The 144,179-nt window shown below is 42.0% G+C and overlaps 4 protein-coding genes across 10 annotated transcripts; 1 reads left to right on the forward strand and 3 right to left on the reverse strand.

The window, feature by feature from the left end:
• The first annotated feature begins 12,711 nt into the window (after positions 1-12,711).
• Positions 12,712-36,798, forward strand: LOC109893463 (peptidyl-prolyl cis-trans isomerase FKBP5). Its single transcript, XM_020486696.2, has 11 exons — positions 12,712-12,943; positions 24,560-24,692; positions 25,691-25,835; positions 26,101-26,243; positions 26,525-26,639; positions 27,799-27,955; positions 31,808-31,898; positions 32,150-32,233; positions 32,702-32,887; positions 33,231-33,470; positions 34,202-36,798. The coding sequence occupies exons 2-11, from the start codon at positions 24,588-24,590 to the stop codon at positions 34,313-34,315; spliced, it is 1,380 nt and encodes a 459-aa protein (XP_020342285.1). The 5' UTR covers positions 12,712-12,943; positions 24,560-24,587; the 3' UTR covers positions 34,316-36,798.
• Positions 36,799-40,552: 3,754 nt separating this feature from the next.
• On the reverse strand, positions 40,553-64,095 carry LOC109870957 (sodium- and chloride-dependent GABA transporter 2-like). Of its 5 annotated transcripts, XM_031824949.1 has the most exons (16): positions 63,895-64,095; positions 59,480-59,592; positions 55,715-55,923; positions 52,886-53,020; positions 51,556-51,696; positions 51,106-51,196; positions 50,833-50,965; positions 50,586-50,720; positions 50,127-50,230; positions 49,848-49,972; positions 49,536-49,648; positions 49,223-49,360; positions 48,789-48,891; positions 44,441-44,541; positions 42,136-42,306; positions 40,553-41,479 (listed from the first exon to the last, which is right to left on the reverse strand). In XM_031824949.1, exons 3-16 carry the CDS (start codon positions 55,917-55,919, stop codon positions 41,300-41,302), a joined length of 1,875 nt encoding a protein of 624 aa, XP_031680809.1. In that variant the 5' UTR covers positions 55,920-55,923; positions 59,480-59,592; positions 63,895-64,095; the 3' UTR covers positions 40,553-41,299. The 5 variants fall into 5 exon arrangements, with proteins under 5 accessions (XP_031680809.1, XP_031680831.1, XP_031680818.1 ...); XM_031824971.1 differs by lacking the exon at positions 59,480-59,592 and having other exon boundaries at positions 52,886-52,955; XM_031824958.1 differs by lacking the exons at positions 59,480-59,592; positions 63,895-64,095 and adding an exon at positions 63,662-63,745.
• Positions 64,096-69,114: 5,019 nt separating this feature from the next.
• Positions 69,115-96,239, reverse strand: LOC109893453 (sodium- and chloride-dependent GABA transporter 2). Of its 2 annotated transcripts, XM_031824980.1 has the most exons (15): positions 96,068-96,239; positions 87,550-87,758; positions 80,316-80,450; positions 79,037-79,177; positions 78,587-78,677; positions 78,329-78,461; positions 78,082-78,216; positions 77,579-77,682; positions 76,116-76,240; positions 75,810-75,922; positions 75,500-75,637; positions 75,063-75,165; positions 73,203-73,303; positions 70,558-70,728; positions 69,115-69,917 (listed from the first exon to the last, which is right to left on the reverse strand). In XM_031824980.1, exons 1-15 carry the CDS (start codon positions 96,136-96,138, stop codon positions 69,771-69,773), a joined length of 1,917 nt encoding a protein of 638 aa, XP_031680840.1. In that variant the 5' UTR covers positions 96,139-96,239; the 3' UTR covers positions 69,115-69,770. The 2 variants fall into 2 exon arrangements, with proteins under 2 accessions (XP_031680840.1, XP_031680843.1); XM_031824983.1 differs by lacking the exon at positions 80,316-80,450.
• Positions 96,240-124,944: 28,705 nt separating this feature from the next.
• Positions 124,945-140,071, reverse strand: LOC109893473 (sodium- and chloride-dependent GABA transporter 2-like). Of its 2 annotated transcripts, XM_031824985.1 has the most exons (14): positions 139,842-140,071; positions 137,047-137,181; positions 135,765-135,905; positions 135,337-135,427; positions 135,079-135,211; positions 134,832-134,966; positions 134,342-134,445; positions 132,481-132,605; positions 132,176-132,288; positions 131,868-132,005; positions 131,429-131,531; positions 128,766-128,866; positions 126,553-126,723; positions 124,945-125,888 (listed from the first exon to the last, which is right to left on the reverse strand). In XM_031824985.1, the coding sequence occupies exons 1-14, from the start codon at positions 140,044-140,046 to the stop codon at positions 125,709-125,711; spliced, it is 1,875 nt and encodes a 624-aa protein (XP_031680845.1). In that variant the 5' UTR covers positions 140,047-140,071; the 3' UTR covers positions 124,945-125,708. The 2 variants fall into 2 exon arrangements, with proteins under 2 accessions (XP_031680845.1, XP_031680847.1); XM_031824987.1 differs by lacking the exon at positions 137,047-137,181 and having other exon boundaries at positions 139,842-140,030.
• Between the last annotated feature and the right edge of the window lie 4,108 nt (positions 140,072-144,179).

The following is a 144,179-nucleotide window of genomic DNA, read 5'->3' on the forward strand; positions in this document are numbered from 1 at the left end:
GTGCCCGACCTCACTAATGCTCTTGTGGTGAATGGAAGCAAGTCACTTCAGCAATGTTTCAACATCTAGTGGAAAGCCTTCCCAGAAGAGTGGAGGCTGTTATAGCAGCAAAGTGGGGATCAACTCCACATTAATGCGCATTTTTTTGTAAGGAGATGTTCGATGAGCAGGTGTCCACATACATTTGGTAATGTAGTGTACATTGAATGGACAACTAAAGTTAAATGAGCTCATTGTAATAACTGTTGTATAAATACATGTAGATTCACAATTTCACATACTCATAAATACATTTCTGCTGTGTTGGGAAAAACTTTTTTCAACCAACCCCCCCCCCCCCCCCCCCCCCCCCAAAACTATCTGAGCATCACAGTTCTTTTTTGGAATGAATTCTGGTGAGCAATGTGCAATGTCAACATTTGTGTATAGGCGTAGTTTCATTCCAACTGGGTAACCAAACCAGCAGTAGGCATTGCATAGCTAAAACAGAACCCGGACAGGACCAATAAAGAACTTACTTCATTGGACTGACTATCCATTGGCTTGACTGCTTTTAGCCTGGGGATATAAAGCAAACGAAGTACAGAAGTAGGCTTTCCTGATTGTCTATGCATCTTACCTAGACCAGTCAACACATGATCACAGCTTGTTGTGAAATAGACACAAATGACTTATTCAAAATGTAAGTCCTTATGAATTTTTCTAGTAGAGCAACAGAATATGACCATGCTGATTAACTTACTTTCCAACATATTAATTGACATTGACTGTGATGGATGGGGTAATAAGAATAGTGCCAGAGGATTATGATTCATAGTCATAGCTAATGCACGATACCATACTTGTCATTTCCAGAAACCTCAATGCACTAATTACAGAATAACATGTAGCTTAGTGATACAATGTAAACCAAATTATATTGAGTAGCACTCTGTCCTAGCTGCTTTTAGTAATCACAAAGTGATGACAACTTCAAATGGGTTAAGCAATGAGTCATGACTGAGGATGTAATAATGCCACACATGAAGTATCAAATAAGCAAGTTAATCTGAACCTAACGCAATAGGTTATTGCATTATATATTCTTGTAAGAGAACTCCTTCCCCACAGAGTACACAGTGTTGGTTACATCCCTGTGGGTTTGGTCAGCCTAGTCATTTCCACCTGTGCTATGTCACTGTTATAATTAACAAGAACATAATGTTCCATCCAATAACTCGTGGCTCTCTGCCAGACCAGGCTTTTAGTCTGACAGACATCTTTGATCACCATCCCTGCTACTTCTCAGTCTAGAATTAAAACAAACCCCGTCCACTGAATTGTGTATTAAGGAAACATAACCCTATTAACATTAGTAACAGAGTAACTAACTACATTTAAATTACAATATAATGTAATTAACTGGACAATGGTTACAAAGTGAAACAAAACATAGCTCTTGTCAATTGCTGTGTGTTAAGTATGTTCTGCAATTCCCAGGACATTGATTGAATCTGATATGGGAAGCGATGTGAATGCAGGCTAGACTTTGAGCAGCAGAGTAGCAGATCATTGACCTTAGGCTATGACAGAGGGGGAGGCCTTATAGCATGATCTCATGCAAGAATTTCCCTCTCAAGTGACATCAAACCAATCCCAGAGGAAGTTGTGCAAATGTTTCTTGAAAGCATGGAGGCATGTTATTTTAACTATAGCCATATCAATGTATAGTATAGTGAGGTGCCATTTTCTTTTTCAATAACTGCTGATGTCAATTGGCAACATTGGTAACATTCCTGTTCACAGACTGCCCAGAGGCAAACAAAGAACTGTGTCTGTGGTTTGTAGCAACTGGAATACACATCCTCAACTTCCTATGTCGCTGAGAAACCAAGCTGATTTTGGCACACTAAATATTGCTAGACGGGCAGAACTGACGGACCCATATTGTTATAGTCCACCATGGCCTATAGATCATCATTACTCCCAAAGACTCACAAATTATGAAATGTAGGTGAAATATACATTTAAATAACACCTGAAATGAGTAGTCTAATGTTAAATTAGGGGAAACATGACATGATATATATATACTGCAACTTACTCACATGAATTACAAACAGTATAAACTAGCTACAAATATATTATGTCAGGTACAGTTGAGTAACAGGTCATCTGTAGTTCTTAAAATAGCCTACAGATGTCACTTCTAAAAATGCCTTGGTGGTTTCTCTGGTAATGGGCTACTTTATTTTGTGGGTTCTCCTAAAATATGGTGTGATAGGATATATCTTTTAGACATTAATGTATAAAACATTGGCCTTAACATGTTGTTATAATGCTTGAGCAACACAGTGATTGATTCTCTTTTTTATTTTATTTTTTACATTAGGCTGATACTTTTTTAATCCCTCGAGTCCTGCTTACCATTATTTAGGCAAATTAAAACAAAGACCTATCAGGATCAGAAATAAATAGATTTAACAGGGCACACATAATTGGTAAACATTCAAAAGGGCTGTGATTCGCCTATACAACATATATACAGTATACCCCTTAACTCATTCCACTTTTTGTCGATTTTTTTCTCTCAATCATCTACACACAATACCCCATAATGACAAAGTGAAAACATGTTTTTAGAACATGTAGCAAATTAATTTAAAATGAAATACATAAATATCTTATTTACATAAGTATTCACACCCCTGAGTCAATCATTTGTAGAAGCACCTTTGGCAGTGATTACAGCAGTGAGTCTTTCTGGGTAAATCTCTAAGAGCTTTCCACACCTGGATTGTGCAACATTTGCACATTATTCTTTTAAAATTCTTCACGCTCTGTCAAATTGGTTGTTGATCATTGCTTGACAACCATTTTCAAGTCTTGTCATAGATTTTCAAGTAGATTTAATAAGTCAAAACTGTAACTCTGCCACTCAGGAACATTCACTGTCTTCAGGCAAACCCATAACATGATGCAGCCACCCATATTCTTGAAAATATGGAAAGTGGTACTCAGTAATGTGTTGTATTTTATTTACCCCAAACATACCACTTTGTATTCAGTACAAAAAGTAAATTGCTTTGCCACATTTTTTGCAGTTTTACTTTAGTTCCTGTTTTGGAAAATTTGTTTTCTGTAGAAGCTTCCTTATTTTCACTCTGTCAATTAGGTTAGTATTGTGGAGTAACTGTAATGTTGTTGATCCATCCTCAGTTATCTACTATCACAGCCATTAAACTCTGTAACTATTTTAAAGTCAACGTTGGCCTTATGGTGAAATCAAATCAAATCAAATTTATTTATATAGCCCTTGGTACATCAGCTGATATCTCAAAGTGCTGTACAGAAACCCAGCCTAAAACCCCAAACAGCAAGCAATGCAGGTGTAGAAGCACGGTGGCTAGGAAAAACTCCCTAGAAAGGCCAAAACCTAGGAAGAAACCTAGAGAGGAACCAGGCTATGTGGGGTGGCCAGTCCTCTTCTGGCTGTGCCGGGTGGAGATTATAACAGAACATGGCCAAGATGTTCAAATGTTCATAAATGACCAGCATGGTCGTATAATAATAAGGCAGAACAGTTGAAACTGGAGCAGCAGCACGGTCAGATGGACTGGGGACAGCAAGGAGTCATCATGTCAGGTAGTCCTGGGGCATGGTCCTAGGGCTCAGGTCCTCCGAGAGAGAGAAAGAAAGAGAGAATTAGAGAGAGCATATGTGGGGTGGCCAGTCCTCTTCTGGCTGTGCCGGGTGGAGATTTTAACAGAACATGGCCAAGATGTTCAAATGTTCATAAATGACCAGCATGGTCGAATAATAATAAGGCAGAACAGATGAAACTGGAGCAGCAGCACGGCCAGGTGGACTGGGGACAGCAAGGAGTCATCATGTCAGGTAGTCCTGGGGCATGGTCCTAGGGCTCAGGTCCTCCGAGAGAGAGAAAGAAAGAGAGAAGGAGAGAATTAGAGAACGCACACTTAGATTCACACAGGACACCGAATAGGACAGGAGAAGTACTCCAGATATAACAAACTGACCCTAGCCCCCCGACACATAAACTACTGCAGCATAAATACTGGAGGCTGAGACAGGAGGGGTCAGGAGACACTGTGGCCCCATCCGAGGACACCCCCGGACAGGGCCAAACAGGAAGGATATAACCCCACCCACTTTGCCAAAGCACAGCCCCCACACCACTAGAGGGATATCTTCAACCACCAACTTACCATCCTGAGACAAGGCTGAGTATAGCTCACAAAGATCTCTGCCATGGCACAACCCAAGGGGGGGCGCCAACCCAGACAGGATGACCACATCAGTGAATCAACCCACTCAAATCCCTGAGCGGTTTCCTTCCTCTTCAGCAACTGAGTGTCTTTCTATTGACTGGGTGTATTGATAATCCATCCAAAGTGTAATTAATAACTTCACCATGCTCAAAGGAATATTCAATTTTTTATTTTGTACCCATATACCAATAGGTGCCCTTTTTTTGCGAGGCACTGGAAACCCTCCTTGGTCTTTGTGGTTGAATCTGTGTTTGAAATTCACTGCTCGACTGAGGGACCTTACAAATAATTGTATGTGTGTGATAGAGAGAGGAGGTAGTCATTAAACCATCATGTGGTCATGTATGGCTCAGTTGGTAGAGCATGGTGCTTGCAATGCCAGGAATGTAAGTTTGATTTCCGGGACCACCAATATGCATGCATGATTGGAAATTGCTTTGGATAAAAGCGTCTGCTAAATAACATATATGTTAAATCCTATTATTGCACACAAGAGTGAGTCCATGCAACTTATTATGTGAGTTGTTAAGCAAATGTTTACTTAGGCTTGCCATAACAAAGTGGTTGAATATTTATTGATGCAAGACATTTCATCTTTTCCTTTTTTATTAATCTGTAAACATCTTTGACATTAAAACATCTCAATTTAATCAATTTTAAATTCAGGCTGTAACACAACTAAATGTGGAAAAAGTAAAGGGGTGTGAATATGTTCTGAAGGCACTGTGTATATAGTACCAGTCAAAAGTTTGGACACACCTACTCATTGAAGGGTTTTTCTTTATATGTACTATTGTCTACATTGTAGAATAATAGTGAAGACATCAAAACTATGAAATAACACATATGGAATCGTGTAGTAACCAAAAAAGTGTTAAACAAATCAAAATATATTTTATATTTGAGATTCTTCAAAGTTGCCACCCTTTGCCTTGATTACATCTTTGCATACTCTTGGCATTCTCTCAACCAGTTTCATGAGGTAGTCACCTAGAATGCATATCAATTAAGAGGTGTGCCTTGTTAATCTTTAATTTGTGGAATTTCTTTCCTTCTTAATGCGTTTGAGCCAATCAGTTGTGTTGTGACAAATTAGGGGTGGTATACAGAAGATAGCCCTATTTGGTAAAAGACCAAGTCCATATTATGGCAAGAACAACTCAAATGAGCAAAGAAAAACCCTTGAATGAGTAGATGTGTCCAAATGTTTGACTGGATGTGTATCTATATGTATATATAGACAGATATTTAAAACTATACTTAGATTAAACATGAGAAAAATACTACATAGAAATTAAAACCTCTACGGGACCGGTGTCCCTAAACCGGGATAGTTGTTGCTCAATGTGTGTCACGTTTCTTCAAAATCGAACCCAGAAGCAGACCAGGACAAGGAGAGTAGGAAGAAGGTGAGTATTTATTTACAAGTGAATGTGAGTGGGTAGATACATCCAGGTGGCGTAGCGGGCAGCGGTGGTGAGTTGATGGGAGTAAATAGGTGGATCCAATGGGGAAGCGGAATCCTCCGATGACCAGGCGGGAATGGGGTAAATGATCCGGGTGAGTAACTGAAGACAGACCAAACGGAGGTAAGTTGAAGGCAAGCAAGACGTACAAAACAACAAAACAAATTCTATCCAACTTGAGGCTGATACTATGGCACAACATACTGTTCATGGCTAACGATCCGGCAGGGAATGGATGTCAGGTCAGAGCTTTTGAAGGGGAGAGGTGATGATCAGGACAGGTGTGCAGATTACTGATGGGATACAGGTGCGGGTGAACATCGATCTCCCAACAAGCTAATCTGCCCGGCAACCAGACAGGGTGCGTTCCAGGACACCGGAAACACACTCCAGGACAGAAACACAGGCAAACACAGACTCAGGAAGCGGGGTTCGTGACAATGTGCGGGAATGTGACTAGAACTTTCTGGGACATAGACATGTTTTATACGGCAGAAAGCTTAAATTCATGTTAATCTAACTGCAGTGTCCAATTTACAGTGGCTATTACAGCATAAAAATACCATGCTATTGTTTGAGGATAGTGCACAACACCAAAACACTTTTATCACAGCAACTGGTTTGATACATTCACCTCTGAAGGTAAATAATGTACTTACATTCAGTAATCTTGCTCTGATTTGTCCTCCTGAGGGTCCCAGATAAAATGTACCATAGTTTTGTCTGATAAAATCCATTTTTACATTCAAATGTAGGAACTGGGTTCTACAGTTTGACCCCACTGCTGTCTCTGGCGCCACACAAAATATTGTGTAGTGATGTAATTCTTCACTGGATCAGACTGAAACTTTGCACACACACTGCTGTGGACAACATCTAAATTACACCTAAAGTCTTATCTCAATGTATGGCCTTTCTCTTGCATTTCAAAGATGATGGAACAAAAAAAATGCATGTTTCTTTGCTTGTATTATCTTTTACCAGATCTAAAGTGTCATATTCTCCTACGTTAGTTTCACATTTCTACAAACTTCAAAGTGTTTCCTTTCAAATGGTATCAACAATATGCATATCCTTGCCTCAGGTCCTGAGCTACAGGCAGTTAGATTTAAGAATGTCATTTTAGGCGAAAATTGAAAAAGGGGTCTGATGCTGAAGAGGTCATTTGGGCAACATTTGATAAATGTTTTAAAGCTACTCAAGATAAGCCCATCACATAAGTTTAGGCTATGGCCTAGGCCTAATACATGTAAACCTAGGCCTAAATGTATAGTAAATATAAAGGCTAAATATACAGTATGTTAATAACAGGGGTAGTTCTCTCTCTGTGGGTCTAACCTGAAGAAGTCCTGGAAAATGGTTAATGACCTGGAGAATAAACTCTCCTCCTCACAGCTGCCCACATCCCTTAATGTTGATGATGTGGTTGTTACTGACAAGAAGCACATGGCTGAGCTCTTTAATCACCACTTCAATAAGTCAGGATTCCTATTTTACTCAGCTATGCCTCCTGGCCCATGGTTTAGACCCTTTCTTCTTTAAGGTTGCTGCCCCTATCATTGCCAAGCCTATCTCTGACCTTTTAAACCTGTCTCTCCTTTCTGGGGCGGTTCCCATTGCTTGGAAGGCAGCCACGGTTTGTCCTTTATTTAAAGGGGGAGATTAAGTTGATCCTAACTGTTATAGGCCTATTTCTATTTTGCCTTGTTTATCAAAAGTGATGGAAAAACGTGTCAATAATCAACTGACTGGCTTTCTTGACGTCTTATATTATTCTCTCTGGTATGCAATCTGGTTTCCGCTCAGGGTATGAATGTGTCACTGCAACCTTAAAGGTCCTCAATGACGTCACCATTGCACTTCATTCTAAGCAATGTTGTGCTGCTTTTTTTATTGACTTGGTCAAAGCTTTTGATACGGTAGACCATTCTATTCTTGTGGGCCGGCTAAGAAGTATTGGTGTCGTCTATGTCCTGGTTTGCTAACTACCTCTCTCAAAGAGTGCAGTGTATAAAGTCAGAATATCTGCTGTCTCAGCCACTGCCTGTCACCAAGGGAGTACCCCAAGGCTTGATCCTAGGCCCCATGCTCTTCTCAATTTACATCAACAAAATAGCTCAAGCAGTAGGAAGTTCTCTCATTAATTTATATGCAGATGATACAGTCTTATACTCAGCTGGCCCCTCCCCGGATTTTGTGTTAAACGCTCTACAACAAAGCTTTCTTAGTGTCCAACAAGCTTTCTCTACCCTTAACCTTGTTCTGAACACCTCCAAAACAAAGGTCATGTGGTTTGGTAAGAAGAATGCCACTCTCCCCACAGGTGTGATAACTACCTCTGAGGGTTTAGAGCTTAAGGTAGTCACCTCATACAAGTACTTGGGAGTATGGCTAGACGGTGCACTGTCCTTCTCTCAGGACATATCTCTCAGCACATATAAAATCTAGACTTGGTTTCCTTTATCGTAATCACTCCTCTTTCACCCCAGATGCCAAACTAACCCTGATTCAGATGACCATCCTACCCATGCTAGATTACGGAGACATAATTTATAGATCGGCAGGTAAGGGTGCTCTCGAGCGGCTAGATGTTCTTTACCATTCGGCCATCAGATTTGCCACCAAATCTATATAGGACACATCACTGCACTCTATACTCCTCTGTAAACTGGTCATCTCTGTATTCCCGTCGCAAGACAAACTGGTTGATGTTAATTTATAAAACCCTCTTAGGCCTCACTCCCCCCTATCTGAGATATCTACTGCAGCCCTCATTCTCCACATACAACACCCTTTCTGTCAGTCACATTCTGTTGAAGGTCCCCAAAGTACACACATCCCTGGGTCGCTCATCTTTTTTCCTTTAACGAGTCAGATGATAAAGATATACTGCTCTCCCGGGAACAGGCCCAGATCCCAGTCATTTGTGTGAAGAAAAGACAGAGGAAAAGAGGACGCAGATCAGGCTGCCCTTTGAGAATCCTTAGGCGAGCGAGTAAGCTCCCACTGCCATCAATTCTACTTGCTAACATGCAATCATTGGAAAATAAAATTGATGACCTATTATTATGATTATCCTAACGGGACATTAAGAACTGTAATATGTTACATTTCACCGAGTCGTGGCAGAACGCCAACATGGATAATATAGAGCTGGAGTGATTTTCAATGCACCGGCAGAACAGGGAAGCTACGTCTTGTAAGACGAGGGGTGGGGGTGTGTCTTTTTGTCAATAACAGCTGGTGCGCGATGTCTAATATTAAAGAAGTCTTGAGGTATTTCTCGCCTGAGGTAGAGTACCTTATGATAATCTGTAGACCACACTATCTACCAAGAGACTTCTCATCTATATTATTCGTAGCCATCCATTTACCACCACAAACCGATGCTGGCACTAAGACCACACTCAACCAACTCTATAATGCCATAACCAAACAAGAAAATGCTCACTCAGAAGCAGTGCTCCTAGTGGCCAGGGACTTTAATGCAGGCAAACTTAAATCTGTTTTACCACATTTTTACCAGCATGTCACATGTGCAACCAGAGGTGAAAAAAACTCTAGACCACCTTTACTCCATACACAGAGATGCATGCAAAGCTCTCCCCTGCCCTCCATTTGGCAAATCTGACCACAATGCTATCCTCCTGATTCCTGCTTACAAGGAAAAACTAAAGCAGGATGTACCAGTGACTTGCTCAATACGGAAGTGGTCAGATGATGCGGATACTACGCTACAGGACTGTTTTGCTAGCACAGACTGGAATATGTTCCGGGATTCATCCAATGGCATTGAGGAGTATACCACCTCAGTCACTGGCTTCATCAATAAGTGCATTGACGACATCGTCCCCACAGTGACTGTACGTACATATCCCAACCAGAAGCCAACAAGGTAACATCCGCATCGAGCTAAAGGCTAGAGCTGCCGCTTTCAAAAAGCGGGACACTAATCCAGACACCTATAAGAAATCCTGCTCTGCCCTCAGATGGACCATCAAACAAGCAAAACGTCAATACAGGAGTAAGATTGAATCCTACTACAGTGGCTCTGATGCTCATCGGATGTGGCAGGGCTTGAAAACTATTATGGACACAAAGGGAAACCCAGACACGAGCTGCTCAGATCCACAACACGGTCTACGCACTCCACACTGCCCTTTCCCACCTGGACAAAAGGAACACCTATGTGAGAATGCTGTTCATTGACAACAGTTTAGTGATCAACACCATAGTGCCCACGAAGCTCATCACTAAGCTAAGGACCCTGGGACTAAACTTCTCCCTCTACAACTGGATCCTGGACTTCCTTAACGGGCCGCCCCCGGGTGGTAAGGGTAGGCAACAACACTCCTACCAAGATGATCCTCAACACTGAGGCCCTTCACGGGTGTGTACTTAGTCCCTTCCTGTACTCCCTCTTCACCCATGACTGCATGGCCGAACACGACTCCAACACCATCATTAAATTTGCTGACGACACAACAGTGGTAGACCTGATCACCGACAACGATGAGACAGCCTATAGGGAGGAGGTCAGAGAACTGGCAGTGTTGTGCCAGGACAACAACCTCTCCCTCAATGTGAGTAAGACAAACGAGCTGATCGTGGACTACAGGAAAAGGCGGGCCGAACAGGCCCCCATTAACATCAATAGGGCTGTAGTGGAGCCCGCAGGTGGTTTTATTTGGCCCCACATATTTTCTGAGCAAAAAAAATAACAACATATTTTTTATTTGTACTTTTTATTGTTGAACATAAAATACTGTAAAAACACATGGAGATCAACTCCAAATGATTTTTATTTGAGATATCTGTTCCCAAGTATTTCCACGCATTAATAGAGAGAAACGTGATCGTATACAAGTGTAAGTAAGGTTTGAAATGATTATGTTTTAGTAAAATACGTATTATATCTGGTTGGGATTCTTACAGTCTGTTTGCAGTTAAATGATTTGTAATTGTGTTCCGGCCCCCTGAAAAAATTTGCCCGCTGCTGAATCTAGTTGATGATCCCTGGCCTATAACTGCATCGCCAAAAGTATGTGGACACACTTTCAAATGAGTGGATTTGGCTATTTCAGCTACACCCATTGCTGACAAGTGTATAAAATTGAGCACACAGCCATGCAATCTCAAAAATTGGCTGTAGAATGGCCCATGCTGAGTGACTTTCCACGTGGCATCATCATAGGATGCCACCTTTCGAACAAGTCAGTTAATCAAATTTCTGCCCTGCTAGAGCTGCCCCGGTCAACTGTAAGTGCTGTTATTGGGAAGTGGAAATGTCTAGGAGCAACAACGGCTCAGTCGCGAAGTGGTAGGCCACACAAGAAATCATCTGTCTTCAGTTGCAACACTCCAGACTGCCTTTGGAAGCAATGTCAGCACAAGAACTGTTCGTTGGGAGCTTCATGAAAGAGGTTTCCATGGCCGAGCAACCGCACACATGCCTAAGATCACCATAGACAATGCCAAGCGTCGGCTGGAGGGGTGTAAAGCTTGCCGCCATTAGACTCTTGATCAGTGGTAATGCGTTCGCTGGAGTGATGAATCACGCTTCACCATCTGGCAGTTTGATAGAATGCCCCCATGCCCAAAGCAAGGTCCATACAGAAATAGTTTGACGAGATTGGTGTGGAAGAACCTGACTGGCCTGCACAGAGCCCTGGCATCAACCCAATCAAACAGCTTTGGAATTAATTGGAATGTGAGCCAGGCCTAATCACCCAACATCAGTGCCCGACCTCACTAATGCTCTTGTGGCTGAATGGAAGCAAGTCCCCGCAGCAATGTTTCAGTATCTAGTGGAAAGCCTTCCCAGAAGAGTGGAAGCTTTTATAACTCCATTTTAATGCCCATGATTTTGGAATGAGATGTTTGACAAGCAGGTCTCCACATACTTTTGGTCATGTAGTGCATTATGCATTTGGCCAGTGGTTCTCAAAACTCTCCTCAGGTACCCCCAGACATTTCACAACATTGTTGTAGCCCTGAACTATCTCATCTGATGTACCTAAAGGGCTTGATGAGTAGTTGAATAAGGTGTGCTAGCTTTGAATATGTCAAAACTTGGAACGCTATGGGATCACCGAGAAGAGGTTTGAGAACTACTGCATTAGGCTTCACCACACTTGGTAAAACTGTCTATCTAGGTTAATGGAAAAAATATATAACTATATGATTAGAGCACTAAGGTAAACTAAAAACGTTAAATATTGTTCATATGATTTATATGTTGGTATATTTTATTTGTATTAGTTCAAAAAGATGGTTCTGCACAGAGGCCACTTCTATTCAGTCTAAATCAGTGACTGGATTCTGCTTTGTTCAACAACAACTGTAGGCAAGAAACCTCACAAATCACTCTTCAATCTGTTGAATCTTATATAAAATGTCTCATGTGCTTGATTAACCTAATTAATTGTTGCTGGCAATCGACACTCCTAATAGCCTGTTAGTTGTTATGGTGATCGAGATGTGTAAATGATCATGTAAATATTATTCTAAAGGAAAATTCTAACTCACTGAGTTTTAATTTAGCCTACATAACAAATTGAATAACATTTCTTTCCACATCCCATTAATAACCTCGGCAGCCAGTATGTCGCGCGCTTGAAAAATTATTCCAATCCAGATGGCGCACCTATCCTATCCGTCCTCCAATAAAGCATGGAACCATTCTGAAATCTGTGAAATGTTCCGTTCGTAATCGAGGACAGTCCATGACTACACTGCTGCTGTACAGACTGTTCCGGGTAGCAGTGCTGAGCTGCGCGAGCTGCGGCGGCGCTCGGCACAGAACTGGTTAAAGGGTCAGGGTGTCTACTAGAACACTGTGTCCTCACCAGAGCGCAGCTACAGTACAGCCGGAACATTGTGTTACTTTGTGGCCACTTTCCAAGACCTGCCCTTAATTTGTACACTAAATGCCCCCCCCCCTCTCTCAACCCCCAGTTCCCTCCACCTTCTTCACAGTGTCATTTCAATTCTCTTCTCCATGTGGCTCAAACTCGCGTGTTGGTCGTCACTAGTGCCGGGGGGTTTCGACTGTAAAAAACAGAACATTAAGTACCCTGGTTGGTTATGAGAGGGCGGGTTTGAAATCACCGTGCTTACGTGCGTTGCAGAACCAGTGTAGTGATACACCGGCTGAAGTTATAGCACACGAGCAACAGAAGAAGATAAAATAAACATTATAAATAGGTAAGTTACAGCTTTAGCCTATTTCTTATTATTTTATAGAAAAAGTGTAATTGGTTTGATTTATTGGGTATATTTTAAACAGCATGACCGAGTAGGAATCGAGTTACATTGTATCCAATTGTACCCGGTTAAACATTCAGGTGCCTCAGAATAAATAGATAATAAAATACATACAAGTTTTAATTTTATATACTTATGATTATATTTGTCTTATTTAGAATCCGTGTTCAGCTCTATTAAGTTGTGTTCTAGGCTTATTTTCCAGATGTGGATATCATGCTCACTTCTATTCCTCTACTTATCGCTTGTCATTGTTTTTAATGAGAGTGGATTGAATTTACATCCAATGAAGGTTTTAATCAAATGCTATTATAAAGGATAACTCTTTATAATTGTCGGTTCTTTCTCTCTTACACATATGCACACACAGTCAGAAACACAAAGAGGTGCACACGCACGCACGCACACACACACGCGCACACACACACACACACACACACACACACACACACACACACACACACACACACACACACACACACACACACACACACACACACACACACACACACACACACACACACACACACACACACACACTGTGAACAATGTATCTAATGTCTTACTCTCAATTCATATTTTCAATTTCATTAAAGGTAAATCAAATTGACCTAAAATGAAAATGTAGCCCCATGTCCTCTTATTACAGGCAATTAAGAAATTGCAATTAACGTTTATGTTACATTTACTCAACATGTATCTCCAGAACCATTGGCGATGCAGTGAATGAATCATAGCATATAGGTGTGACTCTCCTTTGGGAAAAAAACAAACATGATTTGATACATTTCTTGTTTCAGTCTAGCTATTAACTGGAAGACTGAGCAGAAGAGATATGAACTAGAACATTGTTAGAAATACATGTATCTGCCATTTTCTTTGCGCCATAATACATGTATATACAATTACAGGTTGCATGTTGGCAGGCACCCAAGGCATTTATTGCAGCACATGTTCAAGGCTTGTTATGTGTGGGGGTTTACGTGGACATACAGTACCCTCAGTATTATCAGACCAAGGTTTCCTCCCAAGGTCTGCTTGGCCACATAATGGTTTACTGCATTTCAGCCTTCCTATCTATCTGTTGTGGGGGCAGGTAGGTTGGTTCTGTGGTAGAGTACATGGCATTGGGTACATGTCTTCAGTATTTTATGGTGGTAAAAGCTGGCAGTCAGATGGAGGACTTGGCCCATATTCATAAAATCTCAGAGTGTGAGTACTGATCTAGGATTAGGTCCCACCAACCTGTCCATTTAATTGTATTCATTATTAAGGGTAAACTAATCCTTTATCAGCACTTCTACTCTTAGACGCTCTATGATTATGGGGCCAAGAGTGGTATGGTACGGATAGATGTGACGACGTGACCCTGTGGAAATAAATCAGAGAGAGAGAGCGTTGGAGAGAGAGAGTCTGAGAGAGAAAAAGAGAGCATTTCCAAGAAATGGCATCCAGCGATCGCCCTGAATGAAACGAGTCCAGACAGTATTGACTTAGCAGCACAGATACCTCTTACCTCGGGTCATATAATGCCCATGTCATTACATATCAGACCCCATTCCTTGCTTCTAGTTGAAAGGGTACTCTGCTGCTTCCTGGCTTTCTTTCCAACCAAGGTGCTTAATAAAAGATCAAATTGGAAATGTGTAAATTTCAGCAAGTCTTGGAGGACAATGGAAGTTGACTTGTAAAATAAGTGTGTATAATTAAAACCAACACTGTTCTTATTGTGTCGTATTAAATCAGAGAAATTCAACTAAAACCGCTAGGAAAAGCTTTCTAAAGGGCCAAGTACTTCCGTAGAACAACCCGACGAGGGCTATATTTCCAATTCATTTTGTTTTAATAGTAAATGTTTTTTTTTCTTGTCAACTTCCTTTGTCCTACAATATTTCATGAATATTTTTCACATAACTCCTTCTTTGAACCATGGCAGACAGTGTCCCTCTCCCCAGGACCGACAATGTCTACTTAGCCTATGTCAGACAATATCCACTAAGACAGAAAATGTCCTGTTCTTGTAGACAATGTCCTGTTCTTTCAGACAGTATCCCACTCTGTTACCACGTCAGTCTTTGTCACCCAGGACAGCCAGACAGTGTGTCCAGTTTATCTGGCGCTGCTCTTTATATGTGGATTAGCGTGAAGCATTGACTTGTGATAAAGTGCTTTGAGGCACAATGTGTATCTGTGAAGTGACTGTGCTGCTGGAGCTCTCAGGACTGAATGTTCTCGGCTTTGTTGTGTTCCGTCCCTGTATTTCTCCACAGGGTCTCTGAGTTCCACGCTCCCTCTGACTAAGAGACGCGCTGCTGGCTCTACCACAGCTGTAACTTATATGGATAATTCTATACCCAGATGGTTTGCATTTCCTCATCATAAAGATGAAGTTAAAGACACATGCACAAGCATTCTGAATGACTGGTGATTGGATTTAATACTGTGGTACATAATTACTAACAGTTACATTATACATTCAGTTATTAGAGTACCATAGCCTGTGTTCAAATGTTTTTTTACAGAGTACTTCTAATATTTAGAATTCTGACTTTCCCCCCTCCAAAGTCAGATTGGACATTTCAGCAATAATTTAAATAAATTATATACTTATTTCTGCGTCAGTCCTAGCATTTCCACAATAAAAAAATGATGTAATGTGCGTTAGTCTCTATTTGTGTTGAGGGGAGCCTACTTGGGTATTGCCATCCGAAGCAGATGCTGTGTTCTGACTGAGTAGGTTTCAGATTGGTGAACACCATCAGATTGTGCCAGGAACTCAGAACAGAAGGAACATCGTGTTCCCCCCCACACACTCTACACACATGCACACACACACACACATACACTCTGCGCAGACACACACACACAGTCTTACAAACACACTGCGCAGACACACACACATAGACGGACACATACACACCCCAGATGGACACACACATACACACGCACACACACTACTGCGCAGATGAACACAGACAGAGATGGACAGAGGCAGACACAGACACAGAGGTGGACAGAGACAGAGTCAGACAGACCGACACACTGGGATACATTCATTCCCCCACACAGAGCCACTCATATTTTAGGTTTAATTCATAATTATTTTACTAGATCATTAAATCAACTCATTATTCTTACATGTTATTGGTGTATGTGTGTGTGTGTGTGTGTGTGTTAATACATTTGGCCCTGTCAATGTGAAAGCTATAACGTTACAGCTCCTAGAACATGATGTTCCGTTCCAACTTTTCTTAGAAGTGATGTCCATTCCATATTAAGAAATGCCCAAGTCCCAGAAAAGAATGATCATTTTAAGCTTTATTACTATGGTTATTGATGTTTCTGTTAACAATGGCAAGTGATTACACGCTACTTATATCATTTTGACGTATGTGAGAACAATTCTTACATACAGTCCATTCGGAAAGTGTTCCAACCCCTTGACTTTTTCCACATTTTCTTACATTATATCCTTATTCTAAAATGGATTCAATTGTTTCGCCCCCTAATCAATCTACACAGAATAGCCTATAATGATGTTTGCAAATTTATTATAAATAAAAAATGGAAATATCACATTTACATAATTATTCAGACCCTTTACTCAGTACTTTGCTGAAGCACCTTTGGCAGCGACTACATCCTCTTTTCTTCTTGGGTATGGCACTACAAGCTTGGCACACCTTTATTTGGGGAGTTTCTCCCATTCTTCTCTGCAGATCCTTTCAAGCTCTGTCAGGTTGGATTGGGGAGCGCCGCTGCACAGCTATTTTCAGGTCTCTCCAGAGATGTTTGATCGGGTTCAAGTCCGGGCTCTGGCTGGGCTACTCAAGGAGATTCAGAGACTTGTCAGGAAGCAACTCCTGCGTTGTCTTGGCTGTGTGCTTAGGGTTGTTGTCCTGTTGGAAGGTGAACCTTCGCCCCAGTCTGAGGTCCTGAGCACTGTGGAGCAGGATCTCTCTGTACTTTTCTCTGTTCATCTTTCTCAATCCTGACTAGTCTCTCAGTCCATGCCGCTGAAAAACATCTCTATAACAGGATGATGCTGCCACCACCATGCTTCACTGTAGGGATGGTGCCAGGTTTCCTCCAGACGTCCACACACTGGCATTCAGGCTAAAGACTTCAATCTTGGTTTCATCAGACCAGAGAATCTTGCTTCTCATGGTCTGAGAGTCCTTTAGGTGCCTTTTTGGCAACCAAGAGGGCTGTCATGTGCCTTTTACTGAGGAGTGGCTTCCATCTGGCCACTCTACCATAAAGGCCTGATTGGTGGAGTGCTGCAGAGATGGTTGTCCTTCTGGAAGGTTCTCCCATCTCCACAGAGGAACTCTGGAGCTCTGTCAGAATGACCATCGACTTCTTGGTTACTTCCATGACGAAGGCCCTGCTCCCCAGATTTCTCAGTTTGGCCTGGCGGCCAGTTCTAGGAAGAGTCTTGGTGGTTCCAAACTTCTTCCATTTAAGAATGATGGAGGCCACTATGTTCTTGGGGACCTTCAATGCTGTAGAGATGTTTTGCTACCCTTCCCCAGATCTGTGCCTCGACACAATCCTGTCTTGTAGCTCTACGGACAATTCCTTCGACCTCATGGCTTGGTTTTTGCTCTGACATGCCCTGTCAACTGTGAGACCTTATATAGACAGGTGTGTGCCTTTCCAAATCATGGCCAACAAATTGAATTTACCACAGGTGGACTCCAATCAAGTTGTATAAACATCTCAAGGATGATCAATTTCTCAATTTCGAATCTCATAGGAAAGGGTCTAAATTGTTATGTAAATAAGCCATTTCTGTTTTTTATTTTTAATACTTTTGCAAACATTCCTAAAAACCTGTTTTTACTTTGTCATTGTGGGGTATTGTGTGTAGATTGATGAGGATTTTTATTTGATTGAATCCATTTTAGAATAAGGCTGTAACGTAACAAAATGTGGGAAAAGGGAAGGGGTCTGAATACTTTCTGAATGTACTGTAGACCTAAATGAAGCATCAAATCTGTTTGTGTGATGTGTGTGTGTATGTGTGTGTGTGTGTGTGTGTGTGTGCGTGCTTGCGTGTGTGCGTGTGCGTGCGTGTGTGTGTGTGTGTGAGCGAGAGAGGGTGAATATGTGTGTGTATGAGAGAGTGAGAGAGTATGTGTGTGTGTATGAGAGAGATAGAGTGAGAGAGTATGTGTGGGTGTATGAGAGATGGAGTGAGAGAGTATATGGGGTTGTATGAGAGAGATGGAGTGAGAGAGTATGTGTGTGTGTATGAGAGAGATAGAGTGTTTGTGTTTGCGCGCCCACAGGCACTTCTGTACATTATGAACAATAGCACCAGTACCCAGTTAGGTACTCTCCATCGGAAAGAGGAAGAGATGAAGTTGAACGAAACATGAAATGTAAGAGCGAGGGGTAAAGAAAGACGCAGAGATGTGTCAGGGGAGGCGATGAAGGGGTAGAGTGGTGGAAGAGATGTATGGAGGGAAGACTGAGCACAATGATTAATAGTAAGCCAATTAATTTAGTTTATCATGTTTGACATGGATTGTCTAGACCAGCAGTGAAGCAGCTCACTTGGTATCTAGGGGGCAAACAGATCAACTGTGTCAGCTGCTACATCTACAAATATTATGTGTCAAACTGCTATGCTTTATTTGGCCAGGTCGCAGTTGCAAAAGAGAACTTGTTCTCAACTAGCTTACCTGGTTAAATAAAGGTGAAATAATAATGAGAAAAACCCCCCCACTATGACTGACAGGGGGCGCTGTTTTGAAGCCACCGTGCTTCCATCTTGGCACTCACCCACCATTGTAAAAATTATTTTGGAAGCTATAGAAAAGCATTTATTATCATCTACACTTGCCACATTTATTCTATTACATACACCTTCATGCATTCTTTTAATTAGATTATATAAATTAAGCATGAATATATATATCAAATCAAATCAAAGATTTTTGTCATGTGCGCCGAATACAACACCTTACACCTTACAGTGAAATACTTACTTACAGGCTCTAACCAATAGTTCAAAAAAGGTATTAGGTGAACAATAGGTAGGTAAAGAAATAAAACAACAGTAAAAAGGCAGGCTATATACAGTAGCGAGGCTATAAAAGTAGCGAGGCTACCTACAGACACCGGTTAGTCAGGCTGATTGAGGTAGTATGTACATGTAGATATGGTTAAAGTGACTATGCATATATAATAAACAGGGAGTAGCAGTAGCGTAAAAGAGGGGTTGGCGGGTGTTGGGTGGGACACAATGCAGATAGCCCAGTTAGCCAATGTGCGGAGCACACCTATATATATATAAAAAACATTTGTCCTTAAAGAGGAAGTTACAGTGCCTTCAGAAAGTATACATACACCTTCCAAATTTGTTCATTTACAGCCTTATTTCAAAATAGATTAAATAGATTTTTATTCTCACCAATCGATACACAACTCAAGACATTTCAGCTTTTCATTTTTTATTAATTTCAAAAATTTTCTACAAACAAAATTCCACTTTGACATTATGGGGTGTTGTGTCACACAAAATCTCAATTAAATACATTTTTAATTCAGGCTGTAACACAACACAATGTGGAAAAAGTAAAGGAAGGCATTATACCATATCCATTTTTTTTTACTTAGCAATTAATTGATTCTTGAAAAATATAGCTTTTTTTTCCATGAGCTGTCAAACCCCATGGGAAACCAAAATATAAATATTTTTCTTCAATGTAAGCAAAGTAAATGTAAACAAACACTATATAGCCTCAAAATATGGTTAAAACTATTATTTTAATTTCATGGATAGTCAGACCTTGCATCCATAGCTCTGTCTATGAATTTGAGAGTGGTTACATTTCTCCAGCTCCGTCCCTCAGCTTTTCACCAAAACAGGGGTGGGGAGAGTGTTTTATTATTGTTTTTACTGCTGATTGCCACTTTAAAGTATAATTTTTTGAAAGTACTAATGTTACTGTCGCCACTACACTTAAATACATGTAATTTTGTCACTAAAACATTGAATTTAAATACTGTAGAATTCCATTCATTCCTGTGGAGGACTACTTCTTCTGGAGAGTGCCAGAATGGCCGACCAGTGGCTTCAAAGACTCTCTGTTGCCAATACATTGCATCGGCAATCCAGGGTTTATATACATAATTGGTTAGGGCCAAGGGGAAAGTGTAGGGAGAGAATTGGTATCAGCTGTGTGTGTGACTTCACTGTGGATGTCTGTGGAGGGCCACTCATAGTCAGCCAATTATGTGCTGTTATTTCCTATATGACAAAGGGGTTGTTCCACCTCAAAAAGCACAAGAAAGAGGACTTTGACACCCACCAACTCAGATTGTTCTGAAATCGTTTATGTAGTTATTAACAGATACAATGGCATCCCTGAAACATTATTTTGTTGAAATATAATTTGAACTGAGAAATTAAGCTAATTGATTGCACCCAAATTGGACAGATAATATTCAGATAAAATTCAATAAATATAGTGTGAAAGTACCAGGTTTTGACCACTAGGTGCTACTATTCTGGCTCTACAGCCACACTCTATTCATTTTGCTGGTCTCTTGTGTTTACACACAATTTCACAATTTCCTTTGCAGCTTTGGGTAGAAAACCAATAGATTTAGCTCATTATGAAAATGAATTGTGTGCTTCATCTTCACAATTCAAGCCAGTCCTCCATGAAAGCAATTCAGTGTGTCCTTATAGTAGCTTCAACCCAACTCTCCTTGAATAGTCCAACAAGTGGTCGCTCTCTGAGAGGGCTATCCCTATGCAATTCTTATTTGAACACTTTACCTACAAGCATAACACCTTTGATGTAGAAATGGGCTAGGGACTAAAATGTTGTGACAACCCTAATCAAATAATTAATTGCATGACTGTCATGTTTTCAATAAAATTATCAGGAAATGTATATGTATTGTGAAAGTGACATTTACCATTTAACTCAATGCAACCCAATACCATTACAATTGCAAAACAGTATACATTGTGTATTTGGGACTTTTACCATTGAAGCCCATTAGAGACCATAACAATGAAACTAGTATAACTGCTGTAGCCTAATGGTTTGCTAGTTCACCAGGAATGGTCTAACAGTAATTAATATAGACCTTTTATGAAGGGAATAAACCACTGACAAAGGTCCCGTTTCCTGGATAAATATTAAGTGTAAAAGAAGGACAGACTGATTTGCTTTCATGGAGGACTGGCTTGATTTGTGAGGATGACACACAAAATGTGTTTTCATCATGAGCCAAACAAAAGTAACCAGCGAGTCAGTGGCAGGTTTTTGACAATTTTTGGGGATTCCTTATGTCTTAAGGCGTCAGCATGCTTCAGTACGGCTGGCGCCTAGCCAAACTCTTCTAGCCGAACTGAACGAGTGTGCTTGCATACTCCCTTAAAAGACCTTCGCTTGAAAAATGAGAAAAACGGCAATAGTACTGTTTGTCCATTTTGAGAGGGCATAGCCAGTATACACTTCCTCAAAACAGTCAGAATGAATAACTCAAGAAATCTCTCATTCATTTGGATGTTTTTGCCAGGGAGATCTTAGTCGTGCAATTTTACATCTATCTAAGATGTTTGGTGCAGTGTTTCTCAATTAAACAATTTGAGAACAAAGACATTATTGAAGAATACCTACTGTTCATCAATCACCAACAACGAGGCGTGACTTTTGCTCCGAACTTTGGCTTGCCTCCTGAAAAAAATGTGCCCGAACTGCCCAAAAACCCCCCACCAAAGTCCAAAACTAACAAAAACGTCGCAAAATGTCATCATAATATATGCACAAACTCTTCCAAACTGTTTCGGCTGGGATGAATGTGGACACCTTTACTTATTGGTAGGAAGAGGTTTGGTCCAAATCGGATGATAGGTACTATATTTATTGAATATTATCTGAATCCTATAAATTAAAATGGGACATTTGGGTGCAATCAATTAGCATAATTTCTCAGATATACAATGTAATTTCAACAAAATAGTGTTTTAGGAATGCCAAGCGTACCTGTTTCTAACCACAGAAACAATTTCAGAACAGTCTGAGACGGTGGGCGTCATGGCATGCTGTAATGACATTGAAAGACTCAAAGTCCACTTGGGATGTTTGATTTGTTAGCTTACAATGGGCTATTTGTATTCATTGAGCAAGAGAAGTCAACAGCAAAAAAGTTTAATGAATGAATTAACTAAGCATCAAGGTTATGTTGATGGTTTAAATCTGTTTCACGTTTGTTTAACAGTACGGTGCAAGTTGTTCAATTAGCTGTTAGATATTTTAGATAAGTGTTGGGCTAGCATCATGTTTTTAAATGTTTTGTTCTGTTTTCTGAGGTATGGTGAAACGATGACATTACAAACTGTGCAGAATTAAGTGTTACAGTGATTCTACTGTGCATGTTTCATCGTGTTCCTCAGTCCGCTTCAATTGAAGACATTTTTAAGAAAATGTTTCTGCCTTGATTTTAAATAGCCGACACCATCTGATATTAGATCCTTTCATAGTTTTCACATTTTGACAATTTTATTCAACATAAGATTGTCTATCCCCTATAAAATGTCATAATATGTCAGAACAGATGATTCAATATTCAATGACTCGATAATTGTATTAAATAAACAATGTATTGATCATTTATTTAAAACGGGTCAATAGGGCATAATACCCAACGTCACAGAAAACACTGAAAGCTTAATAGCGTCAACGTTATATCTTAAAAGTTAGTACATAGTTCACAGCCAGGCTAAAGATAAAAACAGATAAAGACGTTCCAAAATCAACATTGACACAGTAAAGGTTAAAATGGCAAATATGATAGCAAGACAGCATATGGAGGACCTGAGATTTCTATAACACACTTGTAATACCTCAGCGTTCTTTAGATAGCAGACACATAGCGTCATGGCTGATTGTGACTACGACAATTTTCTCATGTCCTAAGGCATGGTACCAGGCCCTAAGCTAATTGCCCGGACGGGATAAAGTACATTTTTATCTTATCTTAACTTGTGAAAAGATGCAACAGGTGGTGGTAACAGAATATTCATTAAGATTGCTACTGGCTTTTCAACTAATTCTTAGTTGGTTGTCATGCAAATTGTCACCCATTCATTAAATATTTGTTGTAATTTGTAACTTAGACATTGCTTTCAGAGGAGGTACATAACTTGAACAGATCCAGGTGACTTTATTTACAAACTACTGCCATTTGTGCACATACACGTCTTCTTCTGGAACGGGGAGGATGGGGGTTGAGAGAATGCCAAGAAGAATGCCAAGAGTGTGCAAAGCTGTCATCAAGGCAAAGGGTGGCTACTTTGAAGAATCGTAAATATAAGATATATTTTAATTTGTTTAACACTTTTTTGGTTATTACGTGATTCCATATGTGTTATTTACTATGTAGAACATAGTAACAATAAAGAAAAACCCTTGAATGAGTAGGTGTGTCCTGGAAGAAAGAACTCAACTTTTGACTGGTACTGTATACTTTCATAAAAAAAATTTAACTGGTACCTTGGACCTTCAGAAGAGTCTTGTGAGACCTGTGGGCGTCCTAGAGAAAAAAGCCATTGTGTTTGTGACACATCGTGTGTGGCATTTTCAGTCACTAAATGTGAGAATTTTGTATTACAGTTAGTTAGGTCAGACCTACATCCACTGCACACATGACACTACTATTATGGTATGAATTCAAATGTGTTTAAATGATGTACTGTGGTTGGCGAGATAAAGGCTGCTAAAGAAAGACATCAGGATAATATTATAATGTGCTCATCACCAGAAAGCTATTCAACAGTACCCAACAACGATGGTGCAGCATGTCTCACAAAGAGTGGCGGCATTGTTGCACCATCAGGTCTCATATTTCACGGCCCAGTTTTTTTCAGATTGAAGAAGAAATACTTTTTTTTATTTGACCATGGGAAAAAAGCTACTGCTTAAATAGGTTACCACATTGCAGTTTTGGTTGAAATGAAACCTTCGACATTGTCAAAAGTGAATGTGGGCTTAGTATACTGCTATGAACCAGCATGTTTACTGGAGTCTTGACATTAGTATGATGGTAGCAAATTCCCAGAGTTAGCATAATGTACTGTGGGCTGGGAGAAGGTTGGCCGTTGAGGCATATGAGGATATTATTTCTGTAGCTCATCATCAGAAAGCTTGTTTGGCTCTTCAACCGTCTCCCAATAATGTACTGTGCTGCAAGTCTCAAAATAAGTAACGGCACAGAGTTTACTCCGTTAGTCAGCACCTCTACATACACTGCGTCAGCTCATGCATGTTATCAGAATGAAGAAGAAACAGAGTTGAGAGGTTAGAAACGTAATTCCCTGACTCACAGAATGTCAGAGATATAGCATAGCTAACACATTTACCTACTTAAAGCATATGCGTATAATTGATTACAGTTTAATTGACATTCAGGTGGTTCTGGAAGGCCTTTTTTAAGGGGTATTTGTGTGTTGGTGGTGTTTTGTGAGTCTGTTATTATGTTGGTGCGCATCCCAGTTATAAACAATGTGTGTGTGACTCTTTTGTGCAGGTTTAGAGTGGCATGCCCAGATGCAGATATGACCACAGATAAGGACCAGTCCATGGATGACCAGTCTCCTGCTGTGGTCTTTGCTGCCAAGGGCATCGACGTCACTCCTAGCAGAGACGAGGGAGTTCTCAAGGTAGGCTTCAACCTCATTCCCAACCTCCTCTGTAAGGGACAAACTCTGTCTTGACATACAGCAACCTGGTCTCAGAGCATTTTGTATTATTCTGTATGTAAACCGAGACCCTCCCTTTAGTACATGTTACATTTCGTATGGTATGTATTAATTCGTGGATGTGTATTATCCATTTCTTATGATATGTTACGAATTTGCGAAACATACTATATGTTATGAATTTGCAAAACATACAATATGTTATGAATTTTCAAATATATGTTGCGAATTCCAATTTGTTGTAGGTGGTTAGGTGGCTAACGCTAACGTTATCTAGCTGGCTAAGATGGTTAGGTTAGGGGTTAGGGTTAAGGGTTAGGATTAAGGTTCGGGTTAAGAGTTAGGTTAAAAGATTAAGGTTAGGGGAAGGGTTAGTTATCATGCTAAGTAGTTGCAAAATAGCTTAAAAGTAGCAAGTATTTGAAAAGTTAGATAAATAATTAGATAAAATGCTAAAGTTGTCCGTGATGAGATTCCAACACGCAACCTTTGGGTTACACCTTCTCATCCACCCCAACCAACCACCTCCTTTCGTTTTTGCCTGTAACCATACCAAACGTAACATATCCTACTAATTTGAGTGTTTCAGATGTACTTTTACTATGTTACATCTAGTCTATGAGACCAAGCTGCATATAGGAGTGTAGCTCAACTTATTACAAGCACACACACAAAGTCTTCCCTGTCACAGTAACCAGAGAGACTTCAGAGAAAGGCATCCTTCATAATTCTGCCACCAGAATCAAGAGTGTTCCTTTGTATTGAGCACATCCTCAGTGTTACCTCTAAAACAGAGCACTGCAAGAAATGCCTAACTGTTAGGATGAAAAATAATAATAGGGGTACATGAAAAAGAAGTATGTGACACGAAGAAACCATCATCACTGTCTAGCTAGAGAAACAAGTACTAGCATGCTGAGTTGAAATGATCTCAGGACTGACATTTGCTCTTTATACAGGTGGTGAAAAACCAGGGAGAGGATGGGGACAGACCCATGATTGGGGACAAGGTAGCAGTACACTACACTGGCAAACTAATCAATGGGAAGAAGTTTGACTCCAGTATGGAACGCAAAAAACCCTTCACCTTCAGTCTGGGAAAGGGTATGTCCGAGTCTGAGATGGCCTCTTACTGAGGTACTCATTTCTAAACATCTCCGATACCTTTTCAGCTGAAGAAGAACTGTCATCAGGACATAAAGATGTACATATTGTACATATAGCTTCTATATTATACTTACATTTTTGACATCTGTATGTATGGAAGAAAGAACTCATCTAACTCATCCGCCGTATGTATCGCCCATATGTCACTGCATATGTAGCCTACATCTGTTTGTCATGTCTCTAATTTTGTATCACTCCACAGGTCAGGTGATTAAGGGCTTGGATATCGGTGTGTCCTCTATGCAGAGAGGAGAGGTGTGCATGCTCCTCTGTAAACCAGCATATGCCTATGGGTCAGCTGGATGCCCGCCCAAAATACCTCCCAACGCCATGTTACAGTTTGAGGTAGGTAAAGCTTAGTGGTTACCAAGGGGATGATGGTATATAGGCCTTCCTCTGCACGTAACAGGTTTCCCCTTTATATTCTGACTGCACATTGTTCTAGATTCTCTCTCGGCATTGTGAACAGAACACATAACACTGTCTCTGTCATCATTTTCATCACGATGGAATCTTTCGGTTACCGTTGTTTAAAAGTGTGCCACTGCTGCTGGTGTTGCTATGGCAACACATGGCTGTGACGTGACATTTTATTCTGTCCTTACGCGTTTCTTCACTTCCTGTAGGTGGAGCTGCTGAGCTTCCAAGGCGAGGTGCTGACGGACGACGGCGGCATCACAAGGAGGATAAAGGTCAAAGGGGAGGGCTATAATAACCCCAACGACGGATCAACAGTCCACGGTAAGGTGGACATGCTCTCTCTCTATCACATTCACTGTGATCTAATTGACTGTGATCTTGGTGATCAATATGTTAATTGATTTTGGTACAAAGGCTTTGTCTCACATTAACCAGGTTTCCATCCAATCTTTTTATTTGAGTAAAGTGCATGTTGGATATATATATATTTTTTACGACAGGCCTGATTGAAACAGCAAAAGACATTCCAAATGTCAACAAAGCAAATTACCCTAGACACAGTGAGCTCTTTTTGTGTCGGTAAAATACATTATCTGAGAAATGGTGGTATTATTATAACAATCATATCACAAAGTAAACTTGGAGTCAAGCAATGATATGCTATGTGGTCCTCTCACTACAACTCGGGAGAGCATACAGTTTAATTTATCAGGCTACAGATGAAATAAGTTGTGATGAACGTCACAGGGTGGTGAAAGTGCACGGTGATAAGCTTGACGCTCCTTTCCAATAGAGGCTCCTATACAATAAATATCGAGGGTCTTATTCTGGTGACATGATGATCGAGGCTTGGCTGCTGTTTGACAAATAAAAATAATCTCGCTATTTTGTCCATAATAACGTCACCATGTTAGATAGCCTACCCACACTGTATATCTGCAGGCTTTTTGGGTAGAGCACACGTGCCAAGACCAGAGTGGGCATATTCGCTACATAACCGCAATTTATTTGGTGACAAATCCAGAGTTGACAATGTGATGGAAAGCCATTTAACTTGTATTTTTTATTCAGTACATGGGAATTTAATCACCAAAGTTATTTTTATGTGCACTACGTCATCACCGACAACCGTTTATCCGCAACAAGTCAATTAGAAGGAAATGCATATCTGATGGGAAAATGTGCATATTGTATTTATTCAGATTTTGGGGATAGTCACATGAAAATCTGTCGCCAATTGAATGGAAACCTAGCTAGTGACTGTGAACAGATTTATTGTGATCAAAATGTTTACAGATTTTTGTACAGTCTCAAACAAGACAAAAAAAACCATTTTGAACACTCAAACTAAACATGTTGAACAATCTAAACTATATTATGCTATCTGAACAGTCCATTCCCATTAAGTAAAATATAATAATATTAATATTTACCATTCAAAAAATTATCTTATTTTCCAATTTCCTCCTGTATCCCACAGTACACCTGGAGGGTCGCTGTGAAGAGCGTCTGTTTGACACCAGGGATGTGCACTTCGTGGTGGGTGAGTCAGAGGACATGGGCGTTCCTCTGGGTGTAGACAGGGCCATGGAGAAGATGCAGAAAGGAGAATGCTGCATGCTCTACTTAAAACCCAAGTAAGAGCTTCTACTCTACTCTACTCTACTCTACACTACTCTACTCTACTCCCTATCGCTAGTGGTGACTCTACTCTACTCTACTCTACTCTACTCTACTCTACTCTACTCTACTCTACTCTACTCTACTCTACTCTACTCTACTCTACTCTACTCTCTATCGCTAGTGGTGACTCTACTCTACTCTACTCCCTATCGCTAGTGATTGCTCTAATCTACTCCTTATCGCTAGTGATGGGAAGGATTTCTGAAGGCTTTGGTACTTTTTAAATTGTTCCAAAAAGCGGTTAATTTCTCGTAGCTTCAATATTTGTTCACAATGCACATTAGTGACATCTGCTGGTCAACAATAAATAACCGTGTGATTATCAGATAGACTTTTCATTCTCCACTGGTTTTATCAAAACTCTGTGGCTCAGTAGTACATTTTTGGCAACAGTAGCCTAAATTTGGAATTCCTGCTTCCCTTTTTTGCCTTCAAGTTTAATATATATATACACTGCTAAAAATAAATAAAGGGAACACTTAAACAACACAATGTAACTCCAAGTCAATCACACTTCTGTCAAATCAAACTGTCCCCTTAGGAAGCAACACTGATTGACAATAAATTTCACATGCTGTTGTGCAAATGGAATAGACAACAGGTGGAAATTATAGGCAATTAGCAAGACACCCCCAATAAAGGAGTTGTTCTGCAGGTGGTGACCACAGACCACAGTTCCTATGCTTCCTGGCTGATGTTTTGGTAACTTTTGAATGCTGGCGGTGCTTTCACTCTAGTGGTAGCATGAGACGGAGTCTACAACCCACACAAGTGGCTCAGGTAGTGCAGCTCATCCAGGATGGAACATCAATGTGAGCTGTGGCAAGAAGGTTTGCTGTGTCTGTCAGTGTAGTGTCCAGAGCATGGAGGCGCTACCAGGAGAAAGGCCAGTACATCAGGAGACGTGGAGGAGGCCGTAGGAGGGCAACAACCCAGCAGCAGGACCGCTACCTCCGCCTTTGTGCAAGGAGGAGAAGGCAGGAGGAGCACTGCCAGAGCCCTGCAAAATTACCTCCAGCAGGCCACAAATGTGCATGTGTCTGCTCAAACGGTCACAAACAGACTCCATGAGGGTGGTATGAGGGCCCGACGTCCACAGGTGGGGGTTGTGCTTTCAGCCCAACACCGTGCAGGACATTTTTCATTTGCCAGAGAACACCAAGATTGGCAAATTCGCCACTGGCGCCCTGTGCTCTTCACAGATGAAAGCAGGTTCACACTGAGCACATGTGAGAGACGTGACAGTCTGGAGACGCCGTGGAGAACGTTCTGCTGCCTGCAACATCCTCCAGCATGACCAGTTTGGTGGTGGGTCAGTCATGGTGTGGGGTGGCATTTCTTTGGGGGGCCGCACAGCCCTCCATGTGCTCGCCAGAGGTAGCCTGACTGCCATTAGGTACCGAGATGAGATCCTCAGACCCCTTGTGAGACCATATGCTGGTGCGGTTGGCCCTGGGTTCCTCCTTATGCAAGACAATGCTAGACCTCAAGTGGCTGGAGTGTGTCAGCAGTTCCTGCAAGAGGAAGGCATTGATGCTATGGACTGGCCCGCCCGTTCCCCAGACCTGAATCCAATTGAGCACATCTGGGACATCATGTCTCGCTCGATCCACCAACGCCACGTTGCACCACAGACTGTCCAGGATTTGGCGGATGCTTTAGTCCAGGTCTTGGAGGAGATCCCCCAGGAGACCATCCGCCACCTCATCAGGAGCATGCCCAGGTGTTGTAGGGAGGTCATACAGGCACGTGGAAGCCACACACACTACTGAGCCTCATTTTGACTTGTTTTAAGGACATTACATCAAAGTTGGATCAGCCTGTAGTGTGGTTTTCCAATTTAATTTTGAGTGTGACTCCAAATCCAGACCTCCATGGGTTGATCATTTTTGTGTGATTTTGTTGTCAGCACATTAAACTATGTCAAGAAAAAAGTATTTAATAAGAATATTTAATTCATTCAGATCTAGGATGTTAATTTTTTTGAGCAGTGTATATTTAAAAAAACTGAATTTATGGCTTTAATTAGGATGCTTAAGACAGAAGCTTATACTATACTAAATATAATTACAATTAAAACTAAATACAATTATTTGAACAACAGTGCAGAAAGTGTGGTTTCAATTTTGCCTTCATCAGGATTCGACCTCACCCCCACATCCCTGAATGTTCCCTACTCTATCCGCCAACACCTCGATCACACCAACAGTGTTGTGGGGCAAAATGGTAGGCAGTATCATCTGGATATGTGAGCAACAAAAGTTCAACATTCACCTTCTGATACCATTTCTGTCAAGCCGTTAACGAATAGAGTTTGACACATACGTTCAATAAATCCAACATATGCACCACACAGAACGTACTGCAAGGCAAACACAGTGTTCCGTTGGAAATGAATGTACTTCCGGTGTACCAAAATGCAATGACGCTGTCGGCGTGATCGAGGCGTAAGCTACCGGTCAGGTGAAACTTTTTATACAAAATCCCAAATTTCTAAGTACTGTGTCCAGTAGAGGTCGGTGTTTGAAGGCAGCTTGGAATCGAAGAAAGCATTCGGAATCATTGTGAAATCAAGTGGGATCTCGCCAATCACATGAGCAGACAAAGCTTCGGATGTCATTGATACACGCATTGACACACTGCTTCAAATTTTTGCTGCTTTCGCCTCACTCACACCAATAGTGTTTTTTGCATTTTGGTACACAAGAAGTACATTCATTTCCAACGGAACACTGCATTTGCCTTGCAGCATTAGAGAGGCAGAGGCAGTTGCAGTACGTTCTGTGTGGTATATGTTGGATTTATTGAACAAATGAGTCAAACTGTATATGTTAACGGCTTCACAGAAATGGTAGCAGAAAGTGAATGTTGAACTTTTGTTGCATACATATCCAGATGATGCTGAGTACCATTTTGCGAAATGACACTGTCGGTGTGATCGAGGCGTCAGCGATTTCAACGCATACCTCAAAACTCCGGTATCAAACTTACATCATTACCTATTGCTGAAGTGTCCCTGTTGCAACACAAGGTAGATACGCTCATACCCAAATAATGTTGTTGACTCATCCTATACTCGTATTTTTCGGCAAGATAAAAAATATATTTAAAAAAAGACATCCAAAACCCCACCTCAAACTTATATATCACACAGAAAAACGTCTGCTAGTTCCTCATAGAGGTTGATGTCATCATCCTGAGGAGGAAGAGCTAGCCAATCAGTGGTCTACTCACATTAATTATTTTGAATGACCAGTATATGCCCACACCATTGCAACATAGAAAACATTTTTTGTAAGGAAAACGATTTCACTCATATTGTAATTAGTTATGGGTAATATTGAATGGAAATCTGGAAAAGTTACTTTAAAGGGTCAATCTGCAGTTTCTACATACATTTCTGGACTTATAAATGATTGATATTGATATATACCCATTGGTTCTTGAAGAATACAACTTATAAATAATGCATGAGCTTAGTTCAACTGTTGTACCCCAAGAGAACTCCAATGTTTGTAAACAAACATTGCCTCAAAACATGGTTAAAACTATAATTTGGATATCATGGATGGTAAGACCTTGCATCCATATCTATGAATTTGAGTGGTTACATTTCTCCAGCCCCATCACTCAGCTTTTTACCAAAACAGGGTCAGGGAGGATGCTTTGTTATTGTTTCATCTGCTGATTGCTGCTTTAAACAAGCATCACTATACAAAAATCTTGACTTTATGTTTGCCTTTCATGGAACGGGTGTATGTCAGGACTAGTCAGCCATACAATACTCTCTGTCTTGTTTTTTGTAGGTATGGTTTTGGGAAAGAGGGTAGAGCACAGTATAAGATTGGACCAAACTCAGACCTGGTGTATGAAGTGACTCTAAACAACTTTCAGAAGGTGAGTTCTACTTGCTGGATTAGATACGGTAACAACAATGTGTTCAAGTATCCTGTTAGTGTCCCTGGAAGATACCAACAGATTGATTTGATTTGAGCTGGTGGAGTTTAGACAATGAGGGTCTCAGTTAGATATTGCATGATGGCAGAGTGACCCTGGAGAAAATAATGGGAAGAAACAGTCGTCATCTCAATGAAAGTCATCCTCAAATCTCCTCCTCTGAAACATAACAATATGTTTCCTTTTCCAAGGCCAAAGAATCCTGGGAGTTGGATCAGAAGGAGAAACTGAAATTGTCTGCTACAGCCAAACAGAAAGGGACACAATATTTCAAGGTATACAGTAGTGGGCCATCTCTGTCTTTCAGAAAATAGACAAAAATCTCATGGCATTTGGATGCATCTGTGTGTGAATATTTCATTAACTTGAACCAAACCCTGTGAACTTGCAGAACTTGAACCCTGCAAACAAGTTCACAAGGACATTTTTCAATTATTTAACGATTTATTTAGTCAAATAGCGACATTATAACATGGAAGAGTGATTTAATTAGAAAATGTTCTTCAACAACGTGCATTATGAAGAGGTGAATACATTGCTCAGATTACTAAAGTCTAGTTAAATAATCGACACCTCATACCGTTGTTGAAGAAAAGCTTCAAAATCACAACTGTGAGATTATAATTAGGTTCACAGTTTTTTTGTACTTTGTACATTGCTTTTGAACTATGAAAATGTTGTCTAAAATCTTGTTTGTATGAGAGACCTGCTAAACGTAGCCCATGTGTTGTCCCTGGATGTAGGCGGGGCGTTACCTTCAGGCAGTGGTCCAGTACCAGCGCGTTGTGTTGTGGCTGGAGATGGAGTTTGGTGTGGGCAAGGAGGAGCAGCAGAAGCTCCAGGACTTCCTACTGGCTGCCCAGCTTAACCTGGCTATGTGCTACCTGAAGCTGAGAGAGTACGCACTGGTTGTGGAGAACTGCAACAAGGTACACTCTCACTGCATACCTGGCATGAGAAACCCCACAAACATATACACGTGTACCATACTGAAGCCACACAGAGCATGCAGATAACACCTGTTCATGGAATAGCATACAGTTGTGTTTGTCTATGACTTTTTGCTCTGGGTCACTGGGGTTGTATACATGTATTAATCTGTTTGGCAAGCATTAACATAACAATCACACCTTTTCAACCATTCTGTAACTTTTTCTAAACAGCTTTATAAACTAACTCAAACTTATAAACGCCCTTTATAAATCCCTGTAGGTACACCTTAATGTTACAAATATAGTTACAAATATAGTATCTATGTGTATTATGTCCCAGGTGATAGAGCTGGATGAGAAGAATGAGAAGGCTCTGTACCGACGTGGGAAGGCTCGTCTCTTCCGTAACGAGTTCAGCCTGGCCATGTCTGACTTTAAACTGGTGCTGCAGGTCAACCCCTCCAACCGGGCGGCACGCGATCAAGTATCCATTTGTCAACGCAATATCCGGGAACACCACGAAAAGGACAAGAAGATCTATGCCAACATGTTCCAGAAGTTCGCTGAGCGTGACGTCAAGGTCTGTATCAACGTCTTTCACAGTCTGGATGGGTTCCATCCCAAATGGCAACCTATTCCCAATATAGTGTACTACTTTTAAACAGAGCCCTATAGGCCCTGGTCAAAAGTTGTGCACTATATAGGGAATAGGGTGCCATTTGGGATGCAAGCCTGGATGTGTAATCAGTTGTACAATCTGACCTGGTTCACTGTTCTGTTTGAGTAAGTGGATACATGTGATATCACACGTTTATCTATTTGAATCATCTCTGCTGTGCTGCTGACCTATTGTAGTCCATCGTTCATGGTTTAGAGATTCATGCTTACTGGTACTAGGCTGACACCTAGTGGTAGTATTGAGTAGCAAATTTATTTGAATTTTTGTTATCAAATTCTCTCATTATAATATATGCCATTTAGCAGACACTTTTATCCAAGGGACTCATGCATCATTTTTTATTTTTATGTATGAGTGGTCCTGGGAATCAAACCCACTATCCTGGCGTGGCAAGAACCATGCTCTAGCAAATGAGCTACAAAGGACCACTCATTGACGCTTCCTTTTTACTCCATAATCTATTATCAAGTTGTGTCTTCATTAACAAAAACATTTATATTATACTAATTCATATTCCAAAACCAAATGTAGGACAAGTTATTTATTTTAGCACAATGGAAGAAATCTACACATGACTTCCACAAACATTCTTTACTCAAGTCTCTCTCCTTTGTATCTGTGTGCTCGAACAGGCAGGGAAGGGAAAGAGGAGGAGGGGGGAGGACAGTGGAGTGATGAACGAGAACTATCAAGTGGCCATTAAGAGACGACGCAGGAGTCAGGACCATGGCCAGGACTGTCCCTGATGCACCAGAGGAGGTCTGGAGGAGGGCAAAGCCAGGGGGGCAGGTCTCCCCTCGCTACCCACACAGGGGTCTGAGGCAGGGACTGGACGGGGCTGGACCACACCCGTCCACTCTGATCTCATCATCCCCTACCTACCCCTCCACTATGTGTGCTGTACCCAGCATGACAGACAGAGGGCGTGAGTGGGGAAGGCTCCAAGCCAAACAGCAATCCTTCCTTCAGTCTATAACATGGAATCCTGTCCAGGTCTTGTCCTCAACCTCATGCGTTGTGCAATTCCTCCAAATGCACACCTGAATTTAACTCAGATCCACAGACTGCATTATGTTGATAATCAAATCAAAATGAATCACATAAGATAATACAATATAATATAATTTTGCTTGGCATTGCATTTTCCCATTTTGCACATACAGATGAACAACAGGTGTCATTGTATTTTGATTGTTTTGATCTATTGGTTGGGATGTCTGGGGTTGCCTTACACCTTGTGCTTAAACTCACAATTGGAATCCTAAATATATTTAACTTCACCATGTGGAACAGTGGTGCGACTCTGAACCACTGTAACAGACAAAACAGCTGGCATCATCGTCACCTAGTTGTCATGACACCCGCAGTCCCAAAAGACTAGTTATGTTTAGACAATGAGTCATGCAGTATATTTGCACAGACATTTTGGCTGAAGAACCTCCCACTCTTTACTCTTGAACATAGAGAATTAACAAGTACAGACTCATGGACCATTGCATGCTGCAGATGCTACATACTGTTATGTGTTTGCTACTCTCTTTGACTGTCCGGGAAGTCCAAAATCAAAGAAAGTCCATTAATGAAGCTTTAAGTCTCAGCTTTCCAAGCTGCTGTCCAGTCCTCTCTGACTTCAACATTTCATTCTCTCCTGGACAAATGCTTTTTTCCATCTACGCTGTTAGAATTTGGGTTATGTGACTGATGATAATTAGGGCATATAGATTCTAGTTGTGTAGTTCTCTTCCTCCCCAGTTCTGGAATGGGTGACTGTACTGTCTTACCTTTTAGTACACTTATTTCCCTCTACTAAAAGAGTGTTAAATGATGGACAATGATTCACTTCAATCTTCAGCAAAGATTGTAAAACCACCGATGTTGTCTTTTTAGGAAAAGTAACACTCAATGATTTGGATAAAATCTGGGCTTTATATTTTTTGGACATTTGCTTTTGCATTCGTTGGACATCAGGCCCTTGGGTGTCTTACTGATATTATCATTGTGAAACAAAAAAAGGCAGGCTTAAACTCACTATAAAAAGAAACCATTGAATCCTTGTGCGTACGCTTTTTAAATGTTTTATTAAACATGTCTGTCTATACCCAACACTGTTTTTGAAGGCTCACAAGTGGTGCAGTGGTCTAAGGCACTGCATTTCAGTGACAGAGGCATCACTACACACCCTGGTTCGATCCTGGGCGGTATCACAACCGGCCATGATCGGGAGTCCCATAGGGCGGCCCACAATTGGCCCGGGGTCGTCCGGTTTAGGGGAGGGTTTTGCCGCGGTAGGCTGTCATTGTAAAATAAGAATTTGTTCTTAACTGACTTGCCTAGTTAAAAAAATGTGTTTTTTTTTGTAATTGGAGGGTAGTTACCTATACCTACATTAATGCCACAGGGTAAGGAGTTAAGTGTAGTGTTGCCAGGATTAGATATCAGAGCATAAAAACCTTATCAAGAGTTTCTATGCTAATGATATCGATAATATTTGTTCACCAATGCTTTGGATACAAATGGCTTTCCTTCATTTTGTAGTGTTTTCTAGGCGAGCCAACTATGAATGTTATTGGACTACACTGAGCGTAACGGAGTCTTAAGAGTGTAATAATACTATATATCACGCACTGTACAGAAGAAGCCTGCTGTAAGTGTTATTAACATGACACAGATGCTATTGAAACTGTGTATCATCCAATGATTAAGTATTCACTCTATCTCTGGTAAATTTGCAAATTCAAGCATTAGAGATTACACTTACAGTTTGCATTGACCTGCCCCTTACCCCAACTGTACTGTTAGTGATAAGTGTTCTTTGTCTACCACGGGACATTAGTGAAACAAGTGACCGGATCTCCATGGTGTTCAGTCAGAGGATCAAGATGATGTCCTTCTGTGTGTAAATATTTGAAGATAACATAACTTAAAAAGGAACAAAGAAAACCCCAGTCAAAAAGCCCCCATATCAATTGCCTGCCAAGAGAACTTGAAATTGTATTTTTTTTAAACTCAGTTTTAAACCAAATGTTGTATCTGTTAGGTAATATCATGAGTCCAGTGTTGCTCTTTAGCAATATGTTTTTGTGGAACAAAAACCTATATTACTTGAGGTGTCAAACAAGGGGGACTTACTGTAGGTAGGACACAAAGTGTATCTATGGAAATAAAAGTGAAGTCAGAAGACACCATTTCAGTTGATGAGATAGTGTGTTGCTGTTGTAGGTGTATTATATATTCATTTCATGTCATATTTTACCTGTTGTAACTCGTGTATAATTTTTTTACTGCAGAACACATAAGTTCTCAGGTGGAGGTAATGTAAAACATCTTCAACCAGAAATAAGGCTTGTTATTAAACTCAGGCACTAAGCTCTCAGCTCTCTTCCCTTCTGGCCTGAAATGCCAAATACAGAAAGGGTCCAAGTGTCATATTTTATCATTTGACATATGAATGCAGAAGGCAATAAGACAAAATACAACTTGTCACTCATCACAGGCACACTGAGAGATCTCATCGTACTACATGCTGTAGGCATGTTGTACAACCTGATAACTGGCACACTTTTAATAGGCATTCTGTCTTACCTTACATACAATGGTAAACTTGTCAAGCTTCCTCATATTTGAACTCAAATCAAATTTTATTAGTCACATGCGCCTAATACAACAGGTGTAGACCTTACAGTGAAATGCTTACTTACGAGCCCCTAACCGACAGTGCAGTTTCAAAAATTATGGATAAGAATAAGAGATAAAAGTAACAAGTAATTAAAGAGGAGCAGTAAAAAATAACAATATATACATGGAGGTGCTGGTACAGAGTCAATGTGCGGGGGCACCGGTAAGTTGAGGTAGTATGTACATGTAGGTAGAGTTAATGTGATGTGAATGTGAATAGTCTGGGTAGCCATTTGACTAGATGTTCAGGAGTCTATTTGGCTTGGGGGTAGAAGCTGTTTAGAAGCCTCTTGGACCTAGGCTTGGCGCTCCAGTACTGCTTGCCGTGTGGTACCAGAGAGAACAGTCTATGACAAGGGTGGCTGGAGTCTTTGACAATTTTCAGGGAGCAAGGAGTTTGCAAGGAGCACACAATGTCAGTGTTGTTCTGTTCTTCATTATTTACTGTAATGCAATACCATAACAGGGCAACAAGGGACCCTTTCAAATGCTTGTTTATGTTAAGATGACTTTGGCATTATGTCTTGTCAATCTCTCCCTGGATTGACTACTCTTTCAAATTTCAAATCAGTATTAAAAAAGGTAGGAAACAATGGGCCAGTTTCCCAGACACAGATTAAGCCTAACCCAGGACTAAAAGGCATTCTCAATGGAGATTCTGAGAGATATGTTGTGAGAATTCATAAATTACCATTCAACTTCTTCACCTGAAACCCTGAACGACCTAGGGCTCTTTTCAATCTGCATCACAGAAATGAATCTTTACAGTGTGATTGAGATTTAAAGGCTTTAAACGCTTTAGTGGAGATATACACTGTAAACGCCGTACAGTCGTGGCCAAAAGTTTTGAGAATGACACAAATATACATTTCTAAGTTTTCTGCTTCAGTGTCTTTAGATATTTTTGTCAGATGGAATGCTGAAGTATAATTACAAGCATTTCATAAGTGTCAAAGGCTTTTATTGACAATTACATGAAGTTGATGCAAAGAGTCAATATATGCAGTGTTGACCCCTTCTTTTTCAAGACCTCTGCGATCTGTCCTGGCATGCTGTCAATGAACCTCTGGGCCACATCCTGACTGATGGCAGCCCATTCTTGCATAATCAATGCTTGGAGTTTGTCAGAATTTGTGGGTTTTGTTTGTCCACCCTCATCTTGAGGATTGACCACAAGTTCACAATGGGATTAAGGTCTGGGGAGTTTCCAGGGCAGGGACCCAAAATATCTACGTTTTGTTCCCAGAGCCACTTAGTTATCACTTTTGCCTTATGGCAAGGTGCTCCATCATGCTGGAAAAGGCATTGCTCATCACCAAACTGTTCCTGGATGGTTGGGAGAAGTTGCTCTCGGAGGATGTGTTGGTACCATTCTTTATTCATGGCTGTGTTCTTAGGCAAAATTGTAAGTGAGCCCACTCCCTTGGCTGAGAAGCAACCCCACACATGAATGGTCTCAGGATGTTTTACTGTTGGCATGGCACAGGACTGATGGTAGCGCTCACCTTGTCTTCTCCGGACAAGCTTTTTTCCGTATGCCCCAAACAATCAGAAAGGGGATTCATCAGAGAAAATGACTTTACCCCAGTCCTCAGCAGTCCAAAACCCTGTACCATTTGCAGAATATCAGTCTGTCCCTGATGCCTTTCCTGGAGAGAAGTGGCTTCTTTGCTGCCCTTCTTGACACCAGGCCATCCTCCAAATGTCTTCACCTCACTGTGCGTACATATGCACTCACACCTGCCTGCTGCCATTCCTGAGCAAGCTCTGTACTGGTGGTGCCCCGATCCCACAGCTGAGTCAACTTGTCCTGGCGCTTGCTGGACTTTCTTGGGTGCCCTGAAGCCTTCTTCACAACAATTGAACCTCTCTTCTTGAAGTTCTTGATGATCCGCTAAATGGTTGATTTAGGTGCAATCTTACTGTCAGCAATATCCTTGCCTGTGAAGCCCTTTTTGTGTAAAGAAATGATGACGGCACGTGTCTCCTTGCAGGTAACCATGGTTGACAGAGGAAGATCAATGATTCCAAGTACCACCCTCCTTTTGAAGCTTCCAGTCTGTTATTCGAACTCAATCAGCATCTCCAGCCTTGTCCTCGTCAACACTCACACCTGTGTTAACAAGATAATCACTGACATGATGTCAGCTGCTCCTTTTGTGGCAAAGCTGAAATGCAGTAGAAAGTTTTTTGGGGATTCAGTTCATTTGCATGGCAAAGAGGGACTTTGCAATTAATTGCAATTAATCTGATCACTCTTCATAACATTCTGGAGTATATGCAAATTGCCATCATACAAACTGAGGCAGCGGAATTTGTGAAAATTTATATTTTTGTCATTCTCAAAACATTTGACTGTATATGTCGGTCCAATCGGAAATTACCTTTACATTTCTATCGCAAAATCTGTAACACTTCAGCTTTACAGATTGAATAGAGCCCCTAGTCTTTAAACTCAGTGGAGTTTAGAACCAGAGTCTAACATCTCTGTTAGAACTACTATTACAAGTTGCTGAAGCACACCAGATGATTGCCTGACATGTGGAATGACACAACCAATTACCTGACCACATTATGAAATACTAGTGGAATACATCATGTGCAGCTGGGGAATTGTGTAAAATGATCACGAGAACAACAAAAATATATCAAAATCTTGAAACACTATTATCACCCTAACCCGCTACATTGAGGGTCATAATGGTATCTATGAATGATAAAACACAAACTGTCATTAGGGATAGTAGAGCTGGTGCTGCTCCTTTGGTCAGCAATCATCAGAGCCATTTGTACACTGTAATACAGACCATAATAAGTCATTAAAGGATGAATATAGATATTGTACAAACAACTGTCTAAAGCTACTAGTATTCATTTTTCATATCAGGGTAAATTCACCACAAATGCAGGTGGGGTGTGCTCTGTGTCGGTTTAGCCTGAACTGGCAGTTAAGGATAACTGCTGTTAACTACTGGTCTTATCTGTAACTCATAGAAGGGCATTGTTCCTGTATTCGTCTTCAGTTCGGCTATCGAACACTCTGTACCATGTGGGGAAAACATATTTACAGTCCGTGAATGACAATGTCTCTGTTCAATTACCTCAGAGTAGGAGCGCTTATCTAGGTTCAGTTTAGCCTTGCTATGATCCTAGATCATCACTTTTACTCTAGGACGCTTTATTAATATGGACCCCAGGTCTCAGATGAATGTTAGGTCTGAATATCGGAAGAGATTTCTGCAGCGAATTACACTTTTCATTTAAAGTACTCCAAAGAATAAGGGTGGAAAAATAAGATATAAATCATTGCACAAGGTTTGATTAGTTTATTGACATTGGCATCAAATCCTATCACAGTATTTTACAGTGTTTCTACTATATATGCATCTACACAATCCCTTATAATTTACCATCGATATATTTTCACAAATGTCATACTTCAAAGTCTTAAGAAATTACATAGTAGTAGAAAAAAACGATGTCGGATTATTAAACCCACCCAAATCAAAGATAAAATGTATCTTTAAAAAAATGTGTTTGTTCACTTGTATATACAGACCCCAGGACCAATAGCATGACCGTCATGTTTTGTTTCCACTATGATGTGTGACAGGTGTTTGATCCATTCATCCATTACTCTGCCATGACCACAGTCCTGGTTAAAGGACAACTTCAAAGGTCCATATTTTGTGCCGGACCTTACTCAATATCTCACTTCAGATGCTTTCTCTGCATTCTGTCACGAGACAGCAAGATTGACCTGTAGGGTTTTCTGGACCAAACAGAATGACCGCATCTCTCTTTTCACTTTCCAGAACCAGTGCTTCTACGTCTCATCAGCTCTACATACAGGAAACAGTGTGTGTTTTGGAAACACTTGCCCACATCTCCCTCCCAAGAAAAAGGCACGGGGGTGGATTATGTTCTGTACTATACTTTTCTAAGCCATTCAGACCAAGCGAAGGGTCACATTTGTCTCTGTTACACAACAGGAAGTATTTGTATTGTTTATGTCAGGACCTTGAGTGACTGGCTGGACCTGCTTATCTCTAGTCCTATAAGGATGGTAGCTGAGAGAGGGGGCCAGTGTCTCTTTCTAGGAGGTTGTGGCCCCAGGTTGGTATCTCTGTGTCCCCCAGGGGTCTGTCCTGCTCTGACTGCTTGGTCAGGAGGGAATTCTTCTGGGCCTTGGTCATGGGGAGATCCTCTGATGGCGTGGTGAGGATGGACAGTCTCTGAGGAATCGATAAAGAGGACAGAGGAGCATTTCAAAGAGAGACCACCAAAGGAATGAGACATAAAATAACTGGTGATGTTTGCAGAACGTTGATTGTTTTTCCTCTTTTCTTAGTTGGTAGAAGAAACAACATCATCAGTGTGTATTGGGGAGTAAATGGGTGTTTGGGTAATGGATCTGATCATTGTAGAAATAGAGACATAACTAGCAATAACAACACAAATGGTACCTGCCAACTTTTAAAAGATCTGAAGTTTGGAATTGATAGTGAGAAATGACCATTGCTCCATCTTTGGAGAATGTACTCAAAGACTTAGCCTCTATCGCCAACCTACGTAACTAGCTATAGCTAGGCTACCTATGATATATTGCTTGATTTTTGTTGCTTTTGGACCACTTTGAGATGCTTTTCTGTTTTGAAACTCTAGTGCTTGACTTGGGCTGAGACAGTAGCCAGTACTCATGTTTGGTGCCGGTACTGTTTACATTTAGGTGCAGGAGCTCCACAATACTTTTGAAATAATATTCTATAAGAGGAACAGGAGCTCAAACTGTTAAACATTTTAGGTGCCGGTACTCAGCTCCGGAGAGCTCCTGCCCAAGTCAAGCAATGTGAAACTCTACAGAAACATAATAAATGATGTCCCTATTTACCTGTCTCAGTGTACCAGGAGTGACGCTCACAATGTAAACCATCCATAGAGGAACCATGAGGGTGGAGGAGAGAGTGAACCACCAGCCAACGGCGGAACCCCACCAAGGATACTGAAAGGTGTTGTTGAACTTCAGTGGAGTAAACTTTATCAAGGAGAAGACAAATGTAGCCTAGAACAAAAGATATGGATGGATGTTGTATAATAAACATTAAAGAACACAATGTATTTCTGATAGCATTGTACTAATTATAACATATTAGCGTAACAGTGAGGGTTGGGTGAAGACAGAGATGAACAAGATAAGGTTTAGAACAAGGTTATAGTTTCTCCAGTACGTTTAGGTCAGGCTTCTGGTGAAGCATTTATAATGGTCTAATAAAAAGCATGAGCTGGTGCACACCCAATATGTTCCCCCTGTTGATGATGCTTATCATGCATTATAGTTGAAACAAAAGATTACATGTAACAAACATATTAGGAAATTGGAAACAATTAAATACACATTACTAGTAATAAGTTTGGACACACCTAGTCATTCAAGGTTTTTTCTTAATTTTTTTACTATTGTCTATATTGTAGAATAATAGTGAAAACATCAAAACTGTGAAATAACATATATACGGAATCATGTAGTAACCAAAAAAGTGTTAAACATATCAAAATATATTTTATATTTGAGGTTCTTTAAATTATTCACCCTTTGCCTTGATGACAGCTTTGCAAGCTCTTGGCATTCTCTCAACCAGCTTTATGAGCTAGTCACCGGGAATGCATTTGAACTAACATGTGTGCCTTGTTAAAAGTTAACATGTGGAATTAATGCATTTGAACCAATCAGTTGTGTTGTGACAAGGTAGGTGGGTATACAGAAGATATCCCTATTTAGTAAAAGACCAAGTCCATAAGATTGCAAGAACAGCTCAAATAAGCAAAGAGAAATGACAGTCCATAATTACTTCAAGACATGAAGGTAAGACAATGCGAAACATTTCAAGAACTTTGAAAGTTTCTTTGAATGCAGTTGCAACATCAAGCGCTATGATGAAACTGGCTCTCATGAGGACCGCCACAGGAAAGGAAGACCTAGAGTTACCTCTGCTGCAGAGGACAAGTTCATTAGATTTAACTGTACCTCAGATTGCAGCTCAAATAAATGCTTCACAGAGTTCAATTAACAGACACAGCTCAACATCAACTGTTCAGAGGAGACTGCTTGAATCAGGCCTTCATGGTCAAATTGTTTTAAAAAACCTACTAAAGGACACCAATATGAAGAAGAGACTTGATTGGGCAAAGAAACATGAGCAATAGACATTAGACCAGTGGAAATCTGTTCTTTGGTCTGATGAGTTCAAATTTGAGATTATTGGTTCCTACCGCTATGTCTTTGTGAGATGCAGAATAGGTGAATTGATGATCTCCACATGTGTGGTTCCCACCGTGAAGCATGGAGGAGGTGAGATGGTGTGTGTGTGTGGGGGGGGGGGGGCTTGGAAAAGCATTCCTCATGAAGCTGGTTGAGAGAATGCCTAGAGTGTGCAAAGCTGTCATCAAGGCAAAGGGTGGCTACTTTGAAGAATCTAAGATCAAAAATATATTTTGATTGGCACATATTTAACACTTTTTTGGTTACTACATGATTCCATATGTGTTATTTCATAGTTGTGATATCTTCACTATTATTCTACAATGTAGAAAATAGTAAAAAGAAAGAAAAACCCCTGAATGAGTAGATGTGTTCCAACTTTTGAGTGCTACTGTATATGTGAAATTAAACAGTAATGTATGTTAATGTTAAACTTATGCTTGTGCTAATGATAACAATCGCCTAATATATTCAATATGCGGTAAACTGTTGTCTTCAAACAGTTTCACTCAATACATTCTAATCAACCTAGTAATTATGACACACCCTCACTATTGTCATTAGTTGCACTAATTGTACTGTTTTGTCTACATAACCTGGTTCAGGCATTCATGACATTACTCTGAAGAAGGAACAATGATGTCGAAACGTTGGTGGTTTACCCAATAAATTACAGTGAGTTTATACATAGAGTGTGCGACTCTCTTTGTTTTTATAGAAGCATTTATAATGAACATAAAGTTAGGATGATCTACTTTACATAGGTTAAACATATACATCAAATTGAAGCCTCTCTCTCTGTATTGCCAACTAAACTTTTGGTTTTCTGTAAATCACTTTTATTACTGTGACATCAACGTCATGTTTACCATAAGTATAATTGGAAAAATAACATTAATTTGCTGTTGACAGTGTGGTGTAAATAAATAAAACTTACTGTGCAGATGACTGGAGTGAAATACTTCAAACAGTACTTAATGATGGGTAATGGTCGATAACCGATCATGTCCTCTATATTATCATACAGACGGTCTGCACCTGTGGAGTAAACATATCAGCAGGGACTCAAAATCACAGCAGTCAATAAAAGTGTTTGGTCAGTTTGTCTGTCAAATACACAGTTGGTCTGTCAAATACACAGTTGGTCAGTCAAATACCCAGGTAAACATTCTCAAACCACCAAGTGACAGACAGGTTCAAACAATTTGCAGATTAGGAAACCTGGACAACAGCTCTAACCAGGGTTTCCCAAACCCGGTCCTGTGCCCCTCACAGCTGATTCAAATCACCAACTCATCATCAAGCTTTTATTATTTGATTCAATCGATTTAATATAAAAAGAGGACGGTGTCACGTATAATCCCTCTCCGGTGCTCTAGGTCACCAAGCTGCTCATCATTACGCACACCCGTCACCATCGTTACGCGCACCAGCGCCTCATCAGACTCACCTGGACTTCATCACCTTCCTGATTACCTTCCCTATATCTGTCACTTCTTTTGGTTTCTTCCCCAGGCATTAGTGTTTCTGTTCCAGTGTTCCCGCGCATCATTCAGGTCGTCAGGTTCCCACACCTCTTCCGGCTCGTCATGTTCCCGCGCCTCTTCCGGCTCGTCAGGTTCCCGCGCCTATTCCGGCTCGTCAGGTTCCCGCACCTCTTCCGGCTCGTCAGGTTCCCGCGCCTCTTCCGGCTCGTCAGGTTCCCGCGCCTCTTCCGGCTCGTCAGGTTCCCGCGCCTCTTCTGGCTCGTCAGGTTCCCGCCCTCTTCCGGCTCATCAGAGATCCGCGCCTCTTCCGGCTCGTAGGGTTCCCGCTCCTCTTCTGGCTCGACAGGTTCCCGCGCCTCAGCAGAGACGACCGGTCCGCTCTTGGTCACCGAGATCGTCCTTTTGGTCAGTGTCCTGCAGCTGAAGCCGTGCGTCATGGAGAGGGTACTGTCACATATACTCTGCGCTCTAGGTCACCAGGCTACTCATTATTACACACACTTGTCACCTGGACTTCATCACCTTCCTGACTCCTGAACAGCTAATCGAAGGGCTACCCAGACCCCTCTTTTACGCTGCTGTGACTCTCTGTTTATAATCTATGCATAGCTACTTTAACTCTACCTACATGTACATATTACCTCAATTACCTCGACTAACCGGTGCCTCCGCTCTGACTCAGAACCGGTTGCCCCTGTATATAGCATTGCTTGATATTTTATTGCTGCTGTTTAATTATTGGTTACTTCTATTTTCAATTTTTCTTATCAATTTTTTAATTAACACTTATTTGAATTTGTTTTCTTAACTTCTTAAATCATTGTTGGTTAAGGGCTTGTACGTAAGCATTTCACTGTGTCACACTCTGATCTTTCACCTGTCCTTGTGATTGTCTCCACCCGCTCCAGGTGTTGCTTGTTTTCCCCAGTGTGTTTATCTCTGTGTTTCCTGTCTCTCTGTGACAGTTCGTCTTGTATGACCAAGTCAACCCGCGTGTGTTTTCCATGGGTTTTCTATTCTATTTTTGCTAGTCCTCCCAGATTTGACCCTTGCCTGTTTCTGGACTGTACCCGCCTGCCTTACCATTCTGCCTGCCTTGACCTCGAGCCTGCCTGCCACTTTGTACCTCCTGGACTTTGAACTGGTTTTGACCTTTTGCCTGTCCACGACCATTCTCTTGGGTGTATGTTCCGCTGGAGGTTAGAGACAGGTTAATTTGGTGGGCTCACACATCCCCCTCCTCTGGTCACCCGGGGATCGGGAGGACGGTGCGATGTCTTAGTGGGAAGTACTGGTGGCCCACTTTAGCCAAGGACGTGAGGGTTTATGTGTCCTCCTGCTCAGTGTGTGCTCAGTGCAAGGCTCCTAGGCACCTGCCCAGAGGGAAGTTACAACCCCTTCCCGTTCCACAGCAGCCTTGGTCACACCTGTCGGTTGACTTCTTGACCGATCTGCCACCGTCACAGGGCAACACCACGACCCTGGTCATTGTGGATCGGTTTTCTAAGTCCTGTCGTCTCCTCCCTTTGCCCGGTCTCCCTACGGCCCTACAGACGGCGGAGGCCCTATTTACTCACGTCTTCCGGCACTACGGGGTGCCTGAGGATATTGTTTCTGATCGGGGTCCCCAGTTCACGTCCAGGGTGTGGAAGGCGTTCATGGAACGTTTGGGGGTCTCGGTCAGCCTGACCTCTGGGTTTCACCCCGAGAGTAATGGGCAGGTGGAAAGAGTGAACCAGGATGAGAGCCAGACCTGCGGTGAACGATTGGGTGAAACGCTCAAGGGAAACCTGGGAGGCCGCCCACGGGTACCTTAAACGGGCCGAAGGGCGGCAGAAGGCCAGTGCCGACCGCCACCGCAGCGAGGCCCCGGGTCTGGCTCTCGACCGAAACCTGCCCCTCCACCTGCCCTGCCGGAAGCCGGGTCTGCGGTTTGTGGGGCCATTCAAAGTCCTGAGGAGAATAAACGAGGTGTGTTATAGGTTACAGCTCCCCCCGTATTACCGTATTAACCCCTCGTTTCATGTGTCTCTCCTCAGGCCGGTGGTGGCTGGTCCACTTCAAGAAGATGAGGTGCGGGAGGTCCCTCCGCCCCCCCTGGACATTGGGGAGGCGCCGGCGTATGCAGTTCGGTCCATACTGGACTCGAGGCGTCGGGTGGGTGGGGGGGTCTTCAGTACCTCGTGGACTGGGAGGGGTACGGTCCGGAGGAGAGATGCTGGGTGCCGGTGGAGGATGTACTGGATCCACCTATGCTAAGGGAGTTTCACCGCCTCCATCCGGATCGCCCTGCGCCTCGTCCTCCGGGTCGTCCTCGAGGCCGGCATGTCAGGGGGGGGGGGGGGTAATGTCACGACTTCTACCGAAGGTAACTCCTCTCCCTGTTCAGGAGGCGCTCGGCGCTCGGCGTCGCTGGTCTACTAACCGATACCGATCCCTTTTTCTTTTTCTGGTTGTTTTGTCTGTGTTCCTTTTCACACCTGGTTTTCAATTGCTTTGATTTCTGTTGGTATATAGGGCACCTGTTACCTGCCGTAATTCGTGCAGGATTAGACTTGTGTGTATTGCGCTCGATTGTATTTGATGTTTGTTGTTTTTTCGCTATTACGCACGTGTATGTAAAGTGTCGCTCCGTGCGTGTGCACGAGTTTCTGAGTATTCAAGAGCGTAGTTTTGGGATTTTGTCTGTGCTGTTTTGTGCTGGTGGACTATATTATTAAACACGCTTCTCAGACATCCCTGCTCTCCTGCGCCTGACTCCTACACCTCTCACCAAGACGCATGTTATCACACAAGGACTTGGGACTATAAGGTTGTATCTGCAAAATGTATAGTTTTGAGATAATGAGTATTTTTAAGTACCAGATCTCAGAACCGTTTTGTGATGTCCTCCTGTTTTCAAGTATATCCCCTTACTTATGTCTATTTGTTATTGACAACCCAGCATTGTGTGATTGGATTGCATATAGAACCTTAAAGCACCAAGTTAAAAGGTGTTTGCATAGATAGAACTTTCCGATTTTTCATTTCTTTCATTGTAAATGTACTTTTTCAAAAACCTGACTCATCTAACACGTAAAGGACCACCTAAAGAGCAACTCATTTTTGAACAACATGTCATAACCTGATAATCTCAAGGTAACGAGGTGTCGTTTCATGTCAATGTCCAAAGTAGCAATGTCTGCTAGAGGAACAACTTGGAAAACATCATAAACACCTTGAACAGAAACATCCTGAGGGAAGCTGACCTGCAATTAGGGTTTCTGTGATTGATTATCTGGGATTGATGGATTGGGGCCATGCAGGATCTTTTATTCCTTGTTATCAGGGATCGTTGGGATGATCCTACTCCATTGAAGTTTACATTTAAAATGGTTAAGGTAAGGGTAGGGGTTAAGGTTAGGGTTCAAGGTAGGGATGTCCCAAGGATCATATTTTACTATTATGACCTACAATGACAGTGGTAAGTAGTAGTAACACCTAATAATAACTTACATGAAAATGCCTCAATAAACGTTTGTAATATAATACAAGGTTTAGATAGCTGGCTAGACTAACTTACCTAGCCAACTATAACATGGTAGCTGACATGGGCTAATTGGGTGACTGTCAGTGACTGACATAACAAGAGGAAGACTGCGGATGCACTACCACATTTCAAAATGTCACATAGTAGAATACACAATCTAAACTAACAGTAAGTTGAGACCCTGACTGACATTGAACAAAAGTGGTTGAGGGCCATAAATGGGAACTTATATTTAGAAACGGCACTGGAAGTAGGCCGGGCTATCTCACCATAAACCCAGCTGATACACACTGACTGTAGTATAGCGAAGAGAAGCAGAGTCATCCCACTGCAGGCATAGTAATCAAACAGCTGGAAGATATACAGGCCTCCCTGCAAATAGAGGAGGGGTAGAAAGAAAGTATAAGGTACAGTCTTACTGAGCACAACAATAAGATTATAATCTACCTCCAGAGTCTACAAAACACTCAGACAATGATCGTAGGTGTCCAGCAGCCCAATCGCTTATGGATGAAGTGGAATCTACCAACAATTCAGCGGAATGAGGAGGTATGTTGAAACACAGGGATATGTTGAAACAGATCATTTGGGAGGTGCATTATCCATCATGTATCTGGTTACTGTCATGATTGATCTAATAACGATGGCCTTGAAAATGTATCATTTATATCACATATAATGATGAATTCAAATGACCTCTCACCTCTGTGACCATGACCAGGCCGATGAAGAAGCTACCCACACTGATGATGATGAGGAGGATTTTACGCCGATGGCCAACCAGGAAGAAGGAGGGATACATGTCTGAGATAGCTGTCATCAAAGCCTCCAGACCTACAAACTGAGGGAGAGATGATGGGGAAGTTCAGTGGAAACTCTCTTCTTTGAAATACTAGCTACTTATTCACAGTTTCACATCCAAAAGTTTAGTAATGATTGCAGAATCTATTGTAGGTTATGTAATTATCCTTCACTAAGGAAATATTTTGTAGGCCTTCAGGACCACACTAACACACCTCACTGTCTAAACCCAGTAGGATTATCATGATGAAGAAGAAGATGGCCCAAAGCTGTGGTAATGGCATCATGGCCACGGCACGAGGGTAGGCGATGAATGCCAGGCCAGGACCTGTATGCAGCAATACAGGTAAACTCATTACTGAACTCTCAGGGGCAGAGGGAATAGTTAGATCGGTGAAATGCTAAGACACCTGTCTTGTAACAAAGCAGAACTTACAAGGGTATGTTAATTTGTTTGTTTGCGCATTTTTTAAGGTTTATTTTATTCATTAATTCATTAATTCATATCTTACTGCTGCAACACTTACCTGATTCGGCCACTGTTGAGATGTCTGTCCCTTGTTCATAAGCCATGAAGCCCAGAACAGAGAAGATCGCAAAACCGGCCACAAAGCTGGTTCCACTGTTCAAAAGGCACAGGTACACACAGTCCCTAAAAAGAGATTCACTTCCCTGTTAGTCACAACACGAAGGCATCCAAATGACATACAATGTGGAGATAAACAAACTTTCCAGAAAACGTTCTGCCTGCACATTTTATCTAGCAAGGCACATTTACTGTTTATGTACTTAATTCTTCCACTCACTTGTAACAGTTGTTGTCATACTTGTTGTAGCTGCCAAGAGCAGTCAGACAGCCGATGCAGATAGCATAGGAATAGAAGATTTGTGTTCCAGCATCCATCCACACCTGTGAGACACACCAGAGAGACACAATAGTCTTCATAGTTTCACAATTCTGATATACTAGTCTCATCCCAGGGTATTAGAGATTAATTAAAATGGTACTTATTTTTACCTTGTAGCTGTAATAAGTCAACAGAAAATATATTTGCTTTGAAATTCAGAGTTATTTTTTTTTATGAGGTATTGATGTTGTAACAAATCTGATGCTCTTAAAACCACAAACTGTTGCACCAAGGGAGTTACGTTTCTTGGGTCAGTGGTAATGGTTTCTGCCCTCGGTCATGTTGACTAGGGCTCAAACACCGACAGAGACGTTACCATCTATCCCCAGCAATCATTACTGATCGTTTCTGTTACACCTGTGGGTCAGTGAGGCGGGCTGGGTCTGGGTAGAGGTAGAACTTGATACCATCTATTGCCCCCGGCAGTGTGAGTCCACGGACCAGCAACACCACCAGCATCAGATAGGGGAAGGTGGCAGTGAAGTAGACCACCTGAGGGGAGGGGGACCAGACCAGCATTACATTCCCTCAGTCTATAGCTCATCTTAACAACTCCACAGTATTCATGGTGTCATCAGGTTGAATGGCAGAGATCCCACATTACCTTCCCAGTAGACTTCACTCCTTTCCAGACACAGAAGTAACAGAGAATCCATGACAGTAGAAGACACAGAGCCAGCTCCCAGCGAACACTGCCTAGCTTGTTTGGACTGTCTGTGAGATTCAAAACTCTTCTCCTGAAAATAATATTTTGAGTTACAATCTCACCACTTGCTTTTCACCATTCACTTAGCGCCTCCTAAGGCACATAGCCATGATTTTCATCTGTAAGGACTTAATAAGGAGTTGATAAATTGGAATGATTTTGTGTACTCACTCCCAGAACTCTCTCACTGGCGATGTTGCGTTCCCTGCTACTGTCCAATTTAGATGTTCCACTACTCTTCTGTCAAACTCCATGCAGGTTGCTGGTTAGGAGGAAATTACACAATAACAAGCATGTCTCAGAACTCTCTGAATCTTTCCTGGATAAGGAGATATTTACAAAAATAAAACATTAATCAACCCACTTGTCAAAATCGGAATATCTCAGTTTGAAGTAGTGTCCATAAATGTAAGATACTATCTATCATTTAGGCATGACAAAGGTATGTCAACATGTCTACACACTGAAGTTAACCTGGTCCCAGTTCTGTTTGTGTTCTATGCAACGCCAACTCCATTGCTGTCCTTGTCAATCCAAACAGGTTTGCTATGACAATGAATGACAGGCAGTTGGCATGACAGCACAAGCAGACTGGCACTCAGGCTACACTGATATACATACCTGTGTTCCAGCTGTTTCTACAACTGGCCCAGGGGAGCTCAGAGCTGAATGAGGAGAAGAGGTAGAAGAAGGCCCAGGCTAGAATGATGATGTAATAGATGCTGGAATATAGAACTACCACCTGACTACCATAACCCAGTCCTGAGGAGGAAGATGAGGAGGAGGAGGAGGAGGAGGAGAAGGAGAAGATTTTACAGACAAACATGGAGGTGTAAATGTAAAAACAAAAAGGCTTCTTCTAAGAAATAGATGCGACATATGTTATATTCCATCACATTCTTAACCTAAAACCACAAAAAACATTTAATTGTGTTTCTTTTTGATGTGGATTAGACTCCTTTCAAAGTCACCAGCTCCTATTAATAAGTTATGGTGGCATTCCAACAAGACAGACATTTGTGAATGTTTGAACACAAGACAAGTGTCCTGAATGCACGTGTCATGTCACATTAAGGACTGCCACTTACTCTATCATGTAATAGCTCATGAATCACATTGTGATACATGTGTAATACTGTTGATTAATCCAAGCTTCATCCAATAACTTGAATTAAATGTTTTGTTACTGTAATCCCTTTTTCATTTTATAAAAAAAAAAATCAGGCCAGAAACAGACCAATCATTTTCCAAGCAATCTAAAATGTATCCTGATATTGTTTCAAACTGGTAAAGCAATGTGATTAAAATCATGGTGAATTGACTTTTACAAATACAATAGTGCAATATCATTTACAGAAGGAAAAGCCTGCATGTACTGTGCATATACTGTACCTATTATGGCTAATTGTCTGGCCCTATATGTCCCCCTCAACCAGCACATTCTTGACAAAGGCTCCAGACAGAAACCTTGAGTCTATGTGCTGAATACCAATTGAAATCATATTGACATTGCTTTGGATTGCAGTGCTACTTTCTCAAGTTTGGATATTGCAGCTAGGAGGAGTTTTCCCGAGCACAAATACAATAAACAGACAAAGTTTGGTCTGCAGTGACACTAAATGTTATATTTTCTTTTGGCACAGTTTACAGTACTATCATATCTTTACTTTTCTGAAGGCTATAGCCTTTCTTCCTTCCAGCTATCAGGCTTTCATGTATATTTCACCAAGATGGCATCCATTTTAGGAAGTAAATGCTATCAATGGTCAGACAAACACTGACAATTGAATCCCTAATATGGATGCAATACGTACAACAAGGCCCCGTGGCCGCATTCATAAAGCATACCAGTTGGATGGCTGATCTAGGATCAGATTAACCTTTTAGATCATGATGACAAAGCTTATATGACAGAGGGGAACTGATTCTAGATTAGCAGTCTGATATATACCTTCAAACAAGGGGCAGATCTTCCTCCAGCAGGTGATGCTTCCCTGCGTGGTGTACTGGCCCAAGGAGGTCTCCAGGAGAAAGAGTGGAATGCCACAGGTGAACAGAAAGAGCACATAAGGGATGAAGAACACCCCTTACGAACAACACAAGTTAAACCACAATTAAACATATGGCCCAAGACCATAACTTAATGTTTCACCTCACGTGATTATGGTTTCACAAGACTAACATTTTTCACAGAAGCCATCTCTACCATCTCTACCACCTCAACCCCCCCAGACACTTCAGTGCTTTTATACCGTCCAGAGAAGAGAACGCAAGTATTTATATATATATTTTAGAGGCAGGAGCAGCTTCCTAAGATGTAATTGTCTGTATCATTTCTAATCCCCCATATATTTTTTTTGTATTTATATAAATGGTTTTGGGGTGGCAGGGTAGCCTAGTGGTCGGTGTTGGAATAGTAATCGAAAGGTTGCAAGTTTGAATCCCCGAGCTGACAAGGTACAAATCTGTCATCTGTCTTAACTGACCTGCCTAGTTAAATAAAATAAAAATATATACATACATATAAATACCCATTCATATACATATCTTTTTAGAATATATTTTCCTTTATTATTCCCAGCAAACCCTACCAACCCTCCCCTAATTGGACAAAACCAATCAATAATAACACTTAGGCTTCTACATGCTATATACATTTTACAGACACATTCTAATTTACAATATATCTCATTTATATTTTGTTTTGTTTTTAGTCCTGGCCTTCCTCTATTTCTTTTTGATTTGACCCCTTTCTTTTTTTGTCTCATCGCTACAACTCCCGTACCGGCTCAGGAGAGACAAAGGTTGAAAGTCATGAGTCCTCCGATACAAAACCCAACCAAGCCGCACTGCTTCTTAACACAGTGCGCATCCAACCCGGAAGCCAGCCGCACCAATGTGTCGGAGGAAACACTGTGCACCTGGCAACCTTGGTTAGCGTGCACTGCACCCAACTCACCACAGGAGTCGCTGGTGCGCGATGAGACAAGGACATCCCTACCGGCCATACCCTCTCTAACCCAGACGACGCTAGGCCAATTGTGCGTCACCCCACAGACCTCCCAGTCGTGGCAGGTTACGACCCGGGAGGCCCACCTTCCTCTATTTCTGATGTTTATATTTGCCATACATTTGTAACTGTGCTCTTTCACAAAAGTTCTGAACCTATATACATTTTACAGACCCCATATGTTTTACATTAGTTATCTTGTTGTTATTATTCCCAACCTTCAGCTCCATTCAACCCCTCCCATCTATCTCTTAACACCGGTCCATATTGGATTTCTATTTGCCATATATTTTTTCAACTGTCCTGTGATGCTTCACAAAGTACTGAACCTTTCTATTCTCATAGTTTCTACAGATCGTAAATTAAAGATAACATTTTTTGCAAAAATTATTGATTGATTGACTATGACTTTTCAAATCACCAGGTATTGTTATCTGCAGCGTTAGATCTAGGTAAATGTTGCAATTCTTCTGCCATTCTTGGACCTGTGACTAAAAAAGAGCTACATATGGACAGTACCAAAATAAATTATCTAATGACTGCCTCCTCGCAGCAAAATCTGCAGAGCTGGGAAGATTGCATCCCCCATAAATATATATGTATATATATATATATATATATATATATATATATATATATATATATATATATATATATATAACATTCTATTCGTTGCAAGAATTTTGAATAATAATTTAAACTGAGAAATTAGAAGTTTTGAATCCGGTGTCATTTGCGTGTCATTTCATAAACCATGTGCCATGGAATCGGTATATATATAAGGCACAGTTGTCAATTTTGTGCTCCTTAAATGAAACTGGTATATATTTATCACAATTGTATTTAACCAATTTTGGTCTTTAATGCAGGGCCGACAGACAAGTTCCTTACTTGTTCCCCTTCCACTTGCCACTTCCATTTTTTAGGCAATGCTGCAATCACATGGCTGTAATTTTGGGTAGAGCAGACATTTGCATACAGTATGTCTGTGTTAGCTGCATGTGTGACATAACTCCACCCGCCATATTAATGATATAATTTACAAAGATGATACTTTTTTTTACGTTATGGAAAATAATGTTTTTTATCAACTAGTATATTTGAGTTTAACCACAAGAACTTAAGTATTTGTTTGTGTGGCTAATGGACTTAGCTACCACCCGAAGTGTTGTGCGTCCATTTGTCATGTAAGTGTTAGGGATATTCTCGTGGGGTATCTGGGACACGTTCAGTAGCCTAACATCATTGAACATGGCAGATAGAAAGGCCATGAATAGAGTCAACCTGATTCCTAATTCTACATGTCAGAGAGACATGTTTTCTCCATAGCATATTTCTATCAGAGCGTAACAAAATGTTGTACAGTAGTGATGTGCATATCAGTATAGAGATTCTGGAAGCACCTAGAAGGTTTTGGTGCCTTTTGTGCACCAAGGCATGCACTGTTGTTTTTATGATTGTGCCAGCCAGATAACATCTAGCCCTAGTGTGTAAATATCCCTATAATATTATAGCAACCACTGACATGTTTATATCAGGCCATGATTACACATCTCTTAATGATTATTCCATTACCGTCTTGTAATTGTGTGATTTCAATATTAGCCTAAGATATGAAAAGAACAACTCTGTACTGTCTCCACCACAATGAAGTTAAATGAGGTGACTAGCTCTTTTGCATTGATAATGTAAAAGACAAAGGCTCACCTTGCCATATATTTAATGTGAGCTTAATTGTATGACCATGTAAAGATGCTATGTGAGACTCACCTCCTCCATTTTTGTAGCACAGATATGGGAACCTCCATACATTCCCCAAGCCTATGATCTGTCCGGCCACAGCCAGGAGGAACTCCAGCTTGCTTGACCACTGTCCCCTGGTCTGGGTGCTTGGCACAGGGACAGGATGGACCAGACCCATCTCCTGCTGGGAAAGCATATTGAACCTCAAATTGGGATCATTATGCTTTTCCATAACACTGAGGAAGACAAAGACAAAGTTGGTTTTATGCGGTGAACACGCGTTAATCTAACAGTCTGTGTGTTATGAAGACAGTATAAGGACACACAGCTAACAGCTACATACTGTATGACCTGCTACATGAGAACAGCTATATTTGACCAGCTACATATGACCAGCTAGATGTGAATGCTACACATGACCAGTTACATATGAACAGCTACACATGAACAGCTACGGTACATATGACCAGCTACATATGACTAACTACATATCAACAGCTACATATGACTAGCTACATATGAACAGCTACATGACTAGCTACATATGACTAGCTACATATGACCAGCTACATATGACCAGCTACATATGACGAGCTACATATGAACAGCTACATATGACGAGCTACATATGAACAGCTACATATGACTAGCTACATATGACTAGCTACATATGAACAGCTACGGTACATATGACTAGCTACATATGAACAGCTACATATGAACATCTACATATGAACATCTACGGTACATATGACCTGTCAAGAAAAGTTCCAGTACATCAAAATGTGAGCCCCTTTCTTCCATGCTTTGGATAGATCTGCATTGCTTGCTGTTTGGGGTTTTATGCAGGGTTTCTCTATAGCACTTTGTGACATCTGCTGATGTAATAACATTTCATTGATTGATTGATTGATTGGATAGCCTAGTGGTTAAGAGTGTTGGGCCAGTAACCGAATGTCTCTGGGTTGAATCCCCCAACAGACCAGGTGAAAAATGTGTCAATGTGCCCTTGAGCAAGGCACTTATCCCTAATTGCTCCTGTAAGTTGCAATGGATAAGAGCGTTTGCTAAAATATGAATGTACATATGAACAGCTTCATATGACCTGTTAAGAAAAAAGGGGGAAAAAGGGAAGGTCCAGTGCAGCAAAACATGTGTCAGCGTATGTGCTACTGGTGTGGAAGTCAGGTGCAGGAGAGTAGAGAGTTGTGATCAGGCGCACACTTTATTCGGCAGAAGCAAACAACAGACGGACGCAACAGTGTCCAATAAACCTCCAGCCAAAGGCAAAAGTGCAAAGCGCGACAAAGTCACAAACAAGCAAAAATGTTTAACAATAAACATACTCCGGGTTGAAACATAGTACCCGGGGAAAAACCAGCTAGGCGTGTCAATACAAAACATGTAACAAAACAATCCCACACAAAGACATGGGGGGGAAAAAGAGGGATATACATATGCATATGTATATACATACATATGTTGATTAGGGAATGTAAACCAGGTGTGCGGGGAACAAGACAAAACAAATGGAACAATGAAAAATGGAGCGGCGATGGCTAGAAGGCCGGTGACGTCGACCACCGAACGCCGCCCAAACAAGGAGGGGAGCTGAGCCCCTATTATTTAAATTTGATCTTTCTTTTGTCCAGCTCCTGTTATTACTTTGGATGTGCATAACCCCCCCCCCCCTTCCAAAGGTAATTAGCGGGGCACTGTTAAAATGTACTGTTCTGAAGGCAAAATAAGCAACGTTGACATATAACAGTGGAATTAACTACTGTATTGTACTCCATGTATTATTTTTTACAGTTTCTATAATTTAGCAGATACTCTTGTCCAAAGCAACTTACAGTAGTAAGTGAATACATTTTTGGACTGGTTAGTTGACCCCTTAACCCTGGCATTGCAAGCACCATGCTCTACCAACTGAGCTACACGTGACAGTATGAAGACACATCGATTTTTATTATTTAATGATCCTGAGAAAAGTCACGGTTCCCATACACTGATCCATACTAGGGTCTATTCTAGAAGTAGCCTGAGTATCGGGAGAAGCCTGATTATCTGGGAATAGCCAATACCAGCAGACGTTTTGGCATTGGCCACACAAAGAGGTGAGATTCCAATTGAATCTGGTATTGTGAGGAGCCAGGGCAGCATCTCACTGCTTGGCAATGTGTATGAATGTTCAAATTCCACACTGTTGTACCAGCCTTGTTGCATTAGAGTAGGAGGGGATCAGCACAGCTTGGTGGGACTAGTTTAATCCTGTCATCAATGTTGCCTTTGTGCCCTTGCCTAGTATCCCTGTGGGAGTAGGACACATACAATGGAAAATATGTGCTGCAGCTGCTGCAACCATTATGGTGATTTCTGAAAATGAACACCCTGTACTTATACAGTTATAAGAAGCACAAGTGCAAGGTCTGTTGCTAGGGCAATGTGTTCTAAATAGTTAACTTTACCTTCACTATTTAAAGTATGAGGAACTTCCTGGGCATGCATCAGAGGAGGACACTACTGTGACACTACTAGACACCCAGTAGTCAACCTGCCAGAGCCAGGGCACAGTTTGTGATACTAAGAGTAGGTACTGACAGTATATCTTCGATAGTATAATATTGCTTGGTTCAATACAGTACACCCTTTTTTAAATGGATGACAGAGTCGATAGAGAAGAAATGTAACGATTTATGGGAACAATAAGATAAATATGGAGTGTTACTACAGCTAAATATCAAAGTTAATTAGTCAGTTTTTTGGGCTTTACTCAGCTTTGTCTAAGGGTAGGCTGTGCTTTGGCAAAGTAGGTGGGGTTGTATCCTACCTGGTTAGCCTTCACCGGGGGTTTGATGGAATAGCCTGGCAGCAGGTATCCTAGTGGTAAGGGTGTTGGGCCAGTAACAAAAAGGTTGCTAGATCAAATCCCTGAGCTGACAAGGTTAAAAATCTGTTGTTCTGCAGTTAACCCGCTGTCATTGTAAATAAGAATTTTGTTCTTAACTGACTTGCCTAGTTAAATCAAATTTAAATTTAAATTTAAAAAATGTGCCGGTGTCACACCCTGACCATAGTTTGCTTTGTATGTTTCTATGTTTTGGTTGGTCAGGGTGTGATCTGAGTGGGCATTCTATGTTGGATGTCTTGTTTGTCTATTTCTATGTCTGGCCTGATATGGTTCTCAATCAGAGGCAGGTGTTAGTCATTGTCTCTGATTGGGAACCATATTTAGGTAGCCTGGGTTTCACTGTGTGTTTGTGGGTGATTGTTCCTGTCTCTGTGTTTGCACCAGATAGGACTGTTTAGGTTTTTGCACATTTATTGTTTTGTTAGTTTATTCATGTATTGAGTCTTTATTAAAGAAACATGAATAACCACCACGTTGCATTTTGGTCCACCTCTCCTTCACCTAAGGAAAACCGTTACAGCCGGGGCGGCTAGGGTCAGTCTGTCCTATCTGGTGAAATTTTCCTGTCTTATCTAGTATCCTGTGTGAACTCAAGTACGCCCCCTCTAATTCTCCCATCTCTTTCTCTTTCTCTCCCTGTCTCTCTCTTTTTCTCTCTTTCTCTCTGAGGATCTGAGCCCTAGGAGCATGACTTAGGACTACCTGGCCTTTAGGTTTTAGGTTTTAATTATTCACACCAAAAAAAGAAGTGAAAGACAAAACAGTACACATAAAACATGATAAAAACAGTGTGCAGGTGCGGTTGGAAGCCCAATACCCTATAATGACAAAGCGAAAACAGGTTTTTAAACAGTTTTGCTAAATTATTAAAACAGAAATACCTTATTTACATAAGAACTCTGACCCTTTGCTATGAGACTCGAAATTGAGCTCCGGTGCATCCTGTTTCCATTGATCATCCTTGAGATGTTTCTACAACTTGATTGGAGTCCACCTGTGGTAAATTCAATTGATTGGACATGATTTGGACATGAAGTGCCTTATATAGAAAGGCACACACCTATATACAGTGGGGCAAAAAAGTATTTAGTCAGCCACCAATTGTGCAAGTTCTCCCACTTAAAAAGATGAGAGAGGCCTGTAATTTTCATCATAGGTACACTTCAACTATGACAGACAAAATGAGAAGAAATAAATCCAGAAAATCACATTGTAGGATTTTTGATGAATTTATTTGCAAATTATGGTGGAAAATAAGTATTTGGTCAATAACAAAAGTTTATCTCAATACTTTGTTATATACCCTTTGTTGGCAATGACAGAGGTCAAACGTTTTCACACACTGTTGCTGGTATTTTGGCCCATTCCTCCATGCAGATCTCCTCTAGAGCAGTGAGGGTTTTGGGCTGTTGCTGGGCAACACGGACTTTCAACTCCCTCCAAAGATTTTCTATGGGGTTGAGATCTGGAGACTGGCTAGGCCACTCCAGGACCTTGAAATGCTTCTTATGAAGCCACTCCTTCGCTGCCCGGGCGTTGTGTTTGGGATAATTGTCATGCCGAAAGACCCAGCCACGTTTCATCTTCAATGCCCTTGCTGATGGAAGGAGGTTTTCACTCAAAATCTCACGATACATGGCCCCATTCATTCTTTCCTTTACACGGATCAGTCATCCTGGTCCCTTTGCAGAAAAACAGCCCCAAAGCATGATGTTTCCACCCCCATGCTTCACAGTAGGTATGGTGTTCTTTGGATGCAACTCAGCATTCTTTGTCCTCCAAACACGACGAGTTGAGTTTTTACTAAAAAGTTCAAATTTGGTTTCATCTGACCATATGACATTCTCCCAATCTTCTTCTGGGTCATCCAAATGCTCTCTAGCAAACTTCAGACGGGCCTGGACATGTACTGGCTTAAGCAGGGGGACACGTCTGGCACTGCAGGATTTGAGTCCCTGGCGGCGTAGTGTGTTACTGATGGTAAGCTTTGTTACTTTGGTCCCAGCTCTCATTCCGTGTGGTTCTGGAATTTTTGCTCACCGTTCTTGTGATCATTTTGACCCCATGGGGTGAGATCTTGCGTGGAGCCCCAGATCGAGGGAGATTATCAGTGGTCTTCAAAGCATATTAATCCAACTCAATCATCAAGTTTCCAGACGACACTACAGTGGTAAGCTTGATTACCAACAATGACGAGACGGCCTACAGGGAGGAGGTGAGGGCCCTCGGAGTGTGGTGTCAGGAAAATATCCTCACACTCAACGTCCACAAAACAAAGGAGATGATTGTGGACTTCAGGAAACAGCAGAGGGCGCACCCCACTATCCACATCGATGGGACAGTAGTGGAGAAGGTGGAAAGTTCTAAGTTCCTACACATCACGGCATCCACCAACACATCCACCCACACAGACAGCATGGTGAAGAAGCCGCAACAGCGCCTCTTCAACATCAGGAGGCTGAAGAAATTTGGCTTGTCACTGAAAACGCTCACAAACTTTTACAGATGCACAATCGAAAGCATCCTGTCGGGCTGTATCACCACCTGGTACGGCAACTGCTCCGCCCACAACCGTAAGGCTCTCCAGAGGGTAGTGAGGTCTGCACAACGCATCACCCTGGGGAAAACTACCTGCCCACCAGGACACCTACACCACCCAATGTCACAGGAAGGCTAAAAAGATCATCAAGGACAACAACCACCCTAGCCACTGCCTGTTCACCTTGCTATAATCCAGAAGGCGAGGTCAGTACAGGGACATCAAAGCTGGGACTGAGAGACTGAAAAACAGCTTCTATCTCAAGGCCATCAGACTGTTAAACAGCCATCACTAACATTGAGTGGCTGCTGCCAACATACTGTCTCAAATCTCTAGCCACTTTAACAATAAAAAATTGGATGGAATAAATGTATCACTAGTCAATTTTAACAATGCACTTTATATAATGTTTACATACCCTACATTACTCATCTTCTATGTATATACTGTACTCTATACCATCTACTGTATCTTGTCTATGCAGTTCGGCCATCGCTCACCCATATATTTATATGTAGTGTAAATATTCTTATTCATTCCTTTACACTTGTGTGTGTAAGGTAGTTGTTGTGAAATTGTTAGATTACTTAGATATTACTGCATGGTTGGAACTAGAAGCACAAGCATTTCGCTACACTCGCATTAACATCCACTCACCATGTGTATGTGACCAATAAAATGTGATTTGATTTGAAGATTTACCTCTTTGGCTTGAATGCCAAGTGTCACATCTAGAGGGAACCTGGCACCATACCTACGGTGAAGCATGGTGGGGGCAGAATCATGCAGTGGGGGTGTTTACAGAGGCAGGGACGGGGAGACTAGTCAGGATTGAGAAAAAAATGAACGGAGCAAAGTATAGAGGGATCCTTTATGAAAAACTGTTACAGAGCGCTCAGGACCACAAACTGGGGTGAAAGTTCACCTTCGGACAGTGACCCAAAACACACAACCAAAACAACGCAGGAGTGGCTTCGGGACATGTCTCTGAATGTCCTTGAGCGGCCCAGCCAGAGCCCGGACTTGAAACTATCGAACATCTGTGCAGCAGAGAAGATGGTAGCCAAACAGGTGTGCCAAGCCTGCAGCATCATACCCAGGAATACTCAAGGCTGTAATGGCTGCCAAAGTTGCTCAGGAAAGTACTGAGCAAAGGGCCTGAATTCTTTTATAAGTGTGATATTTCAGTTGTTTTTATTTTTAATAAATTAACAAACATGTCTAAAAACCTGTTTTTGCTTTCTCATTATGGGGTATTGTGTGTAGATCGATGAGGGGAAAAAACTATTTAATTGCTTTTAGAATGAGGCTGTAAACTAACAAAATGTGGAAAAAGTCATGGGGTCTGAATACTTTCCTAAGGCACTGTATATGAAAACCCCACCACTAATATAAGTACAAAAAAAGTTTGTTCAATCAGTTAAACAAAGCATATTAATTATAATTGTACATGATATACTCAGTATACATGTAAAAAACATGTTTGAATATATGTCTGTGTGTGTGAGTGTGCAGGTTTGTGTGTGTGAGTGTGAGAGTTAGGCTACATGGAGGGGATTATTGGGTAGTTTGGGACATCAGGCTAACCCCCAGTCTTCGCTTGACCTGATGACTCCTTGCTGTCCTCGTCCCCAGTCCACCTGGTTGTGCTGTTGATCCAGTTTCTGCTGTTATGTCTGTGGCTATTGAACCCTGACCTGTTAACCGGATGTGATACTGTGTCCTGGACCTGCTGTTTTCGACCCTCTCTCTCCTTCTCCCCTCCGCTCTCTCTCTCTACCCAACTGCTGTCTCGAACTCTGAATGCTTGGCTATGAAAAACCAACTGACATTTAGTTAATAGGTGATGACCTGTTGCATCCTCTACAACAACTGTGATTATTATTTGACCCTGCTGGTCATCTATGAATGGTTGAACATCTTGAAGAACCCTCTGGCATTAATGGCCATGTACTCTTGTAATCTCCACCCGGCACAGCCAGAAAATGACTAGCCTCCCCTCAGAGCCTGGTTCCTCTCTAGGTTTCTTCCTAGGTTTATGCCTTTCTAGGGAGTTTTTCCTAGCCACCGTGCTTCTACATCTGCATTGCTTGCTGTTTGGGGTTTTAGGCAGGGTTTTTGTACATCTGCTTATGTAAAAAGGGCTTTAAAAAGAAATTATATTTTCTAGGTTCATTGTTCATGTCTGAGTCGTCTCTGTTTAATATTTTAGCATACTGTAGTGTTTATTTTTTTCTCTTAAGGTTTGTAGCTTGAAATGTGAAAATAATATCTAGCTCAACATCCAGTAATTCTGCTTTCAAATCGAAAGAATGCGAAAAGAGGACTTCTACATTTATTAGACATGCCTGTATAGTTACACAAAACAGGAAGACACTGCTGCTCTCATTAGCACTGCTGAGCCTCCAGTCTGTAACCTTTAGCCTACATTCAGCGCCTGCAACAAGTGCTACTGACTGCAGATAGAGAGAGAGAGAGCAGCGAGAGAGAAAGAGAAAGAGAAAGAGAGAGAGAGCTACCATACCACTGACTGAAGCCTCATGTCTGTCTCTGTCTCTCTGTACATCTAGGGAGATGTCTAGGTGTTATCACAGCCCCCGCCTGCCAAGTCTGCTAGATTTCAAATACAAACAGTGATAAACAGTCTAAATAAAAGGTTTCCTGATAGACACGGAAGAGACTAGAACACGCGAGAGAGAGAGAGAGAGAGAGAGAGAGAGAGAGAGAGAGAGAGAGAGAGAGAGAGAGAGAGAGTACCTTAAGGATGAAGTTGTAGTTCTGAAGTCTGTTGTAGTAGTCTACTTCTCCATTAAGGAATACTTGTTCTGATCCCTTTCATTGGAAGCAAACCTAGACCCTGTGTTTCTCCCTGTCAAATGCCCTTCCCAGAACTAACCATGAGTGAACCCATGTGGATAGTTTGGTGTGTGTGTGTGTGTGTGTTCATGTGCCTGTGTGTGTGAGGCGGAGCTATTGAGTCGAGGTAACACTGGCTCCTTCATTGCAAGGAAGAGGAGGGGATTTGCTCTGTGAAAGCGGCAGTAGCAGGCGGGCTTCTTTTGAATGCTGCAGGGGCCTGGATGTGTGGAATGTGAACAAATGAACTCGGCATTACAACTTTACAATGGACAGAGGAGAGGAGGGACAGAACTTGAACACTTAAATGAATAGGAAAAGGGGGCATAATACATCTAATGTACAGTTCTTACAAAACTATTGAAATGTAATGGAGAGTGATAATGTTACATCTAGTTTGACAGATATATATTTTGTATTACCTCATACCAAAGTCCACTGATTTCATCAGTCTAAAATATGCTGTACATTATGTAGTATTTCAACATATCAGCATGATCATCAATTGCTAGTTGTATGGACTGTGCCTAATGACTGTGGATGGAATCTAAAACTTCAGCCAATGAAATATGATATTAACAAGAGCATTCTGTCAAGGCCTCTTAAGGGCCATAGTGGGAACACTATATTTTACAGCACATAAATGACCAGCCATTTACTAAGAAATAACATTTCCTCTGAACGCCTCTCAACTTCATTCATCACAATGTTTTTCTTCTATTTATATTATTTGAATGTTGTGTAATAATTGCCTTCTTTTTAAAACATATTTTTGTGTGTTTCACCTTTATTTAACCAGGTAGTTGAGAACAAGTTCTCATTTACAACTGCGACCTAGCCAAGATAAAGCAAAGCAGTGCGACAAAAACAACAACGCAGAGTTACACATGGGATAAACAAACGTACAGTCAATAACACAATAGATAAATCTGTATATAGTGTGTGCAAATGAAGTAAGGAGGTAAGGCAATAAATAGGCCATAATGGCGAAGTAATTACAATTTAGCCATTTTCACTGGAGTGATAGATGTGCAGATGAGGATGTGCAAGTAGAAATACTGGTGTGCAAAAGAGTAGAAAACCAAAAAATATATAGGGATGAGGTAGGTAGTTGGTTGGATGGGCTATTTACGGATGGGCTGTGTACAGCTGCAGCAATCGGTAAGCTGCTCTGACAGCTGATGCTTAATGAGGGAGATATAAGTCTCCAACTTCAGTGATTTTTGCAATTTGTTCCAGTCATTGGCATCAGAGAACTGGAAGGAAAGGCGGCCAGGGGGTGTTGGCTTTGGGGATGACCAGTGAAATATACCTGCTGGAGAGCGTGCTATGGGTGGGTGTTGCTATGGTTACCAGTTAGCTGAGATAAGGCGGAGCTTTACCTAGCAAAGACTTATAGATGACCTGGAGCCAGTGGGTTTGGCGACGAATTTGTAGCGAGGACCATCCAACGAGAGCATACAGGTCGCAGTGGTGGGTAGTATATGGGGCTTTGGTGACAAAAACGGATGGTACTGTGATAGACTGCATCCAGTTTGCTGAGTAGTGTTGGAGGCTATTTTGTAAATTACATTGCCGAAGTCAAGGATCGGTAGGACAGTCAGCGAAATAGGATGCCGATTCTAGATTTAATATTGGATTGGAGATACTTAATATGAGTCTAGAAGGAGTTTACAGTCTAGCCAGACATCTAGATATTTATAGTTGTCCACATATTCTAAGTCAGAGCTGTCCAGAGTAGTGATGCTAGTCAGGAGGGCGTGTGCAGGCAGCAATCGGTTGAAGAGCATGCATTTCGTTTTACTAGCATTTAAGAGCAGTTGGAGGCCGTGGAAGAAGTGTTGTATGGCATTGAAGTTCGTTTGGAGGTTTGTGAACCAGGCGAGGCAGTCATTAGAGAAACCAAGGCTGTTGAGTCTGCCGATAAGACTACGATGATTGGACCTACTCTATGGCACAGCGCTCTGAAAAAACAAAACTGAGAAAGGTGTTTATAAATGTTAATAAATTATCTCCATTTCATGATTTTGGCCAAAGGTTTGAGATCACAAAACTGTGTCAACACACAAAAAGTTATCTATAATTATGATATAAAGGTGATGTTAGTTACTTAGAAACAGACCCATTTAGGCTCCTTCACTGTTATCCCCCTACAACCCCTATCCCCTAATAGACAAACAATCACCTTATTGTTATACTTGTTTTCTTGTACTAACAGGTGTCTTTTTCTACTCGCACTGACTTTGTAATGACTGGTTTTGACAAATACTGTCATATCTAGCAACCTTTAGTTGAATGAGCTGACTGTAAGTGGCTCTGGAGAAGAGCGTCTGCTAAATTATCAAAATGTACAAATTTAAGATATTGTTAAATTCAATTATATTGAATTTGGCCATCAATGGCCCTTCAATAATTTGGTGCGTGACACCTCTGGTACCATAATAATCATCTTATTATTATTATTATTACAAAAGTACAATCAATGTATGCATATTCAATCAATATGACTTTACCACAACCATATCCATGTCACAGTTGTAGTGCGTTAGTACCACCATCTGTTCATGCAATGTTACTACAGGTGGTTCTGAGTTCCTTGGTGAGTGAGTGGTGATTGTTTTTGTCCCAGTGAAAGTAAGTCATTTACCTACAAGTAGTTGTACTGTAGATGGCAATAGCGCACTAGTTTCAAGCACGTGTCATGCAGCCAGTCCCATTTGAATGATGTCAGAATGTAAGACTGTAGTGGTCTACGGGTATGGGTGGACTGTGACCAGAAATTGTTATTTTACTGCTTGCTCTTCAATTACTTGTTACTTTTATTTCTTATTCTTATTTGTATTTGTATTATAATTTTTTTACTGCATTGTTGGTTAGGGGCTCGTAAGTAAGCATTTCACCTGTTGTATTCTGTTGTATATAAAATTTGATTTGATTTGATTTCTTTGCCACATTCTTTGCAATTTTACTTTAGTGCCTTATTGCAAACCGGATGCATGTTTTGGAATATTTTTACAGACTTCATTCTTTGCACTGTGTAATTTGGTTAATATTGTGGAGTAACTACAATGTTGTTGTCACATCATCTCCTGCTCCTCCCCTCTGGCGTACGACGTTGCCGGAATACTACCCACCGGTCCTGAGAGTCATCATTACGAACACCTGGCACTCGTCATTGCGCGCACCTGTTAAGCCTTATGATTCACACCTGGTATTCATTACCTTTGTAAGGCGTCTAAGTATAGCAGGTAAGGCGGAGTCAGGCACAGGACACAGAGATGAGTACTTCACGTAACTTTACTCACAACAACAAATATTCCAAGAAGGAAAATAATCTAGCTCACAACTACAGACCAATGAACAAACACACACACAAAACAATGGGAGAACCAGAGGGTTAAATAAGGAACATATAAATTTGGGAATGGAAACCAGGTGTATACAATGAAGACAAAACAAATGGAAAATGAAAAGTTGATCGGTGGCGGCTAGAAAACCGGTGACGTCGACCGCCGAATGCCGCCGAACAAGGAGAGGGACCAACTTTGGCGGGAGTCGTGACAACCTTCATCATTTCCTACCCTTTATATGTCAGTCTTTTATGGTCACTCACCAGTTCGTATCATTCGTATGTCCCGGCGTGTAGCCTTATGGAATTGTTTCGTTCCTTGTTTTGATGTTTTATTAAACGTTTCACCTGCACCTGCTTCCCGACTCACAGCTCCATTATTATAGAGTACCAACTCAAACTATGCAAGCAGCAGGAAAATCAGATATCTCTCAGATGGTCGACGAGCAAGGGTACCTTCTACGTCAATGGGAATCCTCCCGAGTCGTAGGGCCAGTGGTTTATGGAAATAAAAGTGAAGTCAGAAGACACCATTTCAGTTGATGAGATAGTGTGTCGCTGATGTAGGCTTAGATGTATTATATATTCACTACAAGTCATATTTTACCTGTTGTAACTCGTGTGTTATTTTTTACTGCAGAACCCATAAGTTCTCAGGTGGAGGTAATGTAAAACATCTTCAACCAGAAATAAGGCTTGTTATACCCAGGGACTAAGCTCTCAGCTCTCTTCCCTTCTGGCCCGAAATGTCAAATACAGAAAGGGTCCAAGTGTCATATTTTATCATTTGACATATGAATGCAGAAGGCAATAAGACAAAATACAACTTGTCACCCATCACAGTCACAATGAGAGATCTCATCGTACTACATGCTGTAGGCATGTTGTACAACCTGATAACTGGCACACTTTTAATAGGCATTCTGTCTTACCTTACATACAATGATAAACTTGTCTAGTATTACAGCTATTACAACTTGCTGAAGCACTCCAGATGATTGCCTGACATGTGGAGTGACACAACCAATTACTGGACCACAATGGCAAATACTAGTGGAATATGTCATGTGCAGCTGGGGAATTGTGTAAAATGATAACGAGAACAACAATAAAATATCAAAACCTTGAAACTCTATTATCACCCTAACCTGCTACACTAAGGGTTGTAATGGTATCTATGAATGAAGAAACACAAACTGTCATCAGGGATAGTAGAGCTGGAGCTGCCACCTTTGGTCAGCAATCAGAGACATGTGTACACTGTAATACAGACCATAATAAGTCATTAAAGGATGAACATAGATATTGTACAAACAACTGTCTAAAGCTACGAGTATTCATTTTTCAAATCAGGCTAAATTTGCCTTAGACACAATTGCAGGTGGGGTGTGCTCTGTGTCGGTTTAGCCTGAACTGGCAGTTAATGATAACTGCTGTTAACTACTGGTCTTATCAGTAACTCATAGAAGGGCATTGTTCCTGTATTCGTCTTCAGTTCGGCTATCGAACACACTCTGTACCCTGTGGGGAAAACGTATTTACAGTCAGTGGAATGACGATGTCTCTGTTCAATTACCTCAGAGTAGGAGCGCTTATCTAGGTTCAGTTTAGCCTTTTCTATGATCCTAGATCATCACTTTTACTCTAGGACGCTTTATTAATATGGACCCCAGGTCTCAGATGAATGTTAGGTCTGAATATCGGAAGAGATTTCTGCAGCGAATTACACTTTTCATTTAAAGTACTCCAAAGAATAAGGGTGGAAACATGACTTATAAATCATGGCACAAGGTTTGTTGACTTTATTGATATTGGCATCAAATCTTATCACAGTATTTTACAGTGTTTCTACTATATATGCATTGTCGTGTCTTTACTATCATTGAATTAAGACTTTTAGTTTTTATCAAAGATTCTCTGCAATTCGTTTTACGCGATCAAACTGACCGGCATCGCGGCAGCATCTACACAATCCCTTCTCGTTAACCATCGATATATTTTCACAAATGTCATACTTCACAAAGTCTTAAGTAATTACATAGTAGTAGAAAAAACTACTGTATATCGGAATATTAAACCCACCCAAATATAAGATTAAATGTATCTTAAAAAAAAAAATGGTTTGTTCACTTGTTTATACAGACTCAGTTAACCAACTGGGACCAATAGTACGAATGTCATGTTTTTGTTTCCACCATGTTGTGTGAAAGGTGTTTGATTCATCCATTACTCTGCCAAGACCCAAGTGCGCCATGACCTTACGCAATATCTCACTTCAGATGCTTTCTCTGCGTCCTGACATGAGACAGCAAGATTGACCTGTAATTCTATTAATTCTAGATAGGGTTTTCTGGGCCAAACAGAATGACCACACCTCTTTTTTCACACCAAGACATCCCAGAACCAGTGCTTCTACATCTCATCAGCGCTACATACAGGAAAGGTTGTGGCCCCAGGCTGGTATCTCCGTGTCCCCCAGGGGTCTGTCCTGCTCTGACTGCTTGGCCAGGAGGGAATTCTTCTGGGCCTTGGTCATGGGGAGATCCTCTGATGGCGTGGTGAGGAAGGACAGTCTCTGAGGAATCAATAAAGAGGACAGAGGAGCATTTCAAAGAGAGACATAAAATAACTGGCGATGTTTGCAGAACGTTGACTGTTTTTCCTCTTTTCTTAGTTGGTAGAAGAAACAACATCATCAGTGTGTATTGGGGAGTAAATGGGTGTTTGGGTAATGGATCTGATCATTGTAGAAATAGAGACATAACTAGCGATAACAACACAAATGGTACCTGCCAACTTTTAAAAGATCTGAAGTTTGGAATTGATAGTGAGAAATGACCATTGCTCCATCTTTGGAGAATGTACTCAAAGACTTAGCCTCTATCGTCAACCTACGTAATTACCTATAGCTATGCTACCTATGATATATTGCTTGTTTTTTTGTTGCTTTTGGACCACTATGAGATGCTTTTCTGTTTTGAAACTCCAGTGCTTGACTTTGGCTGAGACAGTTGCCGGTACTCATGTTTGGTGCCGGTACTGTTTACATTTAGGTGCAGGAGCTCCACAATACTTTTGAAATAATATTGTAAAAAAGGAACAGGAGCTCAAAGTGTTAAACCTTTTAGGTGCCTGTACTCAGCTCCGGAGAGCTCCTGCCCAAGTCAAGCAATGTGAAACTCTACAGAAACATAATAAATGATGTCCCTATTTACCTGTCTCAGTGTACCAGGAGTGACGCTCACGATGTAAACCATCCATAGAGGAACCATGAGGGTGGAGGAGAGAGTGAACCACCAGCCAACGGCGGAACCCCACCAAGGATACTGAAAGGTGTTGTTGAACTTCAGTGGAGTAAACTTTATCAAGGAGAAGAGAAATGTAGCCTAGAACAAAAGATATGGATGGAGGTTGCAAAATAAACATTAAAGAACTCAATATATTTTCTCATAGCATTGTACTAATTATAACATATTAGGGTAACAGTGAGGGTTGAGTGAAGACAGAGATGAACAAGATAAGGTTAAGAACAAGGTTATAGTTTCTCCAGTACATTTTGGTCAGGCTCCTGGTGAAGCATTTATAATGGTCTAATAAAAAGCATGAGCTGGTGCACACCCACTATGTTCCCCCTGTTGATGATGGTTATCAGGCGTTATAGTTTTAACAAAAGATTACATGTAACAAACATTTTATGAAATTGGAAACAATTAAATACACATTACTAGTAATACGTTTGGACACACCTAGTCATTCAAGGTTTTTAATTTATTTTTTACTATTGGCAGCATTTTCACTTTTGGATAAATAGTGTGCCCAATTTCAACTTCCTGCTACTCATGCCAGGAATATAAGATATGCATATTATTAGTAGATTTGGATAGAAACCACTCTGAAGTTTCAAAAACTGTTTGAATCATGTCTGTGAGTATAACAGAACTTATGTAGAATGCAAAACCCCAAGGACTAACCGTTCAGATTTTTTATTTATTTGGTCTCTGTCTGTTCATTGGCAAATTATATTAGGAACCTGTTTTCAGTTCCTACCGCTTCCACTGGATGTCACCAGTCTTTGGAATTTGGTTGAGGTTATTCATTTGTGCAATGAAGAAGTAGGCCATCTAGGAACTGGGGAACACTGTTGAGAATGTGCGAGACGTGAAAAGTAGCGTTGGTTTGTTGTCTTCCTGTATTGAACACAGATAGACCCGTCTACAATTTGATCGATTATTAATGTTTAAAAATACCTAAAGTTGTATTACAAAAGTAGTTTGAAATATTTTGGCAAAGTTTATAGGCAACTTTTGAAATATTGGAAGCTGTTTTTTTCTGGATCAAACGCGTCAAATAAATGGACATTTGGATATATATGGACGGAATTAATCGAACAAAAGGACCAATTGTGATGTTTATGGGACATATTGGAGTGCCAACAAAGGAAGCTCGTCAAAGGTAAGGCATGTTTTATATTTTATTTCTACGTTTTGTGTAGCGCCTGCAGGGTTGAAATATGCTACTCTCTTTGTTTACTGTTGTGCTATCATCAGATAATGCTTTCGCTTTCGCCGAAAAGCCTTTTAAATCTGACATGTTGGCTGGATTCACAACGAGTGTAGCTTTAATTGAGTATCTTACATGTGTCATTTAATGAAAGTTAGATCTTTATATCATTTAAAAAAAAATTGCTGCACTGCATTTTCGCAACCGTCCCCTATACCATAAGAAGTTAACAGATACATCTCAACATCAATTGTTCAGAGGAGACTGCGTGAATCAGGCCTTCACGGTCAAATTGCTGCAAAGGAACCACTACTAAAGGACATCAATAAGAAGAAGAGTCTTTATTGGGCCAAGAAACATGAGCAATTGACATTAGACCAGTGGAAATCTATCTTTTGGTCTGATGAGTTCAAATTTGAGATTTTTGGTACCAACTTCCATGTCTTTGTGAAATGCAGAGTAGGGGAATGGATGATCTCAGCATGTGTGGTTCCCACCGTGAAGCATGGATGAGGAGGGGTGATGGGTGGGGGGGGGGGGGGGGGGGGGGGGTGGAGGGGGGCTTGGAAAAGCATTCCTCATGAAGCTGGTTGAGAGAAAGCCTAGAGTTTGCAAAGCTGTCATCAAGGCAAATGGTGGCTACTTTGAAGAATCTAATGTCAAAAATATATTTGATTAGTTAACACTTTTTTGGTTACTACATGATTCCATATGTGTTATTTCATAGTTGTGATATCTTCACTATTATTCTACAATGTAGAAAATAGTAAAAAGAAAGAAAAACCCCTGAATGATGAGATGTGTTCCAACTTTTGAGTGCTACTGAATATGTGAAATTAAATTAAACAGTAATGTATGTTGATGTTAATCCTATGCTAGTGCTAATGGTGACACAAGCCTAATATATGAAATATGTAGTAAACTATTGTCTCCTAATAGTTTCACTCAATACATTCTAATCAACCTAGTAATTATGACACACCCTCACTATTGTCATTAGTTGCACTAATTGCACTGTTTTGTCTACATAACCTGGTTCAGGCATTCATGACATTACCCTGAAGAAGGAACAATGATGTCGAAACGTTGGTGGTTTACCCAATAAATTACAGTGAGATTATACATAGAGTGTGCGACTCTCTTTGTTTTTATAGAAGCATTTATAATGAACATAAAGTGGGATTTTCTACTTTACATAGGTTACACATAGGAATCCATTTATATTTCTCTGTATTGTCATCTTAACTTTTGGCTTTCTGTAAATCACTTGTATTACTGTGACATCAACGTCATGTTTACTATAACTATAATTGGGAAAATAACAAATTAAATGAGCTGTTGACAGTGGGGTGTAACTTACAGTGCAGATGACTGGAGTGACATACTTCAAACAGTACTTAATGATGGGTAATGGTCGATAACCGATCATGTCTTCTATATTATCATACAGACGGTCTCCACCTGTGGAGTAAACATATCAACAGGGACTCAAACAGCAGTCAATAAAAATGTTTGGTCAGTTGGTCTGTCAAATACACAGTTGGTCTGTCAAATACCCAGGTAAACATTCTCAAACCACCAAGTAACAGACAGGTTCAAACAATTTGCAGATTAGGAAACCTGGACAACAGCTCTAACCAGGGTTCCCCAAACCCGGTCCTGTGCCCCTCACAGCTGATTCAAATAACTAACTCATCATCAAGCTTTTATTATTTGATTCAGTTGTGTAGTGCTATGGCAAAGAACTAAATATGCACCCAGGGGTGTGCCTCAGGACCGAGTTTAGGAAACACTGGTCTAAGGTATCTGTATTTCTTTGTTTAGAAAATAAGAGCTTACGTTATGGCCATTCTTCTGAAAAACTGGCGAAAAAGAAATCTAATTAATATATAAAGAGGACCAGTGTCAAGTGTACTCTCTCTCCCGCTCTCTAGGTCACCAAGGCCGCTCATCATTATGCACATTACGCGCACCAGCACCTCATCAGACTCACATCCATTTCATCACCTTCCTGATAAACCATCCCTATATCTGTCACCCCCTTTGGTTCCTTCCCCAGGTGTTATTGTTTCTGTTCCGGTGTTCATGTCTGTACGCTACCTATATTTTTTGTTATGTTCGATGTTAATCGAGTTATTAAATACACTCCCTGAACTTGCTTCCCGACTCCCAGCGTACATGTTACAACCAGAACCTGTGGTGTGAATCCTCAAGGACTTGGGACAATAAGGTTCTACGTGCAAAATTAATAGTTTTGAGATAATGAAAATGTTTCAAGTCACAGATCTCAGAACTGTTTTGTGATGTCCTCCTGTTTTCATGTATATCGCCTTATGTACAATTATATTGACAACATAGCATTGTGATTGGATTGCATATAGAACCTTATAGCACCAAGTTAAAAGGTGTTTGTGTAGATAGAACTTCCTTTTTTTCATTTTTTTTCATTGTAAATGTACTTTTTCAAAAATAATACTCATCTCACAAGTAAAGGACCACCTAAAGAGCAACGCTATGTGAATAACTCATTTTGTCAGAACCTGATAATCCCAAGGTAACGAAATGTAGTTTCACATCAATGTCCAAAGTGGCAATGTCTGCTAGAGGAACAACTTGGAAAACATCATAAACACCTTGAACAGAAACATCCCGAGGGAAGCTGACCTGCAATTAGGGTTTCTGTGATTGATTATCTGTGATTGATGGAATGGGGCCATGCAGGCAATTTTACAGCTACTTGTTATCAGGGATCCTTGGGATGTTCCGACTCAATTGAAGTTGACATTTAAAATGGTTAAGGTAAGGGTTAGGGTTTAAGGTAGGGACGTCACAAGGATCCCTGATAGCACTGACCATATTTTACTCTTATCTTTTCATAACACCTACAATGATAGTGGTAACACTTAATAATAACTTACATGAAAATGCCTTCATGAACGTTTGTAATATAATACAAGGTTAGATAGCTGGCTAGACTAATTTACCTAACCAACTATAACATGGTAGCTGACATGGGCTAATTGGGTGACTGTCAGTGACCGACATAACAAGAGGAAAACTGCAGATGCACTACCACATTTCAAAATGTCACATAGTAGAATACACAATCTAAACTAACAGTAAGTTGAGACCCCGACTGACATTGAACAAAAGTGGTTGAGGGCCATAAATGGGAACTTCTACTTAGCCCGGCCTACTCCCAGTGCCGTTTCTATCTCACCATAAACCCAGCTGATACACACTGACTGTAGTAGAGCGAAGAGAAGCAGAGTCATCCCACTGCAGGCATAGTAATCAAACAGCTGGAAGATATACAGGCCTCCCTGCAAATAGAGGAGGGGTAGAAAGAAAGTATAAGGTACAGTCTTACTGAGCACAACAATAAGACTATAATCTACCTCCAGAGTCTGCAAAACACTCAGACAATGATCGTAGGTGTGTCCAGCAGCCCAATCGCTTACGGAATAAATCAACCGACAATTCTGCGGAACGAGGAGGTTTGTTAAAATACAGGGATATGTTGAAACAGATCACTTGGGAGGTGCATTATTGATCATATCTCGTTACTGTCATGATTGATCTAATAATGATGGCATTTAAATTCTATATTTTATATCCTATATCCTTATAGAATGATGACTTCAAATGACCTCTCACCTCTGTGACCATGACCAGGCCGATGAAGAAGCTACCCACACTGATGATGAGGAGGAGGACTTTACGACGATGGCCAACCAGGAAGAAAGAGGGATACATGTCTGAGATGGCTGTCATCAAAGCCTCCAGACCTACAAACTGAAGGAGAGATGATGGGGTTCAGTGGAAACTCTCTTCTTTGAAATACTAGCTACTCATTCACAGTTTCACATCCATTAGTTTAGTGATGATTATAGCATCAATTGTAGGTTATGTAAATATCCTTCGCAAAGAAAATATTTCGAAGGCCTTCAGAACCACTCTAACACACCTCACTGTCTAAACCCAGTAGGATTATCATGATGAAGAAGAAGATGGCCCAAAGCTGGGGTAATGGCATCATGGCCACGGCACGAGGGTAGGCGATGAATGCCAGGCCAGGACCTGTATGCAGCAATACAGGTCAACTCATTACTGAACTCTCAGGGGCAGAGGGAATAGTTAGATCCCTGAAATGCTAAGACAACTGTCTTGTAAACAAAGCAGAATTTACAAGGGTATGTTCATTTGTTTGTTTGTTCATTAAGTTGTTTATTCATGAATTCATGAATTCATATCTCACTGCTGCAACACTTACCTGATTCGGCCACTGTTGAGATGTCTGTCCCTTGTTCATAAGCCATGAAGCCCAGAACAGAGAAGATCGCAAAACCGGCCACAAAGCTGGTTCCACTGTTCAAAAGGCACAGGTACACACAGTCCCTAAAAAGAGATTCACTTCCCTGTTAGTCACAACACAAAGGCATCCAAATGACCTACAATATGGATCATCAAACTTTCCAGGTACTGAATTATGTGCACAAGGGATGTTTTTGCAGGCACGAGAAAACGTTCTGCCAGCACATTTTATCTAGTGTCGTGATGTTGTATTGATTAATGTGATGACTGCTGTTCATCGAATAGTTAACTGTTTATAATTACGTGATTAAATGAATCAGGTAGTTATTAACACAGCAACCTGGGCACCAGGGGAAAGTTTGGTTTTATTGAGGTTCCATTTCCCAAATTAACTCAAAGAATGTCAGTATATTGATTTGACAAAAGTCGCTAATTCATTAATTTCCTCTAGTCTCGTCCTGAATATCGCATAATCTGTGAATATGCACAAACCCGAGTCCCACTAAATAAGTCTGTACCACACCAATTGAGTTGATTATTTCTTTACTAACAAGCTAAATGATAATATAAGATACACAAGCACACAGTCTAGGCTATTGATTAGAACTTAGTACACGGAAACAGGTCCCTAGCGGGTCAACACAGTATGGCACGTGTTACACTAAATGGGGATTTAAAAAGAGAGAATGCTATGCTAAATTTAGCCCTAACCTTGCCCCGAACTGCCGCTCTTATGGTTATATGTTTAGAATATAATGATGTAATTATGTGTCGATGGTCTCTGGTGGGGTAGCTCCTCGTGTACCGAGTTCCTCCTTCTCCTCTGATGTTACCGGGTGTAAGTCTCTGATTGTCCACACGATGTAAGTGTCCTTTGTCTTAGTGGTCTGTTTCCTCACCCTTGTTCTGAAAAGGGGTCTTCTGAGGACGACTAATTAGCGTATAGGTGGTTCCAGTGTGGAAATGAAAGCAGTGTAGACACACGATTCCTTGGAGAGAATAACCAGTTGGTCCTGCTTGAATTCACCCTCTTAGACACAGCTAAGTCTTATGGCAAGACACAGCTCAGTCTTATGGCAAGTTCTCTGGGCGTCGCTAGTTACGAGGCAAGGTCTGGATTTTACTCAGATCCAATTTAAACAACTAACTTCCCATTTCACCTTTACAAAAACATTATATTTCATCTGGACATTTTCTACATAATGTACAGTATGTAAACATCAGGTACATATTATGAAAACTTCAAATTACAATGTTTCCTTTATAACATAACAAAAACGACACTCGTTTTCATATCCCATCTATCGTCATTACCCCCATTTTGACTGACGAAATATATTGTCCCAAAGTCCATTTATTGTATGTTACTGTTCTAAGGTAGGTTCTCCATAGGCCCATCATACATTCCATTCCTCCACTCACTTGTAACAGTTGTTGTCATATTTGTTGTAGCTGCCAAGAGCAGTCAGACAGCCGAGGCAGATAGCATAGGAAAAGAAGATTTGTGTTCCAGCATCCATCCACACCTGTGAGACACACCAGAGAGAGACACAATAGTCTTCATAGTTTCACAATTCCGATATACTAGTCACATCCCAGGGTATTAGAGGTGAATTCAAATGGTACCTATTTTGACTTTGTAGATATAAGTCAACAGGAAATGCATTTGCTTTGAAAATCCGAGTATTTTTTTATTAGGGATTGATATTGTAATAAATCTGATGCTCTTAAAACCACAAACTGTTGCACCAAGGGAGTTACGTTTCTTGTGCCAGTGGTAATGTTTGCTGCCCTCGATCATTTTGACCAGGGTTCAAACACCGACAGAGACGTTACCATTTATCCCCCACAAATCATTACAGTATGATGTCCTGATAGTTTTTGTTACACCTGGACACAAATTATACAGTGAAGTGTGTTCCTACCTGTGGGTCAGTGAGGCGGGCTGGATCTGGGTAAAGGTAGAACTTGATACCATCTATTGCCCCCGGCAGTGTGAGTCCACGGACCAGCAACACCACCAGCATCAGGTAGGGGAAGGTGGCAGTGAAGTAGACCACCTGAGGGGAGGGGGACCAGACCAGCATTACATTCCCTCAGTCTATAGCTCATCTTAACAACTCTACAGTATTCATGGTGTCATCAGGTTGAATGGCAGAGATCCCACCTTACCTTCCCAGTAGACTTCACTCCTTTCCAGACACAGAAGTAACAGACAATCCATGACAGTAGAAGACACAGAGCCAGCTCCCAGCGAACACTGCCTAGCTTGTTTGGACTGTCTGTGAGACTCAAAACTCTCCTTCTGAAATCATATTTTCAGTTACAATCCCACCACTTGCTTTTCACCATTCTCTCAACGCCTTCAAAAAGGAACATAGCCATGATTTCCATCTGTAAGGACTTATTGGAATGATGTTGTGTACTCACTCCCAGAACTCTCTCACTGGCGATGTTGCGTTCCCTGCTACTGTCCAATTTAGATGTCCCACTACTCTTCTGTCAAACTCCATGCAGGTTGCTGGTTAGGAGGAAATTACACAATAACAAGCATGTCTCAGAACTCTCTGAATCTTTCCTGGATAAGGAGATATTTACAAAAATAAAACATTAATCAACCCACTTGTCAAAATCGGAATATCTCAGTTTGAAGTAGTGTCCATAAATGTAAGATACTATCTATCATTTAGGCATGACAAAGGTATGTCAACATGTCTACACACTGAAGTTAACCTGGTCCAAGATCTGTTTGTGTTCTATGCAACGCCAACTCCATTGCTGTCCTTGTCAATCCAAACAGGTTTGCTATGACAATGAATGACAGGCAGTTGGCATGACAGCACAAGCAGACTGGCACTCAGGCTACACTGATATACATACCTGTGTTCCAGCTGTTTCTACAACTGGCCCAGGGGAGCTCAGAGCTGAATGAGGAGAAGAGGTAGAAGAAGGCCCAGGCTAGAATGATGATGTAATAGATACTGGAATATAGAACTACCACCTGACTACCATAACCCAGTCCTGAGGAGGAAGATGAGGAGGAGGAGATTTTATAGACAAACATGGAGATTTAAATGTAAAAAAAAGGCTTCTTCTAAGAAATAGATGCGACATATGTTATATCCAATCACATTCTCAACCTAAAACCATAAAAAACATTGAATTGTGTTTCTTTTTGATGTGGATTAGACTCCTTTCAAAGTCACCAGCTCCGATTAATAAGTTATGGTGCCATTCCAACAAGACAGACATTTGTGAATGTTTGAACACAAGACAAGTGTCCTGAATGCACGTGTCATGTCACATTAAGGACTGTCACTTACTCTATCATGTAATAGCTCATGAATTAGTGTGAGCCTGTGGTATACTGTTGATGTTTAATCCAAGCTTCATCCAATAACTTGAGTGAAATGTCTTGTTACTTTAACCCATTTTTCAAGTTGAATCAGGTTAGAAACAGACCAGTCACAACCCCCCCACCCCCCAAGGAATCTAAAATGTATCCTTATATTGTTTCAAACTGTTAAAGCAATGTGATTAAAATCATGGTGAATTGACTTTTACAAATACAACAGTGCAATATCATTTACAGAAGGAAAAGCCTGCATGTACTGTGCATATACTGTACCTATTATGGCTAATTGTCTGGCCCTATATGTCCCCCTCAACCAGCACATTCTTGACAAAGGCTCCAGACAGAAACCTTGAGTTTACGTGCTGAATATCAATTTAAATCATATTGACATTGCTTTGGATTGCAATACTACTTTCTCAGTTTTCCTGAGTACAAATACAACAAACAGACAAAGTTTGTCCTGCAGTGCCTCTGAATGTTATCTATTTTTTACTGAAGGCTTTAGCCATTCTTCCTTCTAGCTATCAGGCTTTCATGTCTATTTCCCCAAGATGGCATCCACCGTAGGAAGTAAATGCTATCAATGGTCAGACAAACACTGACAATTGAATCCCTAATATGGATGCAATACGTACAACAAGGCCCCGTGGCCGCATTCATAAAGCATACCAGTAGGATGGCTGATCTAGAATCAGATTAGCCTTTTAGATCATAATGACTAAGCTTATACGGACAGATGCTACCTGATTCTAGATCGGCAGTCTTATTCAATGACCCTTTATAAATATGAGACCTGATATTTACCTTCAAACAAGGGACAGATCTTCCTCCAGCAGGTGATGCTGCCCTGCGTGGTGTACTGGCCCAAGGAGGTCTCCAGGAGAAAGAGTGGAATGCCACAGGTGAACAGAAAGAGCACATAAGGGATGAAGAACACCCCTTACGAACAACACAAGTTAAACCACTGCCGAAATTGTTGCAACCCATATTACTAGCCTGTTCAACCTCTTTCGTATCGTCTGAGATTCCCAAAGATTGGAAAGCTGACGCGGTCACCCCCCTCTTCAAAGGGGGTGACACTCTAGATCCAAACAGCTACAGACCTATATCTGTCCTACCCTGTCTTTCTAACGTCTTCGAAAGCCAAGTTAACCAACAGATTACCGACCATTTCGAATCCCACCGTACCTTCTCCACTACGCAATCTGGTTTCAGAGCTGGTCATGGGTGCACCTCAGCCACGCTCAAGGTGGTAAACGACATCATAACCACCACCGCTAAGAGACATTACTGTGCAGCCGTATTCATCGACCTGGCCAAGGCTTTCGACTCGGTCAATCACCACATTCTTATTGGCAGATTCGACAGCCTTAGTTTTTTAAATGATTGCCTCGCCTGGTTAACCAACTACTTCTCTGATAGATTTCAGTGTGTCATATAGGAAAGGCCTATTGTCCAGACCTCGGGCAGTCTCTATGTGGGTGTCACAGGGTTAAATTCTCGGGCCGACTCTCTTCTCTGTATACATCAATGATGTTGCCCTTGCGGCAGGTGATTCTCTGATCCACCTCTACTCAGACGACACCATTCTGTATACTTCTGGCCCCTCTTTGGACACTGTGTTAACTAACCTCCAGACGAGCTTCAATGCCCTAAAACTCTCCTTCCGTGGCCTCCAACTGCTCTTAAATGCAAGTAAAACTAAATGCATGCTATTCAATCGATCACTGCCCGCACCTGCCCGCCCACCCAGCATCACTACTCTGGACTGCTCTGACTTAGAATACGTGGACAAATACAAATACCTAGGTGTCTGGATAGACTGTAAACTCTCCTTCCAGACTCACATTAAGCATCTCCAATCCAAAATTAAATCTAGAATCGGCTTCCTATATCGCAAAAAAGCATTCTTCACTCATGCTGCCAAACATACTCTCGTACAACTGAACATCCTACCGATCCTCGACTTCAGCGATACACTGTATATTGACTTTTTTTCCTATTGTGTTATTGACTGTACGCTTGTTCATTCCATGTGTAATTCTGTGTTGTTGTTTGTGTCGCACCACTTTACTTTCTCTTGGCCAGGTCGCAGTTATAAATTAGAACTTGTTCTCAACTGGCCTACCTGGATAAATAAAGGTGAAAAACAATACATGTGTATATATATACAGTGGGGCTAAAAAGTATTTAGTCAGCCACCAATTGTGCAAATTCTCCCACTTAAAAAGATGAGAGAGGCCTGTAATTTTCATCATAGGTACACTTCAACTATGACAGACAAAATGAGAAATAAAATCCAGAAAATCACATTGTATGATTTTTTATGAATTTATTTGCAAATTATGGTGGAAAATAAGTATTTGGTCAATAACAAAAGTTTATCTCAATACTTTGTTATATACCCTTTGTTGGCAATGACAGAGGTCAAACGTTTTCTGTAAGTCTTCACAAGGTTTTCACACACTGTTGCTGGTATTTTGGCCCATTCCTCCATGCAGATCTCCCCTAGAGCAGTGATGTTTTGGGGCTGTCACTGGGCGATACGGACTTTCAACTCCCTCCAAAGATTTTCTATGGGGTTGAGATCTGGAGACTGGCTAGGCCACTCCAGGAAGTTGAAATGCTTCTTACGAAGCCACTCCTTCGTTGCCCGGGCGGTGTGTTTGGGATAATTGTCATGCTGAAAGACCCAGCCACGTTTCATCATCAATGCCCTTACAGATGGAAGGAGGTTTTCACTCAAAATCTCACGATACATGGCCCCATTCATTCTTTCCTTTACACGGATCAGTCGTCCTGGTTCCTTTGCAGAAAAACAGCCCCAAAGCATGATGTTTCCACCCCCATGCTTCACAGTAGGTATGGTGTTCTTTGGATGCAACTCAGCATTCTTTGTCCTCCAAACACGACGAGTTGAGTTTTTACCAAAAAGTTCAATTTTGGTTTCATCTGACCATATGACATTCTCCCAATCTTCTTCTGGATCATCCAAATGCTCTCTAGCAAACTTCAGACGGGCCTGGACATGTACTGGCTTAAGCAGGGGGACACGTCTGGCACAGCAGGATTTGAGTCCCTGGCGGCGTAGTGTGTTACTGATGGTAGGCGTTGTTACTTTGGTCCCAGCTCTCTGCAGGTCATTCACTAGGTCTGGGATTTTTGCTCACCGTTCTTGTGATCATTTTGACCCCACGGGGTGAGATCTTGCGTGAAGCCCCAGATCGAGGGAGATTATCAGTGGTCTTGTATGTCTTCCATTTCCTAATAATTGCTCCCACAGTTGATTTCTTCAAACCAAGCTGCTTACCTATTGCAGATTCAGTCTTCCCAGCCTGGTGCAGGTCTAAAATTTTGTTTCTGGTGTCCTTTGACAGCTCTTTGGTCTTGGCCATAGTGGAGTTTGGAGTGTGACTGTTTGAGGTTGTGGACAGGTGTCTTTTATATTTATAACACATTCAAACAGGTGCCATTAATACAGGTAACGAGTGGAGGACAGTGGAGCCCCTTAAAGAAGAAGTTACATGTAACGGCGTTCTTCGTTTGTAGAAAGAGAGTCGGACCGAAATGCAGCGTGGTGGTTAATCATGATCTTTAATGAAATAAATGACGATACATGAGTTAACTTACAAAAACAACAAACGGAACGTGAAACCTAATACAGCCTATCTGGTGAACACTACACAGAGACAGGAACAATCACCCACGAAATACAAAGCGAAACCCAGGCTATCTAAATACGGTTCCCAATCTGAGACAACGAGAATCACCTGACTCAGATTGAGAACCGCCTCAGGCAGCCAAACCTAACTAGACACACCCCTAATCATTAGCAATCCCAAATCCTATAAAACCCCAATACGAAACACAACACATAAACCCATGTCACACCCTGGCCTGACCAAAATATATAACAAAAACACAAAACACTATGACCAAGGCGTGACAGAATCCCCCCCCTAAGGTGCGGACTCCCGGACGCACCTCAAAACCATAGGGAGGGTCCGGGTGGGCGTCTGTCCATGGTGGAGGCTCTGGCTCGGGACGTGGACCCCACTCCATAAATGTCATAGTTCCTCCCCTTCGCGTCCTGGGATAATCCACCCTCGCCGCCGACCATGGCCTAATAGTCCTCACCCAGAACCCCACTGAACTGAGGAGCAGCTTGTGACTGAGGGGCAGCTCGGGACTGAGGGGCAGCTCGGGACTGAGGGGCAGCTCGGGACTGAGGGGCAGCCCAGTACTGAGAGGAAGCCCAGTACTGAGAGGAAGCCCAGTACTGAGATGAAGCTCAGGTAGGTAGTAGGCTCCGGTAGATCCTGGCTGGCTGGCGGATCTGGAAGATTCAGGTTGACTAGCAGATCTGGAAGATTCTGGTTGACTAGCAGATCTGGAAGATTCTGGTTGACTAGCAGATCTGGAAGAGACTGGCTGACTGGCAGATCTGGAAGAGTCTGGCTGACTGGCAGATCTGGAAGAGTCTGGCTGACTGGCAGATCTGGAAGAGTCTGGCTGACTGGCGGATCTGGAAGAGTCTGGCAAACTGGCGGATCTGGAAGAGTCTGGCTGACTGGCGGATCTGGAAGAGTCTGGCTGACTGGCAGATCCTGGCCGACTGGCACTACTGGCAGATCCTGGCCGACTGGCACTTCTGGCGGATCCTGGCTGACTGGCACTTCTGGCGGATCCTGGCAGACTGGTGGATCCTGGCTGACTGGTGGATCTAACTGATCCTGACAGACTGGCGACGCTGGGCAGACTGGCGGCGCTGGGCAGACTGGCGACGCTGGGCAGACTGGCGACGCTGGGCAGACTGGGGGCACTGGTGGCGCTGGGCAGTCTGGCGGCGCTGGGCAGACTGGCGGCACTGGCGGCGCTGGGCAGACTGGCGGCACTGGCTGCTCCATATAGGCTGACAGCTCTGGCGGCTTCTTACAGACTGACAGCTTTGGCGGCTCCGTGCTGACTGGCAGCTCCTTGCAGACTGGCAGCTCCTTACAGACTGACAGCTCCTTGCAGACTGACAGCTCCTTGCAGACTGACAGCTCCGTGCAGACTGACAGCTCGGGCTGCTTCATGCAGACTGACAGCTCTGGCTGCTCCATGCAAACTGACAGCTCTGGCTGCTCCATGCAGACTGGCAGCTCTGGCTGCTCCATGCAGGCTGGCAGCTCTGGCTGCTCCATGCAGACTGACTCCTCTGGCTGCTCCATGCAGACTGACAACTGGCTGCTCCATGCAGACTGACAACTGGCTGCTCCATGTAGACTGGCTGCTTCATGCAGACTGGCAGCTCGGGCTGCTTCATGTAGACTGACAGCTCTGGCTGCTCCATGCAGACTGGCAGCTCTGGCTGCTCCATTCAGACTGACAGCTCTGGCTGCTCCATGCAGACTGACAGCTCTGGCTGCTCCATGCAGACTGACATCTCTGGCTGCTCCATGCAGACTGACAGCTCTGGCTGCTCCATGCAGACTGACAGCTCTGGCTGCTCCATGCAGGCTGGCAGCTCTGGCTTCTCCATGCAGGCTGGCAGCTCCAGCTGCTCCATGCAGACTGACAGCTCTGTCTGCTCCATGCAGGCTGACAGCTCTGGTGGCTTCTTACAGACTGACAGCTCTGGCTGCTCCATATAGGCTGGCAGCTCTGGCTTCTCCATGCAGGCTGGCAGCTCCGGCTTCTCCCTGCAGGCTGGCAGCTCCAGCTGCTCCCTGCAGGCTGGCAGCTCTGTCTGCGCTGAACAGGCGGGAGACTCCGGCAGCGCAGGAGAGGAGAGAGGCTCTGGCTGCGCTGAACAGACGGGAGACTCCAGCAGCGCTGTAGAGGAGAAAAGAGCTGGCTGCGCTGAACAGGCGGGAGACTCCGGCAGCGCAGGAGAGGAGAAAGGCTCTAGCTGCGCTGAACAGGCGAGAGACTCCGGCAGTGCAGGAGATGTGAAAGGCTCCGACAGCGCTGAACAGGCGGGGGACTCCGACAGCGCAGGAGAGGCGAGGCGCACTGTAGGCCTGATGCGTGGTGCTGGAACTGGTGGTACTGGATCGAGGACACGCACAGGAAGCCTGGTGCGGGGAGCTGCTACCGGAGGACTGGAGTGTGGAGGTGGCACAGGATGGGCTAGACCGTGAAGGCGTACTGGAGATCTTGAGAGCAGTGTTGGCACAGGACGTGCAAGGCTAGGGATGTGCACAGGAGGCCTGGTGCGTGAGGCTGGCACCAACTTCACCAGCCGACTAACACGCACCTCAGGACGACTATGGAGCGCTAACCCAGGTGCCATCAAATCCCCAACACGTTCCGTCGGGCGAATCCCATGCAAAAAGCACCAACACAGCAACTCCCTCATTTCTCTCTCCTCCAATTTCCCCATTAACTCCTTCACAGTCTCTGTTTCGCTCACCTCCAACACCGGCTCTGGTTCTGGTCTCCTCCTTGGCTCCTCACGATAAACAGGGAGAGTTGGCTCAGGTCTATCTCCTGACTCAGCCACTCTCCCTCTGAGCCCCCCCCCAATACATTTTTGGGGCTGCTTTTCGGTTTTTGCTCCGCGCCGCCGTGTCTTTCTTTTCGACTCCATTCGTCTATAGCCCTCTTCGCACTGCTCCAGCGAATCCCAGGCGGGCTCAGGCACTCTCTCTGGGTCGGCCGCCCACCTGTCTATTTCTTCCCACGTCGTATACTCAAAGCCTCTGCTGTCCATAACGTCCTCCCTTCGCTGCTGCCTGTTAACACGCTGCTCGGTCCGAGTGTGGTGGGTGATTCTGTAACTGCGTTCTTCGTTTGTAGAAAGAGAGTCGGACCGAAATGCAGCGTGGTGGTTAATCATGATCTTTAATGAAATAAATTACGATACATGAGTTAACTTACAAATACAAAAACAACAAATGGAACGTGAAACCTAATACAGCCTATCTGGTGAACACTACACAGAGACAGGAACAATCACCCACGAAATACAAAGCGAAACCCAGGCTACCTAAATACGGTTCCCAATCCGAGACAACGAGAATCACCTGACTCAGATTGAGAACCGCCTCAGGCAGCCAAACCTAACTAGACACACCCCTAATCATTAGCAATCCCAAATCCTATAAAACCCCAATACGAAACACAACACATAAACCCATGTCACACCCTGGCCTGACCAAAATATATAACGAAAACACAAAACACTATGACCAAGGCGTGACATTACAGGTCTGTGAGAGCCAGAAATCTTGCTTGTTTGTAGGTGACTAAATACTTATTTTCCACCATAATTTGAAAATAAATTCATAAAAAATCCTACAATGTGATTTTTTCCCCCCTCATTTTGTCAGTCATAGTTGAAGTGTACCTATGATGAAAATTACAGGCCTCTCTCATCTTTTTAAGTGGGAGAACTTGCACAATTGGTGACTGACTAAATACTTTTTTACCCCACTGTATATATACAGTGCCTTGCGAAAGTATTTGGCCCCTTTGAACTTTGCGACCTTTTGCCACATTTCAGGCTTCAAACATAAAGATATAAAACTGTATTTTTTTGTGAAGAATCAACAACAAGTGGGACACAATCATGAAGTGGAACGACATTTATTGGATATTTCAAACTTTTTTAACAAATCAAAAACTGAAAAATTGGGCGTGCAAAATTATTCAGCCCCTTTACTTTCAGTGCAGCAAACTCTCTGCAGAAGTTCAGTGAGGATCTCTGAATGATCCGCCCCCCAACTGTATATACAGTGCCTTGCGAAAGTATTCGGCTCCCTTGAACTTTGCAACCTTTTGCCACATTTCAGGCTTCAAACATAAAGATATAAAACTGTATTTTTTTGTGAAGAATCAACAACAAGTGTTACACAATCATGAAGTAATTGTGTGATTTCAATATTAGCCTAAGATATGAAAAGAACAACTCTGTACTGTCTTCACCACAATGAAGTTAAATGAAGTGACTAGCTCTTTTGCATTGATAATGTAAAAGACAAAGGCTCACCTTGCCATACATTTAATATGTGTTTAAATGTATGACCATGTAAAGATGTGATGTGAGACTCACCTCCTCCATTTTTGTAGCACAGATATGGGAACCTCCATACATTTCCCAAGCCTATGATCTGTCCGGCCACAGCCAGGAGGAACTCCAGCTTGCTTGACCACTGTCCCCTGGTCTGGGTGCTTGGCACAGGGACAGGATGGACCAGACCCATCTCCTGCTGGGAAAGCATATTGAACCTCAAATTGGGATCATTATGCTTTTCCATAACACTGAGGAAGACAAAGACAAAGTTGGTTTTATGCGGTGAACACGCGTTAATCTAACATAGTCTGTGTGTTATGAAGACAGTATAAGGACACACAGCTAACAGCTACATACTGTATGACCTGCTACATGAGAACAGCTACATATGGCCAGCTACATATGAACAGCTCCATATGACCAGCTCCATATGACCAGCTCCATATGACCAGCTCCATATCACCAGCTACATTTGGCCAGTTACATATGAACAGCTACATATGACCAGCTACAGTACATATGACCAGCTACATATAAACAGTTACATATGACAAGCTACATATGACCTGCTACACATGACCAGCTACATATGAACAGTTACATATGACCAGCTACATATGAACAGCAAGACTACATATGATCAGCTACATATAAACAGTTACATATGACCAGCTACATATAAACAGTTATATTTGACCAGCTACATATAAACAGTTACATATGACCAGCTACATATAAACAGTTACATATGACAAGCTACATATGACCTGCTACACATGACCAGCTACATATGAACAGTTACATATGACCAGCTACATATGAACAGAAAGACTACATATGACCAGCTAAATATAAACAGTTACATATGACCAGCTACATATAAACAGTTACATATGTCAAGATACATATAAACAGTTACATATGACCAGCTACATATAAACAGTTACATATGTCAAGATACATATAAACAGTTACATATGACCAGCTACATATAAACAGTTACATATGACCAGCTACATATGAACAGTTACATATGACCAGCTACATATAAACAGTTACATATGAACAGTTACATATGACCAGCTACATATAAACAGTTACATATGACCAGCTACATATGAACAGTTACATATGACCAGCTACATATAAACAGTTACATATGAACAGTTACATATGACCAGCTACATATAAACAGTTACATATGAACAGTTACATATGACCAGCTACATATAAACAGTTACATATGACCAGCTACATATAAACAGTTACATATGAACAGTTACATATGACCAGCTACATATAAACAGTTACATATGACAAGCTACATATGACCATCTACATATAAACAGTTACATATGAACAGTTACATATGACCAGCTACATATACACAGTTACATATGAACAGTTACATATGACCAGCTACATATAAACAGTTAGATATGACCAGCTACATATAAACAGTTACATATGACCAGAAAGACTACATATGACCAGCTAAATATAAACAGTTACATATGACCAGAAAGACTACATATGACCAGCTAAATATAAACAGTTACATATGACCAGCTACATATAAACAGTTACATATGTCAAGATACATATAAACAGTTACATATGACCAGCTACATATAAACAGTTACATATGACCAGCTACATATAAACAGTTACATATGACAAGCTACATATAAACAGTTACATATGACCAGCTACATATAAACAGTTACATATGACCAGCTACATATAAACAGTTACATATGACAAGCTATATATGACCGTCTACATATAAACAATTACATATGACCAGCTACATATGACCAGCTACATATGACCAGCTACATATGACCAGATACATATGAACAGATACATATGAACAGTTACATATGAACAGCTACATATGACCAGCTACATTTGACCAGCTACATATAAACAGTTACATATGAACAGTTACATATGACCAGCTACATATAAACAGTTACATATGAACAGTTACATATGACCAGCTACATATAAACAGTTACATATGACCAGCTACATATAAACAGTTACATATGAACAGTTACATATGACCAGCTACATATAAACAGTTACATATGACAAGCTACATATGACCATCTACATATAAACAGTTACATATGAACAGTTACATATGACCAGCTACATATACACAGTTACATATGAACAGTTACATATGACCAGCTACATATAAACAGTTAGATATGACCAGCTACATATAAACAGTTACATATGACCAGAAAGACTACATATGACCAGCTAAATATAAACAGTTACATATGACCAGAAAGACTACATATGACCAGCTAAATATAAACAGTTACATATGACCAGCTAAATATAAACAGTTACATATGACCAGCTACATATAAACAGTTACATATGTCAAGATACATATAAACAGTTACATATGACCAGCTACATATAAACAGTTACATATGACCAGCTACATATAAACAGTTACATATGACAAGCTACATATAAACAGTTACATATGACCAGCTACATATAAACAGTTACATATGACCAGCTACATATAAACAGTTACATATGACAAGCTATATATGACCGTCTACATATAAACAATTACATATGACCAGCTACATATGACCAGCTACATATGACCAGCTACATATGACCAGATACATATGAACAGATACATATGAACAGTTACATATGAACAGCTACATATGACCAGCTACATTTGACCAGCTACATATAAACAGCTAGAGTACATATGACCAGCTACATATAAACAGTTACATATGACCAGCTACATATGACCTGCTCCATATGAACAGTTACATATGAACAGTTACATATGACCAACTACATATGACCAGCTACATATGAACAGTTACATATGACCTGCTACATATGACCAGATACATATGAACAGTTACATATGAACAGTTACATATGACCAGATACATATGAACAGATACATATGACCAGCTACATATGACCAGCTACAGTACTGTCTGCTGTGAATTACAAGTATCTTTTATACAAATGTTTACCTTGGCTATAAAACCTTTGTAACTTTGTCTTAGGGCTCTCAACGAATCATCTGAGGGTGATTCATCGACCAGCTATCATTAATGTAGATCACTCAATTGATTCACTTTGTGTGTTGTATTGACTTGCTTCCTTATTAATAAGTCAATAAAGATTTGGTTTAAGTATAACTCTGACTTGTGTGATAAGTTTTTTTCTTCTCATTTAATAGTAAATAAATGAACCATCACATTTGGCAACGAGGATGGGATGTGAATCTTCACTTGGTGACCGCTCCTGACGACCTGGGTAAATGGTGCACCAGGGATCCCTCAAACTTGGGAGGGAGACCACAGGGAGACCACACTTCGGGAATGAAGCAGATTGACCCACCTTTGATCTGAGAGGCAGCGAGCCGAATGGATACCACGTCCGGAATTTAGTTTAAAAAAAGAAAGAGGTGAGCGAAACATGCAAAGTCGAGTTTTTAAGACAAGCCTCTGTTATGTAGGCTCTGAGTGTGTATTCCTGTGTGAGGGGGGCACCTTGGAGGCGTAAACAGGGCCGAGTCAGTGGAGTATGATCTGAGAGTTAGTCGACTCAAAGACACCTATCACTGGTCAGTTGCGGGCGACCTAGAGCCGTCCCTGACACTGAATTGATCACAGAGGGGATTGGTGTGGTCTGTAGGAGTGATGGGCCAGGGTGACTGTGGGATCTGTGTGAAGCACGGTACCTTGTGAAACCCTATTGGAAGAAGAACCTCATTCTGAAAAGTGTCTGTGTGACCGTCTAAGTGACCCTCAGAAGTGGTGAATTCCAATTATTTTAAATGTGCTAACCAGGAATGCCCTGGGTTTGGTCATTTAGCATTAAACATCTAGTATCTGTGTGAACTAGTTTTGGCCATTTAATGTTAAAACATCCAGAATCTATGTGACCTGGATGAAAACTAGAATCTGTGTGAACTAGGTAAGACCATTTATGATATAGTATAAGATAGTAAGGTGCACCAGTATTGTTTTAAACCTGTACCCCATTTTAGAACTACTGAAAGATTTAAATGTATCAGTTACATAATCATAGTAACTAACCATGAAAATATTCCTGCAGGTTAAACTCTAATTGATTAGGCATGTTTGGGAATAGCATTGTGTGAATGTGATATGAGAGTTGTGTGAGTGTGTAAATACGATTTAGACATTTGCATAATACGATGATTGAAATTTGGTAGTCAGAGTTGATATAATGTTATTTTGGGGTTCTGTCCATCACTGCCCATCATAGAATATCTCTGGGTGCCATTGAGAGCGGGATGTTAGCAGCAAGTCTATTGTTTCTGGGAGACTAGACTTTCCCGTGGTTTCTGGGGGGTCAGATAACCGTTGAGGATTCCATGACAGACCGGTCATTGTCCGCGAAACAAAAGTTGGGAGTATGTTTGGAGAGCTTCTTGCAACCAATAGAATGTTATATATATATATATATATATATATATATATATATATATATATATATAGGGGATACAATTTTCCCAGCTCTGCAGATTTTGCTGCGTGAAGGCAGAGTCATTAGATCTTTTAATTTGGTACCGTTCATATGTAGCTGAAGAATTGCAACATAGCTGTGGAGAGTCCTTGAAAATGCAAATGGAATGGTTGATGTAAGTACGTAAGAAATTCTTACACTTTATATGGATTCTGTGACGATATGAAAATATGATGAATTGTATGTGTGTATAATCAATTACTGGATATTTGATAAAGTAATACTGTGAATATAATGAAATGCAACTGAAACAACCCATACGTAGACGTATGTAGGTTTTGAGTTGGTCCCTTTAACTTCAACCAAATTCCAAAGACTGGTGACATCCAGTGGAAGGCGTAGGAACTGTAAAATGGTCCCTATCAAATATCCCTTGGCAAAGACAAAAGAGGGAAAGGTTAGAGGCAAAAAAAAAAAAATAATCTGAACAGTTAGTCCTCTGAGTTTTGCCTGCTGCATAAGTTCTGTTATAGTGACAGACATGATTGAAACAGTTTTAGAAACCTCAGAGTGTCTTCTATCCACACCTACTAATCATATGCATATCATATATTCCTGGCATGAGTAGCAGGAAGTTGAAATTGGGCACGCTATTTATCCAAAAGTGAAATGCTGCCCCCTAGGTTAATAATTTGTGCAACGGAGAAGAAGCACATCCTGGAACAAGGTTACACTGTTGAGAGTTGCGCAAGATGAAAAAAGGAGAATGGTTTGTTTACTTGCTGTATTGAATACAGATTGCCCCGTCTACAATTTGATCGATTATTCATGTTTAAAAATACCTAAAGTTGTATTACAAAAGTAGTTTGAAATATTTTGGCAAAGTTTATAGGCAACTTTTGAAATGTTTTGTAGTGACATTGTGTTTTGGTAAGCAATTTTTTTCTGGATCAAACGTGCTTTATAAATGGACATTTTGGGTATACATGGACGGAATTAATCGAAAAAAAGGACCAATTGTGATGTTTATGGGACATATTGGAGTGCCAACAAAAGAAGCTCGTCAAAGGTAATGCATATTTTATATTTTATTTCAGCGTTTTGTGTAGCGCCTGCTATGCTCTTTTGTTTACTACTGGTTCAGATGGGTGCATGCTATCAGATAATAGCTTCTTAAGCTTTTGCTGAAAAGCATTTTACAAATCTGACATGTTGGCTGGATTCACAACGAGTGTAGCTTTAATTGAGTATCTTACATGTGTGATTTAATGAAAGTTTGAATTTTATAGCATTTTATTTGAATCTGGCGCCCAATGACCACTGATCTTCTTGAAATCTAGCTGGATAGATAGCCAATGAGCTGAGGTAAACGCCAGTATGTAATGGTTTTAGGTTGGACCACCATTCCTTGTTTGTAATCGCACACGTAGCGAACTCCATTCTCGCCTTGACGATCAGAGGAGTTGCTGTGAGGCTTGTTACGCGCAGCAGTATTTCGGAAAGTTGTATTTTCAACGATTTCATTGAAGATATCATGGCGAATAAATCAGGAAAAGCGAAGTCAAAGATTAAAGTGAAAGTGAAAAAGTGAGTGAGACAGATTTTTTGTTTGAGGATTGAGTGTGTAACGGTTTTCTTCTGGTGAAAGAGAGGCGGACCAAAATGCAGCGTGGTGGTTATTCATGTTTAATTTATAAAGACACTATACATGAATAAACTAACAAAAACAATAAACGTGCGAAAACCTAAACAGCCCTATCTGGTGCAAACACAGAGACAGGAACAATCACCCACAAAACCCAACACAAAACAGGATACCTAAATATGGTTCCCAATCAGAGACAATGACTAACACCTGCCTCTGATTGAGAACCATATCAGGCCAAACATAGAAATAGACAAACCAGACACACAACATAGAATGCCCACCCAGCTCACGTCCTGACCAACACTAAAACAAGGAAAACACATACGAACAAGGTGCGGACTCCGAACGCACAACCTAAACCTATAGGAGAGGGTCTGGGTGGGCATCTGTCCGCAGTGGCGGCTCTGGCGCTGGACGTGGACCCCACTCCATAATTGTCTTAGTCCACCTCCTTAGCGTCCCTTGAGTGGCGACCCTCTCCGCTAACCTTGGCCTAGGAAACCTAACAACGGGCCCCACTGGACTGAGGGGCAGCTCCGGACTGAGGTAGCTCAGGACTGAGGGGAAGCTCAGGACTGAGGGGAAGCTCAGGACTGAGGGGAAGCTCAGGACTGAGAGGAAGCTCAGGACTGAGAGGAAGCTCAGGACTGAGAGGAAGCTCCGGCAGGTTGAAGGATCTAGCAGATCCTGGCTGGCTGGTGGTTCCGGCAGATCCTGGCTGACTGGCAGATCCTGGCTGAATGGCGGATCCTGGCAGACTGGCGGTTCCTGGCTGACTGACGGCTCTGGCAGACCCTGGCTGACTGGTGGATCCTGGCTGAATGACGGATCCTGGCTGACTGGCGGATCCCGGCAGACTGGCGGATCCCGGCTGACTGGCGGATCCCGGCTTACTGGCAGTTCTGGCAGATCCTGGCTGACTGGTGGATCCTGGCTGACTGATGGATCCTGGCAGACTGGCGGATCCTGGCTGACTGGCGGATCTAACTGATCCTGGATCTAACTGAACTGCCAGCAACAGTTACATCTATCAACTGGAGCGCTCAGGGGCTGGGACCAGCCTGTGCGCCAACGATAGGCTGAGTGAGTTTAAACCACGCCCAGTCTCTACTCTGACAGGCCAGCTCAGAAGAGGAACTACTTCTGTCAGAGTATTTTAGAAGATAATATTAGTGTTTTGGCTAGTTCTCTGTTCTGCCCTGCGTGGTATTACAGCAAACCCGTATATATGAAAATTGCATTTACCATTTATTGCTTAGCTAATAAAAGTACATAGTATACAATCGGTGACTCAGTGTCATAACTTGTTCTGATACCAGATTCGAATTGACGCAACCCTAACACTGGGTATCCCCCTTTCCGTTGGGGCAAGCCCACATCATAGCTAAGAGTTGGCGACAGTTAGTTTTGACTATTACGCTGCAAGGCAAGTCAGTTAAGAACAAATTCTTATTTACAATGACGGCCTACCAGGGAACAGTGGGTTAACTGCCTTGTTCAGAATGACAGATTTTTTCCTTCTTCGCTTAAGGATTCGATCCAGAAACCTTTCAGTTACTGGCCCAACACTCTAACCACTATCCACCACACCTATCGCACCAAATGTGAATGCTGAAGGGGCATGGATTTGTGTAATGTGAACAAATAAACTCTCTGCATTATGACTTTACAATGGATAGAGGATAGAGAAGTGACAGAACTTGAACACTTAAATGAATAGGAAAAGGGGGCATAATACATTTAATGTACAGTTCTTGCAAAACTATTGAAATGTAATGGAGAGTGATAATGTTACATCTAGTTTGACAGAGGTATTTTTTTATTACCCCATACCAAAGTCCACTGATTTCAACAGTCTAAAATATGTTGTATATTATGTAGTATTTCAACATATCAGCATGATCAACAATTTCTAGTTTGATGGACTGTGCCTAATGACTGTGGATGGAATCTAAAACTTCAGCCAATGAAATATGATTTAAATAAAAGCATTCTGTCAAGGCCTCTTTAAGGCCCATAGTGTGATTCCATATGTGCTATTTCATAGTTTTGATGTCTTCACTATTATTCTACAAATGTAGAAAATAGTAAAAATAAAGAAAAACCATTGAATGAGTAGGTGTGTCCAAACTATATTTTACAGCACATAAATGACCAGCCATTTACTAAGAAATAACATGGCAATGACACAGTAATTATGTTGAAGTAGTGGACACACATCCAGTGACGGTCACGTCAAGAAAATCTGTTACATTTTATATTACAGTGTAAGTACAGTATAATAATGAGTAATTACAATAATGTTGCACTGTACTTACAGGAATAATTCCACTGTAATAAAGGCACTGTAATATAAAGTGTTACCTAAACATCTAGCTCAAAGAAAATAATGGAAACTGTAGTGCTCACCATTCTCCACGCTTTGTAGCTGAGCAGCATTCTTCAAGCATTTCCGCTGAACGCCTCTCAACTTCATTCATCACAATGTTTTTCTCGTATTTTTATCACCTGAATGTTATGCTAAATTTGCCTATGTGGACTTACTGTATGGCAGAGCGCTCTGAAAAGACAAAACTGAGAAAGATGCTCCTTTATTCTAAGTGTTAATAAATGATCTACATTTCACGATTCTGGCCAAAGGTTAGAGATCACTCAATTGTGTCAACACACAAAACGTTATGTAAGACTGTGATGTTAGTTACTTATAAACATAAACATTCAGGATCCTTCACTGTTATCCCCCTAAAACCCCTACCTCCTAATAGAAAAATGATTACCTTACTGTTATACTGGTTTTCTTGTACTAACAGGTGTCTTTTTCTACTAGCACTGACTTTGTAATGACTGGTTTTGACAAATACTGTCATATCTAGCAACCTTTAGTTGAATGAGCTGACTGTAAGTGGCTCTGGAGAAGAGCGTCTGATAAATATTTGTATTGATATTGTCAAATTAAAATATATTGAATTTGGCCATCAATGGCCCTTCAATAATTAGGTGCGTGACACCTCTGATACCATAAAAATCGTCTTATTATTATTACAAAAGTATAATCAATGCATGAAGTTCCAATAACATGACTTTACCACAACCATATCCATGTCATAGTTGCAGTGCGTTAGTACCACCATCTGTTCATGCAATGTTACTACAGGTGGTTCTGAGTTCCTTGGTGAGTGAGTGGTGATTGTTTTTGTCCCAGTGAAAGTAAGTCATTTACCTACAAGTAGTTGTACTGTAGATGGCAATAGCGCACTAGTTTCAAGCACTTGTCATGCAGTTAGTCCCATTTGAATGATGCCAGAATGTAAGACTGCAGTGGTCTATGGGTATGGGTGGACTGTGACCAGAAATTGGCCCTGGCATTTTAAACACATCAACACTTTTTTTCCCCTTGTGACCCCCACACCGGCCCATTTTTGTTCTCAAGTCCCCCATTGTTAGCCAGATAGTGATTATTTTGAGCAAAAAACCCAAGTTAGACAGGCCCACTGGGCTAATGATGTGTAACGATTCTCTTGTGGTGAAGGAGAGTCGGACCAAAATGCGGCGTGTAGATTGCGATCCATGTTTAATAAACAAACGTAAAACACGAATCAATACAAACACTACAAAAACAAAGAACGTAACGAAAACCGAAACAGCCCTATCTGGTGCAAACACAGAGACTAGGCCTATTGATTTGTCTATTTTTAGTTGAATTCTGGGTTGAATTTAAGCAACAGATGTCCTTGGCAAATGTTATAGGCCATCTTGAAGAAGTGTCACGTTATGTGTACTGTTTGATAGTTGCGCAAGACAAGAAAGCATGCTTGAGTTTTCTTCCTGTATTGAACACAGATCATCCCATCTTCAATTTTATCGATCATTTACGTTTAAAAATACCTAAAGTTGTATTACAAAAGTAGTTTGAAATCTTTTGGCAAAGTTTACAGGTAACTTTTGAGATATTTGTAGTGACGTTGGTCAAGTTGGAACCAGTGTTTTTCTGGATCAAACGCGCCAAATAAATGGACATTTTGGATATATATGGACGGAATTAATCGAATAAAAGGACCATTTGTGATGTTTACGGGACATATTGGAGTGCCAACAAAAGAAGCTCGTCAAAGGTACGGCATGATTTATATTTTATTTCTGCATTTTTGTGTCGCGCCTGCAGAGTTGAAATATGCTACTCTCTCATTGTTTACTGTTGTGCTATCATCAGATAATAGCATTTTATGCTTTCGCCGAAAAGCCTTTTTGAAATCTGACATGTTGGCTGGATTCACGAGTGTAGCTTTAATTTGGTATCTTACATGTGTGATTTAATGAAAGTTAGATTTTTATAGTATTTTATTTGAATATGGCGCTCTGCATTTTCCCTGGCTTTTGGCAAAGTGAGACGATTGCGTCCCACCTGTCCCAGAGAGATTAAATGGCTTCATTGATGATGAGTGTGGCCCCATCCTCGGCTGTCTCAGCCTCCAGTATTTATGCTGCAGTAGTTTATGTGTCGGGGGGCTAGGGTCAGTTTGTTATATTTGGAGTACTTCTCCTGTCCTATTCGGTGTCCTGTGTGAATCTAAGTGTGCGTTCTCTAATTCTCTCCTTCTCTCTTTCTTTCTCTCTCTCGGAGGACCTGAGCCCTAGGACCATGCCCCAGGACTACCTGACATGATGACTCCTTGCTGTCCCCAGTCCACCTGGCCGTGCTGCTGCTCCAGTTTCAACTGTTCTGCCTTATTATTATTCGACCATGCTGGTCATTTATGAACATTTGAACATCTTGGCCATGTTCTGTTATAATCTCCACCCGGCACATATTCATACATTTGATTTGATTTGAGTGATAAAATATGGTCACACTTTATTTGCTCTGTTAAACCTTCCCTTTGGAATGACTTCGATTGCAACAGTGAATCTATTTTGTTTTTAAGTCGAGATCTCTCAACATTCATTCTCAAGAGGGCACATTGGTAATAGTATGGCGGAAAATTATAAACTCTGTTATGCACATGCAGTCTGGGCCTGCAAGGCTGCAGGCCCAGACGGCATCCCCAGCCGCGCCCTCAGAGCATGCACAGACCAGCTGGCCGGTGTGTTTACGGACATATTCAATCAATCCCTATACCAGTCTGCTGTTCCCACATGCTTCAAGAGGGCCACCATTGTTCCTGTTCCCAAGAAAGCTAAGGTAACTGAGCTAAACGACTACCGCCCCGTAGCACTCACTTCCGTCATCATGAAGTGCTTTGAGAGACTAGTCAAGGACCATATCACCTCCACCCTACCTGACACCCTAGACCCACTCCAATTTGCTTACCGCCCAAATAGGTCCACAGACGATGCAATCTCAACCACACTGCACACTGCCCTAACCCATCTGGACAAGAGGAATACCTATGTGAGAATGCTGTTCATCGACTACAGCTCGGCATTCAACACCATAGTACCCTCCAAGCTCGTCATCAAGCTCGAGACCCTGGGTCTCGACCCCGCCCTGTGCAGCTGGGTACTGGACTTCCTGACGGGCCGCCCCCAGGTGGTGAGGGTAGGCAACAACATCTCCTCCCCGCTGATCCTCAACACTGGGGCCCCACAAGGGTGCGTTCTGAGCCCTCTCCTGTACTCCCTGTTCACCCACGACTACGTGGCCACGCACGCCTCCAACTCAATCATCAAGTTTGCGGACGACACAACAGTGGTAGGCTTGATTACCAACAACGACGAGACGGCCTACAGGGAGGAGGTGAGGGCCCTCGGAGTGTGGTGTCAGGAAAATCACACTCAACATCAACAAAACTAAGGAGATGATTGTGGACTTCAGGAAACAGCAGAGGGAACACCCCCCTATCCACATCGATGGAACAGTAGTGGAGAGGGTAGCAAGTTTTAAGTTCCTCGGCATACACATCACAGACAAACTGAATTGGTCCACTCACACAGACAGCATCGTGAAGAAGGCGCAGCAGCGCCTCTTCAACCTCAGGAGGCTGAAAAAATTTGGATTGTCACCAAATGCACTCACAAACTTCTACAGATGCACAATCGAGAGCATCCTGGCGGGCTGTATCACCGCCTGGTACGGCAACTGCTCCGCCCTCAACCGTAAGGCTCTCCAGAGGGTAGTGAGGTCTGCACAACGCATCACCGGGGGCAAACTACCTGCCCTCCAGGACACCTACACCACCCGATGTTACAGGAAGGCCATAAAGATCATCAAGGACAGCAACCACCCGAGCCACTGCCTGTTCACCCCGCTATCATCCAGAAGGCGAGGTCAGTACAGGTGTATCAAAGCTGGGACCGAGAGACTGAAAAACAGCTTCTATCTCAAGGCCATCAGACTGTTAAACAGCCACCACTAACATTGAGTGGCTGCTGCCAACACACTGACACTGACACTGACTCAACTCCAGCCACTTTAATAATGGGAATTGATGAGAAATTATGTAAATATATCACTAGCCACTTTAAACAATGCTACCTTATATAATGTTACTTACCCTACATTATTCATCTCATATGCATACGTATATACTGTACTCTATATCATTGACTGCATCCTTATGTAACACATGTATCACTAGCCACTTTAACTATGCCACTTTGTTTACATACTCATCTCATATGTATATACTGTACTCGATACCATCTACTGTATCTTGCCTATGCTGCTCTGTACCATCACTCATTCATATATCCTTATGTACATATTCTTTATCCCCTTACACTGTGTATAAGACAGTAGTTTTGGAATTGTTAGTTAGATTACTTGTTGGTTATTACTGCATTGTCGGAACTAGAAGCACAAGCATTTCGCTACACTCGCATTAACATCTGCTAACCATGTGTATGTGACAAATAAAATTTGATTTGATTTGATGCACATGCTCTGTATAAGCCTTGAACCTGTACATTTCCACTGTCTGTTTGTTTCATGTAAGAAGAAGCCAGTGTTTTTCCTCTCTTGTTTTGAGTAACTTAGTTATGCAGCCAAAGACAAAGGGCCATTTGAGCAGTGTTGCCAACTAATTTTCAGGGGAAGTTGCTAGAGGCAGGTTGATTTGTTGCTAAATTATGTTGATGATGAGGTCATTACGTAATAACATAAAACTGCTTCATTACGTAGAATACACAATAACGTTACTCAAATTGACTGGCCATCTCGGTGATAAATCTGATTTGTCATTTGTTAGTTTATTATCACATATTTTCTTTTTTAAATGTAATATAAACACAACACATTTTATATGATCAGATATTTTAATTTTTAAACATAACATTTAAACATATCCGTCTCATTTGGCTGGTTGTCTACACAATCCCTTCGCATTAACCATCGATATATTTTCACAAATGTCATACTTCAAAGTCTTAAAAAATTGCATAGTAGTAGAAAAAAACGACTTGTATGTCGGATTATGAAACCCAACCAAATCAAAGAAAAAATTAGATGACAGTTGCCTTGATGACAGCTTTGCATACTCTTGTCATTCTCTAAACCAGCTTCATGAGGTAGTCACCTGGAATGCATTTCAATTAACAGGTGTGCCTTGTTAAACATTAATATATGGAATTAATGCGTTTGAGCCAATCAGTTGTGTTGTGACAAGTAGGGGTAGTATACAGAAGATAGCCCTATTTGGTTAAAGACCAAGTCCATAAGATTTCAAGAACAGCTCAAATAAGAGAAATGACAGTCCATCATTACTTCAAGACATGAAGGTCAGACAGTGCGGAAAATTTCAAGAACTTTGAAGGTTTCTTTGAGAGCAGTTGCAAAAAACATCAAGTCCTATGATGAAACTGGCTCTCATGAGGACCGCCACAGGAAAGGAAGACCCAGAATTACCACTGCTGCAAAGGACAAGTTCATTAGAGTTAACTGCACCTCAGATTGCAGCCCGAATAAATGCTTCACAATTAACAGACACATCTCAACATCAACTGCTCAGAGGAGACTGCTTGAATCAGGCCTGCATGGTCAAATTGCTGCAAAGAAACCACTACTACAGGACACCAATAAGAAGAAGAGACTTGATTGGACCAAGAAACATGAGTAATGGACATTAGACCAGTGGAAATCTGTCCTGTAGGAGGGGGAGGGGGGGGGGGGGGGGCTCGCAAAAGCGTTCCTCGCGAAGCTGGTTGAGAGAACTACATGATTCCATTTGTGTTATTCCAAACCCTTGAATGAGTAGTTGTGTTCAAACTTTTCAGTGCTACTGTGTATGTGAAGTAAAATTAAACAGTAATGTATGTTAATATTAATCCTATGCTAGTGCTAATGATAACAATGTTTAATATATTCAATTAAATAATAGATCATCACTCACACACACATACATGGCTTGATAGTTGTTCGTATATATATATATATAATTTAAGAATGAATGTATTAAAAATTAAGGCTATTTATCCATTGAGCAGTAGCTATTGTTTTTATTCATACTGTGTGTAGACAATAACGTCTGCCCTCTTAGGTTCTATTTGACCCTCTTATTATATCAAAACCTCTCAGAATAGAAACAATGATTAGAAACTTTGGCCAGCTATGTTCAAACTATGACTAGTAACAATAATGAGAAACTATGAGAAACTATGATCAAAAACTACGAACAACTATCAAGCCATGCATGTGTGTGTGAGTGATGATCTATTATTTAATTGTGTAATATCACTCTCTCTCTCTCTTAATATACACTGCTCAATAAAAGAAAGGGAACACTAAAATAACACATCCTAGATCTGAATGAATGAAATATTCTTATTAAATACTTTACATATTTGAATGTGCTGACAACAAAATAACACAGAAATGATCAATGGAAATCAAATTTATCAACCCATGGAGGTCTGGATTTGGAGTCACACTCAAAATTAAAGTGGAAAACCACACTACAGGCTGATTCAACTTTGATGTAATGTCCTTAAAACAAGTCAAAATGAGGCTCAGTAGTGTGTGTGGCCTCCACGTGCCTGTATGACCTCCCTACAACGCCTGGGCATGCTCCTGATGAGGTGGCGGATGGTCTCCTGAGGGATCTCCTCCCAGACCTGGACTAAAGCATCCACCAACAGTCTGTGGTGCAATGTGGCGTTGGTGGATGGAGCGAGACATGATGTCCCAGATGTGCTCAATTGGATTCAGGTCTGGGGAACGGGCGGGCCAGTCCATAGCATCAATGCCTTCCTCTTGCTGACACACTCCAGCCACATGAGGTCTAGCATTGTCTTGCATTAGGAGGAGCCCAGGGCCAACCGCACCAGCATATGGTCTCACAAGGGGTCTGAGGATCTCATCTCGGTGCCTAATGTCAGTCAGGATACCTCAGTCACACCATGACTGACCCACCGCCAAACCGGTCAGGCTGGAGGATGTTGCAGGTAGCAGAACGTTCCCCACTGCATCTCCAGACTCTGTCACGTCTGTCACATGTGCTCAGTGTGAACCTGCTTTCATCTGTGAAGAGCACAGGGCGCCAGTGGCGAATTTGGCAATCTTGGTGTTCTCTGGCAAATGCCAAACGTCCTGCACGGTGTTGGGCTGTAAGCACAACCCCCACCTGTGGACGTCGGCCCCTCATACCACCCTCATGGAGTCTGTTTCTGACCGTTTGAGCAGACACATGCACATTTGTAGCCTGCTGGAGGTCATTTTGCAGGGCTCTGGCAGTGCTCCTCCTGCCTGCTCCTCCTTGCACAAAGGCGGAGGTAGTGGTCCTGCCGCTGGGTTGTTGCCCTCCTACGGCCTCCTCCACGTCTCCTGATGTACTGGCCTGTCTCCTGGTAGCGCCTCCATGCTCTGGACACTACGCTGACAGACACAGCACACCTTCTTGCCACAGCTCGCATTGATGTGCCATCCTGGATGAGCTGCACTACCTGAGCCACTTGTGTGGGTTGTAGACTCCGTCTCATGCTACCACTAGAGTGAAAGCACCGCCAGCATTCAAAATCAGCCAGGAAGCATAGGAACTGAGAAGTGGTCTGTGGAGGTGTCTTGCTAATTGCCTATAATTTACACCTGTTGTCTATTCCATTTGCACAACAGCATGTGAAATGTATTGTCAATCAGTGTTGCTTCCTAAGTGGACAGTTTGATTTGACAGAAGTGTGATTGACTTGGAGTTACATTGTGTTGTTTAAGTGTTCCCTTTATTTTTTTGAGCAGGGTATAACATTTCCATCAATGTATACCAAAGTAACAAATATTTAACAGTGTTTCAATGTTTTGTATTGCAACAGTTATGAAAGACAATGACATCCAATTATTAGGGAATGATTAATATAATGTGTTACATAGTGTGCGTCTGTGAAAACTTTATGTAATAGATCCTCTCTCTCCCTCTCTCAGGCTACGAAAAATACAAAAGACGTGACATTGACTCCTGAGTGTTGAACTTTTGCCCACTCTATAGCCACCCTGGTTATTAATTACACAAGTTCCCAACTGTTAGAAATGTTCAAACACATTCAGCATTTCAACAAGGTCACAACAAATCAATCACCAGGACATTTTTATTGCAAACACTCGCTTTACTTCAAAGGAACAGCTGCAATATCATGTAATATAAGCAATCACTCGATAGCGTGAGAACATCCGGACAGAATGACCACAAAAATGCATAAAGACAGACACTCCAAATAGCTCATAAATCACTTTTTGACACATTAAAACTTTTCAACCTCAGCCCCTCCCCCATTCACCACAGAAATTCCCAACTGTTTCAAATGTTCTAACACATTCAACAGTTCATAATCAATCACATCACATCAATCACCAGGACATTTTTATTGCAAACATTTGCTTTCCTTCAAAGGAACAGCTGCACTATCATGTTGCATAAACAATCACTCGATGACATCTACTATATTCTCTAATTGTCTTTTAAAAGTTTCACTCAATTCATTCTAATTAAAAATCATAACTATGACACACCCCTCTCTAGTCATTAGTTTTCACAAATTGCACTGTTTTGTCTGCATAACCTGGATCAAGCATTCATGACATCACCCTGAAGGCACAGTGATGTCAAAACATTGGTGGTTTACCCAATAAATTACGATGAGTTTATACATAGAGTGTGCGACTCTCTTTGTTTTTATAGAAGCATTTATAATGAACATGAAGTTAGGATTATCTACTTTACATAGGTTACACATCGGCATCCATTTGATTTATATTTCTCTGTATTGCCAACTTAACATTTAGGTTTTCTGTCAATTATTTGTATTACTGTGACATCAACATCATGTTTACTATAACTAAAATGGGAAAAATAATACAATTAATTTAGCTGTTGAGGGTGGGGTGTAAAGAATAAATTTACAGTGCAGATGCCTGGAGTGACATACTTCAAACAGTACTTAATGATGGGTAATGGTCGATAACCGATCATGTCTTCTATATTATCGTACAGACGGTCTGCACCTGTGGAGTAAACATATCAACAGGGACTCAAAATCACAGCAGTCAATAAAAGGGTTTAAAAGTTGGTCTGTCAAATACCCAGTTGGTCTGTCAAAAACCAAGGTAAACATTCTCAAACCACCAGATTAGGAAACCTGGACAACAGCTCTAACCAGGGTTTCCCAAACCCGGTCCTGTGCCCCTCACAGCTGATTCAAATCACCAACATCAAGCTTTTATTATTTGATTCAGTTGTGTAGTGCTATGGCAAATAACCAAATGTGCACCCAGGGGTGTGCCTCAGGACCGAGTTTAGGAAACACTGGTCTAAGGTATCTGTATTTCTTTGTTTAGAAAATAAGAGCTTATTTTATGGATATTCTTCTGAAAAAGTCTAAGTAATATAAAAAGAGGACCAGTGTCACATGTACTCTCTCTCCGACGCTCATTATTACACACACCCATCACCATCATTACACGCACTAGCGCCTCATCAGACTCACCTGGACTTCATCACCTTCCTGATTACCTTCCCTATGATAGATATATGTCTTCTATATTATCGTACAGACGGTCTGCACCTGCCTTAGCTGGCTCTCCTAGTTCCCGCGCATCACCCAGTCTCTCACCCAGGTTCCCAAGACTCAGCAGATGGGACCGGTCCGCAGGACGCCGACGCTCTGGTCGGCGTCCTGCGGCTAAAGTCATGCGTCAGGGAGGGGGTACTGTCACATATACTCCCTGTCCGGCTCTCTAGGTCATCAGGCTGCTCCTTATTACATACACCTGTCACCTGGAATTCATCACCTTCATGACTCCTAAACAGCTAATCAAAGGGCTACCTAGACCTAGCAACGCTGCTGTTGCTCTGTTTATAATCTATGCATAGTCACTTTAACTCTACCTACATGTACATATTACCTCAATTACCTTGACTAAACGATGTCCCCGCACATTGACTCTGTACTGGTGCCCCTTGTATATAGCCTCGCTTGCTCTTTAGCTGCTGCTGTTAAATTAGTTGTTACTTTAATTTTCAATTTTTTACTTAACACTTATTTGTATTTTTTTTCCATAACTTCTTAAAGCATTGTTGGTGAAGGGCTTGTAAGTAAGCATTTCACTGAAAGGGCTACTACAACTGTTGGATTCGGCACATGTAACGAATATCATGTGATTTGATTACCTTCCCTACATCTGTCACTCCCTTTGGTTCCTTCCCCAGGTGTTATTGTTTCTGTTCCAGTGTTCATGTCTGTACGCTACCCGTCTTTCTTGTTTTCTTCTATGTTCATTTAGTTATTAAATTCACTCCCTGAACCTTCTTCCTGACTCCCAGCGTACATGTTACAACCAGAACCTGTGGTGTGAACAATCACCAAGGACCCAGGACTATAACGTTCTATCTGCAAAATGTATAGTTTTGAGATAATGAGTACTTTTAAGTACCAGATCTCAGAACTGATTTGTGATGTCCTCCTGTTTTCAAGTATATCACCTTATGTACAATTATTTGTTATTGACAACCCAACATTGTGTGATTGGATTGCATATAGAACCTTAAAGCACCAAGAAAAAAGGTGTTTGTAAATTTGACTCATCTCACACGTAAAGGCTCACCTAAAGAGCAACTCGATGTGAATAACTCATTTTTGACCAACATGTCAGAACCCAATAATCACAAAGTAACGAGGTGTCGTTTCACATCAATGTCCAGAGTGGCAATGTCTGCTAGAGGAACAACTTGGAAAACATCATAAACACCTTGAACAGAAACATCCTGAGGGAAGCTGACCTGCAATTAGGGTTTCTGTGATTGATTATCTGGGATTGATGGATTGGGGCCATGCAGGATCTTTTATTCCTTGTTATCAGGGATCGTTGGGATATTCCTACTCCATTGTAGTTGACATTTAAAATGGTTAAGGTAAGGGTTAGGGTAAGGGTAGGTGTTAAGGTTAAGGTTAGGGTTTAAGGTAGGGACATCCCAAGGATTCCTGGTAGCACTAATTTTACTATTATGTTTTCATAAAAGCTACAATGATAGTGGTAACACTTAATAATAACTTACATGAAAATGCCTTCATAAATGTTTGTAATATAATACAAGGATTAGATAGTCTAGCCAGCTAACTTACCAAGCCAACTATAACATGGTAGCTGACATGGGCTAATTGGGTGACTGTCAGTGACTGACATAACAAGAGGAAAACTGTGGGTGCACTTCCACATTTCAAAATTTCACATTGTGTATTCTACAAAAAAATAAATAAATATATATACTATATTAACTAACAGTAAGTTGAGACCACAACTGACATTGAACAAAAGTAGTTGCGGGCCCTAAGCGACACTGGGAGTAAGCCGGGCTAACTCACCATAAACCCAGCTGATACACACTGACTGTATTATAACGAAGAGAAGCAGATTCATCTGCATGATTAGTTATCAAACAGCTACCAACATTTCTGCGGAATGAGGAGGTATGTTGAAACACAGGGATATGTTGAAACAGATCACTTGGGAGGTACATTATCGATCATATATCTGGTTATTGTCATGATTTATCTAATAACGATGGCCTTGAAATTCTATATTTTATATCCTATATCCTTATAGAATGATGACTTCAAATGACCTCCCACCTCTGTGACCATGACCAGGCCAATGAAGAAGCTTCCCACACTGATGATGAGGAGAAGGATTTTACGCCGATGGCCAACCAGGAAGATGGAGGGATACATGTCTGAGATAGCTGTCACCAAAGTCTCCAGAGCTACAAACTGAAGGAGAGATGATGGGGAAGTTCAGTGGAAACTCTGTTCTTTTAAATACTGTCTACTCATTCACAGTTTCACATCCAAAAGTTTAGTGATGATTGCAGCATCTATTGTAGGTTATGTAAATATCCATCGCAAAGAAAATATTCCGTAGACCTTCAGGGCCACTCTAACACACCTCACTGTCTAAACCCAGTAGGATTATCATGATGAAGAAGAAGATGGCCCAAAGCTGGGGTAATGGCATCATGGCCACGGCACGAGGGTAGGCGATGAATGCCAGGCCAGGACCTGTATGCAGCAATACAGGTAAACTCATTACTGAACTCTCAGGGGCAGAGGGAATGGTTAGATCCCTGAAATGCTAAGACAACTGTCTTGTAACAAAGCAGAACTTACAAGGGTATGTTAATTTGTTTGTTTGTGCATTTGTTAATTTCATATCTCACTGCTGCAACACTTGACACCTGATTCGGCCACGGTTGAGATGTCTGTCCCTTGTTCATAAGCCATGAAGCCCAGAACAGAGAAGATCGCAAAACCGGCCACAAAGCTGGTTCCACTGTTCAAAAGGCACAGGTACACACAGTCCCTAAAAAGAGATTCACTTCCCTGTTAGTCACAACACGAAGGCATCCAAATGACCTACAGTATGTAGATCATCACACTTTCCAGATACTCTACCATTTCTGCAACCCAACCTCCAAAGAATTATGTGCACAGGGGACGTTTTTGCAGGCAAGAGAAAACATTCTGCCATCACATTTTATCTAGCAAGGCACATTTACTGTTTGTGTACATCATTCTTCCACTCACTTGTAACTGTTTTTGTCACACCTGTGAGACACACCAGAGAGAGACACAATAGTCTTCATAGTTTCACAATTATTATACACTAGTCTCATCACAGGGTGTTAGAGGCAAATTCAAATGGTACCTATTTTGACCTTGTACAGTGGCAAGAAAAAGTAAGTCAACCCTTTGGAATTACTTGGATTTCTGCATAAATTGGTCATTAAATTTGATCTGATCTTCATCTAAGTCACAACAATAGACAAACATAGTGTGCTTAAATTAATAACACACAAATTATTGTATTTTTCTTGTCTATATTGAAAACATAATTTAAACATTCACAGTGTAGGTTGGAAAAAGTATAGGAGGAGGAGGAGATTTTTACATACAAACATGGTGTCACGCCCTGACCTTAGATATCCTTGTTTTTCTCTATGTTTGGTTAGGTCAGGGTGTGACTCGGCTGAGAAAGTCCAGGTTTTCTGTTTCTTTGTTTTTGGCAGAGTGTGGTTCCCAATCAGAGGCAGCTGTCTATCGTTGTCTCTGATTGGAGATCATACTTAGGTAGCCTTTTGTCCCACCATTAGGTTGTGGGATCTTGTCTTTGTTTGTTGCATGGTTTTGCATAGTTGCTGTGGAGCCTGCATAGTTGCTGTGGTGCTCCATGGCCCAAAGCCTCCAGTGATGATCCATGGCATGAAGCCTCTAGTGATGATCCATGGCCCGAAGCCTCTAGTGATGATCCATGGCCCGAAGCCTCCAGTGATGATCCATGGCACGAAGCAACGGTCCCCAGTCCGGAGCCGTGGAGCGCAGAGCTGGCACAACCTGTCCTGGCTGGATGCTCACTCTAGCATGGCAACTGTGGGGCACTGGCACAGGATGTACTGGGCTGTGAAGGCGCATCAGGGACACAGTGTGCAGAGCCGGTGCAGGATGTCCTGGGCCGAGGAGGCGCACTGGAGGTCTGAAGCGTAGAGCTGGCACAACGCGTCCTGACTGGATGCTCACCCTAGCCTGGCAACTGTGGGGCAGTAGCACAGGACGGACTGGGCTGTGGATGCGTACCGGAGACACAGTACGTGTAACCGCAAAGCATGGTGTCAGAAGGGTCACACGCTCCTCAAAGCGACTGTCTTGCTCCAGACTCCAACCCCTCCAAACTCTTTCGTCCCTTTCCACTGCCAACCACTCCTCGCTCAAACGGTCCAAGATCTCCTCCTCTGTCTCGGACTCACCCCTCAGCACCAACGCCCACGTCATCTGCCCCCCCCAAAAATAAATAAATTGGGGGCTGCCTCTCGGGTTTCTGTCATGTCCTCTCCTCCTGGCCACGCTGCTTGGTCCGTTTGTGGTGGGAACTTCTGTTAAGCTCGTTGTTAGAAGGAGACCAAGGCGTTGTAAGCGTACATCTTTCTTTATTAAGATGAACACCAGCAAAAGTGAATAAACAAATGTATTATTCTGCAGGCAACCTAGTAACTGTGCAAAAGCAAGATCCCACAAACTAGGCTGGAAAACAGGCGGCCTAAGTATGAGTCCCAATCAGAGACAACGATAGACAGCTGGCTCCGATTGGGAAACATAGAAATAGAAAACTAGAATGCCCACCCAAATCACACCCTGACCTAACCAAATAGAGAAATAAAAAGGCACTCTAAGGTCAGGGTGTGACAATTATGACTAATTGTCTGGCCCTATATGTCACCCTCAACCAGCACATTCTTGACAAAGGCTCCAGACAGAAACTTTGAGTTTATGTCTGTAATACCAATTTAAATCATAACATTTCTTTGGATTACAATGCTACTTTCTCATGTTTGGATTTTGCAGCTAGGAGTTTTCCTGAGTACATACAACGAACAGACAACGTTTGGTGTACAGTCCCCCCTTTATTTTAATTTATTTTAATTTTTAATTTTATTTCACCTTTATTTAACCAGGTAGGCTAGTTGAGAACAAGTTCTCATTTGCAACTGCGACCTGGCCAAGATAAAGCATAGTAGTGTTAACAGACAACACAGAGTTACACATGGAGTAAACAATTAACAAGTCAATAACACAGTAGAAAAAAAGAGAGTCTATATACATTGTGTGCAAAAGGCATGAGGAGGTAGGTGAATAATTACAATTTTGCAGATTAACACTGGAGTGATAAATGATCAGATGGTCATGTACAGGTACAGGTAGAGATATTGGTGTACAAAAGAGCAGAAAAGTAAATAAATAAAAACAGTAAGGGGATGCGGTAGGTAAAAATGGGTGGGCTATTTACCGATAGACTATGTACAGCTGCAGCGATTGGTTAGCTGCTCAGATAGCAGATGTTTGAAGTTGGTGAGGGAGATAAAAGTCAGCGATTTTTGCAATTCGTTCCAGTCACAGGCAGCAGAGAACTGGAACGAAAGGCGGACAAATGAGGTGTTGGCTTTAGGGAAGATCAGTGAGATACACCTGCTGGAGCGCGTGCTACGGGTGGGTGTTGCCATCGTGACCAGTGAACTGAGATAAGGCGGAGCTTTACCTAGCATGGACTTGTAGATGACCTGGAGCCAGTGGGTCTGGCGACGAATATGTAGCGAGGGCCAGCCGACTAGAGCATACAGGTCGCAGTGGTGGGTGGTATAAGGTGCTTTAGTGACAAAACGGATGGCACTGTGATAAACTGCATCCAGTTTGCTGAGTAGAGTGTTGGAAGCTATTTTGTAGATGACATCGCCGAAGTTGAGGATCGGTAGGATAGTCAGTTTTACTAGGGTAAGTTTGGCGGCGTGAGTGAAGGAGGCTTTGTTGCGGAATAGAAAGCCGACTCTAGATTTGATTTTCGATTGGAGATGTTTGACATGAGTCTGGAAGGAGAGTTTACAGTCTAGCCAGACACCTAGGTACTTATAGATGTCCACATATTCAAGGTCGGAACCATCCAGGGTGGTGATGCTAGTCAGGTGTGCGGGTGCAGGCAGCGAACGGTTGAAAAGCATGCATTTGGTTTTACTAGCATTTAAGAGCAGTTGGAGGCAACAGAAGGAGTGTTGTATGGCATTGAAGCTCGTTTGGAGGTTAGATAGCACAGTGTCCAAGGACGGGCCGGAAGTATATAGAATGGTGTCGTCTGCATAGAGGTGGATCAGGGAATCGCCCGCAGCAAGAGCAACATCATTGATATATACAGAGAAAAGAGTCGGCCCGAGAATTGAACCCTGTGGCACCCCCATAGAGACTGCCAGAGGACCGGACAGCATGCCCTCCGATTTGACACACTGAACTCTGTCTGCAAAGTAGTTGGTGAACCAGGCACGACAGTCATCAGAAAAACAGAGGCTACTGAGTCTGTCGATAAGAATATGGTGATTGACAGAGTCAATCAGCCGTTGAGAAATGCTTGTTGAAGTTTTCGATAATCATGGATTTATCGGTGGTGACCGTGTTACCTAGCCTCAGTGCAGTGGGCAGCTGGGAGGAGGTGCTCTTGTTCTCCATGGACTTCACAGTGTCCCAGAACTTTTTGGAGTTGGAGCTACAGGATGTACATTTCTGCCTGAAGAAGCTGGCCTTAGCTTTCCTGACTGACTGCGTGTATTGGTTCCTGACTTCCCTGAACAGTTGCATATTGCGGGGACTATTCGATGCTATTGCAGTCCACCACAGGATGTTTTTGTGCTGGTCGAGGGCAGTCAGGTCTGGAGTGAACCAAGGGCTATATCTGTTCTTAGTTCTGCATTTTTCGAACGGAGCATGCTTATCTAAAATGGTGAGGAAGTTACTTTTAAAGAATGACCAGGCATCCTCAACTGACGGGATGAGGTCAATGTCCTTCCAGGATACCTGGGCCAGGTCGATTAGAAAGGCCTGCTCACAGAAGTGTTTTAGGGAGCGTTTGACAGTGATGAGGGGTGGTCGTTTGACTGCGGCTCCGTAGCGGATACAGGCAATGAGGCAGTGATCGCTGAGATCCTGGTTGAAGACAGCGGAGGTGTATTTGGAGGGCCAGTTGGTCAGGATGACGTCTTTGAGGTTGCCCTTGTTTACAGATTTAGGGTTGTACCTGGTGGGTTCCTTGATGATTTGTGTGAGATTGAGGGCATCTAGCTTAGATTGTAGGACTGCCGGGGTGTTAAGCATATCCCAATTTAGGTCACCTAACAGAACAAACTCTGAAGCTAGATGGGGGGCGATCAATTCACAAATGGTGTCCAGGGCACAGCTGGGAGCTGAGGGGGGTTGGTAGCAGGCGGCAACATTGAGAGACTTATTTCTGGAGAGAGTCATTTTTAAAATTAGTAGTTCGAACTCATTCATATATCCTTATTCGGTATGGACCTGGAAAGTATGACATTACTTTGCAGGCTATCTCTGCAGTAGACTGCAACTCCTCCCCCTTTGGCAGTTCTACCTTGACGGAAAATGGTATAGTTGGGTATGGAAATCTCAGAATTTTTGGTGGCCTTCCTGAGCCAGGATTCAGACACGGCAAGGACATCAGGGTTAGCAGAGTGTGCTAAAGCAGTGAGTAAAACAAACTTAGGGAGGAGGCTTCTGATGTTGACATGCATGAAACCAAGGCTTTTTTGATCACAGAAGTCAACAAATGAGGGTGCCTGGGGACATGCAGGGCCTGGGTTTACCTCCACATCACCCGCGGAACAGAGGAGGAGTAGAATGAGGGTGCGGCTAAAGGCTATCAAAACTGGTCGCCTAGAGCGTTGGGGACAGAGAATAAAAGGAGCAGATTTCTGGGCATGGTAGAATATATTCAGGGCATAATGCGCAGACAGGGGTATGGTGGGGTGCGGGTACAGCGGAGGTAAGCCCAGGCACTGGGTGATGATGAGAGAGGTTGTATCTCTGGACATGCTGGTTGTAATGGGTGAGGTCACAGTACCCCAGGTCATCTTAGGTTTCATTACATACAGTCGAGAAGAACTACTGAATATAAGATCAGCGTCAACTCACCATCAGTACGACCAAGAATATGTTTTTCGTGACGCGGATCCTGTGTTCTGCCTTACAAACAGGACAACGGAGTGGATTCCATGCAGCGACCCAAAAAACGACTCCGAAAGAGAGGGAAACGAGGCGGTCTTCTGGTCAGACTCCGGAGACGGGCACACCGTGCACCACTCCCTAGCATTCTTCTTGCCAATGTCCAGTCTCTTGACAACAAGGTTGATGAAATCCGAGCAAGGGTAGCATTGCAGAGGGACATCAGAGACTGTAACGTTCTCTGCTTCACGGAAACAGGGCTCACCGGAGAGACGCTATCCGAAGCGGTGCAGCCAACTGGTTTCTCCACGCATCGCGCCGACAGAAACAAACATCTTTCTGGTAAGAAGAGGGGCGGGGGCGTATGCCTTATGGCCAACGTGACATGGTGTGATGAAAGAAACATACAGGAACTCAAATCCTTCTGTTCACCTGATTTAGAATTCCTCACAATCAAATGTAGACCGCATTATCTACCAAGAGAATTCTCTTCGATTATAATCACAGCCGTATATATCCCCCCCCAAGCAGACACATCGATGGCTCTGAACAAACTTTATTTAACTCTCTGCAAACTGGAAACGATTTATCCGGAGGCTGCATTCATTGTAGCTGGGGATTTTAACAAAGCTAATCTGAAAACAAGACTCCCTAAATTTTATCAGCATATCGATTGCGCAACCAGGGGTGGAAAGACCTTGGATCATTGTTACTCTAACTTCCGCGACGCATATAAGGCCCTGCCCCGCCCCCCTTTCGGAAAAGCTGACCACGACTCCATTTTGTTGATCCCTGCCTACAGACAGAAACTAAAACAAGAGGCTCCCACGCTGAGGTCTGTCCAACGCTGGTCCGACCAAGCTGACTCCACACTCCAAGACTGCTTCCATCATGTGGACTGGGAGATGTTTCGTATTGCGTCAGATAACAACATTGACGAATACGCTGATTCGGTGTGCGAGTTCATTAGAACGTGCGTTGAAGATGTCGTTCCCATAGCAACGATTAAAACATTCCCTAACCAGAAACCGTGGATTGATGGCAGCATTCGTGTGAAACTGAAAGCGCGAACCACTGCTTTTAATCAGGGCAAGGTGTCTGGTAACATGACCGAATACAAACAGTGCAGCTATTCCCTCCGCAAGGCTATCAAACAAGCTAAGCGCCAGTACAGAGACAAAGTAGAATCTCAATTCAACGGCTCAGACACAAGAGGCATGTGGCAGGGTCTACAGTCAATCACGGACTACAGGAAGAAATCCAGCCAAGTCACGGACCAGGATGTCTTGCTCCCAGGCAGACTAAATAACTTTTTTGCCCGCTTTGAGGACAATACAGTGCCACTGACACGGCCTGCAAGGAAAACATGCGGTCTCTCCTTCACTGCAGCCGAGGTGAGAAAGACATTTAAACGTGTTAACCCTCGCAAGGCTGCAGGCCCAGACGGCATCCCCAGCCGCGCCCTCAGAGCATGCGCAGACCAGCTGGCCGGTGTGTTTACGGACATATTCAATCAATCCCTATACCAGTCTGCTGTTCCCACATGCTTCAAGAGGGCCACCATTGTTCCTGTTCCCAAGAAAGCTAAGGTAACTGAGCTAAACGACTACCGCCCCGTAGCACTCACATCCGTCATCATGAAGTGCTTTGAGAGACTAGTCAAGGACCATATCACCTCCACCCTACCTGACACCCTAGACCCACTCCAATTTGCTTACCGCCCAAATAGGTCCACAGACGATGCAATCTCAACCAGGAATACCTATGTAAGAATGCTGTTCATCGACTACAGCTCGGCATTCAACACCATAGTACCCTCCAAGCTCGTCATCAAGCTCGAGACCCTGGGTCTCGACCCCGCCCTGTGCAACTGGGTACTGGACTTCCTGACGGGCCGCCCCCAGGTGGTGAGGGTAGGCAACAACATCTCCTCCCCGCTGATCCTCAACACTGGGGCCCCACAAGGGTGCGTTCTGAGCCCTCTCCTGTACTCCCTGTTCACCCACGACTGCGTGGCCACGCACGCCTCCAACTCAATCATCAAGTTTGCGGACGACACAACAGTGGTAGTCTTGATTACTAACAACGACGAGACGGCCTACAGGGAGGAGGTGAGGGCCCTCGGAGTGTGGTGTCAGGAAAATAACCTCACACTCAACGTCAACAAAACTAAGGAGATGATTGTGGACTTCAGGAAACAGCAGAGGGAACACCCCCCTATCCACATCGATGGAACAGTAGTGGAGAGGGTAGCAAGTTTTAAGTTCCTCGGCATACACATCACAGACAAACTGAATTGGTCCACTCACACAGACAGCATTGTGAAGAAGGCGCAGCAGCGCCTCTTCAACCTCAGGAGGCTGAAGAAATTCGGCTTGTCACCAAAAGCACTCACAAACTTCTACAGATGCACAATCGAGAGCATCCTGGCGGGCTGTATCCCCGCCTGGTATGGCAACTGCACCGCCCTCAACCGTAAGGCTCTCCAGAGGGTAGTGAGGTCTGCACAACGCATAACCGGGGGCAAACTACCTGCCCTCCAGGACACCTACACCACCCGATGCTACAGGAAGGCCATAAAGATCATCAAGGACATCAACCACCCGAGCCACTGCCTGTTCACCCCGCTGTCATCCAGAAGGCGAGCTCAGTACAGGTGCATCAAAGCTGGGACCGAGAGACTGAAAAACAGCTTCTATCTCAAGGCCATCAAACTGTTAAACAGCCACCACTAACATTGAGTGGCTGCTGCCAACACACTGACTCAACTCCGGCCACTTTAATAATGGGAATTGATGAGAAATGATGTAAATATATCACTAGCCACTTTAAACAATGCTACCTTATATAATGTTACTTACCCTACATTATTCATCTCATATGCATACGTATATACTGTACTCTATATCATCGACTGCATCCTTATGTAATACATGTATCACTAGCCACTTTAACTATGCCACTTTGTTTACATACTCATCTCATATGTTATACTGTACTCGATATCATCTACTGTATCTTGCCTATGCTGCTCTGTACCATCACTCATTCATATATCCTTATGTACATATTCTTTATCCCCTTACACTGTGTATAAGACAGTAGTTTTTTGGAATTGTTAGTTAGATTACTTGTTCGTTATTACTGCATTGTCGGAACTAGAAGCACAAGTATTTCGCTACACTCGCATTAACATCTGCTAACCATGTGTATGTGACAAATAAAATTTGATTTGATTTTGATTTGATAGCAGTGGCTAACAATGACTAAATAGCTTGTAGCTAGTTAGCTGGTTAGCTTCTGGAGGTTCTTGAATGTGTTCTAAAAGTAAAAAATAATAGCGATTCCGTATCACATTGGGTGAGTCAGGTTACTGGAAGGTATAATCGAATTAAAAATCAAAAAGAGATTGTAAGTAAATATGGGTCCAGTGAGTGGTTGGGCTGGCTGGGGACGCGGAGATTCAGACAGTTAGCAGGCCTGTGCTAACAAGCTAACAGTTAGTAGGCCGGGGCTAAACAAGCTAGCAGTTATCGGACCGGGGCTAAACAAGCTAGCAGTTAGCAGGCCGAATTAGCAAGCAAGCAGATAGCAAGGGCTAGAAAGTTAGCCTTTGGGGGACGTCGCAATGGGGTGAGTCTGTTTATGCCTCTTCATGCGGTGACATCGATAGACCGGTCGTGGGTCCGGATATTGTAGCCCAGGAGTATGCTTCGGTGGTAGCACAGGAGCTCTGGCCGGGCTAGCTTCAAGCTAAGTGGATGGAAACGCTAGCCAGGAGTAATCATCCGGGGTTGCGGTTAGCTAGTTAGCTAGTTGTGAAGATCCAGCTGAAAATGTTCCGTTTGCGGTGGGAATCCGGGGATAAAAATAATAGGTCCGTTATGCACTGGATAGAGTCGCGTTGTTCGAACTGGCGAGAGCTTTCTGAGCTAAAGGTTAGCTGATGACCGGTTAGCTGATGACCGCTAGCAATGGTTTGCTGACTGATAGCTGGTAGTTAGCTGGCTAGCTTCAGTTGAGGGGTTCCGGATCCGAAGTAAATATAAATACTTTAGAAAAAAAATGCAGGTCCACGCTACATTAGGTGAGGCGGGTTGCAGGAGAGTATTTAGATGTTGAGGTTTAGCAAAATGTTTTAAAAGATATGCAAAGAAAAATATGTAAAAAAAAACAATATATACAAGGGACACGACACGACAAGACGTCTGACTGCTACGCCATCTTGGAAGCAAAAATGTCTAAATACCTGTGTTTGCTTCGTCATTATGGGGTATTGTGTGTAGATTGATGAATTTTTAAAAACATTTAATCAATTTTAGAATTAAGCTGTAACGTAACAAAATGTGGAACATGGGAAAGGATCTGAATACTTTCCAAATGCAGTGTACATACGCATGCTTCGCGTTATAAATCAGACCCCTCCTGAAACTATGTGTGCATGAGCGCGTATTAAAACTCAGCCAGAAAATAAAAACATCATTCACCGTTTATTTTCATAATAACGCCCTCATTTGCTGTACACTTTGGAAGTATTGGAATTATGCCAAGGCACCCACTGGGCACAAACAGCTTAAATCAGCTTGGATATTTAAAAAAAGAATAATGGTAAAATATTGTACAATCCAGGTGTGCAAAGCTCGTAGAGTTACCCAGAAAGACGTGATTCTAACATGTATTGACTCTAACATGGGTGTGACCACTCATGTAAATTAGATATTTGTGTATTTCATTTTCAATATATTTTCAAACACTTCCCAATATTTTTTAATCACATTCTCATTATGTGGTTTTGTGTGTAGATGGGTGAGATGATTTTATTTTTTACTCCATCTTGAATTCAGGCTGTAATACAACAAAATGTGGAATAAGTCAAGCTGGCTGGTGGTTCCGGCAGATCCTGGCTGACTGGCGGATCCTGGCTGACTAGCAGATCTGGCAGATCCTGGCTGACTGGCGGATCCTGGCTGACTGGGGGATCCTGGCTGACTGGCGAATCCTGGCTGACTGGCAGATCCTGGCTGACTGGCAGATCCTGGCCGACTGGCAGATCCTGGCCGACTGGCAGATCCTGGCCGACTGGCAGATCCTGGCCGACTGGCACTACTGGCAGATCCTGGCTGACTGGCACTTCTGGCGGATCCTGGCAGACTGGTGGATCCTGGCTGACTGGTGAATCTAACTGATCCTGACAGACTGGCGACGCTGGGCAGACTGGCGGCGCTGGGCAGACTGGCGACGCTGGGCAGACTGGCGACGCTGGGCAGACTGGCAACGCTGGGCAGACTGGCAACGCTGGGCAGACTGGCGACGCTGGGCAGACTGGCGACGCTGGGCAGACTGGGGGCACTGGCGGCGCTGGGCAGACTGGCGGCACTGGCGGCGCTGGGCAGACTGGCGGCACTGGCGGCGCTGGGCAGACTGGCGGCTCCTTGCAGACTGACAGCTCCTTGCAGACTGACATCTCCTTGCAGACTGGCAGCTCCTTGCAGACTGACAGCTCTGGCTGCTTCATGTAGACTGACAGCTCTGGCTGCTCCTTGCAGACTGGCAGCTCCATGCAGACTGGCAGCTCCTTGCAGACTGGCAGCTCTGGCTGCTCCAGGCAGACTGACAGCTCTGGCTGCTTCATGCAGACTGGCAGCTCTGGCTGCTCCATGTAGACGGACAGCTCTGGCTGCTCCATGTAGACGGACAGCTCTGGCTGCTCCATGCAGACTGGGTGCTTCATGCAGACTGGCAGCTCTGGCTGCTCCATGCAGACTGACATCTCTGGCTGCTCCATGCAGACTGACATCTCTGGCTGCTTCATGCAGACTGACAGCTCTGGCTGCACCATGTAGACTGACATCTCTGGCTGCTCCATGCAGACTGACAGCTCTGGCTGCTCCCTGCAGACTGACAGATCTGGCTGCGCTGAACAGGCGGGAGGCTCCGGCAGCGCTGTAGAGGAGAAAGGCTCTGGCTGCGCTAAACAGGCGGGAGACTCCAGCAGCGCAGGAGAGGAGAAAAACGCTGGCTGCGCTGAACAGGCGAGGCGCACTGAAGGCCTGGTGCGTGGTGCTGGAACTGGTGGTACTGGATCGAGGACACGCACAGGAAGCCTGGTGCGGGGAGCTGCTACCGGAGGACTGGAGTGTGGAGGTGGCACAGGATGGGCTAGACCGTGAAGGCGTACTGGAGATCTTGAGAGCAGTGTTGGCACAGGACGTGCAAGGCTAGGGATGTGCACAGGAGGCCTGGTGCGTGAGGCTGGCACCAACTTCACCAGCCGACTAACACACACCTCAGGACGAGTATGGAGCGCTAACCCAGGTGCCATCAAATCCCCAACACGTTCCGTCGGGCGAATTCCATGCAAAAAGCACCAACACAGCAACTCCCTCATTTCGCTCTCCTCCAATTTCCCCATTAACTCCTTCGCAGTCTCTGTTTCGCTCACCTCCAACACCGGCTCTGGTTCTGGTCTCCTCCTTGGCTCCTCACGATAAACAGGGAGAGTTGGCTTAGGTCTGACTCCTGACTCTGCCACGCTCTCCCTGAGCCCCCCCCCCAATACATTTTTGGGGCTGATTCTCAGGCTTCCATCCGCTACGTCGTGCTGCCTCCTCATATCTGCGCCTCTCAGCTTTCGCCGCCTCCAGTTCTTCCTTTTGGGCGGCGATATTCTCCAGGCTGAGCCCAGCGTCCTTTACAGTCCAGTTCTTCCTCCCATGTCCATTTCTCCAGGTGGTGCAGCCTCTCCCACTGCAGCCGCTGCTGCTCCTGCTGCTGCTGCCTCTGTTGCCTCTCCTGTGGCTCCTGCCTGTTAACACGCTGCTTGGTCCGTTGGTGGTGGGTGATTCTGTAACGGTTTTCTAAGTGTGGTGAAGGAGAGTCGGACCAAAACGCAGCGTGTAGATTGCGATCCATGTTTAATGAAAATGTAAAACTCGAATCAATACAAATAAACTACAAAACAACAAACTTAACGTAATGAAAACCGAAACAGCCTATACTAGTGTAAACTAACATAGAGACAGGAACAAGGACACTAAGGACAATCACCCACGACAAACTCAAAGAATATGGCTGCCTAAATCTGGTTCCCAATCAGAGACAACGATAAGCACCTGCCTCTGATTGAGAACCACTCCAGACAGCCATAGACTTTGCTAGATAACCCCACTAGCTACAATCCCAAATACATACACACCAAAACCCCAAGACAAAACACACCACAATACAAAAACTCCATGCCACACCCTGGCCTGACCCAATACATGAAGAAAAACACAAAATACTTAGACCAGGGCGTGACAGTGTAACATGAAGTCCTATGAGTGTCATCTGATGAAGATCATCAAAGGTTAGTGATTCATTTTATCTCTATTTGTGCTTTTTGTGACTCCCTCTTTGGCTGGGAAAAGGACTGTTTTTATTGTGGTTTGGTGGTCACCTAACATAATAGTTTTTGGTGCTTTCGCTGTAAAGCCTATTTGAAATCGGACACTGTGGTGGGATTAACAACAAGACTACCTTTAAAACGGTATAAGATACATGTACAGTGGGGCAAAAAAGTATTTAGTCTGCCACCAATTGTGCAAGTTCTCCCACTTAAAAAGATGAGAGAGGCCTGTAATTTTCATCATAGGTACACTTCAACTATGACAGACAAAATGAGAAAAAGAATCCAGAAAATCACATTGTAGGATTTTTTATGAATTTATTTGCAAATTATGGTGGAAAATAAGTATTTGGTCACCTACAAACAAGCAAGATTTCTGACTCTCACAGACCTGTAACTTCTTCTTTAAGAGGCTCCTCTGTCCTCCACTCGTTACCTGTATTAATGGCACCTGTTTGAACTTGTTATCAGTATAAAAGACACCTGTCCACAACCATCTCTAAAATAATCTGCCGAAATGGTTGCAACCCCTATTACTAGTCTATTCAACCTCTCTTTCGTATCGTCTGAGATCCCCAAAGATTGGAAAGCTGCCTCGGTCATCCCCCTCTTCAAAGGGTGAGACACTCTAGACCAAAACTGTCTGGGGGGCAGTATTGAGTAGCTTGGATGAATGTTGCCCAAAGTAAATGGCCTACACCTCAGTCTCAGTTGCTAATATATGCATAGAAAACACTCAAGTTTCTAAAACTGTTTGAATGATGTCTGTGAGTATAACAGAACTCATATGGCAGGCAAAATCCTGAGGAGAAATCAAAACAGGAAGTGAGAAATCTGAGCTTGGTATGTATTCACCACAGTTCCCAATTAAATCCCTTTGAGATATTGCACTTCCTAGGGATTCCACTAGATGTCAACCATCTATAGAAATTTGAATAACACTTCTACTGTGTTGTGGGACTGAATGAGAGCAGAATCTATCAGGTGACTGGCAGTCAGCCATTTTCTGATCACGCACATTCCTCATGGTATCCACTTGCGTTCCATTGCTCATCAAGACACAAAGGAATACTCCGGTTGGAACATTATTGAAGCTATATTTAAAAAACATCCTAATGATTGATTCTGTACATAGTTTGAAATGTTTCTTCGACCTGTAATGTAACTTTTTGAAGTTTTTGTCCGACGTAACGCTGACCAGAATGAGCGTTTTGGATATGTATACCAAACGCGCTAACAAACGGAGGTATTTGGACATAAATATTTGGACATAAATAACGGACATTATCGAAAACAAACATTTATTGTGGACCTGGGATTCCTGAAGTGCTTTCTGATGAAGATCATCAAAGGTAAGGGAATATTTATCGTGTAATTTCTTGTTTATTTTGACGCCAACATGGCGGCTATTGTGACTATTTCTTCTGAGCGCCGTCTCAGATTATTGCATGGTTTGCTTATTCCGTAATGTTTTTTTGAAATCAGACACAGCGGTTGCATTAAGCATGTCCCAGTTTAGGTCACCTAACAGTACGAACTCTGAAGATAGATGTGGGGCGATCAATTCACATATGGTCTCCTGGGCATAGCTGGGGGCTGAAGGGGGTCTATAGCAAGCGGTAACGGTGAGTGACTGGTTTCTGGAAAGGTGGATGTTTAAATTAGAAGCTCGAATTATCTGGACAGAACACTGCAAGCTATCTCTGCAGTAGATTTCAACTCCGCCCCCTTTGAAAGTTCAATCTTGTCAGAAATGTTTATAGTTAGAGATGGAAATTTCAGGATTTTTGGTGGCCTTCCTAAGCCAGGATTCAGACACGGCTAGGACATCTGGGTTGGCGGAGTGTGCTAAAGCAGTGAATAAAACAATCTTAGGGAGGAGGCTTCTAATGTTAACATGCATGAAACCAATGCTTTTACGGGTACAGAAGTCAACAAATGAGAGCACCTGGGGAATTGGAGTGATGCTGGGGGCTGCAGGGCCTGGGTTAACCTCTACATCACCAGAGGAACAAAGGAGGAGTAGGATAAGAGTGCAGCTAAAGGCTGAAAGAACTGGTTGTCTAGTGCTTTCGGGAACAGAGAGTAAAAGGAGCAGGTTTCTGGGTGTGGAAGAGTAGATTCAAGGCATAATGTACAGACAAAGTTATGGTAGGATGTGAATACGTTGGAGTTAAACCTAGGCATTGAGTGACGATGAGTGAGGTTTTGTCTCTAGAGGTTTTGTCTCTAGAGGCACCATTTAAGCCAGGTGAGGTCACTGCATGTGTGGGGGGTGGAACATAAAGGTTAGCTAAGGCATATTGAGCAGGGCTGGAGGCTCTACAGTGAAATAAGACAAAAAATAATCACCAAAACAGCAATTGACAAGGCATATTGACGTTATGAAGAGGCATGTGTAGTCAAGTGATCATAGGGTCCAATGAGTAGATAGGCAAGCTGGTGGCACGGCGATTCAGACAGCAAGCAGGCCGGGGCTAGCTGCAGGCTAGCAGATGTGCCTCAAGGGGACGTTGCAATGGGAGAGCCTATTTAAACCCCCTCGGACGGTTACATCGGCAGATCAGTAGCGATGGATTGGCAGGGCTCCGTGTAATGCAATAACATTACACGGGCAACAAGGGACCCTTTCAAATGCTTGTTTATGTTAAGATGACTTTGGCATTATACTTTGTCAGTCTCTCCCTGGATTGGCTACTCTTTGAAATTTCAAATCAGTATTAAAAAGGTAGGAAATAATGGGCCAGTTTCCCAGACACAGATTAAGCCTAACCCAGGACTAAAAGGCATTCTCAATGGAGATTCTGAGAGATATGTTGTGTGAATTCATTCATTCTAATTCTATGTTCAGAAAACCTGAATGAATTTGAATAAAGGTCAAATTAAAAATTTAATAAAAATTAAAAGATGAATTTATTCAACACAGATTGAATAGAGCCCTAGGCAGGGTAACCACTAGGCTACCCTGCCGCCCCAGCTTTGCAGAGTGATTGACTGCATTCACCTGAAAAAACGCTGTATATGTTGGTCCAATCGGAAATTACCTTCACATTTCTATCGCAGAATCTGCAACGCTTCAGATTTACAGATTGAATAGAGCCCCTAGTCTTTAAACTCAGTGGAGTTTAGAACCAGAGTCTAACATCTCTGTTAGAACTAGTATTACAACTTGCTGAAGCACTAAGGGTGATAGTGACACAACCAATCACTGGACCTCAATGTCAAATACTACTGTAACACGTCATGTGCAGCTGGGGAATTGTGTAAAATGATCACGAGAACAACAAAAATATATCAAAATCTTGAAACACTATTATCACCCTAACCTGCTACATTGAGGGTCATAATGGTATCTATGAATGATAAAACACAGACTGTCATCGGGGATAGTAGAGCTGGTGCTGCTCCTTTGGTCAGCAATCATCAGAGCCATTTGTAAACTGTAATACAGACCACAGTACCTCAATAAAGGATGAATATAGATATTCTACAAACAACTGTCTAAAGCCACAAGTATTCATTTTTCATATCAGGCTAAATTCACCTCAGACACAATTGCAGGTGGGGTGTGCTCTGTGTTGGTTTAGCCTGAACTAATGATAACTGCTGTTAACGGGTCTTACTGGTCTTATCTGTAACTCATAGAAGGTCATTGCTCCTGTATTAGTCTTCAGCTCGGCTACAGAAAACTGTCTGTACCCTGTGGGGGAAACTTATTTATAGTCAGTGCAATAACGATGTCTCTGTTCAATTACCTCAGAGTAGGAGCACTTATCTAGGTTCAGTTTAGCCTTTTCTATGATCCTAGATCATCACTTCTATTCTAGGAAGCTTTAGCAATATGGGCCGCAGGTCTCAGATTAATGTTACACCTGAATATATTTCTGCAGCGAATTACACTTTTAATTTAACATACTCCAAAGAATAAGGGCGGAAAAAATAAGATATAAGTCATGGCACAAGTTTATTGATATTAGCATCAAATCCTATCACAGTATTTTACAGTGTTTCTACTATATATGTATTTCCACAATCCCTTCTCGTTAACCATCAATATATTTTCACAAAGTCTTAAGAAATTACATAGTAGTAGAAAAAACTATAAAAGGTATATGATTATTAAACCCACCCAAAGATAAAATGTATCTTAAAAAAAATAGTTTGTTCACTTGTATATACAGACTCAGTTAACCAACAGGGACTAATAGCATAATTGTAATGTTTTTGTTTCCACCATGTTGTGTGACAGGTGTTTGATCCATTCATCCATTACTCTGCCATGACCACAGTCCTGGTTGATTAAAGGACAACTGCAAAGGTCCATATTTTGTGCCAGACCTTACTCAATATGTTTTCACCTCATTCTGACATGAGTCAGCAAGATTGACCTGCAATTCTATTAATTCAGGGTTTTCTGGGCCAAACAGAATGACCGCATCTCTTTTTTCACACCAAGACTTCCCATAACCAGTGCTTCTACGTCTCATAAGCTCTACATACAGGAAACAGTGTGTGTTTTGGAAACACTTGCCCACATCTCCCTCCCAAGAAAAAGGCATGGGGTGGATTATGTTCTATACTATACTTTTCTAAGCCTCTCAGACCAAGCGAAGGGTCACATAAGTTTCTGTTACACAACAGGAAGTATTTGTATTGTTTATGTCAGAACCTTGAGTGACTGGCTGGACCTGCTTATCTCTAGTCCTATAAGGATGGTAGCTGAGAGAGGGGGCCAGTGTCTCTGTCTAGGAGGTTGTGGCCCCAGGCTGGTATCTCCGTGTCCCCCAGGGGTCTGTCCTGCTCTGACTGCTTGGCCAGGAGGGAATTCTTCTGGGCCTTGGTCATGGGGAGATCCTCTGATGGCGTGGTGAGGATGGACAGTCTCTGAGGAATCAATAAAGAGGACAGAGGAGCATTTCAAAGACAGACCACCAAAGGACTGAGACATAAAATAACTGGTGATGTTTGCAGAGCATTGATTGTTTGACTTCTTTTCTTAGTTGGTAGAAGAAACAACATCATCTGTGTGTATTGGGGAATGGGCTTTGGGTAATGGATCTGATCATTGTATAAATAAATAGAGACATAACTAGCGATAACAACACAAGTGGTACCTGCCAACTTTTAAAAGATCTGAAGTTTGGAATTGATAGTGAGAAATTAACCATGGCCTCTCATGACCATTGCTCCATCTTTGGAGAATGTACTCAAAGACTATCGCCAACCTACGTAAGTAGCTATAGCTAGGCTACCTATGATATATTGCTTAATTTTTTTTGCTTTTGGACCACTTTGAGATGCTTTTCTGTTTTGAAACTCTAGTGCTTGACTTGGGCTGAGACAGTTGCCGGTACTCATGTTTGGTGCCGGTACTGTTTACATTTAGGTGCAGGAGCTCCACAATACTTTTGCGTTAATATTCTATAAGAGGAACAGGAGCTCAAACTGTTAAACATTTTAGGTGCCGGTACTCAGCTCCGGAGAGCTCCTGCCCAAGTCAAGCAATGTGAAACTCTATAGAAACATAATAAATGATGTCCCTATTTACCTGTCGCAGTGTACCAGGAGTGACGCTCACAATGTAAACCATCCATAGAGGAACCATGAGGGTGGAGGAGAGAGTGAACCACCAGCCTACGGCGGAACCCCACCAAGGATACTGAAAGGTGTTGTTGAACTTCAGTGGAGTAAACTTTATCAAGGAGAAGACAAATGTAGCCTAGAACAAAAGATATGGATGGAGGTTGTATAATAAACATTAAAGAACACAATGTATTTCTGATAGCATTGTACTAATTATAACATATTAGGGTAACAGTGAGGGTTGAGGTTAAGAACAAGGTTATAGTTTCTCCAGGTCAGGCTTCTGGTGGAGCATTTATAATGGTCTAATAAAAAGCATGAGCTGGCGCACACCCAGTATATTCCCCCTGTTGATGACTGTTATCAGGCATTATAGTTGAAACAAAATAATACATGTAACAAACATTTTATGAAATTGGAAACAATTAAATACACATTACTAGTAATAAGTTTGGACACACCTAGTCATTCAAGGTTTTTTCTTTCTTTCTTTTTTTTACCAATGTTTACATTGTAGAATAACAGTGAAGACATAAAAAAAACTAATAACAAATAACACATATGGATTCAAGTAGTAACCAAAAATGTGTTAAACAAATCCAAATATATTTTATTTTAGATTCTTCAAAGTAGTCATTTGCCTTGATGACAGCTTTGCACACTCTTGGCATTCTCTCAACCAGCTTCATGAGGTACAGTAGTCACCTGGAATGCATTTCAATTAAAAGGTGTGGCTTGTTAAAAGTTAATATGTTGAATTAATACGTTTGAGCCAGTCAGTTGTGTTGTGACAAGGTAGGGGAGGTATACAGAAGATAGCCCTACTTGGTAAAGACCACGTCCATACAATAGCAAGAACAGCTCAAATAAGCAAATAGAAATGACAGCCCATCATTACTTTAAGACATGAAGGTCAGAAAATGCAGAACATTTCAAGAACATTGAAAGTTTCTTAAAATGCAGTTGCAAAAAAAATGCAGTTATAGAAAAGGGCTATGATGAAACTGGCTCTCATGAGGACCTCCACAGGAAAGGAAGACCCAGAGTTACCACTGCTGCAGAGGACAAGTTCATTAGAGTTAACTGCCCCTCAGAATGCAGCCCAAATAAATGCTTCACAGAGTTCAATTAACAGACACATCTCAACATCAACTGTTCAGAGGAGACTGTGAATCAGGCCTTCATGGTCAAATTGCTGCAAAGAAACCACTACTAAAGGACACCAATAATAAGAAGAGACTTGATTGGGCCGTTGTTTCCAACTGCTGTGTCTTTCTGAGATGCAGAGTAGGTGAATGGATGATCTCCACATGTATGGTTCCCACTGTGAAGCATGGAGGACAAGGTGTGATGGTGTGGGGGGTGGGGGCTTGGAAAAGCATTCCTCATGAAGCTGGTTGAGAGAATGCCTAGAGTGTGCAAAGCTGTCATCAAGGCAACGGGTGGTTGCTTTGAAGAATCTAAGATCAAAAATATATTATGATTTGTTTTACACTTTTTTGGTTACTACGTGATTCCTTGTGGGTTTTTTTTGTCGTGAGGTCTTCACTCTTATTCTTGTCACGTTCTGACCTTTATTTCCTTTGTCTTGTCATCATTTAGTATGGTCAGGGCGTGAGTTGGGGTGGGCAGTCTGTTTGTTTTTCTATGATTTGGGTATTTCTATGTTTCGGCCTAGTATGGTTCTCAATCAGAGGCAGGTGTCATTAGTTGTCTCTGATTGAGAATCATACTTAGGTAGCCTGGGTTTCATTGTGTGTTTGTGGGTGATTGTTCCTGTCTCTGTGAATGCACCAGATAGGGCTGTTTTGGGTTTTCACGTTTCTTGTTTTGTTAGTTTGTTCATGTGTAGAGTCTTTATTAAAGAACCATGAATAGAAACCACGCTGCATTTTGGTCCGCCTCTCCTTCAAGTCAAGAAAACCGTTACAATTCTAGAATGTAGAAAATAGTTTAAAAAAAGAAAAACCCTTGAATGAGTAGGTGTGTCAAAACGTTTCACTGTATATGTGAAATTAAATTGAACAGTAGTGTATGTTAATGTTAATCCTATGCTAGTGCTAATGATAACAATAGCCTAATATATTCAATGTAAACGTCATGTTTACTATAACTTTTATTGGACAAATAACAAATTAATTTGCTGTTGACAGTGTGGTGTAAATAAATAAAACTTACTGTGCAGATGACTGGAGTGAAATACTTCAAACAGTACTTAATGATGGGTAATGGTCGATAACCGATCATGTCCTCTATATTATCATACAGACGGTCTGCACCTGTGGAGTAAACATATCAACAGGGACTCAAAATAACAGCAGTCAATAAATGTGTTTGGTCAGTTGGTCTGTCAAATACACAGTTGGTCTGTCAAATACCCAGGTAAACATTCTCAAACCACCAAGTAACAGACAGGTTCAAACAATTACAGATTAGGAAACCTGGACAACAGCTCTAACCAGGGTTCCCCAAACCCGGTCCTGTGCCCCTCACAGCTGATTCAAATAACTAACTCATCATCAAGCTTTTATTATTTGATTCAGTTGTGTAGTGCTATGGCAAAGAACTAAATATGCACCCAGGGGTGTGCCTCAGGACCGAGTTTAGGAAACACTGGTCTAAGGTACCTGTATTTCTTCGTTTAGAAAATAAGAGCTTACGTTATGGCCATTCTTCTGAAAAACTGGCGAAAAAGAAATCTAATATAAAAAGAGGACCAGTGTCAAGTGTACTCTCTCTCCCGCTCTCTAGGTCACCAAGGCCGCTCATCATTATGCACACCTGTCACTTCCGTTACGCGCACCAGCAAATCAAATCAAATCAAATGTATTTATATAGCCCTTCGTACATCAGCTGATATCTCAAAGTGCTGTACAGAAACCCAGCCTAAAACCCCAAACAGCAAGCAATGCAGGTGTAGAAGCACGGTGGCTAGGAAAAACTCCCTAGAAAGGCCAAAACCTAGGAAGAAACCTAGAGATGAACCAGGCTATGTGGGGTGGCCAGTCCTCTTCTGGCTGTGCCGGGTGGAGATTATAACAGAACATGGCCAAGATGTTCAAATGCTCATAAATGACCAGCATGGTCGTATAATAATAAGGCAGAACAGTTGAAACTGGAGCAGCAGCACGGTCAGATGGACTGGGGACAGCAAGGAGTCATCATGTCAGGTAGTCCTGGGGCATGGTCCTAGGGCTCAGGTCCTCCGAGAGAGAGAAGGAGAGAATTAGAGAACGCACACTTAGATTCACACAGGACACCGAATAGGACAGGAGAAGTACTCCAGATATAACAAACTGACCCTAGCCCCCCGACACATAAACTACTGCAGCATAAACACTGGAGGCTGAGACAGGAGGGGTCAGGAGACACTGTGGCCCCATCCGAGGACACCCCCGAACAGGGCCAAACAGGAAAGATATAACCCCACCCACTTTGCCAAAGCACAGCCCCCACACCACTAGAGGGATATCTTCAACCACCGACTTACCATCCTGAGAAAAGGCTGAGTATAGCCCACAAAGATCTCCACCATGGCACAACCCAAGGGGGGGCGCCAACCCAGACAGGATGACCACATCAGTGAATCAACCCACTCAGGTGACACATCCCTCATCAGACTCACATGCATTTCATCACCTTCCTGATAAACCATCCCTATATCTGTCACCCCCTTTGGTTCCATCCCCAGGTGTTATTGTTTCTGTTCCGGTGTTCATGTCTGTACGCTACCTATCTTTTTTTGTTATGTTCTATGTTAATTGAGTTACTAAATACACTCCCTGAACTTGCTTCCCGACTCCCAGCGTACATGTTACAACCAGAACCTGTGATGTGAATCCTCAAGGACTTGGGACAATAAGGTTCTACGTGCAAAATTAATAGTTTTGAGATAATGAAAATGTTTCAAGTCACAGATCTCAGAACTGTTTTGTGATGTCCTCCTGTTTTCATGTATATCACCTTATGTACAATTATATTGACAACATAGCATTGTGATTGGATTGCATATAGCACCAAGTTAAAAGGTGTTTGTGTAGATAGAACTTCCTTTTTTTCATTTTTTTTCATTGTAAATTTACTTTTTCAAAAATAATACTCATCTCACAAGTAAAGGACCACCTAAAGAGCAACGCTATGTGAATAACTCATTTTGTCAGAACCTGATAATCCCAAGGTAACGAAATGTAGTTTCACATCAATGTCCAAAGTGGCAATGTGTGCTAGAGGAACAACTTGGAAAACGCCATAAACACCTTGAACAGAAACATCCCGAGGGAAGCTGACCTGCAATTAGGGTTTCTGTGATTGATTATCTGGGATTGATGGATTGGGGCCATGCAGGATCTTTTATTCCTTGTTATCAGGGATCCTTCGGATGTTCCTACTCCATTGTAGTTGACATTTAAAATGGTTAAGGTAAGGGAGGGGTTAGGGTTTAAGGTAGGGACATCTCAAGGATCCCTGATAGCACTGACCATATTTTACTCTTATCTTTTCATAACACCTACAATGATAGTGGTAACACTTAATAAAGCATGAAAATGCCTTCATGAACGTTTGTAATATAATAGAAGGTTTAGATAGCTGGCTAGACTAACTTACCTAGCCAACTATAACATGGTAGCTGACATGGGCTAATTGGGTGACTGTCAGTGACCGACATAACAAGAGGAAAACTGCAGATGCACTACCACATTTCAAAATGTCACATAGTAGAATACACAATCTTAACTAACAGTAAGTTGAGACCCTGACTGACATTGAACAAAAGTGGTTGAGGGCCATAAATGGGAACTTATACTTAGAAACGGCACTGGGAGTAGGCCGGGCTATCTCACCATAAACCCAGCTGATACACACTGACTGTAGTATAGCGAAGAGAAGCAGAGTCATCCCACTGCAGGCATAGTAATCAAACAGCTGGAAGATATACAGGCCTCCCTGCAAATAGAGGAGGGGTAGAAAGAAAGTATAAGGTACAGTCTTACTGAGCACAACAATAAGATTATAATCTACCTCCAGAGTCTACAAAACACTCAGACAATGATCTTATGTGTGTCTAGCAGCCCATTCGCTTACGGAATAAATCAACCAACAATTCTGCGGAACGAGGAGGTTTGTTGAAATACAGGGATATGTTGAAACAGATCACTTGGGAGGTACATTATTGATCATATATCTCGTTACTGTCATGATTGATCTAATAACGATGGCCTTTAAATTCTATATTTTATATCCTATATCCTTATAGAATGATGACTTCAAATGATCTCTCACCTCTGTGACCATGACCAGGCTGATGAAGAAGCTACCCACACTGATGATGAGGAGGAGGACTTTACGACGATGGCCAACCAGGAAGAAAGAGGGATACATGTCTGAGATAGCTGTCATCAAAGCCTCCAGACCTACAAACTGAAGGAGAGATGATGGGGTTCAGTGGAAACTCTTCTTTGAAATACTAGCTACTCATTCACAGTTTCACATCCATTAGTTTAGTGATGATTATAGCATCTATTGTAGGTTATGTAAATATCCTTCGCAAAGAAAATATTTTGTCGACCTTCAGGGCCACTCTAACACACCTCACTGTCTAAACCCAGTAGGATTATCATGATGAAGAAGAAGATGGCCCAAAGCTGTGGTAATGGCATCATGGCCACAGCACGAGGGTAGGCGATGAATGCCAGGCCAGGACCTGTATGCAGCAATACAGGTAAACTCATTACTGAACTCTCAGGGGCAGAGGGAATAGTTAGATCCCTGAAATGCTAAGACAACTGTCTTGTAACAAAGCAGAACTTACAAGGGTATGTTCATTTGTTTGTTTGTGCATTAAGTTGTTTGTTCATAAATTCATTCATTCATATCTCACTGCTGCAACACTTACCTGATTCGGCCACTGTTGAGATGTCTGTCCCTTGTTCATAAGCCATGAAGCCCAGAACAGAGAAGATCGCAAAACCGGCCACAAAGCTGGTTCCACTGTTCAAAAGGCACAGGTACACACAGTCCCTAAAAAGAGATTAACTTCCCTGTTAGTCACAACACAAAGGCATCCAAATCACCTACAATATGGAGATCATCAAACTTTCCAGGTACTCTACCATTTCTTCAACCCAACCTCCAAAGAATTGTGTGCACAGGGGATGTTTTTGCAGGCAAGAGAAAACGTTCTGCCAGCACATTTTATCTAGTGTCGTGATGTTGTATTGATTAATGTGATGACTGCTGTTCATCGAATAGTTAACCGTTTATAATTACGCGATTAAATGAATCAGGTAATTATTAACACAGCAACCTGGGCACCAGGGGAAAGTTTGGTTTTATTGAGGTTCCATTTCCCAAATTAACTCAAAGAATGTCAGTATATTGATTTTACAAAAGTCACTAATTCATTAATTTCCTCTACAGTCTCGTCCTGAGTATCGCATAATCTGTGACTCTGCACAAACCCGAGTCCCACTAAATAAGTCTGTACCACACCAATTGAGTTGATTATTTCTTTCCTAACAAGCTAAATGATAATATAAGATACACAAACATACCGTCTAGGCTATTGATTAGAACTTAGTACACTGAAACAGGTACCTAGCGAGTTAACACAGTATGGCACGTGTTACACTAAATGGGGATTTAAAAAGAAAAAGGCACATTTGGGAACATTTGTAAACTATGCTACGTTTAGCCCGAACCTTGCCCCGAACTGCCGCTCTTATGGTTATATGGTTAGAATATAATGATGTAATTATGTGTCGAAGGTCTCTGGTGGGGTAGCTCCTCATGGACCGAGTTCCTCCTTCTCCTCTGATGTTACCGGGTGTAAGTCTCTGATTGTCCACACGATGTAAGTGTCCTTTGTCTTAGTGGTCTGTTTCCTCGCCCTTGTTCTGAAAAGGGGTCTTCTGAGGATGACTAATTAGCGTATAGGTGGTTCCAGTGTGGGAATGAAAGCAGTGTAGACACACGATTCCTTGGAGAGAATAACCGTTTGGTCCTGCTTGAATTCACCCTCTTAGACACAGCTACGCATCTGTAGAATAGATTAAGAGCTTCCTTTGTCTTCTTCAACCTCGTGTTGCATTTTGCGTTTGCGACTACTGTACCATGACCCTGGTCACCTAGTCTGCTATGTAAATTCTTAACTCACATGTTTAATATCCTCGGGTCAGAAAGGGGCGTTTCCGTCTTATGGCAAGTTCTCTGGGCGTCGCTAGTTACGAGGCAAGGTCTGGATTTTACTCAGATCCAATTTAGACAACTAACTTCCCATTTCACCTTTACAAAAACATTCTATTTCATCTGGACATTTTCTACATAATGTACAGTATGTAAACATCAGGTACAAAACTCTTCAAGTTACAATGTTTCCTTTATAACGTTGTAAGTTAACTTTTAATAACATAACAAAAACGACACTCGTTTTCATATTCCATCTATCGTCATTACCCCCATTTTGACTGACGAAACATATTGTCCCAAAGTCCATTTATTGTATGTTACTGTTCTAAGGGGCGGCAGGGTAGCCTAGTGGTTAGAGCGTTGGACTAGTAACCGGAAGGTTGTGAGTTCAAACCCCCGAGCTGACAAGGTACAAATCTGTCGTTCTGCCCCTGAACAGGCAGTTAACCCACTGTTCCCAGGCCGTCATTGAAAATAAGAATGTGTTCTTAACTGACTTGCCTGGTTAAATAAAGGTAAAAATAAAAAATAAGGTAGGTTCTCCATATACATTCCATTCCTCCACTCACTTGTAACAGTTGTTGTCATATTTGTTGTAGCTGCCAAGAGCAGTCAGACAGCCGAGGCAGATAGCATAGGAAAACAAGATTTGTGTTCCAGCATCCATCCACACCTGTGAGACACACCAGAGAGAGACACAATAGTCTTCATAGTTTCACAATTCCGACATACTAGCCACATCCCAGGGTATTAGAGGTGAATTCAAATGGTACCTTGTAGATATAAGTCAACAGGAAATGCATTTGCTTTGAAAATCAGAGTATTTTTTTATTAGGTATTGATATTGTAACAAATCTGATGCTCTTAAAACCACAAACTGTTGCACCAAGGGATTTACGTTTCTTGTGCCAGTGGTAATGGTTGCTGCCCTCGGTCATGTTGACTAGGGCTCAAACACAGACAGAGACGTTACCATTTATCCCCCACAAATCACTACAGTATGTACTGATAGTTTTTGTTACACCTGGACACAAATTATACAGTGAAGTGTGTTCCTACCTGTGGGTCAAAGAGGCGGGCTGGGTCTGGGTAGAGGTAGAACTTGATACCATCTATTGCCCCCGGCAGTGTGAGTCCACGGACCAGCAACACCACCAGCATCAGATAGGGGAAGGTGGCAGTGAAGTAGACCACCTGAGGGGAGGGGGACCAGACCAGCATTACATTCCCTCAGTCTATAGCTCATCTTAACAACTCTACAGTATTCATGGTGTCATCAGGTTGAATGGCAGAGATCCCACCTTACCTTCCCAGTAGACTTCACTCCTTTCCAGACACAGAAGTAACAGACAATCCATGACAGTAGAAGACACAGAGCCAGCTCCCAGCGAACACTGCCTAGCTTGTTTGGACTGTCTGTGAGACTCAAAACTCTCCTTCTGAAATCATATTTTCAGTTACAATCCCACCACTTGCTTTTCACCATTCTCTCAACGCCTTCAAAAAGGAACATAGCCATGATTTCCATCTGTAAGGACTTATTGGAATGATGTTGTGTACTCACTCCCAGAACTCTCTCACTGGCGATGTTGCGTTCCCTGCTACTGTCCAATTTAGATGTCCCACTACTCTTCTGTCAAACTCCATGCAGGTTGCTGTTTAGGAGGAAATTACACAATAACAAGCATGTCTTGTTTACAAAAATAAAACATTAATCAACTCACTTGTCAAAAACGTAATATCTCAGTGGATATCCCAGTGGTGTCCAACAATTTAAGATACTATCTATCATTTGGGCATGACAAAGGTATGTCAATGTCAACATGTCTACACACTGAAGTTAACCTGGTCCAAGATCTGTTTGTGTTCTATGCGATGCAAACTCCATTGCTGTCCTTGTCAATCCAAACAGGTTTGCTATGACAATGAATGACAGGCAGTTGGTATGACAGCACAAGCAGACTGGCACTCAGGCTACACTGATATACATACCTGTGTTCCAGCTGTTTCTACAACTGGCCCAGGGGAGCTCAGAGCTGAATGAGGAGAAGAGGTAGAAGAAGGCCCAGGCTAGAATGATGATGTAATAGATGCTGGAATATAGAACTACCACCTGACTACCATAACCCAGTCCTGAGGAGGAAGATGAGGAGGAGGAGATTTTATAGACAAACATGGAGATTTAAATGTAAAAAAAAGGCTTCTTCTAAGAAATAGATGCGACATATGTTATATCCAATCACATTCTCAACCTAAAACCATAAAACACATTGAATTGTCTTTCTTTTTGATGTGGATTAGACTCCTTTCAAAGTCACCAGCTCCGATTAATAAGTTATGGTGCCATTCCAACAAGACAGACATTTGTGAATGTTTGAACACAAGACAAATGTCCTGAATGCACGTGTCATGTCACATTAAGGACTGTCACTTACTCTATCATGTAACAGCTCATGAATTAGTGTGAGCCTGTGGTATACTGTTGATGTTTAATCCAAGCTTCATCCAATAACTTGAGTGAAATGTCTTGTTACTTTAACCCATTTTTCAAGTTGAATCAGGTTAGAAACAGACCAGTCACAACCCCCCCCCACCCCCCCAAGGAATCTAAAATGTATCCTTATATTGTTTCAAACTGTTAAAGCAATGTGATTAAAATCATGGTGAATTGACTTTTACAAATACAATAGTGCAATATCATTTACAGAAGGAAAAGCCTGCATGTACTGTGCATATACTGTACCTATTATGGCTAATTGTCTGGCCCTATATGTCCCCCTCAACCAGCATATTCTTGACAAAGGCTCCAGACAGAAACCTTGAGTTTACGTGCTGAATATCAATTTAAATCATATTGACATTGCTTTGGATTGCAATACTACTTTCTCAGTTTTCCTGAGTACAAATACAACAAACTGACAAAGTTTGTCCTGCAGTGCCTCTGAATGTTATCTATTTTTTACTGAAGGCTTTAGCCATTCTTCCTTCTAGCTATCAGGCTTTCATGTCTATTTCCCCAAGATGGCATCCACCGTAGGAAGTAAATGCTATCAATGGTCAGACAAACACTGACAACTGAATCCCTAATATGGATGCAATACGTACAACAAGGCCCCGTGGCCGCATTCATAAAGCATACCAGTAGGATGGCTGATCTAGAATCAGATTAGCCTTTTAGATCATAATGACTAAGCTTATACGGACAGAGGCTACCTGATTCTAGATCGGCAGTCTTATTCAATGACCCTTTATAAATATGAGACCTGATATTTACCTTCAAACAAGGGGCAGATCTTCCTCCAGCAGGTGATGCTGCCCTGCGTGGTGTACTGGCCCAAGGAGGTCTCCAGGAGAAAGAGTGGAATGCCACAGGTGAACAGAAAGAGCACATAAGGGATGAAGAACACCCCTTACGAACAACACAAGTTAAACCACTGCCGAAATTGTTGCAACCCATATTACTAGCCTGTTCAACCTCTTCCGTATTGTCTGAGATTCCCAAAGATTAGAAAGCTGACGCGGTCATCCCCCTCTTCAAAGGGGGTGACACTCTAGATCCAAACAGCTACAGACCTATATCTGTCCTACCCTGTCTTTCTAACGTCTTCGAAAGCCAAGTTAACCAACAGATTACCGACCATTTCGAATCCCACCGTACCTTCTCCACTATGCAACTGGTTTCAGAGCTGGTCATGGGTGCACCTCAGCCACGCTCAAGGTGGTAAACGACATCATAACCACCATCGCTAAGAGACATTACTGTGCAGCCGTATTCATCGACCTGGCCAAGGCTTTCGACTCTGTCAATCACCACATTCTTATTAGCAGACTCGACAGCCTTGGTTTTTCAAATGATTGCCTCGCCTGGTTACTTCTCTGATAGATTTCAGTGTGTCATATAGGAAAGGCCTATTGTCCAGACCTCGGGCAGTCTCTATGTGGGTGTCACAGGTTTCAATTCTCGGGCCGACTCTCTTCTCTGTATTCATCAATGATGTTGCCCTTGCTGCTGGTGATTCTCTGATCCACCTCTACTCAGACGACACCATTCTGTATACTTCTGTCCCCTCTTTGGACACTGTGTTTTAACTAACCTCCAGACGAGCTTCAATGCCCTACAACTCTCCTTCCGTGGCCTCCAACTGCTCTTAAATGCAAGTAAAACTAAATGCATGCTATTCAATCGATCACTGCCCGCACCTGCCCGCCCGCCCACCCAGCATCACTACTCTGGACTGCTCTGACTTAGAATACGTGGACAAATACAAATACCTAGGTGTCTGGATAGACTGTAAACTCTCCTTCCAGACTCACATTAAGCATCTCCAATCCAAAATTAAATCTAGAATCGGCTTCCTATATCGCAACAAAGCATTCTTCACTCATGCTGCCAAACATACTCTCGTACAACTGAACATCCTACCGATCCTCGACTTCGGCGATGTCATCTATAAAATCGCCTCCAACACTCTACTCAACAATTTGGATGCAGTCTATCACAGTGCCATCCGTTTTGTCACTAACGCCCCATGCTCTCGTTGGTAGGCCCTCGCTTCATACTCGTCGCAAAACCCACTGGCTACAGGTTATCTACAAGTCTCTGCTAGGTAAAGCCCCACCTTATCTCAGCTCACTGATCACCATAGCAGCACCCACTCGTAGCACGCGCTCCAGCAGGTATATCTCACTGGTCACCATCAAATCTAATTCTTCCTTTGCTCGCATTTCCTTCCAGTTCTCTGCTGCCAATGACTGGAACGAACTGCAAAAATCACTGAAACTGGAGACTCATATCTCCCTCACTAGCTTTAAGCACCAGCTGTCAGAGCAGCTCACAGATCACTGCGCCTGTACATAGCCCATCTGTAAACAGCCAATCTATCTACCTCATCCCCATACTGTATTTATTTATTTATCTTGCTCCTTTGCACCCCAGTATCTCTACTTGCACATTCATCTTCTGCACATCTACCATTCCAGTATTTAATTGCTATATTGTAATTACTTCTCCACCATGGCTGATTTATTGCCTTAACTCCCTTATTTTACCTCATTTGCACTCACTGTATATAGACTTTTTTGTTTTCTTTTGTTCTGCTGTATTATTGACTGTATGTTTCATTTATTCCATGTGCAACTCTGTGTTGTTGTATGTGTCGAATTGCTATGCTTTATCTTGGCCAGGTCGCAGTTGAAAATGAGAACATGTTCTCAACTAGCCTACCTGGTTAAATAAAGGTGAAATAAAATTTAAATTAAAATACACATTAAACATATGGCCCAAGACCATAACTTAATGTTTGACTTCACGTGATTATGGTTTAACAAGACAAATATTTTTCCCGAAGCCATCTGAATCACCTCAACCCCCCCCCCCCCCCCCCCTTCAGGTTTGATCGCATCCGTACCATCCAGAGAAGGGATCACAAGTATTTCTTATTTATATATATTTTTTTAGGGGGTGGACCAGCTCCCCCCCCCCCCACACACTTCAGGTTTGATCGCATTCGTACCATCCAGAGAAGAGAACACAAGTATTTCTTATTTATATATTTTTAGGGGGTGGACCAGCTTAAATATTGTGGATAGATTGTCACTTCCATCAATGTAATTGTCTGCATCATTTCCAATCGCTCATATATATATTTTTTGTGTAAATGTATATATATATATATATATAGAGAGAGAGATTCTGGAAGCACCTAGAAGGTTTTGGATCCTTTCGTGCACACAGGCAGGTGCTGTTGTTTTTATGATTGTGCCCGCCTGATAGCATCTAGCCCTAGTGTGTAAATATCCCTATAATATTATAGAAACCACTGATATGTTTATATCAGGCCATGATTACACATCTCTTAATGATTATTCCATTACCGTCTTGTAATTGTGTGATTTCAATATTAGCCTAAGATATGAAAAGAACAACTCTGTACTGTCTCCACCACAATGAAGATAAATGAGGTGACTAGCTCTTTTGCATTGATAATGTAAAAGACAAAGGCTCACCTTGCCATATATTTAATATGTGTTTAAATGTATGACCATGTAAAGATGTGATGTGAGACTCACCTCCTCCATTTTTGTAGCACAGATATGGGAACCTCCATACATTCCCCAAGCCTATGATCTGTCCGGCCACAGCCAGGAGGAACTCCAGCTTGCTTGACCACTGTCCCCTGGTCTGGGTGCTTGGCACAGGGACAGGATGGACCAGACCCATCTCCTGCTGGGAAAGCGTATTGAACCTCAAATTGGGATCATTATGCTTTTCCATATCACTGAGGAAGACAAAGACAAAGTTGGTATATTGCGGTGAACACACGTTTATCTAACATAGTCTGTGTGTTATGAAGACAGTATAAGGACACACAGCTAACAGCTACATACTGTATGACCTGCTACATGAGAACAGCTACATATGGCCAGCTACATATGACCAGCTCCATATGACCAGCTCCATATGACCAGCTCCATATCACCAGCTACATTTGACCAGTTACATATGAACAGCTACATATGACCAGCTACATATGACCAGCTACATATGAACAGTTACATATGACCAGCTACATTTGACCAGCTACATATGAACAGCAAGACTACATATGACCAGGTACATTTAAACAGTTACATATGACCAGCTACATATGACCTGCTACATATGACCAGCTTCATATAACCAGCTACATATGACCTGCTACATATAAACAGTTACATATGAACAGTTACATATGACCAGCTAAATATGACCAGCTACATTTGACCAGCTACATAAGAACAGCTACATACGACCAGCTACAGTACTGTCTGCTGTGAATTACAAGTATCTTTTATACAAATGTTTACCTTGTGACCCATTCCATACATCGGTTGTTTGTCATATAGACTGAAGAGGGTGTATCTTGGCTATAAAACCTTTGTAACTTTGTCTCAGGGCTCTCAACGAATCATCTGAGGTTGATTCATCGACCAGCTATCATTATTGTAGATCACTCAACTTTGTGTGTTGTATTGACTTGCTCCCTTATTAATAAGTCAATAAAGATTTGGTTTAAGTATAACTCTGACTTGTGTGATAAGTTTGTTTCTTCTCATTTGATAGTAAATAAATGAACCACCACATTTGGCGACAAGGATGGGATGTGAATCTTCACTTGGTGACCGCTCCTGACGACCTGGGTAAATGGTGCACCAGGGATCCCTCAAACTTGGGATAACAGGGAGACCACACTTCGGGAATGAAGCAGATTGACCCACCTTTGATCTGAGAGGCAGCGAGCCGAGTGGATACCACGTCCCGAACTTAGTTTAAAAAAAGAAAGAAGTGAGCGAAAGATGCAAAGTCGAGTTTTTAAGACAAGCCTCTGTTACGTAGGCTCTGAGTGTGTATTCCTGTGTGAGGAGGGCACCTTGGAGGCGTAAACAGGGCTGAGTCAGTGGAGGATGATCTGAGAGTTAGTCGACTCAAAGACACCTATCATTGGTCAGTTGCGGGCGATCTAGAGCCGTCCTGACACTGAATTGATCACAGAGGGGATTGGTGCGGTCTGTAGGAGTGATGGGCCAGGATGACTGTGGGATCTGTGTGAAGCACGGTACCTTGTGAAACCCTATTGGAAGAAGGACCTCATTCTGAAAAGTGTCTGTGTGACAGTCTAAGTGACCCTCAGAAGTGGTGAATTCCAATTATTTTAAATGTGCTAACCAGGTATGCCCTGGGTTTGGTCATTTAGCGTTAAACATCTAGTATCTGTGTGAACTAGTTTTGGCTATTTAATGTTAAAACATCCAGAATCTATGTGACCTGGATGAAAACTAGAATCTGTGTGAACTAGGTAAGACCATTTATGATATAGTATAAGATAGTAAGGTGCACCAGTATTGTTTTAAACCTGTACCCCATTTTAGAACTATTGACAGATTTAAATGTATGAGATACATAATCATAGTAACTAACCATGAGATAGAAATGAGAAAATATTCCTGCAAGTTAAACTCTAATTGATTAGGCATGTTTGGGAATAGCATTGTGTGAATGTGATATGAGAGTTGTGTGAGTGTGTAAATAAGACATAGACATTTGCATAATACGATGATTGAAATTTGGTAGAGTTGATATAATGTTATTTTGGGGTTCTGTCCATCACTGCCCATCATAGAATATCTCTGGGTGCCATTGAGAGCGGGATGTTAGCAGCAAGTCTATTGTTTCTGGGAGGCTAGACTTCCCCGTGGTTTCTGGGGGGTTAGATAACCGTTGAGAATTCCATGACAGACCGGTCATTGTCCGCGAAACAAAAGTTGGGAGTATGTTTGGAGAGCTGCTTCGTAGCTGTGGAGAGTCCTTGAAAATGCAAATGGGATGGTTGATGTGAGTACCTAAGAAATTCTTACACTTTATATGGATTCTGTGATGATGTGAAAATATGATGAATTGTATGTGTGTATAATCAATTACTGGAGATTTGATAAAGTAATACTGTGAATATAATGAAATGCAACTGAAACAACTCATACGTAGACGTACTTAGGTTTTGAATTGGTCCCTTTAACCTCAACCAAATTCCAAAGACTGGTGACATCCAGTGGAAGTCGTAGGAACTGTAAAATGGTCCCTATCAAATATCCCTTGGCAAAGACAACAGAGGGAACGGTTAGAGGCAAAAAAATTATAATCTGAACAGTTAGTCCTTGGGGTTTTGCCTGCTACATACGTTCTGTTATAGTCACAGACATGATTGAAACAGTTTTAGAGTGTTTTCTATCCACACCTACTAATCATATGCATATCATATATTCCTGGCATGAGTAGCAGGAAGTTGAAATTGGGCACGCTATTTATCCAAAAGTGAAATTGCTGCCCCCTATACCTTAACAGGTTAATCATTTGTGCAACGAAGAAGAAGCACATCCTGGAACAAGGTTACACTGTTGAGAGTTGCGCAAGACGAAAAAAGGAGCATGGTTTGTTTACTTGCTGTATTGATTATTAATGTTTAAAAATACCTAAAGTTGTATTACAAAAGTAGTTTGAAATATTTTGGCAAAGTTTATAGGCAACTTTTGAAATGTTTTGTAGTGACTTTGTGTTTTGGTAAGCAATTTTTTTCTGGATCAAACGTGCTTTATAAATGGACATTTTGGGTATACATGGACGGAATTCATTAAAAAAAAGGACCAATTGTGATGTTTATGGGACATATTGGAGTGCCAACAAAAGAAGCTCGTCAAAGGTAATGCATATTTTATATTTTATTTCAGCGTTTTGTGTAGCGCCTGCTATGCTAGCTCTTTTGTTTACTACTGGTTCAGATGGGTGCATGCTATCAGACAATAGCTTCTAAGGCTTTCGCCGAAAAGCATTTAAAACATCTGACATGTTGGCTGGATTCACAACGAGTGCAGCTTTAATTGAGTATCTTACATGTGTGATTCAATGAAGGTTTTATAGCATTTTATTTGAATCTGGCGCTCTGCATTTCCCCAGGCAATTAGCCAGTTGAGACGCTAGCGTCTCCCTATCCTCAAGAGGTTTTAATTAATCATTTGATAAAGACGAGGTTTTGAGTTGGTACCTTTAATGGATTATATGATAAAGATGAGGTTTAACTTCACTAGGATAGGGGGCAGCATTTGGAATTTTTAATGAAAAGTGTGCCCAGTATAGTATATGCATATAATTGGTAGATTTGGATAGAAAACACTCTACAGTTTCCAAAACTGTTAAAATAACGTCTGTGAGTATAACAGAACTGATATGGCAGGCGAAAACCTGAGGAAAATCCATCCAGGAAATGATTTTATTTTGAAATGCCTGATTTTCCATTGAAAGCCTATCCACCATACAAAGACTTATGATGCAATTCACAATCCCCATCGCTTCCACGACATGTGGTCAGTCTTTAGGCATTTTTTCTAGCTATTACTCTGAAAAATTAGGGAGATGCAGCACTTTCAATGAGAGGACAGTGGAAATTTCCAGACATGAGTCCAGCGTGACCGGGCGCGTGCCTTTCTTGTTTTTCTTTTCTATTGACGAAGCTATCGTCCGGTTGAAATATGCCGATTATTTATGACAAAAACAAACTCAGGATTGATTATAAAAATCGTTTGACATGTTTCTACGAACTTTAATGGTACTTTTTTGATTTTTCATCTGTCTGCTATGACCGTGCTTTTTGCCAATGGATTACTGAACAACACATGCGAACAAAAGGTTTTTGGACATAAACATAGACTTTATCGAACAAAATGAACATTTATTTTGTAACATGGAGTCTCATGAGTGCAACCATCCGAAGATAATCAAAGGTAAGTGATACATTTTATCGCTATTTCTGACTTTTGTTACTCTGTTTTGCTGGTTACTGTTTGTAATAATTTGTCTGCTGGGCACTGTTCTCAGAT

This window comes from Oncorhynchus kisutch, linkage group LG1 (genome assembly GCF_002021735.2).
Source record: "Oncorhynchus kisutch isolate 150728-3 linkage group LG1, Okis_V2, whole genome shotgun sequence".
NCBI classification, from domain to species: domain Eukaryota; kingdom Metazoa; phylum Chordata; class Actinopteri; order Salmoniformes; family Salmonidae; genus Oncorhynchus; species Oncorhynchus kisutch.

Excerpts from the sequence above, each read along its gene's own strand:
- LOC109893463 (XM_020486696.2), top strand. The coding sequence starts at position 24,588 with ATGACCACAGATAAGGACCAGTCCATGGATGACCAGTCTCCTGCTGTG. Across the intron at positions 26,640-27,798 it reads CGACGGATCAACAGTCCACG|TACACCTGGAGGGTCGCTGT; the intron begins GTAAGGTGGACA and ends TGTATCCCACAG. Across the intron at positions 31,899-32,149 it reads CTCTAAACAACTTTCAGAAG|GCCAAAGAATCCTGGGAGTT; the intron begins GTGAGTTCTACT and ends TCCTTTTCCAAG.
- LOC109870957 (XM_031824949.1), bottom strand. The coding sequence starts at position 55,919 with ATGGAAAAGCATAATGATCCCAATTTGAGGTTCAATATGCTTTCCCAG. Across the intron at positions 51,697-52,885 it reads GATCTGCCCCTTGTTTGAAG|GACTGGGTTATGGTAGTCAG; the intron begins GTATATATCAGA and ends CTTCCTCCTCAG. Across the intron at positions 48,892-49,222 it reads GCCTGGTCATGGTCACAGAG|GGAGGCCTGTATATCTTCCA; the intron begins GTGAGAGGTCAT and ends CTCTATTTGCAG.
- LOC109893453 (XM_031824980.1), bottom strand. The coding sequence starts at position 96,138 with ATGAATGAAGTTGAGAGGCGTTCAGCGGAAATGCTTGAAGAATGCTGC. Across the intron at positions 78,217-78,328 it reads GAGTGAAGTCTACTGGGAAG|GTGGTCTACTTCACTGCCAC; the intron begins GTAAGGTGGGAT and ends CCCTCCCCTCAG. Across the intron at positions 76,241-77,578 it reads TATGACAACAACTGTTACAA|GGACTGTGTGTACCTGTGCC; the intron begins GTGAGTGGAGGA and ends ATCTCTTTTTAG.
- LOC109893473 (XM_031824985.1), bottom strand. The coding sequence starts at position 140,046 with ATGGAAAAGCATAATGATCCCAATTTGAGGTTCAATACGCTTTCCCAG. Across the intron at positions 137,182-139,841 it reads GTGCTACAAAAATGGAGGAG|GGGTGTTCTTCATCCCTTAT; the intron begins GTGAGTCTCACA and ends GTTGTTCGTAAG. Across the intron at positions 135,212-135,336 it reads CCAGTGAGAGAGTTCTGGGA|AAGGAGAGTTTTGAGTCTCA; the intron begins GTGAGTACACAA and ends ATATGATTTCAG.